Source organism: Schistocerca piceifrons, chromosome 2, assembly GCF_021461385.2.
Source record: "Schistocerca piceifrons isolate TAMUIC-IGC-003096 chromosome 2, iqSchPice1.1, whole genome shotgun sequence".
Classification (NCBI taxonomy): Eukaryota; Metazoa; Arthropoda; class Insecta; order Orthoptera; family Acrididae; genus Schistocerca; species Schistocerca piceifrons.
Window position 1 is genome coordinate 132,591,979 of NC_060139.1, and position 144,179 is coordinate 132,736,157.

Here is a 144,179-nt window from a genome sequence, read left to right on the forward strand (position 1 = left end):
GCCATACGACATTACCAGGAATGTGACGGAGTGGTTCGAGGAACACTGTGGCGAGTTCCAATTGATGTGCTGCCCCCGCCCCCCCCCCCCCCTGGCTCACCGCCCCCCCCAGAATTTCCTGGTCTGAACCCAATCGAACACGTCTGGGATGTGACTGAACGATGCGTCACAGCTCATCGCCCCCTCCCCAGAATTTACGGGAATTAGGTGACCTGTGTGTGTGCAGATGCGGTGTCAGCCCCGTCCAGCGACCTGCCAAGGCCTCGCTGCTTCCATGCCACGAAGCGTCACCTCTGTTATCCATGTCAAACGTGGACACACCGGCTATCAGGTAGGTGGACACAATGTTCTGGGTGATCAGTGCAGATGGTTCAGCGTGAGCACAAACGTTAGAAGCGTCACGCGCTGGGCGTGGCGTTGTTGTCACTGTAGGCGCCAAACTAAATGTTTTATAATTTATGTCATAAATCATGACCTCATTCCAAGAGACAGTCTCCACTCCTTCCGACCTGACTATGTAAGCGTAGACCAGATGTGATCTCAGTTCAAAGAAGTAGACATGTTTATCAATAGAGATATATGCCAAATAGAGATATATGCAAAATATTATGTCGGAGACAGGCTACAACCCTGTCTTACCCCCTTCTCAATTACTGCTTACCTTTCATGTCCCTCAACTCTTATAAATGCCAGGGTAATGCAGGAGTAGGTTTCATAATGAATAAAAAAATAGCAATGCGGGTAAGCTAGTACAAACAGCATAGTGAACGCGTTATTGTGGCCGAGATAGACACGAATCCCACACCTACTACTGTAGTACAAGTTTATATGCCAACTAGCTCTGCAGATGACGAAGAAATTGAAGAAATGTATGACGAAATAAAAGAAATTATTCAGATAGTGAAGGGAGACGAAAATTTAAAAGTCATGGGTGACTGGAATTCGGTAGTAGGAAAAGGGAGAGAAGGAAACGTAGTAGGTGAATATGGATTGAGGGTAAGAAATGAAAGAGGAAGCCGCCTGGTAGAATTTTGCACTGAGCATAACTTAATCATAGCCAACACTTGGTTCAAGAATCATAAAGTTGTATACATGGAAGAAACCTGGAGATACTGACAGGTTACAGATAGATTATATAATGGTAAGACAGAGATTTAGGAACCAGGTTGTAAATTCTAAGACATTTCCAGGGGCAGATGTGGACTCCGACCACAATCTATTGGTTATGAACTGTAGATTAAAACTGAAGAAACTGCAAAAAGGTGGGAATTTAAGGAGATGGGACCTGGATAAACTGACTAAACCAGAGGTTGTACACAGTTTCAGGGAGAGCATACTGGAACAATTGACAGGAATGGGGGAAAGAAATACAGTAGCAGAAGAATGGGTAGCTTTGAGGGATTAAGTAGTGAAGGCAGCAGATGATCAAGTAGGTACAAAGACGAGGGCTAGTAGAACTCCTTGGGTAACAGAAGAAATATTGAGTTTAATTGATCAAAGGAGAAAATATAAAAATGCAGTAAATGAAGCAGGCAAAAAGGAATACAAACGTCTCAAAAATGAGATCGACAGGAAGTGCAAAATGGCGAAGTAGGGATGGCTAGAGGATAAATGTAAGGATGTAGAGGCTTATCTCACTAGGGGTAAGATAGATACTGTCTACAGGAAAATTAAAGAGACCTTTGGAGAAAAGAGAACCACTTGTATGAATATTAAGAGCTCAGATGGAAACCCAGTTCTAAGCAAAGAAGGAAAAGCAGAAAGGTGGAAGGTATATATAGAGGGTCTATACAAGGGGATGTACTTGAGGACAATACTATGGAAATGGAAGAGGATGTAGATGAAGATGAAATGGGAGATATGATGCTGAGTGAAGAGTTCGACAGAGCACTGAAAGACCTGAGTCGAAACAAGGCCCCCGGAGTAGACAACATTCCATTGGAACTACTGACGGCCTTGGGAGAGCCAGTCCTGACCGAACTATCAGTTTAATAAGTCACGGCTGCAAAATACTAACGCGAATTCTTTACAGACGAATGGAAAAACTAGTAGAAGCCGACCTAGGGGAAGATCAGTTTGGATTCCGTAGAAATATTGGAACACGTGAGGCAATACTGACCCTACGACTTATCTTAGAAGCTAGATTGAGGAAAGGCAAACCTACGTTTCTAGCATTTGTAGAGTTAGAGAAAGCTTTTGACAATGTGGACTGGAATACTCTCTTTCAAATTCTCAAGGTGGCAGGGGTAAAATATAGGGAGCGAAAGGCTATTTACAATTTGTATAGAAACCAGATGGCAGTTATAAGAGTTGAGGGGCATGAAAGGGAAGCAGTGGTTGGGAAGGGAGTGAGACAGGGTTGTAGCCTCTCCCCGATGTTATTCAATCTGTATATTGAGCAAGCAGTGAAGGAAACAAAAGAAAAATTTGGAGTATGTATTAAAATCCATGGAGAAGAAATAAAAACTTTGAGGTTCGCCGACGACATTGTAATTCTGTCAGAGACAGCAAAGGACTTGGAAGAGCAGTTGAATGGAATGTTTAGTGTCTTGAAGGGGGATGTAAGATGAACATCAACAAAAGCAAAACGAGAATAATGGAATGTAGTCGAATTAAGTCGGGTGATGCTGAGGGAATTAGATTAGGAAATCAGACACTTAAAGCAGTAAAGGAGTTTTGCTACTTCGGCAGCAAAATAACTGATGATGGTCGAATTAGAGAGGATATATAATGTAGACTGGCAATGGCAAGGAAAGCGTTTCTGAAGAAGAGAAATTTGTTAACATCTAGTATAGATTTAAGTGTCAGGAAGTCGTTTCTGAGAGTATTTGTATGGAGTGTAGCCATGTATGGAAGTGAAAGATGGACGATAAATAGTTCGGACAACAAGAGAATAGAAGCTTTCGAAATGTGGTGCTACAGAAGAGTGCTGAAGATTAGATGGGTAGATCACATAACTAATGAGGAGGTATTGAATAGAATTCGGGAGAAGAGGAAGTTGTGGCACAACCTGACTAGAAGAAGGAATCGGTTGGTAGGACATGTTCTGAGGCATCAAGTGATCACCAATTTAGTATTGGAGGGCAGCGTGGAGGGTAAAAATCGTAGAGGAAGACCAAGAGATGAATACACTAAGCACATTCAGAAGGATGTAGGCTGCAGTAAGTACTGGGAGATGAAGCAGCTTGCACAGGATAGAGTAGCATGGAGAGCTGCATCAAACCAGTCTCAGGACTGAAGACCGCAACAACAACAATGGTTTCTGTACATATTATAAATAGCGTCTCGCTCTCTGTATTTTAACCCTGCTACCCTCAGATTTTCGTAGAAAGTATTCCAGCCAACATTGTCAAAAGATTTCTCTAAATACAGAAATGCTATAAACGCAGATTTTCCTTTCATTAACCTGTCTTCTATGAGAATCTTTAGAGTCAGTATTGTCTCGCGCTTTTCTGCATTTCCAAACTGGTCTTAGTCGAGGTCTCTACTACCAGTTTCTCCATTCTTCTTCAACACACCTAATACTGCTTTTACGTGGTCGTCTCATTTCATATCACTTCTTAGTTTCACCCCTAAATACGACGGGTTTCAGGAAGTAAATTACACACAATTATGGCAAACAACAGTAGGATTTTTCTACCAGTCGTTCAGTTTGTCGACGACAGAAATACGATCCTTGTTCACGGAGCCATTCGAGAACCGCTGCATGAACGTTCACATCGTCCGAAAGTCTACAATTGTTGCGAATGAGTGATGGCGCAGTCGCTGGAACAGTGGACTGGCATTCAGGAGGACGACAGTTCGACAGTCCGGTCATCCAGATTTAGGTTTTCCCTGATTTCCCTAAATGGCTCCAGGCAAATGCTGGGACGGTGTCTTTGAAATGGCACGACCGATTTCCTTCTCCGTCTTTGATATATTTCGAGCTTGTGCTCTGTCAGTAATGACCTCTATGTCTACGGGACGTTAAACCCTAATCTTGCTTCCATCCCTCTTCCACTTCCACAACGTGAGGCGCATGATATCTGTACCGAAGCAGAACTGTATCTGCGGGAAACCCATGAAATGCACTCTCTTCTGACAAAGCGTCAGTCATGAAGCGCAGCGGTCTTCTATTGGAGCGAGATGCATCACTTAATTTTTGAAGTCGTCTTGTACTTATAAGATGCTAAGTGCTCAAGATTCTCATAGCTAATCTTGTAATCGAGTGGTGTCGGGGTGTTTCTCGTTGACGTCAGGGTGATAGGCAAAATAATGTGAACACCTGTAATTACTTGGGAATGGTTTGTTAATAAGGGGTTTGACCCGCATTTGCCCGTAATACAGCTGCGATTTTTCTTGGAATATTGACATATAATGATTATACAGTCTCCAGTGGAAAGTTATGCCGCTCTTCGATCAGAATCTCTTCTAACTCCCTTAGTGACGAGGGAGGCGGAAATCTGCTCCGAAGTCTGCGCTCCAATACCGCCCACAAGGTTTCGATAATGTTCAAGTCTGGGGATTCTGCTGGCCAAGGAAGATGCTGCAGTTCAGTTGCATGGTCCCCATACCGCAACTGTACTGTCCTGGCTGTGAGAATGGATGCATTATCGTCCTGACATATGGCACCAATTGTTGGGGAACAACATTTGAATTATGGGGTGCACCTGATCACCTAAAATGTTCACATAATTGTTGGCCTTTGAGAGTAATGATGGGACCAGCAGAATACCGTGATATGGCTGCCCACACCATCGCACTTCCACCCCCATGATTAACCGTTGGAATCGAGCACCCAGGATTGTAAGCTTCTTTTTGGCGTTTTCCAGACGTAAACTCAGCCCGATGTTGGAAATAATGAAAACGTTGACTCGTCGGACCATATGACGTGTTTCCACTGATCAGCTGTCCAGGATTTATTCTCCTGACACCATGTTTTACGCTTTTCTTGCGTTGGTTGTCGTCACCAATGGTTTCGTTATAGCAGCTCGTCTTTGAACATTCGCTTTATGGAGTTCTCGGCAGACAGTGTCGATAGATACGAGGTCTCGAAGATCGCTGTTGAGCTCTGCAGTCACTTTAACCACCGTATTTTTGTGTTGTTTTGAAGCAATTCGTGTTAGCATACCAAGTTCACTGTCATTTAGTTTGATTTGCGCCCACTATTACCTTTACACGATGATGTCTTTCCGTGTTTTGTGTGGGCTGTCAACTGTTAAAACAGTTGCTCTTGAAAGTTATAAGTTGGCGTCTTGGTTACTGATGCTCCAGCTAATCACGCCCTCACATTCTGTCCCCTTGGGAACTCTGTTAGGTCTTTCACTGCACGTCGACCTCGGCCTCTGAATGCAAATACGAAGTGCGCACTACTCGTTAGCAACCTGCACTGATGCCTAGTCCGTAGTGAACACGCACAGTCCAGCGCGACGCATGCCTTACCTGCGTTGTTGACAGTCAAACACAACCATCCTATTACTTGCCTATCAACTGTATTATCCTACATTTATCCTCATTTGAAGAGAACTGCCTTGGATTACATCAAGCGGAAATTTTGCCCAAGTCTCTCTGCTTTTCCTTACGAGTATCCAACGACCATACTTCCCTGTAGACCAGAACATCGTGACCATCGACAGCGAACAATCTTATGGTGCTGCTGATCCTGTCTGATAAATCGCTTATATGCAATGCGTTCATCAGAGGTCCTCTTCCACCCGGCCCGAATAGGAGAGCGCCTTAACGCTACCGGCATTCGGGCAAGTGCCGTCAGTCCCGTTTCGACTCCACCCGGTGGATCACCGACTAAAGTGCGCGTCATTTATGTTGGCGGCCGAGTTTAGGTTCGTTCTGCGCATCTGACGTCACAAAACACAGTCAGCCAATGAACAGAGAACGACGTTGCCAGATCTCGACTGCAGAGCAGAGTACGGACGAGTGTCTTCAGTTTTAGAAACGTTCAGTCATAAATAACGTAATAGAACAAAAGCAATGTCTTGATAGCAGACTTCCTTTTATAGAAACTTTGGAAAAAGCATTCTTTATACCAATTGCTTCATATTCAGTTAATTAATTAAACAAAACAAGCAATAAGACTCCTAATTCAGGCGATAGCAAGGAAAGGTGTTCGTATCAATCTCACGAACCACTTTTCTGCAATAAAGAACAGTGGTAATTGTTTATTTCCTAGTGTACTTCTACCAAGTGTGAGTAATTCATAGTCATACCAACAGTGTTTGTCAGTATTTTGCATGACCTGTTAGAGTCCTCATGGAGTTACATTGCGGTACGAGCTGCGTTAGCGTAACGGTTAAGGCGTTGGACTAGTAAGTGAAAGGTTAGTTCAAACCTTGTCCAGTGCTTAATATTTTCTTTATTTAAAAATAATATCGAAGTGTCTTGCTTCACGGATTTCATTCGTTTGAATGCAATTTTTTTTTAATTTCTAGTGCTTTGTCTCTTCGTTAATCCTTTCGCTGCTGCAGACACGTGCTCCCCGCATTCCGCGCTGTGCGCGATTTTATCACAGCACTGCTCGCCTGTGCAGACACATGGTGTTTCGACTGCTTTGACGCACTTTATCATTCGATTTCACAAAAATCTGATTTTTACACATCTTCTTGACTGATACCTTCCCCCCATAAATGACTTAATTTTGTTTCGATGGTCAACGCAGTTATTGTGCAGCATTAAATGTAGTAACCATTGCACGAAATTTTGAAGAGTTTGCAGAGGTAAAAGTCCATAGCGTATTCTTTCTGTATGGTCGATTTTAGTTGCCACAATGTTGAGAATGAAATGTGGACAAGATACCTAAATTTCATATAAAATTTACTGTACAACAATATCTCATTTAATTTAAGTACCACATAGGTGTCATATGTAATATTAAGAAATATTCCGTCTTTCGCGACTGTAATAAAAGTTTTATTTACACCGGGCGCGTTTGGCTTTATTTTATAGCACTTCAGTCAATGAAAGGTATGGCACATACACAATGGTACTCATGTTCTCTTTCTTGTTTTTGTTCCACAGTCGCAGTTTTACCAATGGTATTGAAATATATTCCTCTTCTGCAACTGTAATAAAGCGACTTATTTAGACCAGATGCGAGTCTCTCTTTTGAAGAATCTTCAATGGACAATATTTTGTCTCCTCCATTGCCAAGTCACCTTTCGTAGTTTTGTGCTGCGGTGACACAATATTCAACGTTTGTGTCGGCTGATCAGTGTTTTAGCAAATCAAACTAAATGACAGTGAACTTGGTATGATAACACGAATTGCTTCAAAACAACACAAAAATTATATTTGACATAGCTCAGACCACTTCACTGATAGACGGTATATTCAAGTCCTAATGTTTTTGTAAGTCCACAGTTTTGTTTAATGTATTTTGTCTACTTCCTTTTGATTGATTGAAGTACTTTAAAATAAAGCCAAACGTGCCCGGTGTAAATAAAACTTTTTTTACAGTCGCGAAAGACGGAACATTTCTCAATATTACATATGACACCTATGTGGTAATTAAATTAAATGAGATATTGGTATACAGTAAATTTTATATGAAATTTAGGTATCTTGTCCACATTTCATTCTCAACATTGTGGCAACTAAAATCGAGCATGCGGAAAGTATACTCTATGGACTTTTACCTCTGCAAACTCTTCAAAATTTCGTGCAAAGGTTTACTATATTTAATGCTGCATAATAACTGCGTTGACCATCGAAACAAAATTAAGTCATTTATGGGGGGAAGGTATCAGTCAAGAAGATGTGTAAAAATCAAATTTTTGGGCCAAATAGTTTTTGTGAAATCGAATGATAAGAGTGTCAAAGCAGCTGGAACACCATGTGTCTACACAGGCGAGCAGTGCAGTGACAAAATCGCGCACAGCGCGGAATGCAGGGAGCACGTCTTTGTAGCAGCGATAGGGTTAATGCGGCCGTGGAGGCTTTACTTCATGAACTGCGTGCTCCCCCCTAAACCTAAGCTTGCGAACTATGCTATACTATGGCGCTGCTTCTCTTGGCGCGTGCGTCGTGTGCAACTGGCAACGCAGCAATCTCCCGCGTCTGGGCGGGCATGCGCGAGCCGCCAAGATAAAAGAATTCAACTATAGGCCCGGTGTACCGGCCATCCTGGTTGTTGGATGGTTTTCCACATCCTTCTAGGTGAATACCGGGCTGGTCTCCAAGTCGCGCCTCGTGTACACGATTAGCAAACCCTTACAAAACGTTCACATTTTTTCACGTGGATAACACTACACGCAGTTTGTTGGGGTACAAATATTCCCGAGGGGTAACAGGGTGGTGACAGGACGGACACCCAGCCACCCCTTAAATTAACAATACCACTTTCCATAAGAACCATGCTGACGCTGTGTAGACGAGGGACAAAGGCGAAATAAGAAGACGCCCTATTCCGTTTGTTTGGGGCGGAGCTGATGTCACTTTTATTTCTATAGTGTATTCGACATGCAGTATAACGTACCGTGTTCTGTTCGTAAATAATCGTCGAGTCATGAAAGTCTCTTCCGGTTTGCTGCCGGATCCTAAAATCAACTTGACTCGATATTTTGGCGATCTTCAGGAAAATGCTGCCTCTGCTGATGAGTCCCGCTGAGAACTGACGCCCGGTTGCAAATCGACGTCCTATATAGGCCACCGTTCAGTACACGGCGAATGCACCGTCCATCACGGTTGCTGCCCTCCAAGACAGAGAGGTGGCGCCGCCCTTAGTGAAACACTGCTGGCAACGATATATCGCACTCAGGGCGGCACCGAAGAACGTTCAATTTTGATGCGAGATAATACAGGATTCCACGTCTTGCTAAGAGGAAACCCATTGTCTCTGTTGATTAAATTATCAGCCAACTTAATTTCAATCGCCTCTTTACAGACGCTGTTCCAAAAACCGGAAATGTTGGCAACTACCACAGTTTCGTCAAATTTCATACTGTGTCCCTCATTTAAGCAGTGTTCTGCTACTGCCGATCTTTCCGGCTGTTGTAGCCTCGTATGACGCCGATGTTCCACACACCTGCCATGCACAGTGCGAATCGAACGGCCAACGTAAGCTTTCCCACATTGACACGGAATTTTGTACACACCGGGTTTCCTAAGCCCCAGATTGGACGAATTTTAAGAAATTTTAACATTAAGAGTGTGTTCCGTCCACCTTCTAAGATTAGGGCACTGCTCGGCTCTGTGAAAGATGATTTGGAGCTTAGGAAACCCGGTGTGTACAAAACTCCGTGTCAATGTGGGAAAGCTTACATTGGCCGTTCAATTCGCACAGTGCATGACAGGTATGTGGAACATCGCCGTCATACGAGGCTACAACAGCCGGAAAAATCGGCAGTAGCAGAACACTGCCTAAATGAGGGACACAGTGTGAAATTCAATGAAACTGTGGTAGTTGCCAACATTTCCGGTTTTTGGAACAGTGTCTGTAAAGAGGGGATTGAAATTAGGTTGGCTAATAATTTAATCAACAGAGACAATGGGTTGCCTCTTAGCAAGACGTGGAATCCTGTATTATCTCACATCAAAATTGAACGCTCTTCGGTGCGGCTCTGAGTGCGATATATCGTTGCCAGCAGTGTTCTACTAAGGGCGGCGCCACCTCCCTGTCTTGGAGGGCAGCAACCGTGATGGGTGACGCATGCGCCGTGTACTGAACGGTGGCCTATATAGGACGTCGATTTGCAACCTGGCGTCAGTTCTCAGCGGGACTCATCAGCAGAAGCAGCATTTCCTGAAGATGGCGACCAGTTGGATCGCCGAAATATAGAGTCAAGTTGATTTTAGAATCCGGCAGCAAACCCGAAGAGACTTTCAAGACTTAATACGCCAGGAAAGCCTACGTAATCACTCGTCGAGTCAGTTATATATTTCCGAGGATGACCGTATCTTGCGACAGTGTGGCGGCATATTGAAAGTATTGCAAACATATGGGAAAACGGGAGCTACCCTTTCACGTGGACCTACTGTTTGCAAGATGTATTCCGTCATCATCGGAAAACGTCCCACTTGCAGCTATGTGTGTCAACACAGCTTCAGGGAGAAGCTGTCCTCGCACTGCACCAGCTGATTAGATAAGAAGCACGTTAATAGCTAAACTGGCAGTTCGGGACTTCAAGTCGCTTGTCACACGGCACTACACCGTGAAGTCTTGCTATACGCTTGTAAGAGGCTGCTATGAGCATACAGCCAATTAAGAGTGCTCCTTTGGCGACACATTTATACGAACAGTCCATGAAAGGTCGTAACAGACTTTCACCCCTCGTAAGCACGGTGGGAGTTGACGATCTAGTTATACCAGTTGCAAACTTTCACCTCTCCAGTTCTTTCTGCCATCGCAGAAGTAATGCACTACTGGAGTTTGTCATCGAAACTAGATGACCTTCGCACTGAGGCGGATGGCGAATATCACCGCTGCCATATTTTCTGCGAATCAGGGCTTCAGACCCGTTCTTACTGTCAATCATTTCAAATAATACACTTTCTTGAATGAAATAGCGAAAGATAACATGACACTCTTCCTTGGCAATGCACCAATGATAGCAACTGCTCTCCAGTTAAGGAGGCATTTTTATTGCTAAACATCTTTCTGGCGAGTAACTATTCATTTCAGGCTTACAAAGTATGTTTTATATCAGTAGGAACGCTGAAATGCACATAGACATTTTGAAGAGGCGTTCTTACGTGCTGCTATAATAAATTAGAAAGGGATATGAGTAAACTACAGGGGAAATGGTTATTTTTCATTAGTATCTTCAAGTATACCACCTGCTCGTATAACTTAAAGCACGGCGAGTTAGCTTGTGAGACAGGGGATTCTGCCAGACCCAGATCGAAAATAAAGAAAGGGAAAAAGGTTAAGATTTATTTTCCCGTCGACGACGAGGTCATTACGGATGGAGCGCTAGATCGATCTGTTTCAAGGATGGGGAAGGAAATCGGCCGTGTCCTCTCTAAGGAAATTCCCGGCACTTACCCGGAGCAATTTAGGGAAATCATGGAAAACGTAAAGTAGGATCGTTGGACTACCGTCCTCCAGAATCGAATCCAGAGTGCTAACCACTAAGCCATCTTACTCAGTACTCAGATTGAATCCTCACCGCATTTTATAGGAACCAGTCTGAGTGAAGTTTTTAGGTGCTTTTTCCCACGCTGGTCCCCAATCTCCGCCTCTGACAATAAGATAGCTAACACGACAAACGATAGAATCTGGAAAAATGAATTAAAATTTGTACCACTGCTGGGGCTTGAACTGGGGGCTCCTGCTTATGAGGCAGATGTGTTAGCCATTACATTTCCGTAGCAGTATATGCAAATCACTTCACGGGCTGCCCTAATCAATGCCCTCCTAACACAACCTTCAATTAATGCCTTCAGCCTGTTTTCCCCTTCTTAAATCGTATTACCGACGCTGTCTAGTGTTGGAGTAGCACTATAGCTTTGTACGTAATGGGAAAATCCTGCCTGTATTTCAGGCATAGGTGATCTATAGATGTAATGTAAATAGTTCAAATGGCTCTGAGCACTATGGGACTTAACATCTGAGGTCATCAGTCCCCTATAACTTAGAACTACTTAAACCTAACTAACCTAAGGACATCACACACATCCATGCCCGAGGCAGGATTCGAAACCGCGACCGTAGCAGTCGCGCGGTTCCGGACTGAAGCGCCTAGAACCGCTCGGTCACTCCGGCCGGCCGCAGCTGCCGAGTCACCATACGTCGCTACCTCTGGGATACACCATCAGAAGAGGGCCGGTTGGATGAAGCGTCTCACGCGGGACGACCTCATTATAAACCGGATCGCAGGCAGCAGATGAGCGAACTAATTGTTATGGTGAATGAACCTGCGCTTGAAAATTATGCAAAATTTGGGTAAGCGTTTAGCAGATTCGTCTACCACCGCCACCCTCTTGCACAACCAAACCCCCTTTGTCTTCAGCCATTTATCAACTATAGTTTAACCAATCTACTTCCTACTTTGAAAACTGCAAATAGCGGGACGAAGTACGATACAGCCTGCTGCTGCATCTCTATCGATATGTCCAATATTCTTTCATCTCCAGGAATCACATCTCCTTTCCAAGTGTAACTAACTCGTCTTCTCCTCTCTAGTTGCAACCATAACCTGCCGTTCCCATGTCAAATGAAGGCTCCCACCCCCTTTTCCCCCAACCAGCCAGCATCTCCTTCACCTAATGCCTAAATCCCACTCATCAGTTCCTATTCACATAGATATCCCAAATGTTTTCCATATAACATATTTTCCAACACTTCCCAAGTCCCAGTGCCTATCAACAGCTCCCAGAAGCCTTTACTATATCGTCCCAATAATAACGAATGGTTTTAGGAACGTAAACTGTTATCCTCAGTCAAAGCTACGTAGAATTACAGGACATGCTGAACAAAATGAACAGTCTAATCGGTACAAAATATGGACTGAGAGTAGACCGAAGAAAGACGGAAGTAATGAGAAGTAGTAGAAACGGGATTAATGAGAAACTTACTTCAAAGTTGAGGAATAAGTGAAGGAAATCATTAACACATGATGGACGAAGCACGGATGACATAAAGTGCAGACTAGCACAGGTGATGAGGGCATTCCAGGCGGCAAGGAGTCTAACAGTATCAAAATTCGGCCTTAATGTGAGGAAGAAATTTCTGAGAATGTGTGTTTGGAGTACAGCGTTGTATGGTAGTGAAATATGGACTGTGGGAAAACAGGAAAAGAAGAGAATCGAAGCGTCTTGTATATGGTGCTACACAAGGATGTTGAAAATTTGGTGGACTGAAAAGGTGCGAAATCACAAAATTCTCCGCAGATCCGGCGAAGAAAGAAAAATATGGAGATCACTGACAAGAAGAAGGGACTGGGTGATGGGACACGTTGAGACATCAGGCACTACCTTCCATGGTGCTAGAGGGAGCTGTAGATACTACAAACTGGGGGAAAAATACAGATTGGAATAAATCAACAAATAATCAAGGATGTAGGGTTCAAGTGCGACTCTTAAGATGAACAGGTTGGCGCAAGGTGGAATTTCATGGCGGGCCGCATCAAACCAGTCGGAAGACTGATGACTGAATAAATAAGTAAATAAATAAAATAAAAAAGAGATAAATTATACATCACATCACCAGCCATCTTGTCATATACATCATTACTTATTTACAAGTTCTTAAACACTTTATTTTAATCGAGAAAATTTATTACATTCAATGACAGAATAATGGCTCCTTTATCGCTTCAGTCCGTCCCCTGTTGATGGGATGTAAATAATTGTTAAATAAAGTGTTTCAGAGATCGCTTTTATACGTTCTTGGAAATGGGAGAAACTGGACGCAGACTGCCCAGTCATCATACTGTCCTCCGACTTTTTTCTTCATTAGTTTGTTGATATCAGATTAAAGCTATCGAAACTAACGACTGAACTTAGCCTGATAAAACAGATTTTCTCTCTTTCAGCGAAACAGGCAGTACTTGCTATCTCACTCATCATGAAGGAATCAGGCGAGCATCAGACGCACCGATATGGCTTATCGACACGTCTGAAAATTTTCCGTTCGTGTTGATTACATTCTGCTCGTCGCGACAGCACGCTGCCTTTCGAGTAGTGAGTGGTGACGATTCCCTGAATTTAATGAAAATGTAGTAAAGTTCCAGAAATGCAGTGAGTGTATCCAAATAAAACTCTTTGTGAGTACTGGGCTATCGAAAACATGACAATATTTTTTTAAAATCTCATTTTGTTCGTTTTAGTTCGTTGCATCTGCTCGGGGCGGACGTCGCAAGACACCCGTTTCAGTTCGTCGTTGATCCATTAACTCAGTTTTTTTTATTACAGAGGGCAGCCAACCCTCTAACCTAACAGGTTGAGCTACCGTGCCGGCGTCAGTTTGGAACTTTACGCTTATCTCCTAATAATGGATAGTTACGACAATTTCAAAAGGAATTAACAGGTTTGTTCACTTATTAAAGATCAACACGAAACTACCGTTAGAATGATTAGGAGGTAATAGAGTAACTCCCCGAATCATTTCTATATTTTTCTATTTGGTGTAGGTCGTACTTTTTTTTTACATTTGTGACGTCCATCACTTTACTACACCTCCATACATACTTCCTCCGTGGAGGGGTGGTCTCTTGTACCCCTAATAGTCAATCACAGTGGTTCATGCAGTGCTACATAATCATATTATATCACCATGTCATTACACAGTCATTTTCACTATTTAAATTCAAGTTGACCATCGTATTGTGTTATAATAGTTCGGTAGGGTAACGAATCGGTAGGAGGTGGCTTAAGAAGAGGTGAATTTGCGAGGTCTTCAACGGCTCAGGATAGAAATCGGTTTACGTGATGGTGTTGTAAAGGCTTGCAAGGATTTATAGTAAGGGTAAAGCAGATTCTTTCAGATAGCAAATCAGGGACTGAACAAGTTCAAATGGTTCAAATGGCTCTGAGCACCATGGGACGTAACATCTGAGGTCATCAGTCTCCTAGAACTTAGAACTACTTAAACCTAACTAACCTAAGGACATCACACACATCAATGCCCGAGGCAGGATTAGAACCTGCGACCGTAGCAGTCGCGCGGTTCCGGACCTAAGCGCCTAGAACCGCTCGGCCATCGCGGCCGGCGCACTGAACAAGTAATTGTGAAAGTCGTAGCGCCGGCCGAAGTGGCCGTGCGGTTAAAGGCGCTGCAGTCTGGAACCGCAAGACCGCTACGGTCGCAGGTTCGAATCCTGCCTCGGGCATGGATGTTTGTGATGTCATTAGGTTAGTTAGGTTTAACTAGTTCTAAGTTCTAGGGGACTAATGACCTCAGCAGTAAAGTCCCATAGTGCTCAGAGCCATTTGAACCATTTTTTTGAAAGTCGTAGCATGGATGGAAATAAATCTGTTTTCTGCTGAAAAAACATGCACCGTGATTCCAGTCTCACACATCGATACACGGGTCCTACAGCTTCTAATCTGAACAATTTGCTGCAGGAAAGAAGCCCAATACACTGCAAGGATCTTTGAGAGCGCTTGAGGTCTGTGACGTAACAGGTAACGACGTAGCTCGGCGGAAGACGCGAGGGATTGGGTTCTGCCAGTTGATGATGTGCTTTATTTCTGGGGGTCTGCACTAGTGTTACGTAAACAGCATTTAGCTTTGTGTGAGCAGCGTGAAGCGGAGGGGGAGGGAGATGTCCCGACGGTTCGGGCTGCTCCATGCGCTGATAGCAATGAAATAAGGACATATTTGCCGAACATGATGTCGGAAGAAAGATAAGCTTTATAACAAGGAATCCGGCACACTGCTGTGTCCAATACGTCTAATGAGAAAAATTCTAAAACTGAATGTACGCTTTAAGGTAGTGACAACACTGAAAAAAGCTTTCACAACAACAAACTAGTTAGTAAAAAATAAGTTCCGTTGCGTAACAACGCCGTCAAAAGAAAAACTGATTAGAAGTCATCGCTTGAAGATCTCGCGAAAGACTGTTAACAAAGTATCAAGAACCAGTATTTAGTGAGAAACTGAGGAGCATGCTATAGGTGCAGTAAGGACCACAGAGATGAATTACAGAACACACGCGAACATTTAACCTTGTGAGTCCCAATAATATAAAAAATGTAATTTCAAAATTTTTCACAAAATTGACATTTATCATCATAGTAAGCAACGGAAACAAGAAGAAACTGACAAAAAGTAAACAATCAATTGTTTTGAAGACGCAGTTCCACTTTGGAATCACTGTTTTCAACTATCCACCATTTCATGAGATATATTTCAAAGCAGTTTCGATTTTTCCAAGACACAGCACCACATCTCGAAGCTTCCATAAAATCATAATGCCTAAAACTAACAAAAATAGGTCTGAATTTTAATAAATTTATACAGAATGTACATGCTCCCGCAGTGGTTTAATTTCGAAACCACTCATAAAAGCAACAGTACAAACTCAGATTTACAACACAGTAACTTTAGATATGCTGACTTTCATTGTCAATGATCTCAATACGACCAGTATTAAAAACACACACACACACACACACACGCACGCACGCACGCACACACGTCACACTCTCCTACAATCACATAGCACGGCACGCCCGATTGGAAAGTGTAGAGAATATTATTCATTCTGCAATGGGAAGTACCGTCTGCCATGCCCTTCACAGAGGTTTACAATGGGATGCCATGTTTGTTCTTCTGATTTCCGGACATACTTTCTAGGCATCTTGATATCTTAGTATCTTAAAGAATACCAGGTACCTTGGCCTGACCGTTTTCAATCGGATTCTTGTATTATGCCACACTTAATAGAAGAGAACCCTTCAGAATAAACACAGAAGTGAGACAGGGCAATAATTTATCTACAGTCCTTTTCAATTACGTTGTAGAGAAAGTTTAAGAATGTGGAATGAAAAACGGTCGGAATATACCGTCTCATCAATAATACTGAAGAGAAAGAACACAGACGTTCCCGTAAATTGTCGAGAATCTACGGGTGATTTTGATATTGTGGCATCTCCTGGCAAGACATTTGCAAAATCGGTGTAAAATATGCGAAAAAATAAACATTTATCTGTATTATTATTTCATTTCTGTATGAACGGTTGTCTAGTGTGTAGAGTCTGTAAAAAAGGAAATAATCGTTTTTCATTTTTGTGTTTGTGCAATATGTATATACACTCCTGGAAATGGAAAAAAGAACACATTGACACCGGTGTGTCAGACCCACCATACTTGCTCCGGACACTGCGAGAGGGCTGTACAAGCAATGATCACACGCACGGCACAGCGGACACACCAGGAACCGCGGTGTTGGCCGTCGAATGGCGCTAGCTGCGCAGCATTTGTGCACCGCCGCCGTCAGTGTCAGCCAGTTTGCCGTGGCATACGGAGCTCCATCGCAGTCTTTAACACTGGTAGCATGCCGCGACAGCGTGGACGTGAACCGTATGTGCAGTTGACGGACTTTGAGCGAGGGCGTATAGTGGGCATGCGGGAGGCCGGGTGGACGTACCGCCGAATTGCTCAACACGTGGGGCGTGAGGTCTCCACAGTACATCGATGTTGTCGCCAGTGGTCGGCGGAAGGTGCACGTGCCTGTCGACCTGGGACCGGACCGCAGCGACGCACGGATGCACGCCAAGACCGTAGGATCCTACGCAGTGCCGTAGGGGACCGCACCGCCACTTCCCAGCAAATTAGGGACACTGTTGCTCCTGGGGTATCGGCGAGGACCATTCGCAACCGTCTCCATGAAGCTGGGCTACGGTCCCGCACACCGTTAGGCCGTCTTCCGCTCACGCCCCAACATCATGCAGCCCGCCTCCAGTGGTGTCGCGACAGGGGTGAATGGAGGGACGAATGGAGACGTGTCGTCTTCAGCGATGAGAGTCGCTTCTGCCTTGGTGCCAATGATGGTCGTATGCGTGTTTGGCGCCGTGCAGGTGAGCGCCACAATCAGGACTGCATATGTCCGAGGCACACAGGGCCAACACCCGGCATCATGGTGTGGGGAGCGATCTCCTACACTGGCCGTACACCACTGGTGATCGTCGAGGGGACACTGAATAGTGCACGGTACATCCAAACCGTCATCGAACCCATCGTTCTACCATTCCTAGACCGGCAAGGGAACTTGCTGTTCCAACAGGACAATGCACGTCCGCATGTATCCCGTGCCACCCAACGTGCTCTAGAAGGTGTAAGTCAACTACCCTGGCCAGCAAGATCTCCGGATCCGTCCCCCATTGAGCATGTTTGGGACTGGATGAAGCGTCGTCTCACGCGGTCTGCACGTCCAGCACGAACGCTGGTCCAACTGAGGCGCCAGGCGGAAATGGCATGGCAAGCCGTTCCACAGGACTACATCCAGCATCTCTACGATCGTCTCCATGGGAGAATAGCAGCCTGCATTGCTGCGAAAGGTGGATATACACTGTACTAGTGCCGACATTGTGCATGCTCTGTTGCCTGTGTCTATGTGCCTGTGGTTCTGTCAGTGTGATCATGTGATGTATCTGACCCCAGGAATGTGTCAATAAAGTTTCCCCTTCCTGGGACAATGAATTCACGGTGTTCTTATTTCAATTTCCAGGAGTGTATATATATATATATATATATATATATATATATATATATATATATATATATATATATATATTTACAAATAACGCCTGTGGTCGGTGTGGAAATCGAAGCAGACAATGATAATTGAGAAAATTAACGAAGATATTTATTAACGTACTGAATTGATTCTAAATAGTGGAGGCTTAAATCTTACTCTCCCTATCTTCTTGTAGCCGTTAAAGTTGTAAGAGCCTGTGACGCTCGCTTGAATGCTTGTTTAGGTTTCTTTTCTACTTTGTTCGAGAAAGACGCCGTTGGAGGCTGATGTATAAGAAAGGTGTGTGCATTGAATTTATGTTGATTTTTGAATACAGAAATCGTTAAAAATACTTGTAATAATTTATTGCTAGCTTGTCCAGAATTTCATTCCACATTTTAACCGTTTTCAGCATATTGCCACGGCAAATTCAAATTATAATTGAATGAAAGCAGTTTCCCCGCAATTAAGCGGGCAGGTAATGGTACATTAAAATTATTTCTTTCAGCTTCCCGTAGGCCTCAGAGGAGAATTGTGGATTTTATTATGTCATTTTCAGGTGGATATGGGCAACTCCTATTACAGTCTCAGTGACGTAAATAATTACGGAAATCAGAGTGGTAAAACTTTACTTGTGTGATATCAAAGACTGCTGTGCTGAAACCTGTTCTGGCTAATAATTTTGGTTGCATGCTCTCGTGTTAGTTGTGGCAATCAATAGTGTTAATATGTTAAAAAATCCACTGCAGCTTTTATGTTTACCGAACATAGCATACTGTAACTTCTGTATGTGTAAATAAGAGTAATTTTCAGTGCATTTCAGAGATGAAAGTAGAGAAGGACATGTTTAATTTAGTAATTAGTTACAGTAATGATACTGTGTTCCATTTCTAACAGGCCAGATCAGGGTTATATGTAAATAGTTTGCAAATTAAAGATCACACGTTCACAGAAGGAAATCTTTTAGTGTTGTGCGTATCCCGGCATAATAGGTCGAGGTGCACAAAGTTGAAGTTTTTCAACTACAGAAACTAATAGTGAGAATCGCATGTTATCTTTTGTGTTCGCCTCAATAAGCAATGTACAGTTAATTAAAATGTTATGCAACATAAACTGCATATAAAATCAGTGTGCGGTGGGGAGACGCGACACTATACTCTTAGAAAGTCTAACAAACGCAGTGACGCAACAGACGTAAGAACCTCGGTGCATAAAAAAAATTATCGCGAACATCGAAAAATCTTAAAACAATATTTGTCAAACACAAGAGGTAAGAACATTCAAAAATTTTAGAGAAATAAGACAATAAAAGTCGTTTGCAAAAATCTGCTGTAGGGAAAAGAGTATACGACGAAGTCATGAATAGTAATGCCTCCAAATTTTTATTCTCTTCTCTAAATCGGTTGTCGTATTACATGTACTTGGTCGACTTCCCCGCTTCGCTGACACAAGTTGTAACCGTCTGCCGCTAGAGGGCAGAGCGAGTGACATGGCGGCGAGTAACGTAACTAATGTCGGTGCCCTGAATAACAGCGTGCTGTAATATCGCGTTTCTAGCAGCATAAAACTTTGTCCACGCATGGAGTATCCTTTCCACCAGCATGGAAATGCCAGGCCACACACGAGCGGTGCGACATCTGCAACAAACGCCTTGGGATTACTGTTATCGATCATCCACCGTACTGTTCCGACTTGGCCCCATCCCATTTTCATGTTTCCAAAACTTAAACAAGACCTTCGAGAGCTTCACTTTGATAGTGGTGAAGCAGTGCATGGAGAGGTGAGGTTGTGGCTCCGTCAACGAAGTCAAACATTTTACGATGACGGTACCAACAAACTGGTCTCTCGTTGGGAAAAACGTTTTCGTCGCCCGGATATGTTAAGAAATAAATATGTAGACATGAAGAATAAAGATGTTGAATGTTAATACGACTTTTTATTTAAAAAGCTTTACGAGATTTTAACATAAAACATTCGGAGGCATTAATTTTCATCACGCCGTCGTGCAAGGTGGAAACAGCTTAAGTTATCACCAAGATAATTTATCAAATATGATTACTAAGAATCTTGAAATAAATTGGGAAACTACGAGTGGCGCTCCTTATTGATTAACACGTCATTTTTTTCCCCACACCTCATGGTGCGTCATTTGACCCATTATTACAGTTTCAAGTATTTAGTACTTTGCTCTAACCGTAGATGGCAGCACAATCAGATGTGTGATCCTTGCACAGTACATCTCAGCTTCGCAACTGCTTTCATTGCTTCAGTGGACAACATGGAGTGTGATCATAAAGGACAGCGCTGGACGGCATAGTTTCTGTGGAAGAACAAACACAGGCGATTGGTGACAGTGTGTGGAGAGTGTGCATTGTTACGAAAAGCGCTCATGCAACACGACAACGTTCGACCCCATACGAGTCGGAAAACCGTGGCTACCATCGATGGAATGAGGTTCCAAATACTGCCACCCCTACCGTATTCTACTGGCTTGATTCTTCTGATTGCCATCTGTTCGGGACTATGAAGAAAGCTATGCACGGACATCATTTCGCACAATTCCAGGAACCGCAGGCAGCTCTCCTTCGGAGTTCCGAGTAGCGCCTACAGAAGTTAAAGGGGCGAAGTCTGAATAATACGGTGGACATGGCGGCGCTTGGAACGCCATTTCAGCGATGGTAGCCGTGCTTTTCCGACTAGTAAGGGAGCGAGCACAGTCGTTTGCAAGAGAACGTTTCGTGACGGTGCACGCTCTCCACACAGTGCCACCAATCGCCTGTGAATATCCGCAGCGTTTTCACCCTCATTCCTTAGAAACCATGTCGCCCAGCGCCGTCCTCCGTGTTGTCTGCTCAACTAATAACAGCAGTTGGGAAAGTTGCCTGTATTTTGGAGGGATTACATTTCTAGTAATTTTCCTGCCACCTACGGTTAGAAAAAAGTACCACATACTGACAACTGCAGTGATGAATCAAATTGCACATCATTAGTAATGAGAAAAAAATAAAGTGCAAATACATATGGAACGCCCTTCGTAGAAAACATATTTGCCGGCGAACGCCTAGCATTGAATTACAAGGTCTATTAACTAGTAATATCGGAGACAAGAATTACAAGGAAAACATTTGCTCCATTAAAAGAGACGGACTTCTGGATATTAAGAAGTAATGTAGAAAATATAATGGAAACAGTATTAAAGAGAGCATTATTATTCTTTGGTTATTTATACAGAAGGTGAGGAAATTTATTAGCTACTCAGGCCCTGGAATATCTTTGATAAAACAAGCGCCGGCCGGGGTGGCCGAGCCGTTCCGTTCAGGAACAGCGCGACCGCTGCGGTCGCAGGTTCGAATCCTGTCTTGGGCATGGATGTGTGTGATGTCCTTAGGGTAGTTAGGTTTAAGTAGTTCTAAGTTCTAGGGGACTGATGACCTCAGATGTTAAGTCCCATAGTGCTCAGAGCCATTTGAACCATTTTGATAAAACAAGTCAACTGGATTCAAGACGGCAAGAAATATTTACGAGGAAACAACACAAAAAAATAAACATAAGGTAGAGACAATTTTATAGCAATAGTGGTGAACAGATAGGGATTCCAAGGCATGAAGCAAAACCAAACGTGTTCAAAATGTGATGTCTCGAGATTGATTAGTTGTGTTCTTACACGTGACTAACACGGTTATTTACTCAACTTTTCTGGACGATTTTACGACGGCCAACCAATCGTCTTCTTTAGATGCTGCGGGATGTTCTGTTAGGCGTAATCGTCGCAGTCTAGTTGGAGTCCAGACATGAAGTACACATAATACACAGATCGCACGATCTGAGTCGGTTGTCGAAATAACATGCAGAAACACTGAATCAACAATTCGGCTGAACATACAGAAGCACACCGTAAACGTTCAAAATGGGCTGAAAAGAGGAAAAAGCAACACGAAGAATTGAAATCAGTCTGTAGTCCCCTGAAGACCATGACACTGCAAGGGAAAAAACATCCTTCAATCACATATGCAAAAGTTAACTTCTCTATGAGGGGTAATCATAAAATTGCAATTATCACCTAAAAAAATAAAGCTATGTAGTGCATATTTTGTTTATTTTTATCCTCTTACACAAAGAACTCCCTGTACAGAATCAAATTTTCACTCTGCAGCGGAGTTTACGCTGACATGAAACTTCCTGGCAGATTAAAACTGTGTGCCGGACCTCGACTCGAATTCGGGACCTTTGCCTTTCGCAGTCAAGCGCAACAAGGTGGTTGGGTAGCTCAATCGGGAGAGTATTTGCCCACGACAGGCACAGGTTCTGAGTGTGAGTCTCGGTCCGGCACACAGTTTTAATCTGCTAGGAAATTTCAACTCCCCGTACACTACCGTAGCACACAGCTTGAGAATCCAAAACAAAATAGTGCAGCTGATTGATGTTGTTGTTGTCCTAGACTTCAGACTAAACACTGGCTTGGTGCAGCTCTCATACTAGTCTAGTCTGTGGAAAGTTCTTCATCTTTGCATTATTATCGTAACCTACATCCATTTCAACCTGTTTGCTTTACTCAAATCTTGGTCTGTCTCTACAATCTTTAACCCCTCCCCCCTCCGCCACCACACTATACACACTTACTTCTATTATCCAACAGAAGGTTCCTTGATGCCTCAGAACTTAAACTATCAACTGATGTCTTCTTTTAGTCACGTTGTGCCATAAATTTTTTTCCTCATTTCCGTTCTGTACCTCCTCATTTGTTAGCCACTCTACATCGGCCATCATCTGTTATTTTGCTGCACAAACAGCAAAACACTGGCGTCTCATATCCTAATCTCATTCTCTCGGCATCACCTCATTTAATTCGACTACATTCCATTACCCTTATTTTACTTTTATTACTGTTCATCTTATAATCTCTTTTAAGGGCACTGTCCATTCCATTCAGCTGCTCTTCCAAGCCCTTTCCCGTCTCTGACAGAATAAAAATGTCACCGGCAAATCTTAAAGTTGTTATTTCTTATCACTGAACCTTAAATCTTTTTTCAAATTTCTCCTTGGTTCCTTTCACAGCTAGCTCCATGCAAGGTTGAATAAAATCAGAGATAATCTGTAACCCTTTCTCATTCCCTCCTTAACTACGGTTCCCCTTTCATGACCTTCAACTCTTTTAGGTGCAGACTGGTGTCTGCACCAGTTGTAAACAACCTTTTATTCCCTATATTTTACTTCTGCTACCTTCAAAATTTAACATCGTCAAAAGTTTTTTTTCCAAATCTACAGATTCTATAAACGTACCTTTGCTTTTCTGTATTCTAGGATAAGTCATGTCTTCCTTCATTTCTGCGGAACCGAAACTGATCTTCTCTGAGGTTGATTTCAACCATTTTTTTCCATTCTTATGCAAGTAACTTGTGTTAATATTTTGCAGACATGACTTTTCCAAGGATTTCAAAAAATTTTATGGCATATCGTCTACTTCAGGGATAGTAGACAGGTCTCTCAGTGTTGTGTCAAATTCTTCTGACAGTATCAAATCCTCCCTCCCATCCTCATCTTTCCTCTTCCATTTATGTGATACTGAAGCCCATTTCCCTTGACAGCTTTTCCATATATTTTACTTTGCAGCTTTCCTTTCTTTGCTTAGCTCAATGTTGCCATCTGAGCTCTTCACATTTATGCAGTTGCTTTTCTTTGCTCTAAAAGTCTCTTTAATCTTCCTACAGGTTGCACCCTCCCCTTGTTATACCTGCTTTTACCGCCTAGCATTTAAGCTCTAGCTATTCCCGCTCTAGTCATTCACGCTTCGAAACAAGAGAGACTAAAAGTAGAAACGTCGCTTCCGAAGGTAAAAAAAATAAAAATAAAAAAGGACATTGGCTGACTATCAAAAGACTTACAAACTGTTGGAAAACATATAACGAAAACCATTACTTAAATTATTCATAGTAGCCTACTTACATCTAAGACTTCATATTGTAATTATGACAAAACGGTGTAAATTACTCGCAATTTATGATGATGGCTGCAGAAATTTAATCAGAATTACCATATCACTTTGATGGTTCAATCATTAATACTAGTCAATTACGAGAACTTAGTGCGAATCTCACTTTCTTTCATTGCTGCTTTGAGTCTTCGTGGGAAAACACACCAGTCGCGATTTTTTGGCAACAGGGATGAACATTATTACAGCTGGAGTGAGCCTATCTCCAGAGAAATCGACCCGGCCCATCGGTGGAGCCAGTCCATCGATAGCAACCTTACCCTCTTTTGCTTGTAACTCTTGTTTCCTTTGCTTTTTGAGACCATTCACCGAACTTTTGAGACCCACCTCGTATTCTTCTTCTTCTGCAGAACGGTAGCCGTCCGATATATCGTACTGGGTTCTCTCAGTAAAATATTCATCCAATCACATGCTGACGAATAACACCGTCTCCAACTTGTGTAGGTTAATTGCCGTCTTTTGTAATTGTAATCAAAGTGTTGTTAAGACTAGACGAATTTCGCTTTATTCTAAAGTATCTTTAGTGCTCACTATAACAATATTGTTTTTTTTTTCTTTACAATTCTGTTGTGTAGGATCCTGAACACTTTTCGAGCTTTGCTTACTACTACCAACAGTTTTAATTCTTATCGTTACTCCGGTTTGTTTTGTTGTTTACTTCATTCATGACGCTCTCCGAAGTGTGTGTTTTGGGTATTCAGCACACAACACTTTCACTGTAATAATATTCACGCTTATATCTTGAGAAGGATTACTACCCTCTCACCAATTCGTGTGTTTTGTTTTGCTACTGCGCGACGCGTTCGTTCAAGTGGTTCAAATGGCTCTGAGCTCTATGCGACTTAGCTTCTGAGGTCATCAGTCACCTAGAACTTAGAACTACTTAAACTTAACTAACCTAAGGAGATCACACACAGCCATGCCCGAGGCAGGATTCAAACCTGCGACCGTAGCAATCACGCGGTTCCAGACTGTAGCGCCTAGAACCGCTCGGCCACTCCGGCCGGCTACTATGGCACAGTGGCTCTGAGCACTATGGGACTTAACTTCTGAGGCCATCAGTCCCCTAGAACTTAGAACTACCTAAACCTAACTAACCTAAGGACATCAACACATCCATGCCCGAGGCAGGATTCGAACCTGCGACCGTAGCGGTCGCGCGGTTCCAGACTGTAGCATGGCACAATGCTGGATGATATAGGGTGGGGATATTGCACAGTTTGTAATATTATTTTATGGTGCCTAGGGGGGTTGTTCTTTCAGTACAATATGTTTCATTAGTTTAAGTATCGTCTGGTTGGTGATGTTTGTCATGTCATTTATTATGTGCTTCTTACCTTTTATTGCTTTTTGAATTTGGAACTTCTCTTGTAAGTTTAGGAGATATTTCTGATGGGTGAATCTGAATATTTTCATGTCTTTTCTACAGTGGTAGGGTGGTGATTTTCTTGCCTGAGGAAATTTTTGGAACTTTGTTGGTAAGATCCTATGGGACCAAACTGCTGAGGTCATCGGTTCCTAAGCTTACACACTACTTAATCTAACTTAAAGCAACTTACGCTAAGGACAACACACACACACACATCCATGCCCGAGGGAGGACTCGAACCTCCGTCGGGAGCAGCTGAGCGAAACGTGACAAGGCGCCCTAGACCGCACGGCTACCCCGGGCGGCTTTGCGTGAGGTCTTGTGCAAATGTTGAATGGCTGCTGCCATATTTCCATGCTCGTTTGAGTTCCTTACAACTTACTGCCTTAGTACGCAGCATCATAGCCGTTACACTAGAGTTGGTAAATGCCAGATTTTTGGTACATGTCAGTGCGTTCTTCCTTTCTTAGACACTTCTGTATACAGTTATTGCTTGTTGCTTGAAGATGTTCACTGTACTGCGTGTCAGTTTGTTTCCATATGCGATTGTGAACGAGCTTGTCCACTTAGTATCCGTGTTGTTCTCTTGCTGCGTAGTGGTGGTGACGTCATGCCTTGATGTTCTCGTGGTGATAATTAAAGCTTTATGATTACATCTTGTAAGCCAAGCAAAGACAAGATACAGTTATTAGCCAACAGTGGGGTACACAAAATCACCTGTTCTGATTGTGACCATTTTTACATTGGTCAGTTAGCCAGACATATCAACTAGGCTGGCTGAACATGAACGCAGCTGTAGCTTGCAGAATTCAGACTCTGCATTTGCTGAGCATGTACTGAGTGAGGATCACAACTACCAGCCAGTGTCCCATGTACTTCACTTAGCAAGCAAAGGCCATAAACGCAACCTGCTCGAAGCCCTGGAAATTAACAAACATCTTGCTCACAGTCCAGATCTCATCCTAAATGACCAGACACAGCTCAACACTTCCCCTCTCCTAAACTTCATACAATCATCTTTGTTGTTCATTACTTCCCACACTCTCTCTTCCTAGATATTCCCATTTTGCTGTATCATAAAGTTGTTTTGTTTTGTTGAAGTTGTCTTTGTATTCCACATAGACTGCAGTTTCAATAGTTAAAGGCTTTCTTTTAACTGGTACTTGTATTACTGTCCACGTTTAACACCCCTTGTAGTTGTCTCAAATACTGTTCATATTTTACTTTGCTCATTTATTTAATGAAAACTGTTACACAGCCACTGCTTTGATTATAATGTTAATGCTAGAATGCAGTACCACCACACTCTTAGACTGTAGGTTCCCTCAAACACCTCCATTTTCCTGCATTTATTTATCCCTGTTTATCTTATTGATATTGCTTAATTTCCTTAGGTATTCTGTATTTACATTGATAACTGTCTCTTCTTTTACTTGGTTGTGTATCACCCTCCATGTTTCATACCTCCTGATGAAGCCTTGTCTAGTACTAATTTTATTTTATTTTATTAGTTTTGTTTATTAATAGAAACTGTTATGTAGGCATGCCATTCCTATTTTGTGCTAAAGGTTTCCCTGTCTACTCCATTGTTATTCATGTACAGTTCAGTTTATACTTTTTCATTGCAAAGATGTTACTTACTGTATGTTTCTACATCAGTCTAGATATGTTACTTCTCTTCCAAAGTTGTCTGCTAACATTTAACTTCTTTGGTGATAATACTCAGTATATGTCTGAAGATGGCCTTGTAAGGTTACAATAAAAGCAATATTGTAGAACAAAAGCAAACTGGTGCTTTTCATTTATTAAAACTTTAAAATTTCTATGCGCTACTGTTTCGGCACGTCTGATCAGAGTAACTTATTTGTGTTGCTGGTGCGGAGCCGTAATTTTCCCAGCGAAGGAGGACCACAGATGTACGGTGAGCACAGCTGCCGATCCGGCAGGTACACGGTCGAGCAGGGCGGCGTCTGCGCGGCCGCTTTCACATCACGCTTTCCCATCTTCCGTACGTGGCTGCGTTTTGTCTTCTTTGAGGCCCGCAATATACTCGTATTTCCGTATTGAAGCGCCTTCGGCTTCAAAGGCCGGCGTGCGCGTCGCAGCGCATTCTTGCTCTCAGATTAAAGGCGCCTCTACAGATGAATGCACTGTGCGGACGTTGCTTCCTTCCACTCTGATTAATCCCGCTACAAAAGTGTCCGCGCCGCAGGAGAGGCTGCGGGGAGCCCCGCCTTCCGCCATACCACAAATGACGGCGAGGCGCAGCCGCCGCGGTATTAACGGCGAGCCGGCTTAACAGGGGAACCCGCGGCTATGTGCGCGCCATTCAGGCCCAGTTACGTCGTTACGAGCTCCGGCGGAGGTGAGCACCTTGCTGCAAAAATGCTGCTCCAATTGTCGTGCGCCGTCGCAGCGCGCTCGTAAAATGCTGTGTACAATAATTCAGCTAATTAAGACGGTAGATAGATGGTTACAACACGTAAGTAGTGGCGTTCCCAGTTTTGTTCACATTTCACTTTATTCGAACAGATTAACAGTTTGGATTTTACAACCATCATCATATCTACAAGGTGCTTGTTATTAAACTTTCGCTACTTGAGAGGGCCTCCTTGACAAATCCGTGATCGTAGCACAATGAAACTTCGTGGAAGCTTTTGAAAGGATATGCGGAGAAGGGATCGGTACTAATATCATAAATGCGAATGAAACTCTGTGTGTTACTATTTCGCAACGAAACTGCTGAACCGATTTGGATGAAATGTGGTTTGAGGAATAACAGGCTACCTTAGAAAGTTTGTAGTACAAGATATTTATTGATTGGAAGAGCTGGTCGGAGTGGCCGAGCGGTTCTAGGCGCTTCAGTCCGGAACCGCGCGACTGCTACTGTCGCAGGTTCGAATCCTGCCTCGGGCATGGATGTGTGTGATGTCCTTAGGTTAGTTAGATTTAAGTAGTTCTAAATTCTAGGGGACTGATGACCTCAGAAGTTAAGTCCCATAGTGCTCAGAGCCATTTGAACCATTTGATTCGAAGAATATAACGCGAAATATGGATCATCTTTGAAAAACATATTTACTTTTAACTTTCGAACGTCTTCATATTTACGAAAATGCCTTTACTTTTTGATATGTTTTACATAACACGATTCAACTTAATGAATATAATGCTTATACAACGCTCAACGCCATTAATCCATACTTCCATTCTAATTTGAGTGTCAAGCCTGACGCATTTTAGTCACTAACGGTCACGTGTCTCTTATAGCTCCCGAGACACTTGAAGACTCATAACGAGGGCGTCATTTAAATGCTGTTCGAAAAACAGCGACATCGTGCCTCTACGTGAAGAACGTGCGAGGCTTTTAGTAAGGCTGCATTTGAGTATGCTATGCGAGTGCAGTCGCGGTACCAGGCTGAGGTTATTGTACAGGGTGTTTCAAAAATGACCGGTATATTTGAAACGGCAATAAAAACTAAACGAGCAGCGATAGAAATACACCGTTTGTTGCAATATGCTTGGGACAACAGTACATTTTCAGGCGGACAAACTTTCGAAATTACAGTAGTTACAATTTTCAACGACAGATGGCGCTGCAAGTGATGTGAAAGATATAGAAGACAACGCAGTCTGTGGGTGCACCATTCTGTACGTCGTCTTTCTGCTGTAAGCGTGTGCTGTTCACAACGTGCAAGTGTGCTGTAGACAACATGGTTTATTCCTTAGAACAGAGGATTTTTCTGGTGTTGGAATTCCACCGCCTAGAATACAGTGTTGTTGCAACACGACGAAGTTTTCAACGGAGGTTTAATGTAACCAAAGGACCGAAAAGCGATACAATAAAGGATCTGTTTGAAAAATTTCAACGGACTGGGAACGTGACGGATGAACGTGCTGCAAAGGTAGGGCGACCGCGTACGGCAACCACAGAGGGCAACGCGCAGCTAGTGCAGCAGGTGATCCAACAGCGGCCTCGGGTTTCCGTTCGCCGTGTTGCAGCTGCGGTCCAAATGACGCCAACGTCCACGTATCGTCTCATGCGCCAGAGTTTACACCTCTATCCATACAAAATTCAAACGCGGCAACCCCTCAGCGCCGCTACCATTGCTGCACGAGAGACATTCGATAACGATATAGTGCACAGGATTGATGACGGCGATATGCATGTGGGCAGCATTTGGTTTACTGACGAAGCTTATTTTTACCTGGACGGCTTCGTCAATAAACAGAACTGGCGCATATGCGGAACCGAAAAGCCCCATGTTGCAGTCCCATCGTCCCTGCATCCTCAAAAAGTACTGGTCTGGGCCGCCATTTCTTCCAAAGGAATCATTGGCCCATTTTTCAGATCCGAAACGATTACTGCATCACGCTATCTGGACATTCTTCGTGAATTTGTGGCGGTACAAACTGCCTTAGACGACACTGCGAACACCTCGTGGTTTATGCAAGATGGTGCCCGGCCACATCGCACGGCCGACGTCTTTAATTTCCTGAATGAATATTTCGATGATCGTGTGATTGCTTTGGGCTATCCGAAACATACAGGAGGCGGCGTGGATTGGCCTCCCTATTCCCCAGACATGAACCCCTGTGACTTCTTTCTGTGGGGACACTTGAAAGACCAGGTGTACCGCCAGAATCCAGAAACAATTGAACAGCTGAAGCAGTACATCTCATCTGCATGTGAAGCCATTCCGCCAGACACATTGTCAAAGGTTTCGGGTAATTTCATTCAGAGACTACGCCATATTATTGCTACGCATGGTGGATATGTGGAAAATATCGTACTATAGTGTTTCCCAGACCGCAGCGCCATCTGTTGTTGAAAATTGTAACTACTGTAATTTCGAAAGTTTGTCTGCCTGAAAATGTACTGTTGTCCCAAGCATATTGCAACAAACGGTGTATTTCTATCGCTGCTCGTTTAGTTTTTATTGCCGTTTCAAATATACCGGTCATTTTTGAAACACCCTGTATGTACAAATATTCTAAAATTTGCGCTGCACCGGACTACAATTTATTTCCTATCTTCGTCAGTTTAACGCTATTTAATAATTTTAGAAAGTTCTCATTTTATTCTGATACCGTCACCATCATTCATCATAACAAAACTACCTATAAGTGTCAACACCTTGTCATTAGCACTGCTGACCCCCTCTCCCCCCCCCCCCCCCTTTCACAATGACGGGGGTTCGATTGCAGGCCGGGTCGGATTTTCTTCACACGGGACTGTGTGTGTGTGTGTGTGTGTGTGTGTGTGTGTGTGTGTGTGTGTTGTGCTAATCATAATTATGCCATCATAAGTCGTGTCAAATAAAAGGGTTTGCACGAAGCGGCCACACATCCTGAATAGGGCCTCCCTAACACACGCACATTTCATGTCTTCTTCCAATTAACCATTTGGAGGGTACGATGAATCAACTTTGGCTACTCTTCATTGTATTAGATTTCCTTAGTTTCCAAATTCCCTTCATCCTTTTAGAGTGTTGTTCCCTTTCTTCTTGAGTCCACTTTCGTCTAGTTCTTTTCCTTCTCTCCTGAAATTATGCCTTTTGAACTGCCTTTCTGAAATGTGTTTTGTTTTCTATTGTGTCCATTGTAATTCCACCGTTTCCATGTCCTTTTCAGTCTCTACGAACCATGTCGGCTTGGATTTGTAGCTATTGAGTAATGTGAATATCCGCTTGGTTAGTCTGTTCAAAAATGGTTGAAATGGCTCTGAGCACTATGGGACTTAACTTCTGTGGTCATCAGTCCCCTAGAACTTAGAACTACTTAAACCTAACTAACCTAAGGACATCACACACATCCATGCCCGAGGCAGGATTCGAACCTGCGACCGTAATTGTCGCGCGACTCCGGATTGAAGCGCCTAGAACCGCTCGGCCACACCGGCCGGCGGTTAGTCTGCTGTTATCCATTCTGGATAGACGCCCAAAAAACTGTAGTCTTCTTTTCCTCATTACATCAGTTAGTTCTTCACTTTGCAAGTATAGTTCTCTGTCTGGTCTTAACCTGTATTCAGCATTATCGTTTCTTTTAGCTCCCAGTATTTTCCTTAAAATTCTTCTTTCAACCTTCTCTAGTTTCTCAAGATCTCCATTTCTTGTTAGATTAAGTGTTTCTGCCGCATACAGAGCTTCAGGCCTGGCCACTGTTTGGTAGTATCTTAATTTCATGTCCCAGGACAAGGATTTTTTGTTATAAACGTTTTTGGTCAGATGGAACACTCTTTGCATTTTGTGCACTCTAGTTTCTATAGCTGTCTTTTCTTTTGCATTGTATGTAATCCAGTCTCCTAGGTATTTAAAGGAATCTGTGTCGTGTATTGTATTGTTGTCAACTGCAATATCTTGAGGAGCATCACAGATGTTTGTCATGAACTTTGTTTTTTCAAAGGACACTTGTAGTCCTACTTTGGCTGCTTGCTTTTGCAGTTCTCTTATTTGTTCTTGGGGGAATCTATAATCAATGCCATGTCATCTGCGAAGGCTAAACAGCCGACAGTTATCTTGTTTGCGTGCACATTTCATTTCATTTCACTGGAATGTGAGTACTGCCGCCGGTAATACACTACTGGCCACTAAAATTGCTACACCATGTGCTACAGACGCGAAATTTAACCGACAGGAAGAAGATGCTGTGATATGCAAATGATTAGCTTTTCAGAGCATTCACACAAGATTGGCGCCGGTGGCGATGCCTACAACGTGCTGATATGAAGAAAGTTTTCAACCGATTTCTCATACACAAACAGCAGGTGACCGGCATTGCCTGGTGTAACGTTGTTGTGATACCTCGTGTAAAGAGGAGAAATTCGTAACATCACGTTTCCGACTATGATAAAGGTCGGATTGTAGCCTATCGCGATTGCGGTTTATCGTGTCGCGACATTGCTACTCGCGTTGGTCGAGATCCAATGACTGTTAGCAGAATATGGAATCGGTGGGTTCAGGAGGGTAATACGGAACACCGTGCTGGATCCCAACGGCCTCGTATCACTAGCAGTCGAGATGACAGGAATCTTATCCGCATGGCTGTAACGGATCGTGCAGCCACGTCTCGATCCCTGAGTCAACAATGGGGACGTTTGCAAGACAACAACCATCTGTACGAACAGTTTGACGACGTTTGCAGCAGGATGGAATATCAGCTCGGAGGCCGCGGCTGCGGTTACCCTTGACGCTGCATCACAGACAGGAGCGCCTGCGATGGTGTACTCAACGACGAAGCTGGATGCACGAATGCAAAACATCATTTTTTCGGATGAATCCAGATTGTTTTTACAGCATCATGATGGTCGCATTAGTGTTTGGCGACATCGCGGTTAACGCACATTGGAAGCGTGTATTCGTCATCGCCATACTGGCGTATCACCCGGCGTTATTGTATGAGGTGCCATTGGTTACACGTCTCGGTCACCTCTTGTTCGCATTGACAGCACTTTGAACAGTGGACGTTACATTTCAGATGTGTTACGACCCGTGGCTTTACCCTTCATTCGATCCCTGCGAAACCCTACATTTCAGCAGGATAATGCACGACCGCATGTTGCAGGTCCTGTACGGACCTTTCTGGATACAGAAAATGTTCGACTGCTGCCCTGGCCAGCACATTCTCCAGATCTCCCACCAATTGAAAACGTCTGGTCAATGGTGGCCGAGCAACTGGCTCGTCACAATACGCCAGTCACTACTCTTGGTGAACTGTGGTATCGTGTTGAAGCTGCATAGGCAGCTGTACCTGTACACGCCATCCAAGCTCTGTTTGACTCAATACCCAGGCGTATCAAGGCCGTTATTACGGCCAGAGGTGGTTGTTCTGGGTACTGATTTCTCAGGATCTATGCACCCAAATTGCGTGAAAATATAATCACATGTCAATTCTAGTATAATATGTTTGTCCAATTAATACTCGCTTATCATCTGCATTTCTTCTTGGCGTAGAAATTTTAATGGCCAGTAGTGTAGATAGTAATGAATAAACCACTGAAACAAGCACATTTTAACTTCCATACATCATGTTTACGTTCCAGATTACAGACGTTGCACAGGGTGACGACCTTCTACAGCCAGGCCAGCCTGGAACAGCACTAAAGATATCAGCTCACAATTGTCGCAGCACTTATCGAATGGTGGAGTATGCGATGTTCAGCTGTCGTGACACAGTTAGTGGTCTGCTCGAGGATTGTACGTTGCTTCCAGCATTCTCAGACATGACAACAGGAACTTCTTCAACAATTTTTGGCGCAATTGGCCGTCGGCTTCTCCCAGGAGCGATTCCCAAATCGCCAGTTAATTCGAACATCCGAATCGTGTTCTTCAAGCCCGGTGCTGAATGAGGAGCTATCCGCATTCCTTTAATGCGTCATTACTCACGAAGAGCATCAGCACTGTTACTGTTGTTTTGATACAACAACTTCACGAGTGAAGTCCCGCTCACCTTGCGCAGTCCTATGATGACTGTCTGCAACTGTGTTGCACACTGATGCTTGTGTTTTTGAGTACCGCTCCCTAATGGGAAGTCATGATACTAAACTACTGACAACGCCAGTCCTGCAGCATACACTATGAACATCATTCTTTTAAATTTGGGTATCCATATGGTAAATAGTATTTCGTCTACAGTGGCTGAATTAGTGAAAGATTAATTATAGCCATGTTGTACAGTAGGAAAACAAAAAATAAAAGTATTTCAGTATTCGTGATTCATGTACAAGATCCTACACTGATGCACCTAAACGGTGTGACCACTGTGTAATATTTTTTGGCTAATTCGCCATAGGCTGGGATCTGTCAAATCTGAAACATGATGTTCGGTTACCCGGAGACAGTTATTCCTGCCAAATAATACCGTATATGGAAATGTAATATTGTGCGATACGGGGTAAATTCAACTCCGCAACGTATCGCGTGATCAGACTGTAAGTCCGTTGTCGACAATGTGAAACAACTGAGGAATACGTTTTCCCGTCTCTCATTGGCTGTCCAGGGCCAAGCGTTGCCTTTTCTGGTCTCTGATTGGCTAGCATTTGAGAACAGAGACAACTTGACAAAAAAGTGTGGTTTGATGGCTGGCTCTGAGCACTATGGGACTTTCCATCTCAGGTCATCAGTCCCCTAGAACTTAGAACTACTTAAACCTAACTAACCTAAGGACATCACACACATCCATGCCCGAGGCAGGACTCGAACCTGCGACCGTAGTGGTCGCGCGGTTCCAGACTGAAGCGCCTAGAACCGCGAGACCACACCGGCCGGCGAATTATTGTTTACTAAACTTAGGAATCACTTAGATAAGGTACTAGTGATACGTAGGCCTGATACTGTGTGTTCTAGAGGAGGAATTCACAATCATTGTATAATATGCATATATTTAAATAAATTATTTATGACTGTATAATCATTTTTAACAGTAAAAGAACTTGTTGTTTTAACTGATACCATCATCAGCTTTCATAGTACATGCCATGGGCCTAAATTGTGCGTTGAGGCCGGCCGCGGTGGTCTCGCGGTTAAGGCGCTCAGTCCGGAACCGCGCGACTGCTACGGTCGCAGGTTCGTATCCTGCCTCGGGCATGGATGTGTGTGATGTCCTTAGGTTAGTTACGTTTAAGTAGTTCTAAGTTCTAGGGGACTGATGACCTCAGAAGTTAAGTCCCATAGTCCTCAGAGCCATTTGAACCATTTTCGTGCGTTGATGGTCATTTGATATAATTTTTATGAACTTTGATAATCATATGCGTTAAAAACTATTTAAATATTATGTTTACAGACAACACGTAATTTACAAACAAGGTATATATAATTTGCAATGTGCTCGTCTCACTACTGAGACTCGTAAGCATGCCTGTAACTCATTTTGTGTATTTTCAGTGAATATTACTATTTGTCTCCACATACGGCGTAGCTGAAGCCACCATTTTGGCTTGCTCAGCGAGCACGCCACTCAGTTTCCGCGCTTCTGGAATTTTCCATACCGCTCACCAGCCACTACTGCCGGCCAGCGATGACGGTGTCGAGGACTTTCCGATCGTGCACTTTGCGACCTGTGACATCAAAGTGGTGTCACGATTACAAATATGTTAACCTGTCAGAATGAGATTTTCACTCTGCAGCGGAGTGTGCGCTGATATGAAACTTCCTGGCAGGTTAAAACTGTGTGCCCGACCGAGACTCGAACTCGGGACCTTTGCCTTTCGCGGGCAAGTGCTCTACCATCTGAGCTACCGAAGCACGACTCACGCCCGGTACTCACAGCTTTACTTCTGCCAGTATCTCGTCTCCTACCTTCCAAACTTTACAGAAGCTCTCCTGCGAACCTTGCAGAACTAGCACTCCTGAAAGAAAGGATACTGCGGAGACATGAACATTATTAAGCATATCTGGGATGCCTTGCAACGTGCTGTTCAGGAGAGATCTCCAGCCCCTCGTACTCTTACAGATTTAAGGACAGCTATGCAGGATTCATGGTGTGAATTTCTTCCGGGACTATTTCAGACGTCACGTCATGTTGCGGCGCTTCTGCGCGGTCGCGGGGTCCCTACTCGATATTAAGCAGGTTTACCAGTTTCTTTGGCTCTTCAGTGTAACAGACGCATAAACTATAGATCTATATCGCTCACATGGATCTGTTGTATAGTTGTCGAACTCGTTTTATGCTCGCATGTTTCGGCATTTCTGGAGGCGGAAATCTTCCTCTGTAGGAATGAATATGGATTCCGCAAACAACGATCGCATGGAACCCGGCCCCCTCTCTTCACGAGATCCAGAGATGCCGGTCGCCAGGTTGTGACCTTCCTGAAGATGTTCGATACACTTCCCGTCTGTCGTCTAGTGGAATATCAGACCACCTTTATGTCTGGATTGAAGCGTTCCTGTGCCAAAGAATACAGCTTGTCGTTCTTAACGGAGAGAAATCTTCAGACGAAAAGTAGATTCGGAATAGCTTAAGGTATTGTAATACGACCATTACTTTTCACAGGAAGTGCAAACGACGTAATGGATACTGTCGGAAGTTCCATGAGCCCTTTCCCGGATGATGCTGTAGACACAAAGCTACAAAATTGTAATAAAATGCAGGAACATCTGCAGAGGACCGACGCTTTGTGCAGGAGGGATTGGCAATGACCCTCAAGATAAAAAAAAGTAAGGTATTACAGGGAAATTGGCAGAAAGACCTGTTATTATATGGTTATACGATTACAGAAAAATCGCTGGAAGCAGTCATTCAATCGCTGGAAGCAGTCACATTCACTAAATATTTGGGAGTATGCGTTCGGGGCATCTCATTGTGGAACGACAGCATAAAGGTAATCGCAGGTAAGTCAGATGCCAGATTGACTTTCATTGAAAGCATCCTCAAGAAGCGCAGTCCATGCACCAAGGACATAGCTTACAAAACCCTCTTTCGACAAATGCTCGAATATAGTTCATTAGTCTGGGTTCCGTATCAGACAGGTCTGATAGCGCAAATAGAGAAGAGCCAAAGAAGAGCGGCGTGGTTCGTTACAGGTTCATTCAGGATGCGCGAAAGCGTCACAAAAATCCTCACCAAAGGCGAGTGGCAGACGCTGCAAGGGAAGCGTTGTTTTCCACGTGTTCTAGCTTTAAAATTCCAAGAGAGTATGTTTCTGGAAGAGTCAACTGATGCATTGATTCCTTCTACGAATATCTCACGAAAAGACCATGATGGTAAAATAAGAGAGATCTGAGCTCGCACAGTCTTACCAATAATCATTGTTCCGGCGCACCAGAGAAGAGAGGAGGTGACAGTAATACACAAAGCGTCCTGCGCCATAACCCATAGGGTGGCTTGCAAAGTGTAGAAGTAAATGTAGGTGTACAACAAAAGTTTCTAAGGGTTTCTCATTATTCGTGATGGGTAAACGCTTACGTTAAATCAACTGCGGGGCAGAATATGGCAGAGCGTTTGAGTTATGATTGTAGTGTAGAGAAAAAGTTTTCTGATTGCTGTGCCGATAAAGTTTCGTCACAGCGCGGGCAGCTTGCGCCCAGTCATGGTGTAACTGCCACAGTATGAGTCACGCCGGTCCTGACATTGTGTTCACACCACCCACCGTGACATATAAATATCCCCTTCTCGCATTCACACATATGGTGCAGGGAGCATCACACTCTAGCACACCGCATCACTTCCGTCTGCTTGCCGATGAGAATGGACACCTCGGGGAGGCGAAAAAGTGAAACGATTATCTCATTGTATAGCCGTATTCAAAGCACGGTCCGACTCCCCGTTCCATGTTCCTTACACCCTTAAATCTTTCGTACTGCCTGCTAGAAGAAGAATTTGTCACAGTCACGGTATACAGTTGCCCTTCGAGCGTATCAAGTAGTCTGGCTGTATCGATCTTCACTTAATAAACAAAACTCGTATACGTAAAAGATCTCACCCTGTGAAAAGCATAGTTGCTACATAGCGGAGATGCTGTGTCGCAGATAGGCACAACAAAAAGACTGTCAGAAAATACGCATCCGGCCAAAAAGGCCTTCACTGATGTAGGCCTTTTTGGCGTAAAGCGTACTTAATGACAGTCTTTTTGTTGTGCCTGTCTCCTCTGTATGATGAGCAGCAACTATTCTTACTATCTTTTTTATAATATGTCATTACTCCAACCTGGATTTTCCGTCGTTAGATCTCATCTTCTCCTGCTTTTATCTAGTTTTCAGTGACCGCTAAGTTGGCTGCCCTGAAACTGTGTCAGTATCATACAGGATTCTCAAAAGTGTTGGCAAAGTAGTTGTGGTATAAACTTAAGTTTATTTTGAGCAAAATCAGATGTAAATACAAACATGCTTCTGCTTTGCGTCCGCTACATACGACTGCTAACCGACAACAGAGAGAGAATAACCTTTTTTGTTTTTCATCTTTCGTCGGTGACAAATAAAATGACTCGGCTGCAGGATTGTATTTTTGCTCAAGTGAGCGCCTAATCGGTTTTCAAAAGACGTGAACGAAAAAATAACAACTATATTTATGTAAGGAAAGTGTAGTCATGATAGATTTACATTTACAGTATTTCTTCACTCTATAACATGAAACCGTTTCATAGAGCTAAACAGGGTGATTCAAAAAGAAAGAACAGATTTCAGCTCTTTACTATCGACAAACTATTAAAGATAGAACCACATTGTGCTATGTCACTAGATAGAGGAAGGTACAGAGTTTTATGTTCGTACGGACACCATACCATAAACTCAATATGAGCACCATACCTTGCTCGAGAAACATCGTCCCACATACGAGTCAACAGGTCCCTGTTCATTGAATCGACAGCTTAAACAGCTGCCATTTGTGGGATAAAGACCCGGCCTTTTACGTACTCCCACAGAAGAAAATCGCAAGGTATGAGGTCTGGTGACCTGCGAGGCCAAAAGCAATCAAAAAGAGCTTGTTGTCCACCCCCTGCCAATCCAACGTTGTGGGGTGTTGTTAAGTTAACGCTGTGAAAGTGGGGCAGAATGCTGTAATTCATAAAAATGAAATCACTGGAATCTTCGTGAAGTTCAGAAAACAATCAATTTTGCAGCATGTTCAAGTATGATAATCCTGCCACAGTTTCCACCACAAGAAATGAAGGTCATATACTTTGTAAACAGAAACGGCACAAAACACATTCAGTTTCGGTGAGCCTCATTCATGTTCAAGGACGACGGCATGATTTTGTGACTCTAAATTCTTACACTATGGCGGTTTACTTTACCCGGTAGATGGGACATCGATTGAAAAGTCGTTCGAAAAAAGTATCCTCTGGCATATCCTGGAGAAATGAATTGCAAAATTTGTGCCTGCTGTTATGGTAGCCAGAACGCAATTGCTGCAGTAATTGCAACTTGTAAGGTTTCATATGCAGGCGTGGTTTCAGAACACGCTACACCGTTCTTTGAGTTTTCTTCCATCCACTGTTCAGTGGTCCCCGATTTTCGAACATGAACATTCTAATGTTGATAAAATACATACCGAAGATGTTCAGTAAGACTCGGGTGGAATTTTGAGCTGGACGGTCCAAAAGCCCATATGAACTTTGAACAGTGGTCCTTGACTTGAGAAGATGAGCATTCCAATGCTGAAGCACTACGTTTAAAAGATATTCTATTATGTTCTAGTGAAATTTTAAGGTGGACGGTCCAGTAACTCTATTTGATTTTCTTCGAACCATCATTCAGTTGTCCTTGACTTACGAACAAGAGTATTTTGCTTATGATACTGGACGGGTCTGTGTCATAGCTGGGAAACACAGACATGATCATCACGCGACCGACAATGAGTTACACTGACGCCACAACACTCTCGAAATACCGTTCGCCAGTCATCCTCTATAGACTCACACACGCTCACATGACCACAACACAACGTACCGCGGATAAGAACTTCACAAAACCGTATGCGAGCGAGTTGAGGCAGTAGGTAAGACGCTGGATTCGTTTTCGGAAGGAGCTGGATTCGCATCTCCGTCTGGTCATTCAGAATTACGTTTTCCGATGTTTTCCTAAAACCACTTACGGCGAATTCTGTGGTGGTTGCTCTCTTCGGCACAAGGCAAATTTACTTCCTGATTTTTGTGCAACTGATCTACTGATCCGTCTATGATAACAAAGGAACGTTAAACTTTGTTTACTTTGGCAAAACCTTCTTCCACTGTTACAGGTACAAAAGATGGTGTCGTTCACATCTCTTTCAAGAGACGTGTTTTAAAGAACTTTGGCTGAAGAGACAAAATAGCGGTAACCGATTGCAGGGAGACTTCATCTTCATCCTCTTCTCTTCAGGTATTAGGCAGGAATTGCCGGTTAGGAAACTATAAAGACTATATAGGAGACTATAAACAAAAAAAACCGTGATGCACCATGATTGTAAAATTACCATGAGATGAAAGTAATACCTATTAGTTATCGTTACGGTAAAACCATTAATGAAGAAGATCAAGAGGGGAACGATGTTCTACATCATTTTCATGTCAGTGAGATGTCAATCACAGCACTGAGATGTCTTTCACTTCTGCTCTCGTAAGTCTCACTCGTTATTTTCTCAGGAAGAAGAATAATTCAGTTTTTCATCGCAAATGAAATCGATGAATGGGATATCGACTACGTACATCTGAAACACCAACATACACAACGAAATGTTTTTCCATTGAATGTGTGCTCAACCACTGAAGAGGGACATAGTCACTATATGTCGTCAATGTGAATCAAGAAAAATAATGTTTCATTTTAAATGTGACTTGTGTCTAATGCCTAGGTTTACCAGATTAAATTGACGAAATTACTGGACATTTCTTGGCGAAAGGATTTGCTGTGCTGAGGATGAACAAAATAAAATGCTTTGTAAATATTAAAATTACATTTGTTATTGGTAGCTACAGCCTCCAACAAACTTTCGTTACCTTTAATTTTTTGGTAAAATTCTTATCATGCTGCAAACTTCAAATGACAACAATTCCATAAGTCTGCTTTTACCATGTCTACAATCAATGTGTTACTAGCGTCAGACCGTAAATGATTCATTCCATACGTCCATACTATGAGGGACGACAGGACAGTACTTCCAGCTCTGATTTATTCCAGAGGCAACTTATTTCGGCATTCCATTACGGCATCATTAGGCGCTCTTTTTTATTTTTATTTACTTATTTATTTATTTTTGTCAGCGATCTTCTGACTGGTTCGATGTAGCCCGCCGAATATTCCCCTAATGTGCCAATCTCTTCATCTCAGAGTAGTACTTCCAACATACGTCCTCAATTATTTGCTGGATATATTCCAGTCTCTGTATTCCTCTGCAGTTTGCCGTCTACAGCTCCCTCTAGCACCATGGAAGTTATTCCATGACGCCTTAACATATGTCCCACAATGCTGTATTTTCTTCTTGTCAGTGCTTTCGTATACTACTTTATCAGCCCACCTAATTTTCAAAGTTCTTCTGCAGCACTATATCTTAAATGCTTCGATTCTCTTCTGTTCCCGTTTCCCACAGTCCATGTCTCACTGCTATAGAGTGCTGTGCTCCAAACGTACACTCTCAGAAATTTCTTCCTCAAATTAAGTCTTGTATTTGATACTAGCAGATCTGTAGATCTGGGCTCAAGATTGTTTGCGAGCGTACAGCTGTATTACGTAAGCTGATGCGGACACTGGTTCGCTTTTGCATATTATTTTGTGTGGCAGTACACGCTCAGCCACTATATTACCATAGACAGTCTGGTGACGGCACAATTCAGTCGCCGAAACCAGTTGCCACTGGAATAAATCAGAGATGGAAATACAGCTGTCGGTTTATTTATAGTTGGATATAAAAGATGACTGAAGAGTTTCCACGTGCACGCTGCCTTATCCTTCTGATGAGTTTGCGAATCAAATGGTTCAAAAGGCTCTGAGCACTATGGGACTTAACATCTGAGGTCATCAGCCCCTAGAACTTAGAACTACTTAAACCTAACTAACCTAAGGACATCACACACATCCATGCCCGAGGCAGGATTCGAACCTGCGACCGTAGCAGTCGCGCGGTTCCGGACTGAAGTGCCTAGAACCGCTCGGCCACATCGGCCGGCTTTGCGAATCAATAAATAAATTACTGAGAAGAATGAATTTCCAAAAATACCGAACTACTCATTCTTCGGTACCGAACACCAAACACGGGGCTGAAACACCGAACAGTTTGTCAACAAACCGGACACCTGGAAACCCCGAGTCTACCGCAGTTTTTAATACCATCATGCGCAGGCTTCAGACAGGTAATACGAAAGCTTACGGAATAAAGATTATAATCAGGCGAATGTACTCAACTCTGTCCTGCCTCTTTTGACACAGTATAGCTGAAGTTCAGGTATGAGACGAGGGAAAGCTTATCTGACCGCAAGGAAGAATAAAGATTTATGTCCGCCGTCGTCCTCGCTAAAGGCGAACAATGCCGAAGAAAAAGATGTCACGAACAAAGTCTGGAGATAAGGTTCTCTGAACGAGCGAGAATACAGAGTTCATCCAAAAGGCTTGCCCGCACCGTTCTCTCGACAAGTGTATTAATTGTACGCGAAAATTAACGCCGGTTCAGAATATAGAAAAAAGAACGAGTTATTATTTTTTCTCTAAAAGAGACAGAAACAGGCGGTGCGGAAATTAAATTATGGACAAAAATAAACTGTCATAAGTAGTGCATTCAGGACGGCGAATAAAGCCTAATGAGGCCGTGGCTAATCGGCATTATGTCGCGCGCGACTTCCACGGGCGTCGCCGGGCGCGCGCGCGCAACACAAAGGTTATTGATTGTGCTCATTGTTGCTGGCATTATTGTTGCTAGCGCGTCGCAGCGCCGCAGTGCACGGCAGAGCTCTGGCGCTTCGTGTAGCCCGCCTGAAGAGGAACTGCCCGCACCAGTTCGAAGCGATTTTCGGATGGAAGATCAGAGAGAAAGTTATAGCCTACCAGATTCCTTCTGCATATAACATCCGTGCTTTCAGGGCAGCAGATGTCGATCGGAACTACTATGGAAGGAAAGTTTAGCATCAATATCTACGTACCTGGAGGTTATAATTAAAGTGCAGCTGTATTACTGAAGGACGTTGTGAATGCTTCAACTCGGCTCACGTGGAACCTCTGCTTCAACAAATATACAGCTGTGATACTACACATAAAGAAAACGGCTAACACATTATGTTCGAAATGAGCAAATTGAAACAAGCGCACAGTGCCGAAATCCCCTGACGAAATTACAGGAAGCTGTCGAGACGAAGTATCGAGGGAAAGTGAGTAGCCCATATCAAAAAAGCCATTAATTGCATGATAAGCGAAACAGAGACAACAGTAGAAAACTCGTCCCATCCAAACAATTAAACACTTCATTTCTATTCTGAAAATAAATAAGAAAATTAGTTACACGGTATTAATGGCTGAAATCTGCGAATATGTTTTATACGTTAAAATCTTTTGGGAAATATTGACTTAGCTGTTATTGCACCCGATTTATGCGGTTAGCGGATTGTGCAAATGTATCGATCCAATTACAAAACGAACATTCCGGTTGCAAAACCCGCTATTCGGTGATATGTTCACATTGACAGGGAGGTGTAATTTAATTATTGCGAATATAAACAGAATACGTTTTATTTCAAAGAGAATTCTCAAAATTGTACAAAACTGGCATACAAAAATACGAAGGTGACATTACTTTAGCAGGAAGACTGACTTAGTTAACGTCAAAAAGAGAACAGACACGAATGTGCAACATTACGTTTTTAAAAAAATACACCATCCCTTTTTTGACGACACAAGATATTGTAGCAAATAAAATAAGACCCAAATTGCTTCTTAGTAGAACCGACAAAATTTTATAAAATAATAAAATTGTTGGACAGTTGCATCTCAGTTAAAACAGCGACAAAAAAATTTTAGAAAATGGGATTTGCTGAAATTTGCTTTTGAGTGACATCGACTTCAATACTGCCCATCAACTCAATATCGCTTTCGTCATCTTCCGACGGTTGGCAGCGGCAGGAGCGACTCTGTGAGTGCCTTCCTGCTCGTATAACACCTTGGCGTAGAATTTGAGTTTGCCGTTGGTCGTCCTGTCTTCACCAAAGTGAAGCTCCAAAATCTTTGTGACGTCTCTGAGATTGGCTTCGTAAGGTTTTACACCAGCCGTGTTGGGCCGTTCCCTTTGCTGAAATTTTTTCCCCTCTTCAGGATGCTCTTCCCGTTTCCATCTTCAAAGTTGTAAAATGGCTCTCCACGAACTAGACAAATCTTCTTGTTTTTGCTTTTCGTGAACACTATTTTTCTTTCCTTTTTGAATCTGGAAATGCTAGTTACCAGTAAGTTTCACTAATCCTTCCACACATGTCATAAGAGTTAGTGTCGACACAGGTTTCATTGCATAACATTGCTTTAATAACACTTTTCATGTTCTAACCTATGTATTTTGGAAACATTTCTTTTCCACTGGTCAGGACGCCTCTTCCTTTTCCGGGAGGGACCCGCCGCCTTCGGTCTCGTTCCGGTCATTTGCAACTACAAAGATGGATTCGACTTCTTGCAGAATTCCTATTGTTTCAATTACTCCCACTTCGTTTGTACCATCTTCTGCATTTAAACCGTCCACAAAATCACATACTTTCCTCAAAACACTCGCGCAAATACGTCAACTAACATCCTTCTGATCAGCTGAACTGTGTTTACCCGCGTGTATTTCGACAATGCATCGCCAGCGAGAGCTTCATTGTTGCCTAAGCGTTCGCTACAGTGCAGCCAACCCAATTCTGAATAAGAAAAACATCCCTTCGAATCGTAACAAACTCAAAGACAGCTTTGAATTTCTACACTGGTAAATCTGATAGCGTTCCTTGCGTCTGGACATAGGACGGCGACCGCCATGCCTATTGAACTTGGCGGGTTTTGCAAATGCTGGACATGCACCAGAAGATAACGTGCAGGTAAGCGGTTTCTGCAGTAGAACAAGATTTTCTGCAGCCAATTTCAGCGGTTTGTAGCGGGTTTTGCACCCTGAAACCTATTCTATCGTGTCGGCGCTTAAAAAAATCTATACGGTAGTGTGGTCAGCTAAAAATCGGCAAAAAATGCGTTTAGCGGCTTTTGCATCTGGGCTACAAAAGGGTCCGAGGTGGTGTTTTCGCTCCAAGGCATCGTCTCAGCTCATGATGCAGAGAAGACAGTCAGACATGCTGCTTGTGTGAGTTATTAAATTTGCCTCACACCATTATTCTACTGATATGACACACAGATTCTTCTTCTTCTTTCATCGGATGAAGGAACAAATGTGTGGCAGGCATTTCCAGAATGCCGTTGGGGGTGTGTTTGAGTTGGAACGATGCTCGACCAGCTAAAATGCAACTTCTGCAACCAAAATGTCCGACAAGTCATCCACCGTGGAGAAGAATGTATTGCACTCAAGAGTGAATACATCTATAAATACTGACGCCACAAGTTTCACGGTCGCAGTTTGATTTTTCTGAGGTGATAATTAAATCTTTATGACCGTTCTCGTATGCATACAATCTAAACAAGAATTGGAGGTTGATTTTTGCACGGAGATCGTGTACGTCCACCAGAAGATACGGCAAGGGGAAAGGGATGTTCTGGGCCACTAAGGAGCGGGCCCTGCTAATTTTGATTCAAAGGACATGAAAAAGGAAGGGGGCGAAGCTCTGAAAAACGCCTTAACTTTTCTGTTCTTCTTCAGTCCAGTTACAGTTAATAAATCGGATTTGTGTAAAGAGAAATGCGAAGTATCGAATACCGTTTGTTCAGTTTCTGTTGCTATTGTTTGACTTTCAACTACCGACACTGTAGGTAGCTAATAAATAATATTTTAAGCGAGGAGTCCACCATGTCGCAAGAAAAAAGTAGTTACAATGGGCTGGTATATTTCGCACATAAAATTGTTAAACATCGTTACAAGTAAATTATTAAGTAAGCATTAATTCCAAGTTAGAAACAGGACCACACAGCTTACCCTCTCTTCTTCCGTATGAACAAAGGAAGTGTCACTGTGATTCTGCGATTCCTGTTAAGATAGAAGCAGGACACTGAACGTGTGGAGAACACAGCATTATACTTTTGGGTTCTTTTACGATTGATTTTACATGATAGTGCAATAGAAAGGACGAACAATGTAACTAGACAGACAATGGAAGAGAGGCCAAAGCAGCTGTCATGCTTCCAATTATATTTATGAGGCAAACAAAGAAGCTGACAGCCAAGTCAGTATAGGTACCGCCATAGTGGGGAACACTAAAATTTCGTGAAAATTATAAAAGCGGGAGAGAATAGCCTGTATATGTCCAAAATTCGAGAGTTTTCAACAGTGTACAAAGAAGACTCACCAGCCGAAATCTAAAAATGAAAGCGAGAGCTATTATGTCTTCGCGAATTCAAGGAACGAGACTACAGAAAGTTGCGAGGCTCCTTCCGTGTGTGGGTTAGCACGATACCTCAACTAAAATATCAGAATCTCATGGTTTGTCTTCCACAGCCTACAGTACTGTACACGTCAATAGTTATAGACGGGCCCAGGTGCGAAATTAAAGCAAAAGCTTACTTCTGCGCTCGAAAATAGTCGAACATTTTTGGCCGTTGGAACATCAGTCAAAGCTCTCAAACACATGCAGTCTTTCTGCAATAACATATGCTCAAGCAGGTAATGAATCACGTTAAAAGTCTTTCGAAATTCGCCATTCATGTGGCACACACATCTGTCTTTACGATTAACGGCCACACAATGCTCGAACACCTTCCGGGACCTCTTCTTCAAAAAATAGTTCAAATGGCTCTGAGCACTATGGGACTTAACTTCTGAGGTCATCAGTCCCCTAGAACTTAGAACTACTTAAACCTAACTAACCTAAGGACATCACACACATCCATGCCCGAGGCAGGATTCGAACCTGTGACCGTAGCGGTCGCGCGATTCCAGACTGTAGCGCCTAGAACCGCTCGGCCACACTGGCCGGCACCTCTTCTTCTTTCTCTTCGTAAGATCCTTCCGATCCAACCGCAAAGTACGTTTCAAACAATTACCTAACTAGACTTACAGCCCGCAATTTCACAATGAGAATGAGTTCGAATGGGACAGAAGCATCAGTCTCTGGGAAAATGGTTTGTCAAAATTTGACATTTCCATTGATACTTGGCCTGCTGTAAAGACCATGATGATGGTGTCGAAACTTTGGAAAAACGTAGATCTTAAGTAGGAACTAGCATCTAACTGAGCATAGCCCATGATGATCGCTATATTGGCGCAACAGACGCTTCTGCTTCGTCCACAAGGTTTTGCAACGTTGACGTATAGTGGCGGATGTACGCGAATCTACGTCGACTAATCGACGTCATACTCTACGGCTGTGGTTCCCAACCTGGGGTTATTACCCCTGAAGGGTGAAATGAAAATTAATGAGTGGTAAAAAAGGCGCTGTAGTCATGGACTGTATGGCTGGTTCCGGCGGAGGTTAGAGTCCTCCCTCGGGCATGGGTGGTGTGTTTGTCTTTAGCATACTTTAGGTTAAGTAGTGTGTAAGCTTAGGGACTGATGACCTTAGGAGTTAAATTCCATAATATTTCACAAACATCTGAACATTTTGAGGGGTAAAAACTAAGCGATTTGGTACTGTTTCAGTCACGAAACTAAATTATTTTCAAAAGATCATTACTATTACCACAACTTTGTAAGACTCCAATATTGTTTATATAAGTTATCGATAATTACTTTTTCTCAATTATTAACATCAGTCCGGTGGAGGTTACAGGTTCCCCACATAGTGCACCCACTACACACATATGTTGTGCTTCGTCCCGTACATTGCTGGTGATAAAAAAGTGAGACATATACGAGGATTGGAGCTTAAATAGTGGCAACTACTTGTTTACAACCGATACAAAAGAGTTACATGTTTGCACCTGTTACTGTCCTTCAAAGTAGTCACCAGTGTTGTGTAGAACCCGTTGCCAGCGATGTGGAAGGGGCAGTATACCGTTAGCAGAGCCTGTTCTGTTGATGGTGCGAATAGAGCGGTCTACGGCCTGTCGAATCTCTGGAACAGTTCTGAAGCGAATGTCACGAAGCGGTTCCTTCATCTTCGGAATCAAATCAAAGTCACGAGGACTTAAGTCCGGGGAGTATGGTGGATGGTACAGTACTTCCCAGTCCCATCGACCGAACAGAGCAGCCACAGCTTGCACTGTATGCGCCCGCACATCATCGTGCAAAATGATGGGTGGGTTGCGCAGAAAGCGTCGCCGCTTCTTTCGCAAAGCTGATAGCAGCTGATGCTCCAAAAACGAACAGTAATACGACTGAAGTCCTGTGCCACCTACCGTCTGTGACTGGTTATTGCACGTTGACGTCGAAAATAGGTGGTGGTCACATTAATGCGACTGGACCATATAATATCAATGATCTCACGCAAAAGGTGATGGAATATCTTCATTGGCTGATGTTGTTAGAAAGACACAAATCATTTTATGAAAAGCATACGTCATTTCAAGCATGTTTTCAATGAGACATGCAGAGTATGGACAGTCCACTGACACGAAAAACAGAGGTCATGTCCATTGCTGACTAACGAAATGAATTAATTAGTATGCAACGATCAACACTTGTACGTAATGCTTGTTTCTGTTAATGGGAAAATGCCGAGTTGCACTGTGTTTCGGAGTCCACACAGAACTGTAGTCTCTCTATAATTGGCTGAGCAAAGTCAGTTCAGAGGTCGAAGAAAGGCAACAGCATTGGCGTATCACCTCCGAATAGGACACGCCAAGTAAAGCATTGTGTTCAAACCAACTTCCTGGTTGATGTCAGGTCTATCTTTTGTCAAAACTTTTGGCGTTAATATATCTTCATAAGTGCATTCAGTAACATTAATTTGGAAAGGTAAACTGTGGTGGAGAAGAGCAGTTATCTAGTGCACAGAAAAAGTGGTTTCAAATACTTAGACAAAAATATAATTCCAACCCGAGACACAAAAGGCAATGTAATGCCTTATAAATTACAACAGTTCAAGACCCCAGCGTAACGCGCAGCTCGTGTTCGGTCTTTTATATTAAGTAGACCACGTGATACAAAAACGGCTTTAACATTGGGATTAATATCGACAGAAGGGACCATGTTACATTGTTTTTGTACACAAATGATTTTACACCATTGACAGAATGTATAGACGAGCTGCCGAAGAGAACGTATCAAAACTGCTACATAATATGATATGGAAATGTCCAGTAAGAAACAAAAGTGTAATTTTTTGCGGAAGAGCCTTAAAATAATAAAATAACAGCATAAATTACTCACTGTAATTATTTAGGTTAAGAATAGTTTAAAGCCGCCGATGAAGAGCTATAGAAATTTGGGAAACACGCGGGCATAATCGTAGGAATTTAAAAAACAAAAGGCAGACACAAACCATAATAAAATTTAATGAAACAATGGTTGTTGTCATATTGTTTTATGCGAGGGAATTAAATGTTATAAAAAGACGATGTGAGAGCCATAGTCTAGCGACGGAAACGAATTTTTTAAAAAGTGGTGATAGGCCGTAGATCGTCGCGTACTCCACAAAACGGAGACTGCACAAAGTAGCGAAAAACTAAGCTAGGAAATGAAACAGGATATAGTACCTGGAAAAGAGTGATTACATTACAAAAGTGAACAACTACAGATTATAAAAATTAAAAGCGACAAACAAGGCAGAGGAATGTGGACTGGGCAAATATTAGTGAGTACCGTAAGGCACTTTTACCTCAAGTCAAATAAATGAAGAGGTGAAAAGGAAATACTAGACTAATTTGTTATAAGTGCTGGTCACTTTTAAAGGATAAGTCTTCTTAAGTTAGCAGTCATCTACATGTTTATTACTGACATCGAGACTTGTCACTCACTGTTTCCACATTTTAAAGACGCGTTACATGCAGAAATGTCTGATGATTATCATCAAAAGCGCACTAAGAATCCGAGCTCTGGCTTTGCGCAATAAGCATCCCTGTACAGCACATACTCAAAATATACCTCCACTGAGAGTCATCTGGTAGCGTCACTTCCAGTTTTCATACCGAGCTGTAAGCACCCACTTACTGCTCGCTACTATAAAGAGCCATCCACGTCACGTGGACATCTCAAGTATTTAGTAAGCGTATTGCAATATAAACACAAAATTTTCAACAAATGACAACACGCAAGGGCGCACGTGGCTTGCTGTGGGGGTGTTAGCGGTCGCACCGCTTTTTACCTATAAAAATATTCCAAAAATTATTATGAAACACATTAAAACTTTGTAATGACAATAGAAAGCCCATGAAAAGAAAATATAATGATAAGACGCATATTAATTTGTGGGGTGGAAGATATTCAGCACGTTTTCACCTTCCACATGATTCCTGTAGCGTAGGAGAAGCTGCATTTAGAAGTCGATTTATAATATAAACGGTACAATCTATCATTTGCAGGTCGCGAACGAAATTTTAGAACGGAGTAGGCAATACGAATTACCGCTCTGTCAGAAACTCGAAGATTTTGAGAAAGTTTTGATATCATTATCAACAAAATCTTAACCAACCGCCACCGGAATGTTATACGAGTATATTGCTGTATTGGCGCACACAGGCATCATTGCTATACAGCTTCCTTCGGAGAGAATAGAGAGAAATTCAGATCTGGAAAGCAGACAGGTAAAAGGATTCCATGTCATCGTAACTGTTCTCGGAGTTCCCAGCGGAAGTAATCAGTATTTAAATTGAGAAAACGAAGAGGGAGTGCCCGTTTGTGGACCACTGCTGAGTCACCGTCGTTTTCCTGATGACATTTTACTGTTCAGCTTTAACAACAGATGATAAAACTTAATGAACAAGTTTGAAAGCTGGCCTGAAAATAAACTGTAATAAAACTAAAGTATGGTTACAGGTTGGTTCTTACAATGAACAAAAGCAGCAGGCACAAAACTGAGTTTTATCGCTTGTCTATTTCGCAATTACAATAATTTCTGTAACGTCGGGCGTGGTGGTCTAGCGATGAAGCGCGTGTCTGGAAACCAAGTGTCGTGGGTCGAATTCCGACCAGAACACGATAATTTTCAGCGTGCCTTTAATTTAACCTTCACCTCTCAACGATGTGAGGAGACGCCACTAACGACAGGTGGTTCGGATTCCACGTTAAACTGTACAGGATAGGCCCGTTCCCCTGGATGAATAATTGGAGTGGGTCATGGACATGCAAGTCACCGAAGTGGCATTCTATCGAAAGAATTGCACTCACTCATTAATCCGCACAAAATTATTATTGGTCTACTATAGTGTGAACTGCCAGTAAGCTATCATAATATTTGTGTATACCGGTCTTTATTCTGCTTTTGTCTTTTGCGAAGTTTAACAGAATATACTCAAAGAAGTGGGATACAGAAGTACTAAGGAATGACGAGATACTCCTGAAGTTCTCTAAGGCTGTAGATACAGCAATAAGGAACAGCTCAGTAGGGAGTACAATTGAAGAGGAATGGGCATCTCTAAAAAAGGCCATCACAGAAGTTGGAAACAAAGAAGGTAACTGCAAAGAAACCATGGGTAATAAAAGAAATACCTCATTTGATCAATGAAACGAGGAAGTACAGAAATGTTCTGGGAAACTCAGGAATGCAGAAATACAAGTCGCTGAGGAATGAAATAAATAGAAAGTGAAGGGAAGCGAAGACGACATGGCTGCATGAAAAATGTGAAGAAAGCGAAAAAGAAATGATTGTCGGAAGGACTGACTCGGCATACAGGAGAGTCAAAACAACCTTCGGTGACATTAAAAGCAAGTGTGGTAACATTAAGAGTGCATCAGGAGCTGCACTGCTAAATGCAGAGAAGTGAGCAGATAAGTGGAAAGAATACATTGAAAGCCTCTATGAGGGGGAAGATTTGTATGATGTGATAGAAGAGGAAGCAGGAGTCGATTTAAAAGAGATAGGGAATCCAGTATTAGAAATTAAAAGAGCTTTGGAGGATTTAAGATCAAATAAGGTAGAAGGGATAGGGAACAGATAACACTCCCTCAGAATTTCTAAAATCATTGGGGGAAGTGGCAACAAAACAACTATTCATGTTGGTGTGTAGAATGTATGCGTCTGGCGACATACCATCTGAATGTCGGAAAAATGTCAGCCACACAATTCCGAAGACTGCAAGAGCTGACAGGTGCGAGAATTATCGCACAATCAGCTTAACAGCTCAGGCATCCAAGTTACTGACAAGAATAATATACAGAAGAATGGAAAAGAAAATTGAGGATGTGCTAGATGACGATCAGTTTGGCTTTAGAAAACGTAAAGGCACGAGAGAGGCAATTCTGACGTTGCAGTTGATAATGGAAACAAGACTAAAGAAAAATCAAGACACGTTCATAGGATTTGTCCACTTGGAAAAAGCCTTCGACAATGTAAAATGGTGCAAAATGTTCGAAATTCTGAGAAAAATAGGGCTAATAAACAATATGTACAAGAGCCAAGAGGGGATAATAAGAGTGGACGACCAAGAACGAAGTGCTCGGATTAAAAAGGGTGAGGGACGTAGTCTTTCCCCCCAACTGTTCAATCCGTACATCGAAGAAGCAGTGATGGAAATAAAAGAAAGATTCAGGAGTGGAATTAAAATTCAAGGCGAAAGGATATCAATGATACGATGCACTGATGACATTGCTATCCTGAGTGAAAGTGAAGAAGAATTACATGAAATGCTGAACGGAATGAATAATCTAATGAGTACAGAATATGGATTGAGAGTAAATTGAAGAAAGAAGAAAGTAATGAGAAGTAGCAGAAATGAGAACAGCGTGAAACTCATCAGGATTGATGGTCACGAAGTTGATGAAGTTAGGGAATTCAGCTACCTAGGCAGTAAAACAACCAATGAAAGACGGAGCAAGGAGGACATCAAAAACATTCCTATCCAAGAGAAGTCTACTAGTATCAAACATAGGCCTTAATATGAGGAAGAAATTTTTGAGAACGTATGTCTGGAGTATAGCATTGTATGGAAGTGACACGTACTGTGGGAAAACAGGAACAGAGGAGAATCGAGGCATTTGAGATGTGGTGGTACAGACGAATGTTGAAAATTAGATGGACTGATAAGGTAAGGAATGAGGAGGTTCTGCGCAGAATCGGAGAGGAAAGGAGTATGTGGAAAACACTGATAAGGAGAAGGGAAAGGACGATAGGACACCTGTTAAGACATGAGGGAATGGCTCCCATGGCACTAGAGGGAGCTGTAGAGGGTAAATGTTATAGAGGAAGACAGAGACTGGAATACATCCAACAAGGATGTAGCTTGCAAGTGTTATTCCAAGGTGAAGAGGTTGGCATAGGGGAAGAATTCGTGGTGGGCTGCATCAAACCAGTCAGAAGACTGATGACTCAAAAAAAATCCATATTTCATAATACTTTTATGAAGAACTATGTTTGTTCATATTAGTTATAATTAATAGTTAATGCTCAATACGTGCACATTGGGTGTAATGAGAGGTTTACACTCTGTGAATTTAGGTTCATCTTGTAAATTCTCTGACAGACACATTCTTTGAGACTTTTCATTCCTCGTAATTCGCCTTCTTTGAATGTAAATATCCGTGTAGCGGAAATACGAGGCTCGTCCAGAAAGTAAATTCCTATCGGTCGCGAAATATACACCACAGTGAAAACCCGATGAAGCTTTGCACAGATGTGTTGGGTAGTATCTCTGGTATGACTGTCGATCGCATCAAGACGCTCTTTTCAGTTGTGAGCCCACTGTGAGCGAGTGAAGGTGCCTAGAACAACGATGTCTCCCGCCAAGTAGGAGGGCCCGCTCAGAGGCTTCGCCTTAATGAAAGCAGCCCACCTAACACAGCTACCACGCACTTCCTTCTTCATGGCAACACTCAGGCGCGCTCTGCAGGGGCAGTGAAGACATTTCCGCAGCCTTTTCGATGGGAAGTGTTCGATCGCCCTCAACACAGCCCTAATTGGCTCGTCCTGAGTATCATGTCTGTTCACGTGAAACGCTGGATACGAAGACAACACTTGGTCGCAGGCTACGTGCTATAGACCAGCATTGAGAATTATCAGAAAGCACAGGCGGCTGCCTTCTCTGACGATGGTGTTGGAAATTTGGTATAATGCTCCCACTAATGTCTAAGTCGGAGCGGCGACTATGTAGAGAAGTATCTGGAAAGTGTAGCTAACTCTTGGAAATAAAATGTTTCTGATTTTCACTGTGGTTTCCATTTAGCGACCGATCGGAACTTACTTTCTGGACAACTCTGTTATTTAAGTGCGTGCGCTTGTGTGTTGTGTGCTCTACACCGTCTGCATGTTCAGAAAAAAAGAGAAGGGCGCAGGATTTTCTGTATAAGCAACACAAAACTAACTCAGGTCTCATCTTAGTAAGTGGTCACTTTGTTTTAATTTATTATTAGGTTCAGTTACAGTAAAATAATACTTTTCCTTGGATCATTTTTTGCCGTATGGCGTCACTTCCGTTAGGAGCTATCGCCACAACGAAAATAAACCAACATCACACGTACAACATAAGCTATATGGTATTTTAAACGTGAATAGTGTTCTGATGATGAACCTGAAGGGTTGAATCCGATAGCGGCGATGTTTCTTCTTAATGATTACTATTGTTAAGACTCTCTGAATTCAGTTTTTATTTTCTTGTAGGGATTAACTTGAATTGTTTACATAGCCACCGTGTCACGGCGTCAATATTCGACGGATAAAGCTTTAAAATAATGTAAAATTTTACACCTCGGTCATGGAATAAATTCGTGGACATTTATATTCAGGGCAGTTAAAGGTACTTTCTGGACGGACTAGAACAGGAATAGTCCGTCAGTCGAAGCAGTTTCGAAACTACACTAATAAAAAATAGAGAAAAGTTAAGATGGTGGTTTTAACGATACAAATGTTCTACACAGTCTCCCACCCCACTTGATTACAATTCACAGAATGTTGGTACAACCATGTGAATCAGCCAGAAAGTCCTTCTTTGGAATGCTGCCAACTCGCGCTTGAATTTCGGTTATGTCGTCAAAACGTGAATTTCTGGACTTTGTGGTAGATCCATATTGGTAACACTATGTCTCGTTATCATGAAGAATTTTCCACAAAATATTTGTCCACGTCTTGCATTTCCATCAACTCGAGGTATGCGTCGACCCAGAGTTGTTTCTATTCGGGAGTCAAAGTGGGCGGGGTAACCGCTGCACACGCTTTTCTCTTCTTCAGAACATTCTGGAGAATGTCTTGAACACTTAATTTAGAGATGTTGATTCATTGATATTTGTGACAGAACAACGTCGACACACTACAGCTGCACTTCCACTAGTTGATGCCATCTCCTCACAACTGACTGGTCGAATGCTCATGTGTTGTTTACAATTGTTCGTTCAATCTGCTACCATAGTAATTGCGCTGATGTCGCTTATACACCAGGAATGAAATCAGTCCCGGGACGGTTTGAACAGACGGTGTATGTGGAGGGGAGTTTAAGGTCGCTCCTGCATGGACTGCTACAGAAATAAATAGAAGAACAAAAAAAAAAAAAATGGTTCAAATGGCTCTGAGCACTATGTGACTTAACTTCTGAGGTCATCAGTCCCCTAGAACTTAGAACTACTTAAACCTAACTAACTTACGGACATCACACACAAACCAATGCCCGAGGCAGGATTCGAACCTCTAGCGTAGCGGTCGCGCGGTTCCAGACTGTAGCGCCTCGAACCGCTCTGCCACCCCGGGCCGGCAAATAGAAGAACAGAAGTGGTCTGTACGAATTCTGGTTAACTGCGCAGATCTCTCAAGACTAAGCTTCCGATGTATCTGAAAACGGAAGTTTCAGTAGCTTTTGTTATTACGTTTCGCTTAAAGCACTGAGACAGGGACTTTTCGAAGGAAAACCATTCAAAAACAAACGTTTGCCATTAAGCAGTAGTGCGATGCGTACTAGGAATAACTAGGACAGTCTGGAAAGTGAGCAAATGAATCAGGGTACAGACTGGAGTGGAAGACCACCAATGAAAATGAGATGCATGGGACGTGTTACTAGGCGAATGGTCGGTTGGCGGATGAAGCAAGTTCTTTGGTGGATTCCAAGAGCAGAGAAAAGACCGAAGGGACGACACGATGGCAAGTGGGAAGATGGAAATAGAAGACACGCAGTAGCAACATGAATGCTTACAGTTGAAGACGATAAGGCATGGAGAGGTCTGGGAGTCCTTGCCAAATGGCTGATGACGGGGACGGTGAATGTATGTGGTAAAATGTTTCGGAAAATGAGGCATAAAATTATCAAATTGTGTAGGTTTTGGCTACCGCAGAAATGACGTTTCACTTTTACCAGAGAAACTGGCCTACATCGGAAGACTTAATCTTTAAATGTAGCTCTTTTTCTGTCCGTTTAAATGGGCAAGTTACATTCAAACAACTGAAAGAATTATTCCATGGTATTCCCGCTTTCAAAAACCCTCTTATGCAGCAAAGGAAAATATATGGTTTCCTTAAAAGTAATGCACTTTATTACTATTTTGCACACAAATAATTTTCTGGGTGCAGAGTTGCGTCTTTTTGGGAGAAGAAAATAGCTGTCACTGACATTTCGGCCACGGCTGCGGTGGCCTACTGCTGAATTACTTTAGGCAGATCCGGTGGAAGAATACTACACTCGTGCCCTAAACGGCCATTTTATCCATTGACAGTTACATTACGGTAAGACGTCCTACCATACCTAGAAAACATATATATTAAATGAGCGATTATTCACATTACAGCAAACTACTCGTCCCTGTCGCAAACATCCCATATCAAAAAACTTGTATCGATACAGTTGAAGTTGAACTATACTTGGAAGTCTTAAAATAAGACACGGAAAACTAAGTGGACATTATGTTGAGAAACGGAAAGATACTTACAATACTGATTCTCTCAATCGAGGGAAATCACGGTTGACAAAACAGAAACAAGTAGGAGAAGTAATCCTTGCATGTCCAGCGGTGCTGTTTTGTTAGAAGACGTTGGTCAGTGCACTATCGCACGGATGCAGAATTTTGCAACTTAGATACGTCAGCCGAACACAGGATTTTTGTTGCAGGAAAAGACCATCACCACCCATGTGACGTAAGCAACAAACATTACTGAGCTGCCCCCTGTCACTCGGTCCTGACTGCACAGCATTCACCGACAAAACGTGTGATCAGTGGTGAAACCTAAAGATTTTCCCCGCGAATTTTTGGATAATGACATTGAAACTCTTCAGTGATGCAGTTTCATTGCGAAATATGGCTTCTGCGTCATCAGATTTCTCGACATGAAGCAATGATCGTTCACCAACAAGAAAGTGGTGCAGGGAAAAATAAAGACAGAGCCTCTCTCACATTATTAAGTTACTTGAGTCATACATTTTTCGTAACGGTTTTCAGACACCCTACATAGTTTCGATAGCAAAGCAAGCAAAGTCCCACGTTCTCGGCCTCACCGGCCAAAAGGGGCCGACCGACCGCCGGGTAATCCTCTGCCAATGCCGTCACTGCAGGCGGTAAAGTGGTCGGCACACGGTACGTTCATCAGAACGTCGAGCGTTGAGCGTGCCGAGTTTCTGACGTCATTGCGTGGAATAGCACGTTCGGCAGTCTTTCCGAACGTGTAGAGCAATATCTGGCATGTCAGATATTCCGAGCGTGCGTCTGAGCGTTGACCAATGAGATGGCACAACGCCACCTACGTCACACGCAAGCCGTCTCCCTTCAGTACAGAGTTGTGAGGCGCCAAATTGGCATTCATTTCAAGCTTATACATATATATGACGTGTCTGAGCACCACCAAATTGAGAATCACTGGAAAACCCGTTGTTAACTGTGTGATTTGTTCCAGTAAAATAATGAGGAACATCATATTCGTGGCAAAAGAATTACAGTAACTTGCATATTATGAGAGTAAGTTATTTAAAGGCAGTGAAACACTGAAAATCCACCCAAAACCCATTGTTCTTGGTACAATTTGTTAAAATTAAATTTCAATCAGTAACATATCTACGATTAAAGTTTTCAGCAAGTGATAACATGCTATGATTTATCAGCAGCAGCGTGTTGTTGGTTTAGCGTAGTGAGTAGCGTCATGTATTCCTCCACAAATTGCAAAACCAGTGCAATAGTTCGCGTCCTAAGAGTCTCGATTTTTTTCTTTCACATTTGCGTTTTTATTAGGTTCATAAAACTTTTTATTAGTTTAATATAAGTATATACTGTAATATTAGATGTTATGTAAATATTATTTCACCTTTTTTCGAGGGGTGAGTTTGTTCGATTGGCTTAATCTGCAGGACAGCTTGTGCTACTTGTATAAAGATATTTTGCTCCTTTTTCTTTTACGCTTCGTAATTCACATGTTACAAAGCTTCTGCCACTGGGTAGGAACAGAGATCAAGTAAGACTGACCTTGGGGTTTCACTAAAATGTGGAATGATGAAATAATGTTTATCTTACGTGGAGAAGTATTGTAAATTTGTATCGCACTGTTTGTAATGGAACTTTCATAAGCCTGTATCCTTATTGATTGGATATAGTACTTTCCTTTTCGTGGACGATGGAGGAAATGTGCGTTTTAATAGAGCTAACGTGGGAATTTTGCTGGCGCCCGTTCAGTAAACAGTGTGATTTACGAACTAGAAACATCCCGCAACTGCCGCTGGAGTGCGTTGTGATCGCGTACACCACATTGGGGCCCACGTACCGTATGCACAAGTCGCATCATTTCTGAGCGTTCAGCAGCACGTTGAACTTAGTACGCTCAACGTTTACGTTCGACAAAATGGCTCTGAGCACTATGGGACTTAACTTCTGAGGTCATCAGTCCCCTAGAACTCAGAACTACTTAAACCGAACTAACCTAAGGACATCACACACATCCATGCCCGAGGCAGGATTCGAACCTGCGACCGCAGCAGCAGCGCGGTTCAGGACTGAAGTGCCTAGAACCGCTCGGCCACACCGGCCGGCTTACGTTCGACAGCACGGTCCGTGTGCCGACGGCTTAAGGAGGGGCGTGGGACCAGCACACCGCTCTCCCGGCCGTTGTCATCTTTCTAGACCTCGGAGCCGCTACTTCCCACTCAAGCAGCTCCTCAGTTGGCCCTACTAGACTGAGCGCACCCCGTTCCAGACCTCCCACCAAGAGAGGAGAACCCTTCGAAACATTTTGCAACACACCTTAGACGAAAATGGTAACTACAGATTAAGAAGCAAGAAAGAACGCTATCAAAAAATTCCCAAACTCTGAGACACAATCTAGAGTTGGCGAGCCAGTTTCTTTCAACTCACAAAAAGAATGGAGAACAGTATATTAACTAATTTAATCTTCTAGTATTTCAGTAACAAAAATAACTGGAATCGATGGAGCATAGATACCTAAAAAGATTTAGAAGAGATGAACATAACTGAGAAAGATATTCAGAACAGAGATAAATTAAGAGGCAAAATAAAAAACTTCTAAACAGTGGTCATCAAACGGCGGCCTCGGGTCTCGTGAGGCCGAAGTAAGTGTTCGTGCGGCCTGCGCTTCTCAACCGTATTTTATAACAATATATTTTTACCAGACAATAGCCGAATCCGGAAACGTCAACTACGCTAAGAGTTTCTTAAGAGTGTATTTTGCTTGCTCAGCAACAAACAGAAGTACTTACAGAGACAGTTATATTTTAAGATGTGCTTAATTTTAATTGATGCTGATGAATTCGACTGTGAGCGAAGTAATGTTTGCCACCCACGTCACGGGCAGAGAGGTACGTAGCGCGGCCACTGCGGGGTTAATAGAAGTGAGGGGGGAATTCTTTATTGTTTGTCTTCCAATGCTGACACCTCGCGAGCGCTTGCATCTAGCACCGATTAGCTGCTGTGGTATACAAGCCAAACGTAAGTAACATAAATTCGTCAATGCGCATTATACATGCGCTCATCTTCAAATGTGGTACATGTTTGTAGCAAGTAATACGAAAGCAAATTAAGCTCGTTGTAATACAAAGCAACGAGAAACATAAAAATTACGTTCAAAACATTTAGTAAACATTTGTGATCGTCTCTCATATTGTAGTTACTAATATTAATTAAGTTAACATACTAATTTATGTTGGCCACAAATTAATAGTAAGATCGGTAGAAGAAGGTGTGGTAAAGTAGGCAGGTCGCGGAAAGTCGCTGTTGCATTTTTTTTTTTTTCCCTGAACAGCACTGCTGCTTGCCGAGAAGTGGTCACACTACTTCTGATGTAGATCGCCATTTTTGTCAGTGCGATTGACAAAAAAAACTTGTTTCACTAATTTTAGTAAAAGCTTTATTGTATTTGAGTCCTCTGGTGATAGAAAAATCATTTATATTATTCCTGTTTTTTTTCAGTTGTATGGAGAATAAGAATTTTTTACTGTATCAATATTTAAACAACGTCTTGTGTCCTACAAATGTAGTTTCTTGTTATTTATTTTTATTTGATAGTTTCTTTTGTTATTTATATCTGTTTGACAATTTCTTCTGTGCAGCAGTAACGCTGTCGGGAAAAGTGACCAGGACGTCCACCCCAATAAGAGTTAGTTACTTCCAAAAGACACCCAAAATACAACAGATGAACTTGACTTCTAAAGCTTTTAATCTATAAAGCTATCATCTCTCCTTCTATCCCTTTGTGACAATTTTGAATTAATTAAGTTATTTTATTTATAACCGTCTCCGTTTTGGTTACATTAGAACCTATCCAAAAGTCCGATTGAAAACGTTCTGCTGCAGCCACTTGATGTTCTTGAGATACAGAGGCGGGAGGATGTCTAGAAAATGTGTACGGAAATCAGAGAAACAAACATGGGATTCTGTTGCGATGGCACTGGACACAGTACCCGCTCAGGTACGGAAAATAGGACATTATGTAAGCGTTCAGAAGGATGTATGCAGTTCCAATGTATTATTTTCTTTCTCACTTAGAAATATTTAGTGTGATATCTTATAATATGTAGATTCAAAATGGACAAGCTTCTATCAGTAACCCCCCCTCCCCCCCCCCCCCCCCCCCCCACACACACACACCTTTTCCTACGCGGCCCGAGGAGTCGCCCTGCAATGCCAGTATTTGATCTTAAGCAAGAAAATCTGCGACCACTGTTCTAGTTTTCAAGAAAAATATAAGAAACTTGGAAGAATCTTCACCCAGGAAAAAGACGTCAGAGGATCAGAATGAAAAATAACTGTGAACATAGGAAGAAGAACCTAATTCGACGCAGCAGCTTCTCTGAGTAACTGTTTTACTTCGTCCTTGTTGCCTGGGCTGGACTGAATAAAGAGAACATGCGCTAGACTCTTCTATTCAGTTATACATACTATAAGTTAAGGTCCTCGGTAGCGATTTCTGTCTGTATGTTCAGGCTAATCTCAGGGACTATTGTAGGATTTCCAGACCGTTTTCACTGATATATAGATGTACTTAAGAGGGAGGTTTGTGTATATAATTTATGATCGCTAAGTGATGATGAGTATGTAATACACATATTGTTTTCTTTTCCACTGATGTTTGGAGTGAAGTCTCGTGACAAGGATGGGAGGTACGAGTGTGGAGGACGCGTTGTCTGGCGGGAAAAGCTGCCGCAACTCCAGCTTCACCAGAACGTATGTCGGACCTGACGGTGTAGCAGTAACGCGCGAGCCTGGGTACCGAAGGGTTGCGACGTCGAATCCCGGTCGGACAGCGGATTTTTCAGTCAGCCTTTTAACCTAGCATTCATCTCTCAATGGTGTGAATATTCGCCAGAAACTGCACGTGGTTCAAATTCTATGTTAAACCGTCGTTTCGTTCTCCCTGGCTGGGTGACTGGGATAGACTAGACACACAAGTCGTCCAAGTGGTGACCAACTAAAAGACTTACACCAGGCCACTGAACCACGTGAAATTATTACTAGCACAATGGTAACACCGGTACTCCATCAGATGACCTAAGTTAACCGTTGTCGAGCTTGGCTAGACCTTGGATGGGTGACCGTCCGACTCCACCGAACGCTGGCGGCAAGTCGGGTACACTCAGCCAATGAGGCCAAATGAAGAGCTACTTGAGTGAGAGGAAGCGGCCCCAGTCACGAAAACTGACAATGGCTGGGAGAGCTGCGTGCTGACCACATGCCCCTCCACAGTCGCATCCAGTGTCGCCTGTCGTTGAGGATGACACGGTGGTCGGTAGGTTACGTTGAGCCTTCCGAGGCCTGTTAGGACAGATAGGAGCAGGAGGAGGAGATCTGTACGTATCTTCTCCTTCTATACATTTTATAAATTATAGCCACAGCTGTGTTTTTCTCACTGTATGTGAAGCCTAGTCTCAGAAACTACTATAAGAATTTTGATGGTTCAAAATGGTTCAAATGGCTCTGAGCACTATGGGACTTAACATCTGAGGTCATCAGTCCCCTAGAACTTAGAACTACTTAAACCTAACCAACCTAAAGACATCACACACATCCATGCCCGAGGCAGGATTCGAACCTGCGACTGTAGCGGTCGTCCGGTTCCAGACTGTAGCGACTAGAACCGCTCGGCCACACTGGCCGCACAAGAATTTTGACACGATTTTCACTAATAGAGAGACTGAATCATGACGAATGTTCGTGTCTAGTGGTCTGGCCGTAGATACCGATGTGAAGCTTAGGCGAATCGCTAGCTGAGTAATAAAACGGATCATTGGTTTCTCCTGCCAGAAGGTGCCACCTTTATGAATGTTGATGGCTGTCTCATCTCGATAGCGGCGCTTTCTGAGAGCGAGAGTGGCTCTCAGAAGTCTTCCTGTGCGTCGGATGTTCCGTCCTGCGATAATAATCATAAACATGACGAAGAATCACATCCTCTGCAAACGAATCAACAATGGTAACCCACTTGCCTATACAACTGCTTTTTCCCAGGGGCGTTAAATTTCGATAGTTTTTCAGCGTCTTTTTCTTTGTCGAATATTTCCTTCCCAATGTTCACAAGAGTATTTTTGTTTATATTCAAAGCTGAAGCAGTTCTGTCGATCACTTTAGTAACGGAGAGTAGCGGGCCAACGTTAATTTTTTTAATCTAAAAGTGGGCACGTACCGCGCAAACCAATTCTCTTGACTGCCTTCGTATGGCAATCCCCTGGTCAGGAGAACTACGTCGAACTCTTCCACTTATAATTTTCGACGAACTTCCCGCTGATATGGTTCGATACCACACAACGAATAACGGAACAGCGTATAACAGCAACAACGAATAACGTTTAACACCAAATAACGGTAGCAACGAATAACGGTACCAACGAATAGCAGTAACAATAAATAAAAGAATAACTCCTACAACTGATTTTGTCCATTATAAATGCTTTTGTGAAAGCCCGCGACTGCGTAAACAATAAGGTTGTTTGTAAATAACTTTTCGGCTACCAGCCATGATTTTCTTTTATTCTTTTTTTACATGATGCGTTTCGGGAAATGATTCCCACTTTCACGTGTGTTTTCTCTTTGTACTATACCTTTTTTACGTGATGTTTTAGATGTGTGAGGTTCCTCTCTGTTTTTTTTTTAATTTTACTGTAGTGTATAAAAACACGCAATTTTTAGTTAGCCGTCGATTATGGCGAAATTTGAATGAACTTGTACTTTTAGTTTTATTATGGTCCATTTGTGCAGACCACATACGTGAAACATCACACACAACTTTCAGTGCACAGTATACATTGAGAATAACTTACATAAACAAACAGTTACAAAGACGTTCTCAGATGTAACTGACGGAGATAATATTACATGTCTTCCACAGAGTATGATATGCTTTTGTACAGAGGGTAACATTATCTCTGTTAACTACATCTAAAATCATCTTCGTAACTGTTTGTCTATATAAGTTATTCTCATTCACATACGTGAAACATCACACGCAAATTTCAGTGCACAGTATACATCGAGAATAACTTACATAAACAAACAGTTACAAAGACGTTTTCAGATGTAATTGAAAGAGATAATATTATATGTCTTCCACAGAGTATGATATGTTTTTGTACAGAGGGTAACATTATCTCTGTTAACTACATCTACTCGTAAAATCATCTTCGCAGCTGTTTGTTCATATAAGTTATTCTCGATGTGTTCTGGGCATTGAAATTTGTGTGAGATGTTTCACATGTGTGGGACACTGCACAAATGGACCATATGATAACTGTAAATACAATTTCTTCCAAATTTCACCATTAACTACATATAAAAATCGATAACTAACGAAAAATTGCGCGTCTTTATATACTGTAGTAAAATAAAAAAATAGAACATCGAAAACACTATGTAAAAATAGCACACAACAAAGAGAAAACACACTTGAAAATGGGAATCATTTCCCGAAACGAGTCGTGTAAAAAATGAATAGAAGAAAATCGTGGCTGGTTCAAATAGTTCTGAGCACTATGGGACTCAACATCTGAGGTCATCAGTCCCCCAGAACTTAGAACTACTTAAACCTACCTAACCTAAGGACACCACACACATCCATACCCGAGGCAGAATTCGAACCGTGCGACCGTAGCGGTCGCACGGTTCCAAACTGTAGCGCCTAGAACCGCTCGTCCACTCCGGCCGGCCCATGGCTGGTAACCGGAAAGTTATATGCAAACAAACTTATTGTTTTCACAGTCGCGGGCTTTCACAAAACAACTTATAATGGGCAAAATCAGTTGTAGGAGTTATTCTTTTATTTATTGTTACTGTTATTCGTTGTAACCGTTATTCGTTGCTACCGTTATTTGGTATTAACCGTTATTCGTTGTTATTGTTATACGCTGTTCCGTAATTTGTTGTGTGGTATCGAATAGAAGACTGCTAGAAGAAAAGTTGTTTATGAACAAACCCAGCTCCTACAACCATAAAAACAAACATGCAGGGAATCACATTGCGCAACTATCGCACATGACCGCCACTGAAGCCCACTGCAAGCAGGAAGTGTTGTGGTGTGGAGTAAAGGTTCGGTAACTCCGCGGATCTGCTGCAGCTGTAGGTAGAGGTACGGGCGGAAACTGGTCCCGGCCGGCCGCATGGGTCCCACCTCCCCCCCCTCCCGACCTCTTTCACCTTCCGTCCTCGCTGTCAATCCTAAGGAAATTTTGGTTTGACTATAATGCCTCAGCAGGCTTCAGCCACAAAGCCGGCGACTCTCGTTCGGGACGCATTCAAATGTGGCGGCAGCGGGGGCGTCTTACCGGCGACGAGTCCCCGGCGCGTCGGACGAGCGACACAGCACAACACAACACAGCACAGCACAGCACAGTAGAACTGTCACGCGCGCACGCACGGAGTTGCTAGGGCACGGAGGCGGCGCGCATGCGAGAGGGCGGGCGCGCGCCGGCGGACTGGCGTCGCGACGCCGGGGGCGGCAGCAGCACGCGGTGGGGCTGCGCGCGCACCCGCCGCCGCCGCCGCCGCGACGCCGCCCCCGGCGCTGACTGACCGCTCGGAAAACATCGCGCACAATGCGAGCCGCCGACGCCCCGACTCGCGGGCGAGCCGAGGGGCGTCCACAATGAACGGCCGCGCTTTCAAAGGACGCCTTCGATTAAAACTTAATTCGTGCCTCGGCGAGGGGTGACGAGCGCGCCTCTGCGTCCGCCCCCGCCGGCGGCGGCGATGCACTCGGTAGGCCACCGTGTCACGGCTGCCAGCTGCGGCCAGCCACCGCCGCCCCGCCGCCTCCTTCCGAGGCACTAATTAATTGGACGCTGCCGCGCTGGAAGAACCAGACTCCGTGGAGCCGCGGAGGCTCTCGGTTCGGTTGTTGGGTTGTTTTGGAGAAGGAGACCACACAGCGAGGTCATCGATCTCATCGGATTAGGGAAGAGGAGGAGGAGGAGATTACTGTTTAACGTCCCGTCGACAACGAGGTCATTAGAGACGGAGCACAAGCTCGGATTAGGGAAGGATGGGGAAGGAAATCGGCCGTGCCCTTTCTAAGGAATCATCCCGGCATTTGCCTGAAGCGATTTAGGGAAATCACGGAAAACCTAAATCAGGATGGCAGGACGCGGGATTGAACCGTCGTCCTCCCGAATGCGAGCCCAGTGTGCTAACCACTGCGCCACCTCGCTCGGTGGATTAGGGAAGAACGGGGAAGGAAATTGGCCGTGCCCTTTCAAAGGCACCATCCCGGCATTTGCATGGAGTGATTTAGGGAAATCACGGAAAACCTAAATCAGGATGGCAGGACGCGGGATTGAACCGTCGTCCTCCCGAATGCGAGCCCAGTGTGCTAACCACTGCGCCACCTCGCTCGGTGGATTAGGGAAGAACGGGGAAGGAAATTGGCCGTGCCCTTTCAAAGGCACCATCCCGGCATTTGCCTGGAGTGATTTAGGGAAATCACGGAAAACCTAAATCAGGATGGCAGGACGCGGGATTGAACCGTCGTCCTCCCGAATGCGAGCCCAGTGTGCTAACCACTGCGCCACCTCGCTCGGTGGATTAGGGAAGAACGGGGAAGGAAATTGGCCGTGCCCTTTCAAAGGCACCATCCCGGCATTTGCCTGGAGTGATTTAGGGAAATCACGGAAAACCTAAATCAGGATGGCAGGACGCGGGATTGAACCGTCGTCCTCCCGAATGCGAGTCCAGTGTGCTAGCCACTGCGCCACCCCGCTCGGTCTCGGTTCGGTTCCTGGTGAACAGAATACAAACGTGCCGAGGATCGGACCGGATTTGTGACTGGATTCCGAACTTCATAGCATATAGGGCTCAATATGTTGTTCATTGCGGGACGAAATTTACATATACACTGAGGTAACAAATCACGGGATAGCGATTCAAAAATGGCTCTGAGCACTATGGGACTTAACTTCTCAGGTCATCAGTCCCCTAGAACTTAGAACTACTGAAACCTAACTAATCTAAGGACATCACACTCATCCATGCCCGAGGCAGGATTCGAACCTGCGACCGTATCGGTTGCGCGGTTCCAGACTGTAGCGCCTAGAACCGCTCGGTCACACCGGCCGGCATAGCGACATGGACATATACAGATGTCGGTTGCATCACGTACACAAGCTGCAGAAGGGCGGTGCATTGGCCGAGCAGTCATTTGGACTGAGGTGATTCATGTGAAAAGATTTCCGAAGTTTTTATGGCCTCACGATGGGAATTACCAGACTTCGAACATGGTAAGATAGATGGAAGTAGAAGCATGGGACATTCCATTTCGGAAATTCAGTATTCAGACATCCATAGTGTCAAGAGTGTTCCGAGAACATCAAATTTCTGGCATTACCTCTCATTGTGTGGTAGTTAAACATGGACTGTGGGAAAACCGGAACGGAAGAGAATCGAAGCATTTGAGATGTGGTGCTACAGACGAATGTTGAAAATTAGCTGGACTGATAAGGTAAGGAATGAGGAGATTCTGCGCAGAGTCGGAGAGGAGAGGAGTATGTGGAAAACACTTATAAGGAGAAGGGACAGGATTATGGGATATGTGTTAAGATATGAGGGAATGACTCTCATGGTACTAGAGGGAGCTGTAGAGGTCAAAAACTGTAGAGGAAGACAGAGATTGGAATACATCCAGTAAATAATTGAGGACGTACGCTGCAGGTGCTACTCTGAGATGAAGAGGCTCGCTTAGGAAAAGAATTCGTGGCGAGCCGCATCAAACAAGGCAGAACACTGATGCCCCCCCCCCCCCCCCTCAAAAAAAAACCTCATCACTGTTAATGCGAAGCCCGACAGCCTTCACTGAACGATGGAATGGTTCAAATGGCTCTGAGCACTATGGGACTTAACATCCGAGGTCCTCAGCCCTGTAAGTAGGCTGTTTAGGTTATTATGTTGGTACCACCACGTAGCGCTCTATATGAAAATCACTGATTGTGCTGTGTGCAATCTGTGGTTAGCATTGTTGGAATATTCGCTATTGTAGTGTTGGACAGTTGGGTGTGAACAGCGCGTAGCGTTGCGCAGTTGGAGGTGAGCCACCAGCAGATGTGGATGTCGGGAGAGAGATGGCAGAGTTTTGAGAGCGGACGATCTGGACGTGTGTCCGTCAGAAAAGACTGGATGTCATGAACTGATATACATATGATGACTTTTAAACATTATTAAGGTAAATACATTGTTTGTTCTCTATCAAAATCTTCCATTTGCTAACTATGCCTATCAGTAGTTAGTGCCTTCAATATCTAGAATCTTTCATTTAGCTGGCAGTATTGGCGCTCGCTGTATTGCAGTAGTTTGAGTAACGGAGATTTTTGTGAGGTAAGTGATTCATGAAAGGTATAGGTTATCGTTAGTCAGAGCCATTCTTTTGTAGGGATTATTGAAAGTCAGATTGCGTTGCGCCAAAAATATTGTGTGTCAATTTAGTGTTGATCAGAACAAGTAAAGAGAGAAATGTCTGAGTACGTTCAGTTTTGCTCAGCTGTTTGAAAATCAAATAACGTAAGAGGATTTCCAGCACTGTCATTCTTAATTTTTCTAAGGGGATGTTTCAGTCGCCTACAACTTAGAACTACTTGAACGTAACTAACCTAAGGACATCACATCCATCAATACCCGAGACAGGATTCGAACCTGCGACCGTAGCAGTCGCGCGGTTCTGGGCTGAAGCGCCTAGAACCACTCGGTCACCGCGGCCGGCTCAACGACCGAGAGCAGCGGCGTTTGTGTAGAGTTGTCAGTCTAACAGACAATCAACACTATGTCAATCAACGTGTGACGAACGACGAATATATCCATTAGAACAACGTGGTGAAATTTGACATTAATGGGGTATTGCAGTGGACGACAGACGTGAGCGCCTTTCCTAACAGCACGACATCGCCTGAAGCACTTCTCCTGGACTCGTAACTATATTGGTTGGACCCTAGACTACTGGAAAATAGTGACCTGCTCAGATGAGTCCTGATTTCAGTTACTGAGAGCTGATGGTAGGGTACGAGTGTGGCGCAAATCGCACGAAGCCATGGCCCCAAGCTGTCAACAAGGGTCTGTGAAAAATGTTGGCGGCTCCATAATAGTGTGGGCTATGTTTGCATGGAATGGACTGAGTTCTCTGGTCCAACTGAACTGACCGTTGAATGGAAGTTGTTATGTTCTCCAACTTGGAGACCATTTTCAGCCATTCATGGGCTTCTTGTTCCCAAATGACAATGCGTCATGTCACCGAGCCACAATTGTTCGCGGCTGGTTCGAAGAAAATTCCGGACAGTTCGAGCAAATGATTTCACCACCCAGGTCACCCGACATGAATCCTTTTGAACATTTATGGCATATAAACGAGAAGTCAATCCGTGCACAAAATCCTGAACCGGCAACACTTTCGCAATAATGATGATGATGTTTGGTTTGTGGGGTGCTCAACTGCGCGGTTATCAGCGCCCTTGCAAATTTCCAAGCTCTACACAGTCCAATCTCGCCACTTTCATGTATGATGACGAAATGATGAGGACAACACAAACACCCAGTCCCCGAGCGGAGAAAATCTCCAACCCGGCTGGGAATCGAACCCTGGACCCCGTGATCCACAGGGAGCAACGCGAGCCACTAGACCACAAGCTGCGGACGTTCGCAATTATGGACGACTATAGAGGCAGTATGGCTCAGTATTTCTATAGGACAACATATTGTTCTAAAAGAGGCGAAATGTCTATATAAAAGGAAATGTCCTGATTGAGTGCCTCATCATCACCCAGCCCAAACCGCCAAGCACAGAAACTTGAAATTTGGAAACGGTGTTGAGCTTATAGGCCTAATGTAGGCATCGTTTAAGAGGTTATTTTTTGTAATCCCATTGCTAAGGGGATGAAATAGGGAAGAAATGTTTTTTGAAATTATGTCGCTATTAAGGCAGTTTCGAAGCTAGAAGTACGAAAATTGATATTTGGTTTCTCGGTCAAAAATAAGAAAAAGAATGTGTTGCAGCATGTCCATAACATCAACGTTTAAGGGGTGAGATAGTGGGTCAAAGTTTTTTTAAACAAATCATTACCTATGTACAATGGTGTTTGACTTCTGGGGATTAAAAATTAAAAAAAAATGTAATTCAATGTTCCTGGAAATTCTGCCCTGAGGGGGTGAATTAGGGACTGAAAATGTTTATAGAAATATTACATTTTGAAAGCATGTTAAATCTATGACAATTTGTATTTGGCTTCTCGGTTAGAAATTTAAAAATAATCATGTTTCAATGTTTTTGGAAATTCAGTACCAAAAGGGTGAAACAGGGATTCAAAAGTTTTATCAAAATATTTCATTATGAAATCAGAATCGCTTTCTTGTCAGAAGCACATTCGGAAAAGACCATGTTTCTATTGAAAACGTCCTACAATAAATTAAATGCCTGTGAAACGCCGCAGTGTACAACGTGCTAGCGGTGAGACGCAGTGGCGATTTCTCAGATCCATTGCCCATGGCCTGTGGCCTGTACCGCTGTCGTGGGTCCGCGAATGGATCAGGGAAATCCACCGATCTGCCCCCGCACACAAACGGATTCGGTCTCTGGACAGATCAGAGAGACTATATCCGACGGCCATTTTGGATTTATTCAGAATTCCTATACACCATTTTATTCCCCACTCTACCAGCTACAAAATCCTATTTTTCAGCAGAGTCTCCGTTCAATGCGATGGCCTTACGCCGACTTACTGGGAGCGCCTGTATGGTACCACACTACTGAACAACGTCTTGCTGCAGCAATAACCTCTCCATCATCCAAGTACTGCTTCTTGCGGAGGACACTCTTCATTTGGCCAAAGAGATAGAAGCGGAAGGTGCAAGTTGCGGGCTTTAGGATGGATGAGAAAGAGCAGTCTATTGAAGTTTTGTGAGCTCTTCTCGCATGCGCAAACTTACGTGAGGTCTTGCGTTGTCCTGGATAAGTTCATCTGCATTTTTGTAGCAACGAACACGCTGAAATCGTTTCTTCACTTTGCTAAGGGCAGCACAATACAGCTTAGGAGTTGATCGTTGCACCACTAGGGAGGGCATCTAACAGAGTAACCCTTTCAGAGTCCAGAGAGACCGTCGTCATGACTTCTCCGGCTGAGGCTGCGGTTTTGAACTTTTCCTTCGGAGGATGGGTGGCGTGGCAGTACCATGGATTGCAGTTTTGTTTCCGGTTTGAAATAATGAACCCATGTTTCGTCTCCTGTGAGATTGTCACGATCAGCGACGCAACGCCTTCGCACAGACGGTCCTTCGTTGCTCTTTATCGTATTGCGTTAGGCGGCGAGAAACTCAGGGGCACACCCCAAGTTGGGATTGAGTGTGCCAGCACTACGAACAAAGACGTCCAGTTGAGCAGCTAGGTGTTTCACTGTGATCCGTCGATCACCTCGGATGAGAGTGATCGCACGTTGCAACGTTGCAGGAGTCACAGCTCGGTGCGGTCTGCTGGTACGCGGGAGGTCTGACAGTTTTGCGCGACTCACTGCAATGATGACAGACGTCTTGCCCAACGACTCACCGTGCTTTTGTTCCCTGTCAAGTCTCCATAGATATACTGCAAGCGCCAGTAACATCGGCGATGCTCTGGTTCTCCGCCGAAAGTTTGGAACGAGCGTCCTTTACAGACGCCATTTTCAAAGCCATTTGTAGCGCCCCACCTATTCGAACTTCATGAAACTATAAGGGCTGAAGCGGGAATATTGCACGATGTCTCAATATAAATTCGACGTTTTTCCAACCGAAATTTGCCAAGATAAAAAGGTGTTGCATTACTAATTGAACGCTCTTCGCAAACCCAGCGTTGAAGCATCGACTCAAAGTAAACATTAGTGGAAACATTCCTAAACAACATGGCTCCACAGATTTCGATTGTTTAGGAAAACATGAAGTATAACGCATGAACTATATACCAGGGTACCCGCTTCACTAGTGACCAGATGTTAAACATAATGCGGTAGACTACGAATAGCTGGAGAAATAGTAATGGTAATGCAAAGACCATCTGCCGTCTGGCGACTGGGAGAATCGACCAGCGCTGTACAAGGTGCTGCAGAAAGATTCATCTGTTTTCACAACACGAATATATGTAGAAACTTGGGGTAAATTTTAATCTTTTGATACGATTACAAAGAGTTTATTTTCAGAAGAAACATTCGCCACACAAGCGACTTATCATTTGGCGCACCGTACCCACCTGACTTTATCCCTTGTACACTTTCTCCCGTGTCAGTTTTCGCTACTGATTGTGATACGCACCATATAAACTGAAGCGCCAAAGAAACTGGTGCAGGCATGCGTATTCAAATACAGAAATATGTACACAGGCAGTTTACGGCGCTGCGGCCGGCAACGCCTACGTAAGACAAAAAGCGTCTGGCTAATTTGTTAGTTCGGTTACTGTTGCTACAATGGCCGATTATCAAGATTTGAGTGAGTTTGAACGTGGTGTTATATTCGGGGCAAGAGCGATGGGACACAGCATCTTCAAGTTAGCGATGAAGTGGGGATTTTCCCGTACGATCATCTCAAGAGAGTACCGTGAAGATCAGAAATCCGGTCAAATTTCAGTGCTGGGCCATTAACAAGTGTCAGCGTGCGAACCATTTAACGAAACATAATCGATATGGGCTTTCGAGGCCGAAGGCCTAATCGTGTACTCATGATGACTGCACGACACAGAGCTTTGCACCTCGCTTGGGCCCGCCAGTACCGAGACTGGACTGTTGTTGACAGGAAACATGTTGTCTGGTCGGACGAGGCTCGTTTCAAATTGTATCGACGTGTACGGATATGGAGACAACCTCATGAATCCATGGACCGTGCATGTCAGCAGGAGACAGTTCAAGCTGGTGGAGGCTCAGTAATAGTGTGGAGCGTGTGCAGTTAGAGTGGTGTGGGAACCCTGATACGTCTAGATAGGGACTTGGGCAATTCCAGCAGGACAGTACGACACCGCACACGTCCAGAATTGCTACAGACTGGGTCAAGGAACACTCTTCCGAGTTTAAACACTTCCGCTGGCCACCAAACTCCCCAGACATAAATATTATTGAGCATATCTGGGATACCTTGCCACGTGCTGCTCAGGAAGAGATCTCGACCCCTCGTACTCTTACGGATTTATGGACAGCCCTGCAGGATTCATGGTGTCAATTCCCTCCAGCACTATTTCAGACATTAGTGGAGTCCATGCCACGTCGTGTTGCGTAACTGCTGCGTGATCGGGGGGATCTACACGATATTAGCCAGGTATACCAGTTTATTTGGCTCTTCAGTGTACAAATCTTGTACTTCGGCGCCCCTGGCAAATCCGCCTGTGCCCCCCCCCCCCCCCCACACTTCCCCGTAGCTTGCCGCCCCAAGCGGCGGCTTGTGTTGCTTTTGCCTTAAACCGACCGTGAAAGTGCCCATCACGATAAACGATAATCACCCAAACGATAGTCAGACTCGTCCTATACACTCGTCGTCACGTATGGACTTCCTGCATTCACTGCTGTTGATGCGGCGTTCATCGTAACCAATTAGAACGGGAGGCACATAGATGGAGTCTTTCACAAACACGTATGAAAAATATCTCATACCGTGAGATCAGGCGACCGTGGAAACCAATAGCCCAGTCAACCAAGACCAGAAAAGGTCTAATATAAGAAAGAAATTGTATACTTGCACATTTTCGTATGGTGGCAGGAATGACTGTCATGAACAACATACTAAAAATACTCACCGGTGGATTGCGAATATGAAGGTGGAGGCGGGGGCGGGCGTTTTTCTAATGTTTATCTCGATTAACTCGAAACCGAGGCTTTCAGTGAAAAATATTTCCTGGTACGAAACCGATCTACATTAAATTTCCTACAAAAAAGGTCCTGTTCATGTTTTCTCTAAGACCAATAGTTTCTGCGTTGCTGGGGATGAGAAGACTGCAGATTGTTAAAAAAAAGCGTTTTAATGATATAAAATTACTGTTTATCGTTAAAGTAGCACTGTTTCGCTCTCCTAGACTGTACGGACTCAGAGATTCTTTGTTTTTATTTAATGGAATTTTTATGTTGTTCACAAATTGCAACACCTTCTAAGCTAATAAGGATCATATAAGCATGGTCTTTTCCGAGTGTACTTCTGCCAGTTTGAGCCCGAAGTTATTGTTAATTATGCCTTTTGCTTTCTTGTGGAGATACTTCCATAGCAGCTGATGACCTCAGCTGTTAAGTCCCATAGTGCTCAGAGCCATTTGAACCATTTTTGAACTTCCATAGCAACTTTAATCCTCTAACAATATTTCTTTAAATCTAAACGAGAAGTGAAATACCAATTTTCATAAACGTAACTTTAATTTTTTTTAATGTAACGAAATATTTTCTTTAAAATTTTCATCTCGTATTGCACTCCCTTAGGGGTTGGCTTTCCATAAACACTAAACACACTTTTTTAAATTTCTAACCGAGAAATCAAATATCAGTTGTCATAGATGTAGCCTTAAAAATCCTTTAGTAGTTCTACCGCAATTGTTCTTTTTTTTTTTAAATCACCTACTGTTTTACCTCCTTAATGGTTGACTTTCCAGAAATGCTGAAACTCTTATTTTTTATTTTCTTACCGAAAAACCAAATACCAGTTTTCGTAGATCTAGCTTCAAAATTCCGTTAGTAGCGACATGCTTCCAAAAAGATTTTATCTCCTATTTCACCCCTTTACGAGTGGAATGTCGGACAATCCCTTCTTAAATGACGCCCACAGTATAAGATCCACAGCCTCTCCAAACTTTAAGTTTCTATCCTTAGCGCTTTGGGCTGGGCGATGATGAGTCAGTGATCGGTCTGACACTATTTCATCCCCTTAGGGGTTGACTGCGGCTCTGGAGTTGCTGGCTTCGGTGCCAGCTCCACTCAGGTTGCTATCAGATTGTGGGGCGGTTGGTGGAATTTATGTTGTTTATATAATGTAGAAATTATGCATTCCTCTGCCGTTTAACCATATGTGGGGCGGCAGGTGGAATTAATTGTTATATAAATGTTCCTATTATTTATGCTGTCTTTTGCCATTCTCAACACTGACTCTCTAACTACAATATTGGCAACCAGAAAGTGATTAGCAAAACGTGAAGCCTGTAATTAGAATTCCTAGTGCCCACTTCATCTGAGAAATACACTTATAGCTATAGCTTAAAGCTCTGAGGAATTAGGAAATTGTCTGGGATTCATAATCAAAAACGATCGTGGAAAAAAACGTACGATATATTCTGAAAATCACAGATGAAAAAAAAAAAAAAGAATTCACACAATCTGACTAACAGAGCAGTTCAGAGTCTAATGCGCTGATGCACTATAACTGTCCAAATTAAATGTTTAAGTGAATGCTTGATGATAATGTACATCAAACGCCACGCTAAATAATGGTAGAATGTCTGTCCCGCGAAGGCACGTGAAAATACGACATACGCAAACTGAAGATAGATAATTAAAGTCATCACAGAATTAACACTTCACTCGAAAATGATTTCATGGTTACACGTATCCCGAGTAACTTAATACGGCATCCGAGGCTGTTTATAGCAATGATACCGACGCGACGCGACTCCCGACACAGATGGTGTGCTATTCAGCGTCTGGAGAGAACTGGGGCCTTCCTTCCTCGCGCAGCGTTCTTATATATAAAGCCGCGGTGCGGACGGCTAAGGGAACGCCTGATCAGATCGGCTCTCCCGACTAGCCGCTGGGCTAGTAATGCACCACTTTAAGTTATCGAATAAATGATAGCTACTTTTGCTGATGGCCGATGAAGCTCTCAATTTAAATGTGCATTCAGCACACAGGTAAGTAATCATAATAAAAATCTGATGTGGCTAAGTCAATTATTTTGGGCGAGAGAATTAATTTAATTACACTACACGCAGTAGACGAGCTCTGAACCTGCCCTTTGGAGATACGCTGTCGCTATAGTTTTATTGTCATTCAGTTGAAATTTCTCACATCTTTATGATTATAGCGAATCTCCCTCCTACTTAAATCTAAACATCCTAGCCTTATTTATTAGCCTACTTAATCTATCTTGCTTCCTTAATTTTTAAGACAAAAACCAGAGAATATTGAAATTCAACTAAAATCTTAATTTGTGAGATCCAGAACACTGTTTCTATTAAATTATTATGAAAAAGGAATCTAAATATAAACTTTTAAGTCTCTAGCTCTTTTCTGTTGCGCCAATGATTTTTGCAGAAAAACGTCCAAATTTCAAAAATGGTTAAAGTTATTGAACTGACATTCAACATATATTGATCTAGTATTACTCCTGACATGCTAGAAATGTTTCAGGTTATTTACTTGATTTTTAAAGTATTGCGCAACATTTATGACGTCAGAGCTAGTTACAGCGGACTAGGCTGGCACACAATGGAAAGACTGATGTGAATTTAATACGGCGAGAGTAGGCTGCTTCCCTACAAGATGACTACCGAGGATCTTTCCTGAGGGTAAGAGGCGCCAGGGTGATTGGCCCGCCATCCTCTTCATTCTGGTGTGGCGGTGAAGGAAGGCTGTACTGTACCTGCAATCGGGCCACAATTCGATTACAGGCTGTGGCCACTATTCGATCACACTCTGTGCGCCTTATACTTTATGTACCTTTAGCAGCGTGATGCCCCACGATTAGAACACTAAATTGAGGTGACATGGCTTCAAAATGTTCTTGGTAGGGTTTAGGAGGTATGAGACACCAGATGGCAACACCTGGGTCACGAAATTCGCGTCAGTACAGGCCAGTGGTTGGTCGACGCGGAACTGGTGTCCGATAGCATCCCAGATGGACACCACTGGCTTCAGGTAAGACAAATTTGGTGGCCAAGGTATCAATGTGAGTTCACTGTCACTATCACTGTGGCACTATTCTGTTCTAGTGGCACAGGCAGTTAACCTACTGGAAGATGCCACCGACATCAGGGAAGACATAAAGTATGAAGGTGTGGAGGTGGTCACCTAGTCCACAGCTGTCGTGATTACCACAGCTGTGGTGATTACCACCACAGGTCCGATGGACGCCGTAATGAATGTCCCCCATAACACACTGCCTATGCCACTCTGCGTCTGTGGAGAGGTGAATGAGCAGTCATTCGCCTACATGAGGGCGTTTCTGGACACGACCAGTGACCAAATGAAACGAGAAACGTGATTCCTCCGACCAGGCGACACATTTCCATCGATCCACGGTCCATTGTCGATGATCCCGCTCCCACTGCAACCATAACTGACGATGTTGTTGGATCAACGTGAGGTTAGTCAGTAGTCGTCTGCTGCGGAACCCCACAGTCAACAATGTGCGCTGAGTGGTGTGTTCCAAGACATTAGTGCCTGCAACAGTAGTCTTCTCCGTCGTCAGATCTGCCACAGAACGCTGCCTATCCTGTTTCACAAAGTGATCCCGCCTCCGACTTCATTGTTCTGTGATGAGGTGTGGATGTCCAGCACCCTGTTGCCTACTCATGCCATCACCGTGCTTCAATCATTTTTACATAGGTTTTAACCACAGTAACCGGCGTACAGCCTAGGCCTCTCCTTTCCCGAGATGTTTCCAACGTGCAAGACAATAACAACATATCCTTCGTCAAAGTCGCTTATGTCAGTAGCTTACCCCACCTGAGACTCGTGCCGTTGCGTTACGAGCCCGCGACGGCAGCGGGCAACATTCAGTCATTCGCTGAGCAGCGGCAGTTATGTTTTGGCTTATTAGTGTATCTTCAAAGGCTTTTTAATTCCGTCAGCCGCATTGGGGCATGGAAATGAATCAACGGTAGCAGATGAAAATTTGTGCCGGTCCTCGACTCGAACCTCGATTACCCGGTTAACGCGAGCGGTCGCCTCAACCGCCTCGCCCATTCGAGCACGCTTGCCTTTCGACCTAAATTCGTACTGGCGTAGCGTTACCTACACATGAACCCCCTACTCGCGGTCCTTGATTCCCATAGGAGATCAGTCGTGGTGTGTAGCTGCACTGAAAGAAAAGATCATCGTTCGTCGTCACCATGTACGCTGGTGAGCCAGAACATTATGAGCACCTGCTTAATAACTTGTTTTGCGTCTTTGGAATGAAACACGTCACTGATTTTGCGTATCAGGGTTCAGACAGTTTGTTGGTAGTTTGTGGGATTAGAGGCTGCTGATCTGCATACTCTGTAAAGGACGCCCGATAGCGACCAAGACGGGTTCCATAAGATTTACATCAGGCGAATTACGTCGCCCAGACATCAACGTGAATTCATTGTAATGCTCCTCACACCACTGTAGCATGATTATGGTGTTGGACATCCACACCTCATCCTAGAACACTTGAGGTCGGAGGCAGGCTCGCTTTGTGAAGTAGGATAGGCGGCGATCTGTAGCAGATCTGACGACGGAGAAGACTACTCTTGCAGGCAAAAATGTCTTGAAACACACCATTCAGCGCACGTTGTTGAATATGGGGTTCCAGAGCAGACGACTACATCTACATCTACATCTACATTTATAATCCGCAAGCCACCCAACGGTGTGTGGCGGAGGGCACTTTACGTACCACTGTCATTACCTCCCTTTCCTGTTCCAGTCACGTATAGTTCGCGGGAAGAACGACTGCCGGAAAGCCTCCGTGCGCGCTCGAATCTCTCTAATTTTACATTCGCGATCTCATCGGGAGGTACAATTAGGGGGAAGCAATATTTTCGATACCCCATCCAGAAACGCACCCTCTCGAAGCCTGGACAGCAAGCTACACCGCGATGCAAAGCGCCGCTCTTGCAGAGTCTGCCACTCGAGTTTGCTAAACATCTCCGTAACGCTATCACGGTTACCAAATAACCCTGTGACGAAACGCGCCGCTCTTCTTTGGATCTTCTCTATCTCCTCCGTCAACCCGACCTGGTACGGATCCCACACTGATGAGCAATACTCAAGTATAGGTCGAACAAGTGTTTTGTAAGCCATTTCCTTTGTTGATGGACTACATTTTCTAAGGATTCTCCCAATGAATCTCAACCTGGTACCCGACTTACCACCAATTAATTTTATATGATCATTCCACACACTACTGACTGATCTCACGTTGATTCAACAGCATCGTCAGTTATGGTTGCAGTGGGAGCGGGATCATCGACACTGGACCGTGGATCAATGGAAATGTGTCGCCTGGTGGGAGGAATCAAGTTTCTTTTTACATCTGGTCACTGGTCGTGTCCAGATATGCCCTTATCCAGGCGAATGACTGTTCATTCACCTCTCCACAGACGCAGAGTGGCATGGGCAGTAATGTGTTATGGGGGACATTCATTACGGCATCCATGGGATATCTGGTGGTAACCGTAGGTACCACGACAGCTGTGGACTAGGTGACCACCTCGATACCTTCATGCTTGATGTCTTCCCTGACGGCGGTGGCATCTTCCAGCAGATAAACTGTCTGTGCCACTAGAACAGAATAGTGCCACGGTGGTTTAAGGGCGTGATGGTGAACTCACGTTGATATCTTGGTCACCAAATTTGTCTTACCTGAAGCCAGTGGTGTACATCTGGGATGCTATCGGACACCAGCTCTGCGTCGACTAACCACTGGCCCGTATTTACGTGAATTTCGTGACCCCGGGTGTTGCCATCTGGTGTCTCATACCTCCTAAAACCTACCAAGAACTTTATAAAGCCATGTCACCGCAATTTCGTGTCTTCTAATGGTGGAGCATCACGCTGCTAAAGGTAGATAAAGTGTGTGGCGCACCTTTTCGCTCTAAAATCTCCGTATCTACTTCACTTCTTACTAAAACTGCTTCGCCATCTACATACAACCACAGTCATCGTCTTATTTCTAGAAAATTCTTTCCCTGTCGATTTTACTCTCAGAAGGCTTAGAAACGGCTACAGAGAAATGACAAATAGCATTCCACAAGGGTCTTCCTGCTTTCGCAAAAGCCAGTATGTGCCGCTGATTACGCACTCATTGCAGATATAGACTGATAGCCAAAACATTATGACCACCTGCTTGTAACCTATTGGACGACCTGTGGAACTTTGAAATGACATCCTTCTCCGTTGGGTGGGTACGAGAAGACCTTGGTAGGTTGCCGGGGTATGTGGCCCTAAGTATCTACGCACATGTCAGGCGATTCACGCAAATTACGGGGCAATGGTTTGTGGGGGCGGAGATGGGTCCCGATAGCGTCCCAGATGTGTTTCATCGGCTTCAAATTACGGGAATTTCATGGCCAAAACATCAATCTAAGTTCACTATCATGTGCCTCAAACCACTGTAACACCATTCTGGCCTTGTGACAAGCACTGTTATGCTGCAGGAAGACGCTATCGCGATTGGGTAAGACATCAAGCATGACGGACCACTCGTGGTCCACGAGATTCAAAAATGTTCAAATGTGTGTGAAATCCTATGGGACTTAACTGCTAAGGTCATCAGTCCCTAAGCTTACACACTACTTAACCTAAATTATCCTAAGGACAAACACACACACCCATGCCCCAGGGAGGACTCGAATCTCAGCCGAGACCAGCCGCACAGTCCGTGACTGCAGCGCCCTAGACCGCTCGGCTAATCCCGCGCGGCGGTCCACGAGATTGTTCATGTAGTCCTCAACTCTTATCGTGCCTTCGATTACTACCGTATGTTCCATGCAAGCCGAAGTGAATATTCCTCCTTAGATAACACTGCCTCCATTGGCCTGCGTCCACAGCCTGTGCGGGTTTGAGTAGCCGCAGATGACGGCCAACCCTGACGCGACCATCGCCCTAGTGTAACAAGAGACGTGATTCAACCGACCAGGCGACACACGGTCTAGTCATGATGATTATGTCTCCATTGAAACGGTAACTGTCAATGTCGTTGAGTCAAAATGGGAACACGTAGTACTCGCCTGCTACGGAGCAGCACGTTCAACAATTTACGCTGGCGTGCTCGGAAACATTTTTGGCTATAGCAGAATTATTTTCTGGCGTCAGGTCTGCCACAAATTACCGCCTACCTTACTTCACAGAATAGACAAGTTTCCGATTTCCATGTTCTATGATGAATGAAATGGTTCAAATGGCTTTAAGCACTATGGGACTCAACTTCTGAGGTCATCAGTCCCCTAGAATTTAGACCTACTTAAACCTAACTAACCTAAGGACATCACACACATCCGTGCTCGAGGCAAGATTCGAACCTGCGACCGTAGCGGTCGCGCGGTTCCAGACTGTAGCGCCTAGAACCGCTCGGCCACCCAGGCCGGCTTCTGATGAATCACGGACGTCCAACACCTTGCCGCGTACGCGTTGTGTGGGCGTTCTGCAACCACTTTCCACGATGCTTAGGACGGGACTCGAACAGCCGACCCGCCCGCCGTTGACGCGACGCTCATCCTCAGGTACGAGCCATGAGAATCTACTCCTCGTCAAAGTCGCTGAGTATTCCCTTACTTTTGGAGTATATCGTCGCTTGAATGATTCCACATTAGAGAGCCCTGCCATAATGCTCGTCCGCAGCTCGTGGTCGTGCGGTAGCGTTCTCGCTTCCCGCGCCCGGGTTCCCGGGTTCGATTCCCGGCGGGGTCAGGGATTTTCTCTGCCTCGTGATGATTGGGTGTTGTGTGGTGTCCTTAGGTTAGTTAGGTTTAAGTAGTTCTATGTCCTAGGGGACTGATGACCATAGCTGTTAAGTCTCATAGTGCTCAGAGCCATTTGAACCATTTGAACCATAATGCTCCAGACGTTCTCAATTGGCCAAGGCAGGATTTGACAAGCACGAGGACACGCACTAGAAACTCTCGACGTGTGTGGCTGGGCACTGCAATCGCTCAGATGAATAATGATCTGTCTTCAGTAGTGACATGGGCGAAAAACCTGGGGCTTAAACTAAACGCAAAAAAGACACAAGTAATCTAAATAGCCCATCAGAAATTAAAAAGTTCAGATTTCCGCGAACGGTTGCGTCCTATTCTGCTCGACGGTATTCCCATACCATATCAGAAAACAGTTAAGAACCTGGGTGGAACTTTGGATGAGCATCTCACCTGGGCGGAGAATACAGCCGCAGTGTGCCGGAAGACGTCCGCTTGCCTCTATGCTCTCAAAAAGTTTCGGTACATACTTCCACAGGACTTGAAACGCCAGCTCGTGCAAGCACTCGTTCTACCGAACCTCCGCTATTGTGATGTAATTCAACAAGGCATGAGTAGTGAAAACAAAAGACGGCTAGAACTAACCATGAATGCCTGTGTGCGTTACACCTGCAACACTCGCCGATATGATCGTGCTGGTGGCTCATACTCCCAGCTAGGGTGGCTGCGGCCGGACAAATTGCATGACTACCACACTCTGTGTCTACTTCACCGACTCCTCGTCGCGCAAGCTACCCAGTACCTTGCTTCAGAGATTAAATACCTTTCATGCCATCATAATAGTAACACGAGGTCACTCTTATTTGGTATCCTAACTGTGTCCACTCACAAAACAAAAACTTTTGCAAACTCCTTCTCAGTTGCCGCTGTCCGCCTCTGTAACAAACTGCCCCTTACCTTGCGCAAAATTCAATCCACTGCTGCTTTTAAGAAGAAGTTGAAGTATTTCCTGCTATCATCCTCATACTGTTTTCCACAAAACTAATGCACAAGGGCTATCCTCTCCTCTGTCAAATAGCAAAGCTGGTGTCTCCCATCTTGCTCCTTTCTCTTCTTCCTCTTCGTCTATCTCTGTTAGCCACGCAATCGTCTTTTCCTTTATATTTCCTTAATTATGTTTCGTCATGTCTCTGTTCTTCTCCTCCCTTTACCATCAGTATCACTCATACTCCCTGCTGCTAGTACTCCTACCTAAAATCTGTCTCTTTCATAATGTCTAATTATAACAGTACTTATCATCTACGAATATAAACTCTATATGTACGTATTTTTCCAAGTGTGCCTTTGTAATTGTTTATTTCACTTTTACTTGTACTAGATGTAGTTTAACATGCCTGCTAAAACATATGAATGTAAAATAAGTAGAATGCCTGGTTAGATATAAGAGAGGCCCTGATGGCCCTAATCTTGCCAGGTTAAATACATAAATAAATAAATAAATTATCTTGCTGAAAAGTAATCCCAGGATGGCTTGCCAGAAGGGCAACGGGGCGAAGACTCTCATCGTCGTACTGCTGTGCTGTTATGGTGCCGCAGATGACAACCGAAGGGGTCCTACTATTATATGAAATGGCAGCGCAGATCATCACTCCTGGTTTCGGACAGTATGATAGGCGAAAGTCAAGTCGGTATCCCACCGTTGTCCGGGGTCTGATCATCATGGCTCGGTTCTAAAAGGGACTCACCAATGAAGACAGTTCTATTACAGTCAATGACATTTCAGGCCGAATGGCTCCGACACCACTGCAAACTGGGTTTTCGGTATACAGTCGTTCGTGGCAGTCGGCTCAAGGCGCACCGTGAGCCCAGCCCCTTTCTGTGAGCCGTTTGTTCATTGCCCTGAATGTCACTGAAGCACGATTTGCGCGTCGGGTCGACGGCACTGATGAATCCGAGGCTCTGAGTGCCTCTCCGATTATTGCTCGGTCCTCCGTTCTGTCGTCTCTCTAGTTCCATCACTTCCTTCTTGACGTGGTGTTCGGGCATGGCTGATCCATAGTGCCAACATCGTGGAATAGTACCATCGCTCCTCTTCAAATGTCGAGCGATTCGCCGATTACTCCAACCGGTTTTTTTGAGCCCAATTACACGTCCTCTCAGATGCTGACTTTTGCGTACTTTGTTCTGGCGCCTGTCTGGGAGGCACAGTTATTGTCCAACTGAGTACAAGGAATGAAATTCTCAAACATTCTTGTATGGAACATACGGTAGTAATCGAAGGCACGATAAGAGTTGCGGACTACATGAATAATCTCGTGGACCACGAGTGGTCTGTCATGCTTCATGTCTTACCCAATCGCGATGGCATCTTTCTGTAGCATAACTGTTCTTGTCACAAGGCCAGAATCGTGTTACAGTGGTTTGGGGCACATGATAGTGGAATTAGGTTGATGTTTTGGCCATGAAATTCCCGTAATATGAAGCCGATCAAATACATCTGGGACGCTGTCATGCTTGATGTCTTACCCAATCGCGATGGTATTTTCCGGCAGCATAACTGTTCGTGTCACAAGGCTAGAATCGTGTTACGGTGGTTTGGGGCACATGATAGTGAACTTAGGTTGATGTTTTGGCTACGAAATTCCCGTAATTTGAAGCCGATGAAACACATCTGGGACGCTCTGCGCCCACAAACCATTGCCCCGTAATTTGCGTGAATCGCCTGACATGTCGTCTGTTTACTGTCCGTGCCAGCTGCGCAGTGAAACTGGGGTGCAGCGCCATTCGTCCATCTGCCGTCAAAGTTGCGTTTTCCAACGACACCTATATGAACATCAATTTCTGACCAATTTCCTTAACTTCTTCGTGGTCTTCTGTTTTTTTTATTATTATTTTTTTAAGTGTGCTTTCCTTACCGCAACCTGCGCCTGCAAAGCAATTAGGCAGCCCTCAGTCTCGCGTTATTAATACGTTTGAAAGATGAGCCGCAGTCAGAGACCGTGGTGTTGCCCTTAGCGAGACAGACTGTTTCCGCCTCTTGTGTACGTGCCGTGGGCGAGCCACCGACAGCTGACCACGTCGCACCGCCTGGCCCTTTCCGGCAGCTGGGCAAACAACGAACATCGCCACGTGCACAGCTGCCCGCTGGCTGCCGTCTCCTTCAGTGTTAGCACGGAACACTTCTCAAGTGTCTAAGTCTTTAATGCACCCTGTATGCACAAGCTCCAAACGAATTGCACCTACAAGTTGCAATCTGACGTGAACAAGCAGATACTTCCCTGCTCACACATACAACTGAAGTGTACCATAGATATTTAATCTAGAGAAAATATTCGTTTTTATCTATACAATACGACAGACTTCAGAATCCTAATGGATTCAGCGTAACAAAATCCGGATAAATACAATAGGAGCGGTATCGCGCAATTAAAAAGTTGTCACTACTTCATACCCAACAATATACACTACTGGTCATTAAAATTACTACACCACGAAGATGACGTGCTACAGACGACAGGAAGAAGATGCTATGATATGCAAATGATTGGCTTTTCAGAGCATTCACAAAAGGCTGGCGCCGGTGGCGACACCTACAACGTGCTGACATGAGGATAGTTCCCAACCGATTTCTCAAGCACAAACAGCAGTTGACCGGCGTTGCCTGGTGAAACGTTGTTATGATGCCTCGTGTAAGGAGGAGAAATGCGTACCATCACGTTTCCGACTTTGATAAAGGTCGGATTGCAGCCTATCGCGATTGCGGTTTATCGTATCGCGACATTGCTGCTCGCGTTGGTCGAGATCCAATGACTGTTAGCAGAATATGGAATCGGTGGGTTCATGAGGGTAATATGGAACGCCGAGCTGGATCCCAACGGACTCGTATCACCAGCAGTCGAGATGACAGGCATCTTATCCGCATGGCAGTAACGGATCGTGCAGCCACGTCTCGGTCGCTGAGTCAACAGATGGGGACGTTTGCAAGACAACAACCATCTGCACGAACAGTTCGACGACGTTTGCAGCAGCATGGGCTATCAGCTCGGAGACCATGGCTGCGGTTATCCTTGACGCTGCATCACAGACAGGAGCGCCTGCGATGGTGTATTCGACGACGAACCTCGGTGCACGAATGGCAAAACGTCATTTTCTCGGATGAATCCAGGTTCTGTTTAGAGCATCATGATGGTAGCAGCCGTGTTTGGCGACATCACGGTGAACGCACATTGGAAGCGTGTATTCGTCATCGCCATACTGGCGTATCACCCGGCGTGATGGTATGGGGTGCCATTGGTTACACGTCTCTGTCACCTCTTTTTCGCACTGACGGCACTTTGAACAATGGGCGTTACACTTCAGATGTGTTGGCTCTACCCTTCTTTCGATCCTGCGAAACCGTACATTTCAGCAGGATAATGCATGACCGCATTATGGATACAGAATACGTTGGACTGCTGCCCTGGCCAGCACATTCTCCAGATCTCTCACCAACTGAAAACGTCTGGTCAATGGTGGCGGACCAACTGGCTCGTCACAATACGCCAGTCACTACTCTTGATGAACTGTGGTATCGTGTTGAAGATGCATGGGCAGCTGTACCTGTACACGCCGTCAAAGCTCTGTTTGACTCAATGCCCAGGCGGATCAAGGCCGTTATTACGGCCAGAGATGGTTGTTCTGGGTAATGATTTCCCAGGATCTATGCGCCCAAATTGCGTGAAAATGTAATCACGTGTCAGTTCTAGTATAATATATTTGTCCAATGAATACGTGTTTATCATCTGCATTTCTTCTTGGTGTAGCAATTTTAATGGCCAGTAGTGTATCATCTTTCAAGCATTGACCGTCTTGTCTCATTGCCTCACAGAGGGATAAATGTGAACCGTTACGGCTATTACTGTCTTGTTTTCATTTGACTACCCCTTATAACTGTAACGGAGATTAATGAATGTCGTGAAAGCAACTAAAAATAAATGATACAGTACGGCGAACAGTTAGCTCTGCTGACATACATGTAAAGTCCCTCACAATATCTTCAGCTGATTTCTTAGATCACATTTCCCGTACCTTCAAATGTTCAACAGAGCGCTTCTTACTTATTTTTTGCATCTTATTACAGAACAATAGTGAAATTTCTACCCGCATTCAGCTTTTCAGTGTCAGAAAATACTATGTGCGTGTGCTGAAAAGTTCTCGATCTCGCGCATAGATCGTAGAACTAGTTGCGTTGTCTTTGCTCTCAAGGGGTTGGTTCAGCTTTCGACAGGCTCTGTGTGAAATTGCAAACCATTCCACCAAGTAATTGGCTGTAAGCACCTGTCTGTGAATTTTCAGAAAGGCAGAAAATTGACTGTCATGCAATGACAAAGGTTTTTATTAAAAACAAAGGAAATTCGTTGAAGATTAAAACATCCGTCCCTTCACTGTTGTCCTTTAATTTACATCAGGAGGAATTCTTTTTTCCTATTTTTTAAAAGGGTGAATCACTAACTATTGCCACCTAGAATAACGTCGAAAGTATGATAGTAGGTGAAACGTTTGTGGGACAAAAGTTGCATGGGACAACGGCGGCCATAATACGACGATGGTGTTTTGTTGCTAGATGGGCTCGCTTCAGAGATATGAAGAGCAACCTTTTTTTTTTTTTTAATGGGATGCTATAGTTTGGTACTTATTTTCTGATAGCAGCTATCGAGACGAATCCAATGATGTGTAACAGTAACATCTTTGAAGGTCAACGAAGGTCGCAAAGGTGGCATGAACGTCCATTTACAGAAGATGTTCGAAGGGATGATAATTGGTATAAATGTGGCTGTCCCCCACTCAGACCCCACATCATAGCCACTCTCAACACTGTGCTGTCTGTTGTTAGGTGAACCAACTGCGAGCTATTCCCCATATTCCTTAATGGTCCAACTTCTGGAGCAATATTCTGTAAATTAATTTAAACAAGGTTGTGAAAGCGTACAAAGTGATCCACGTGAAGTACGTGTGAAAAGTCCAATCGCAACAGACTTCGTTGAAAAGGCGCATGGTGTGACCTCGGGAGATCGTGGTGTGACCTCGGGAGATCGGTGTATGAAGGCGCAAGAAACAGCCGAGATTTTAGGGATTGCAGATAACGTGTCAGCTACATTTTGCGTGAACAACTCTACATGAAAAAGCTTTATGCAAGATAGCTGCCGCAGTTTCTCAAGGCGTATCAGACATGAATTCGCATGACAATCTCCGAAGAGTGTTCGGTGCGTTTTCATAATAACAAAAGCGATATCCTGTTTCGGCATATGGCAATAGATGAAACATGAATTCACCGCTACATACTTCAGTCAAAAGAACAATGGAAACACAATGTACAAGCTCGAAAGAAGTCAAAGGCAATGTCATCAGCAATAAAGGTCGTAACACTGGTGTTTTGGGTTGCGAAAAATACCTTCTCGAGTGACTGTCTTCAGAAAGCTGAAAGAACAACAGGAGATTATTACTCTAACATTCTGACGCATATAGATACAAAAACTGAAGAAAAGAGACCTGGTATGCAAAAGAAAATAACCATCGTTCATAAGACGATGCACTGGTCCACAAAAGTGTCTTGACAGTGAAGAAATTGAGGGATCTGCATTATGAAGTGTTGGAAAATCCAACCTATTCCCCAAATTTGGCTCCCTTATACTTCCATCTCTTATACTTCTGTCTCTTCACAAAACTCAAAGTCTTCCTTTTGGGACAATGTTTTTCGTTCAACCAAGAGATGAGAGTTATAGCAACAGCGATGGAATAACGTCAGTACACTGCTGCTGCATGAAGTTGAACTGTGGCAGGCGATTTCACAGACCTTTTTCAGTTAATATGAGGATGATTCAGTAATTCGTGGGTGATAACAGAGTGAAATCTAACAGCAATGTTTTTGGTCCCCGCGTAATGCCAAGCACCGGCACGCCGCTCGGGAACGTTAGAGCAGAGAGGGCTGTGAAGGAGACGTCTCTAAGACGACAACGCGATGGTAGCGCCCTTGACACGAAGAGGACATAACCGCCGCGCTGCCTGGCCACGGCCTATTTGAGACTAGCCAGTTCTGTGACTTTCACAGCAGCATCAAGAATAGGCATTTGTATAGGAGCGACCTAGGAACTGTATTCCTTCACTTGTATAGGACTTGGATATACTTAAGAGACTCGTTATTTATCTATCGCCCTTTGCTTGCGCCACATCTGTATTTCACCAAACTAACTGCAATCATTTCCTTTCATAATAAACTTCATTAATACGATTTGCTTGAATTGTTGTCTAGCGATCTGAGTAAGCAGGTTTCCTAGGCACCCCATATTTGACGAATAGGCAGTTTTGTTTAACAGTAACTGATCACAGTGACTATTCTTACTGAACTCTTTCAAGCTTCGATTCCTCTCATGTTTTCTGGATGATTTCTGTTTGCACTGAAAGGCATGGAGCGCTGGATTTGGGACAGACGGGGTAATGAATGTAGCGAAAGAAACGGCCTTTTTTCAATCAACCCAGGCTGAGGTGTTTGTTTCAAGAAGTCGGAACACAGAGGCCAGCCGAGGGGAGTAGCAGACCATTGTGCGTTTTACAACTGGGGCCTATCCAGAGGCCGAAGTGTGGATGGGAGGCGAATCTAGCACCAGGAGAGCTGCTCTTTCTCAGGTTTTGCAGAGGGCCTTTCGAAGACAGGCATGGTTTTCGAAAGAAACACGGTTTGCCAAAAATAATGGCCTTGCCTCATGAGGAATTTTCTCAGCTTTCTAATTTCTGAGGTCCTTTGATGTGAGGGTAGTTGCTGGGCATGAAAATACTCCATTGGTAAATTTATCAGTGACGTCACAGAGACAAAGCTGAAACGGCAGTCTTTTTTAGATGTAGAAGGGTGTTGTGTAATGTGATTGGCATTCTGTGCCTATACTTTGTCTTCATGGGATTTTGTGTGCTTGAAAGAACCCCACTGTTGGGCAGCTGTGTATGCATTTTCTGCTATTGGCAGGCAGGTACAGCTTGATGGGAAGAAACAGTCGCGCGTCAGATTATTAGAGAGTCGGTGGCTAGATGCGAAGGAGACAGGATCAGAGTCAGTTGCTAGACGCGCTAGACAGGGTCTCTCTAAATACAGTTCGCTCGGAGATGTGGAGCTATGTGCATATCAGTAACGTATGTCGGAGATGGTCAGCGATGCGCATCTTAACAGACGAGGGGGTTCCAGAGTTGTTGCAATGATGGTGCGACATTCGGCCTCTGCCGCAGAGCCATTCACACGACGGCGGCGTTCTGCACAGCTCTAGGTGAATGACTACGGTGAGCATAGTTAGCAGCACTGTCATGGTAGGGCATTTTCTTTCGCTGCACTTCTGTAAATCAGTACGATCAGATGTCTTCAGTTCAGCATTGCTGTGGTGACTGTATGGGGTTTCAATTACTGTCTGGTCAACAGCCACTGTCTTTTTTTTTTGGGGGGGGGGGGGAGCTAATAAGATTCGAGAGTACTGTAGTGGCACTATCGTTTGGGATAGGAAAAACAGTGAGTTACGCTCACCAGCAGCTACGAAGTAAAATAGAGGCTACAGGGGCGTAGAACCGCTGGAAAAAGTACACACAGTGGTTTGCATGGTGCAAGTCACAGGCAGAAGGGGCCCACTGGCCAACCTAAGTGTTATGAGTACGTGGCGCAGAGTGGCGCGTTTAGCAAAACAGAGGTGCACAGCCACCTAGAAATAGGTGCCGGTTCACTAACAAAGCATAATAGTGTGGCAGCTCTCCTGGATGGCGGGGCATGTCACACCACTGGCTACACGCAATAGCAGATGGGGTGCTAGGTTTCCAGACCACGGCAGGTCGCTGGTTCGACCCTCTGAGGCCAACGCATCCTGACGTCACGGCCACACAAGGTCGACACACAGCGGGACATTGCACGGGTCGCTGAGGCAGCTGTTCCACGCCAAGCCCTTTCGCAGACAGCGAAGTGGTATCCACAGCATTGCGAGACCCGGTGATGCAGACTAAGGGGAATGCGGCACTGTAGTTGGAAAAAATAGATCAGTTGGAAAGCTCGGACGAGTTTTAATACGGTGCCTTCTACCTCTTCCCGCTACATTTGGTGTTGCTGTTACATTCAGTGTCAGAAGTTGCTGCTACAGTACATTTCAGAACGCCAGTGGCGCCTTTTTTCCTTGGTTCAAGTAACGCTGCAAATCAATACATCCATTAGTTTGAGTTTGCATAAGCAACTGATAAAGAATTTCACCTCCTATTCAAGATCTCTGCAGTTAATCATGTTTTTATTGAATTAATTACTGTGTTAATTGAGAAACTGTTCCTGTTAAACACGTACACCTCATATTAAATAATTTATCAGCGCAAACCTCCACGTTAGGATCTATAGCTGGGACTTTTAACAACTTGCGTTATCGATTAAATTTGTCAACACTGATTTGTAGCTTAGATCATAAAGATGTGTCCAGCCCTTGTTTGTGGTAAGATTCTATAAGATCATACTGCTGAGGTCATCTGTCCCTAAGTTTACACACTACTTAAACTAACTTACGCTAAGGACAACACACACACTCACGCCCGAGGAAGGACTCGAACCCCCAACGGGGGGAGCTGCGCGGAATGTGCAAGGCGCCCTACACTGCGCCGCTACCCCCCGCCGCTCCAGCCCTTAAGGGAGGTAGGACGTCAAATGGGCTGTCTTGGAGCAGGAGAGACACCACAGGACATTTTAGTTCCCACTGTCTATACTTTTACGAATAAATTCATAAAACTTTGTCAGCATGACCAGGAAGGATTCAGGATTCACACTCATAGCAGTGAAAGTTCAGAAACATTAAAAAATAATTTTTTTTACATGTGAACTTACATCTTTTTTTCACTTACTATCGGCTGCGTTTGTTGCTACAGGTACACGTTTCTTCATAAGTAAGAGAGATTCTTCGATGAATTTTGCACAGCATACAAACCATACTTATAGGTGTATGAAATTCTAGAAATTATTTAATTTATGAAAAAATGAATGTGCTGTTACATTTTAAACTTCATGTTTAGAAAAAACTCAAATTTTATAGTTAATTATCTCAATTATTACCACAGTTTTCAATAGATTTGGAAAATTCTAGAGTTTCATACACCTGTAAGTATGATTTGTATGCTGTGTAAAATTCATCGAAGAATCTCCCTTACTTATGAAGAAAAGTGTACCTACAGCAACAAATGCAGCCAATGGTAAGTGAAAAAGTGTCAACCTTTAAATGCAAAAAAAAATTATTTTCTTATATTTTTGAACTTCCACTGCTATGAGTGTAAATCCTGAATCCTTTCTGGCCATTCTGACAAAGTTTTATGAATTTATTCGTAAAAGTATAGACAGTGGAAATTAAAATGTCCTCTGGTACCTCTCCTGCTCCAAGTCGTCCCGTTTGACGTCCTACCCCCCCTTAATGAGTTTTATAATTAGGGTACATTAAAGACGAAGGGAGTTTCAGAAAGTGAATTAATAGCAAAGGTGATTCTTGAAAACATACTGATTTTCAGAGGCAGGTCCGTAACTTTGCAGACCACACTTGCGCATAGGCGTTTCTAACGGTTGTCACGAGGAGAGAGCTGAGACACTGAACAGAGAAAAAAATTTGTGTCCTTACAGGGACGCTGAGCAGCGGACGCATGTCCAACTCTTAATTACAGGGTTATTACAAATGATTGAAGCGATTTCACAGCTCTACAATAACTTTATTATTTGAGATATTTTCACAATTCTTTGCACACACATACAAAAACTCAAAAAGTTTTTTTAGGCATTCACAAATGTTCGATATGTGCCCCTTTAGTGATTCGGCAGACATCAAGCTGATAATCAAGTTCCTCCCACACTCGGCGCAGCATGTCCCCATCAATGAGTTCGAAAGCATCGTTGATGCGAGCTCGCAGTTCTGGCACGTTTCTCGGTAGAGGAGGTTTAAACACTGAATCATTCACATAACCCCACAGAAAGAAATCGCATGGGGTTAAGTCGGGAGAGCGTGGAGGCCATGACATGAATTGCTGATCATGATCTCCACCACGACCGATCCATCGGTTTTCCAATCTCCTGTTTAAGAAATGCTGAACATCATGATGGAAGTGCGGTGGAGCACCATCCTGTTGAAAGATGAAGTCGGCGCTGTCGGTCTCCAGTTGTGGCATGAGGCAATTTTCCAGTATGTCCAGATACACGTGTCCTGTAACGTTTTTTTCGCAGAATAAAAAGGGGTCGTAAACATTAAACGGTGAGATTGCACAAAACACGTTAACTTTTGGTGAATTGCGAATTTGCTGCACGAATGTGTGAGGATTCTCTACCGCCCAGATTCGCACATTGTGTCTGTTCACTTCACCATTAATAAAAAATGTTGCTTCATCACTGAAAACAAGTTTCGCACTGAACGCATCCTCTTCCATGAGCTGTTGCAACCGCGCCGAAAATTCAAAGCGTTTGACTTTGTCATCGGGTGTCAGGGCTTGTAGCAATTGTAAACGGTAAGGCTTCTGCTTTAGCCTTTTCCGTAAGATTTTCCAAACCGTCGGCTGTGGTACGTTTAGCTCCCTGCTTGCTTTATTCGTCGACTTCCGCGGACTACGCGTGAAACTTGCCCGCACGCGTTCAACCGTTTCTTCGCTCACTGCAGGCCGACCAGTTGATTTCCCCTTACAGAGGCATCCAGAAGCTTTAAACTGCGCATATCATCGCCGAATGGAGTTAGCAGTTGGTGGATCTTTGTTGAACTTCGTCCTGAAGTGTAGTTGCACTGTTATGACTGACTGATGTGAGTGCATTCCAAGCACGACATACGCTTTCTCGGCTCCTGTCGCCATTTTGTCTCACTGTGTTCTCGAGCGCTCTGGCGGCAGAAACCTGAAGTGCGGCTTCAGCTGAACAAAACTTTATGAGTTTTTCTACGCATCTGTAGTGTGTCGTGACCATATGTCAATGAATGGAGCTACACTGAATTTATGAAATCGCTTCAATAACTTGTAATAGCCCTGTAGTTTTCTAGGTTAGGGTAACGTTACACACGCAGGGAATTTCACAAAGCGTTTTAATGTTAAGGAAGATTTTTGAAGACACAAATACTCATTTCCACAGTCAGCCAGGCTCACAAATTCTCAGACCACACTGTCGTATAGATGTTTCTGACGTCTGTCACGAGGAGAGAGCCGAGACTCTGAGCAGAGAGAAACGGGCGCACTTACAGGGACACTGAGCGGCGGACGCGGTCGGCCAAACAAGTCGTTAGTGGCCGGTCGCCGGGGCGCGTTCTTCGCGGGGGCGGTGGCGGTGGCGGCCGGCGCCAGCTCTCCTCCGTCCGCCCGGCGCTGCCCCTCCGCCCCCGCGCCCGCTGCCGATTGTTAAATAGCAGTCATCTGTCTCTGACATGTTGTGGTGTGTGCCATCTGCATTAGAGCATTGTCGGGCGCGGCCATTGTCAGCGCCCGGACAGAGAGGGTGCGCCAAGCCGCGCCGGGACAACAGAAGAAGAGGAAGAAGAAAGCGTGGGCGGCGGGGGCGGCGGGGCGTCGGGGGCGGCGCCAATTGTGCTGCGCGCCCCGGCAGCCTCTTCCGAGCGGACGCCGAGAGCACGACCGGCGCCCGGGGCCAAACAAAGCCGTCCCGCTACAGCTCATCCTATCGTGCCCCTATTATTTCATAGACCCGGGTGGCGCTGCACCGCACACCGAATACCAGAGTGCTGCACAGTATTCGAACTCTCCAGCATCTGATTGAAAATACACTGGTGGAAAATGGAAAACGAACGACTCTATAGACGTGGCGTAGAAGAACCACACTTCCCTGGGATGGCTATGATTCAGAGCACCTTGCTGTGGACGGAGTAGGAACCGTGTTCTATGCATCTACGAGAGCTATTCGCAAATTAAGTTCTGCTAAAAATACTCGGTCCGTACCACCATACCTGAAAATGTTGAAAGCAAAGAGCTTGCAGCAGAAGAGATTTGTTTCAAAGCTTCGGAGATTAAAAAGTGCTCATAACTTTTAAGATGTGGATTTTCTAGCCCAGGTTCACTAGATTTTATCTTTTTCTTTTTTTCCTTTTTTGCTCTGTTTTATCGTTCCTGTCATATCTCTGAATACTGACCATTCCTCCTGGGACACTATATACTGCTTAAAGCAAGAATTTTTAACTATTTTTCGACATAACTTCCTCCTACATCACGGCACATGTCATATCGAGGGACCAGTTTTTCAGTATTCAAACTATAGAATTCTGCCACCTGTGAGCTAACCCATTCTTTGGCACTCTCTTTTCACTCTTCACCTGCAAACTTCTGTGATCCTAACCATTTGTTCATCTTCGGAAACTGCTAAAAATAACTAGGTGACAAACGAGGGCCGCACCGAGGATGATAAAACAATTCAGAGTCTAAATTTTTAAACAATGTCTGTATCCCTGTATCAATATATAGCTTAGCATTATCATCTACAAAAACGATCCCAGGAATCAACATCTCATGTATTTTATTCTGTATAGTTCACAGCATATTTTGAAGTTCGTTGTGTTGCCTCTTTCCATAATATCAACGAATTCCTCCGGCGAGAGCGGCCACGCAATCCGCGACATGGCACCTCAAACCTCACGGCCACTCCGTGCGGCACTAAATAACTACATATTTACATATCCTTATGACTAGCTGAAGAAATGCAGTTAATTATCATCAAGTTTCATAACAATGACTTTTAAATGGACAGTGTTAGAACATGATACATGTTGTTAATTTGACACTGTAAGTATCGTAAATATCGACATTGTATGGTACACTACTTTTTTCACCCCTTTTTTGTTTTATGAGGTTTTCTTCTAGTAGTCGTGATTTTAATTTGATTGATGTTTTGTTTATACGACTATTTCTTTTGCGGTACTCTGGTCAGAGACTACTGACTTTAAACTCCTATATTTGTAAGTTACTGGCTGTACTGACATAACCTGTGTAAATTAATCGCTTGCCTGCTTCTCTTTAACCGAGCGAGGTGGCGCAGTGGTAGCACACTGGACTCGCATTCGGGACGACGACGGTTCAATCCCGTGTCCGGCCATCCTGATTTAGGTTTTCCGTGATTTCCCTAAATCGCTCCAGGCAAATGCTGGGATGGTTCCTTTGAAAGGGCACGGCCGACTTCCTTCCCCATCCTTCCCTAATCCGATGAGACCGATGACCTCGCTGTTTGGTCTCTTCCCCCCAAACAATCCAAAATCCTGCTTCTCTTTATCCGAGTGAACCTTACTGAAACTGTCCACCAAAACTTCTTAAAAATGGTTATCAAACAAATTAATTCTAACTTAAACTCGTATACCGTGCAAAACTCTGACCATACTGAATTATATAAGACTTGCTCAACACTGCCTGCAAATTTAAACCAACTGTTTCTATAAAAGTGAAATGTTACCCTGAATGGAACTTGACTTCTGAAATAAATGCGCAGCTGAAATTACAATTAATTTCCTGGCCGAAAACTGTATTTTCACTTATCTTGTGACTCGACAAACATTTTTGCAGATTTCTCGGAAGCAGCGCGCAGCATACAGCAGCAAAGCAACATTAAGAACAACGACTGAAAATTCCGTAGCACAAGGTGCAATGAGCGTACATACATAATAAACTGAATGAGGGTTGGGAACGTTAACGGGTAAGAAATGACTTCTGACCATATTCAAATGAAACTATATTCAAACGTAATGCCTTGAAAATAAACTGAATGTTCACAGTAATATTTACATAACATGACTTTAAGAAATAACTTTAAGTAAGGAGAATTTCATCTTCCTATCGGAGCAATCCATATATTTATTTATTTATTTAGCGTATGGCTATACGTGCAACATTAATACATCAAGTGTTAAACACTAAAACCTTATAACAATCATAAATATAATTTATGTTTATATTGGTCAGTTAAAAGGTTATATCGAGGTTTGAGATCCATTCTAGCGCCGATGGGGATGCCTCCAGGAAGTCGGACCAGTTCCCTGCATATGCTCGCAAGGAGCATTCACCATGGATGTGTTGGATCGTCTGTCTAGGGGCTCCGCAGTCGCATTCTGGTGACATCGCTCTTCCCCATTTGTGTAGTGAATCCGCACACCTACCATGTCCAGTACGTATTCGATTTAATGCGGACCATGTTTTCCGTGTTAGTTCCATTCCAGAGATGTTGCAGTTATAGCTCTCAAACCAGGTCTGTAGTTGGTCATTTGTCTTTTGGTTCCAATCTAGTCTCCATTGTTTCATGTGGTCATAGTTATTATTTTGAAGCTGCTCAGCTGTGCGTATGGGTGGCTTTCTTGATTTCAATCGAGTGTGTCGCAGTTGTGAGAATTCTTCTTTAATTGGTAGTTCTGGTTTTGTCTCAATCTTTCCGAATTCGTGCAGTAGGGCCGCTTTTCTACGCAGGTCCGGGGGCAGGATATTACATAGCACCGGTAACCAGTACGTGGGCGTTGATTTAACAGTTCCAGAAATCAACCTCATTGTGTTATTTAATTGCCTGTCAATAAGTTTGGTGTGACAGCTATTAATCCAGACTGGAGCGCAGTACTCAGCCACAGAGAACACTAAGACGATAGACGAGGTGCGTAATGTTTTTGCGTTAGCTCCCCAAGTAGTACCGCTAAGTTTTTGGATGATGTTATTCCGTGTTCCAATTTTTGCAGTGGTGTTCTCCAGATGTTTTCGGTAAGAAAGAGTGCGATCCAATGTTATACCTAAGTACTTTGGAAACTTATTATGTTTGAGGTTGGTGTTTCCGAGTTTTATGTTAATAATTTCATTTGCCATTTTGTTATTAAGATAGAAGGTAGATACTTCAGTTTCGTTAGGGTTTGGCTTGAGTCTCCATTTCTTGAAATAATTGTATAGTATTTCAACGTCATTATTAAGGACTTCCTCTGTATTGAAGAGATACTTGTCTCTGGTAGCCAGTGCTATGTCATCCGCATAGCAAAATTTTCTTGATTTTGTGTTTGGGAGATCTGCTATATAGAGGTTAAACAGAAGAGGGGCCAATTCGGAGCCTTGCGGAAGCCCGTTGTTAATAAGTTTTGTTTTGCTTGTCTTTCCGTTTAGGGTGACCTGGAAGGTTCTGTTACTCTGCATATTACGTATTAAGGATGTTAGAATCTGGCAAGGAATCACTCTTAAGAGTTTGTAAATTATTCCATCTCTCCAAGCAGTATCATATGCAGATGTTAAGTCTAGAAATACAGCACTTGTTTTCAATTTCTGTTGAAAGCCAGCCTCTATGTAGGATGTTAATGCCAGAACTTGGTCACAGCAACTACGGCCAGGTCTGGAGCCTGCCTGTTCTATAGGTAAGTTCTCCATAATAATGTCGCTGATTCGATTATGGACGCAATCCATATAATAGTCCTACTATACGAGCTTCGTTACTATAATCTCAATAACACAAATCAATGCTACACATTTGCGTGCTTACCGCAATCTCTCAACATCCCAGAAAAAACTTACAAATAATCTCATTAATTTACACCTACATAATTGCATCACAAATATTCATACTCCAATTTCATCAGTCTCATATCACATATATAAAGAAAATTTTCAAAATACATCTTCTACTCATCACTGCTCAACTTGAAATCTGAGTAACTTTGCTGGTGCTCTCTGGACTAGGCGGTATAGCAACACAAGGATATTGTAGCATTTGAAAAGATTACTCAGCTACATGGTTTTGCTCTGTGTGAGCTATGCAAATCGATATTTACATAAGAAACAGAATTTACCAAAATAATGTGCATACTTCATAACTGATAACAGGATCGTTTGCTGTCTTGATACTGTACATTTCAAGTTATGCCAGGTCTATGTCTGTGCATAGCCTTCGGCTGTCGAACTTCACTTACCCCACCACACAGTTATCGTTCACAGTGGAGCCCCCACCACCCGCATTACTCCTCCCCAACAACGCCATCTGTACAGCTACGGGCCAAGTTATGTCGTGCGCACACACTCTTAGGTATATTACGGTTGTTATTGTTTACAGTGATTCGACGCCAGTTGTGTAACCGAACAGTAGTGGCTTTCTACACCTATTTACGAGCAGTACCTTACGTTTATTTACGCTCATGATTAACTGCGTGTCCGGCACGAATCGTCGGTCTTTTGCAGATCTTCTACAGCTAACACGAGTATTGTGCAATTCATAATTAAATGCTTGGCATAGGTTTCCTCGAACTACTTTCAAGCTATTTCTCTACCTTCCCACTCACGAGTGCTTGGGAAAAAACGAACACATAAGTCTTTCTGTGCGAGCACTGATTTCTCTTATTTTGTTACGATTATCGTTCCTCCCTATGTAGGCGGACGCCAACATTTTCACACTCTGAGAAAAAAGTTGGTGATATCATGAGAATATCCTGCTGCATCGAGAAACACCTTCGTTTTCAATTACCACCCTAATTCGCGTATTACAACATGGCACTCTCTAAACCGATTTTGCGGTAGTACAAAACTAGCTTTCTTCTTTGATCTTTTTCGACGTTCTTCCAATTCTATCTGATGCGGATCTCACATCGCGCAGCAGTACTCCAGAAGAGAGTAATGTAAGCAATTTCTTTAGCAGACCTGTTGCGGTTGTTAAGTGCTCTGCCAAGAAATCCCAGTCTTTGGTTTCCTTTCCCCAAAATACACTGAAGCCTCAAAGAAACTGGTACAGGCATGTGTATTCAAATACAGAGATGTGTACACAGGCAGAATACGGCGGTACGGTTGGCAACGCTTATATAAGGCAACAAGTGTCTGGCGCAGTTGTTAGATCGGTTACTGCTGCTACAATGGCAAGTTATCAAGATATAAGTCAATCTGAACGTGGTGTTATAGTCGGCGCACGAGCGATGGGACACAGCATCTCCGAGGTAGCGATGAAGTGGGGATTTTCCCGTACGACCATTGCACGAGTGTATCTGAATATCAGGAATCCGGTAAAACATCAAATCTCCGACCTCGCTGCTGCCGAAGAAAGATCTTGCAAGAACGGGACCAACGACTACCGAAGAGAATGTTTCAACATTACTGAAGTGCAACGCTTCCGCAAATTGCTGCAGATTTCAATTCTGGGCCATCAACAACTGTCAGTGTGTGAACCATTCAACGAAACATCATCGATATGGACTTTCGAAGCCGAAGGCCCTCTCGTGTACCCTTGGCAACTGCCAAGGCACAAAGCTTTACGCCTCGCCTGAGCCTGTCAACACCGACATTGGACTGTTGATGACTGGAAACATGTTGCCTGGTCGGACGAGTCTCGTTTCAGAGTGTATAGAGCGGATAGACTGTACAGGTATGGAGACAACTTCATAAATCCATGGACCCTGCATGTCAGCAGGAGGCAGTTCAAGCTAGTGGAGGCTCTGTAATGGTGTGGGGCGTGTGCACTTGGAGTGAAATGGGACCCCTGATACGTCTAGATACGACTCTGATAGGTGACACGTACGTAAGCACGCTGTCTGATTACCTGCATCCATTCGTGTCTATTGTGCATTCCGACGGACTTCGGTAAATCCAGCAGGACAATGCCACACCCCACTCGTCCAGAATTGCTATAGAGTGGCTCCAGGAACAGACTTCTGAGTTTAAACACTTCCGCTGGCCACCAGACTCCCCAGACATGAACATCATTGAGCATATCTGGGATGCCTTGCAACATGCTGTTGAGAAGAGATCTCCACTCGCTCGTAGTCTTACGGATTTATGGACAGCCCTTCAGCACTACTTCAGACGTTAGCCGAGTTCATGCCACGTCGTGTTGCGGCACTTCTGCGTGCTCCATAAGCACTGAACTGAATTTACGGTCTTTAGATTTGTGTGATTTATCGTACAACTGAGAATTGGAATATTTCTTTCAGGATGACTTCACACTTTTCATTATTTAGAGTCAACTGACACTTTTCGCACGATATAGATATCTTGTCTGAATCGTTTTGGGATTTGTTTTGATCATCTGACGACTTTATAAGTCGGCAAATGACACCATTTTCTGGAAACAGACTGAGAGGGCTGCTCAGACTGTCTCCTAAATCTTTTATGTAGATCAGGAACAGGAGAGGGCCTATAACACTTCCTTGGTCAACACCAGGTATTAGTTCCGTTTTGGTCGATGACTTTCCGTCACTTGCTACGAACTGTGGACATTCTGACAGGAAATCACGAATCCAGTCGCATAACTGAGGCAATACTCCATAGACACGCAATTTGATTAAAAGTCGCTTGTGGGGGAACGGTGTCAAAAACATTCCGAAAATATAAAAATATATAATCAATTTGACATTCCCTGTCGATAGCGCTCATTACTTCGTGGGAATAAAGAGCTTGTTGAGTTTGACAGGAACGATATTTTCTGAATCCGTGCTGGCTGTTTTTCAACAAATCATTTACTTCGAGGTAACTAATAATGTTCCAAATTTCTACTGCAAATGATCGTTAGCGATATGGATATGTAATTCAGCGGAGTACTCCTACTTCCTTTCTTGGGTGTTGGTGTAACCTGAGAAACTTTCCTGTTTTTAGGTACAGATCTTTCGACGAGCGAGCAGTTATAGATGTTTGCTAAGTATGGGAACCTGACTGGTGGTACAGTATGGACTGGAGCCCTTGCCTTGATTTGATTTAATTTCCTTCGCTATACCAAGAATATCTACCTCTAAGTTACCGATGTTGGTAGTTGTCGATGGCTCGAATTCTGGAATATTTATTCAGTCTTCTTCGGTGAAGGTATTTCCTAAAACTGTGTTTAGTATCTCCGCTTTTCGCTTCAGTCTTCTGGCGCTGAAATCTTTCAACATACAGCAGCTTCGCTCGGGAATAGCTTCTCAGAGCCTCCAAAGTTACCTACCAGATCGTTAATAGTGGGGGCACCAGGAGGAATGGTCAGTATCCGGAAATATGATAGGAATGATCTTTCGAAGCAAAAAAAGTATAGTAAACGTGGGCTCTAAAATGAATTATTTACGAGCTATGAGCCCTGCTTCATCTTCGATACTGTGAAACAAATGTCTTCTGTTGCAGGCTCTTTGCTTTCCGTATTTTGACAGGTGATAGTATGAACCAAACCAAGAAATAAAATCCTCGACATGTGAAGTGTTAACAACAGAAATGACTCGTTCTACTTTAATAGGAATTTTCATACGGTAATGTAAAAACATATACTGGAGAAAGAGACAGAGGTGAAAGTGAACATCTATACCATTTCGTATCAAGTCACGCTCAAGAAGCAGCTGAAGCACTTCCTGGCATCAGCAGAATAATTTAGACCGTCACTCTCATTACAACCAAAGCCCGCATTCCATATCTATCATACACTCAGGTGACAAAAGTCATGGGATAGCGATAAGCATATATACAAATGACGGTAGTACGACCTACACAGGGTATAAAGGGCAATAAATTGGCGGAGCTGTCATTTGTACTCTGGTGATTCATATGGAAAGGTTTCCGATGTGATTATAGCCGCACGAAGGGAATTATCAGACTTTGAACGTGGAATGGTAGTTGGAGATAGACGCTTGGAACAGTCCATTTCGGAAATCGTTAGGGAATTCATCCGAGATCCACAATGTCAAGAGTGTGCCGGTAATGCCAAATTTCTGGCATTACCTCTCAGAACGGACAATAGAGCGACAGGCGACCTTCACTTAACGACCAAGAACAGCGGCGTTTGCGTAGAGTTGACAGTGCTAACAGGCAAGCAGCACAGCGCGAGATAATCGCAGAAATCAATGTGCGACGTATGACGAACGTATCCGTTAGGACAGTGCGTCGAAATGTGGCGTTAATGGGCAATGGCAGGAGACGACCGACACGAGTGCCTTTCCTAACACTACGACATCGCCTGCAGCGCCTTTCCTGGGTTCGTGACTATATCGGTTGGATCCTGGACGACTGGAAAACCGTGACCTGGTCACATAAGTCTCGATTTCAGTTGGTAAGAGCTAATGGTAGGTTTCGAATGTGGCGCACACCCCACGAAAGCATAGACATCGGTTGTCAATAGGCACCGTAAAAACTAGTGGAGGAGCCGTAATAGTGTGGGATGTGTTTACATGGAATAAACTGGGTCCTCTGGTCCAACTGAACCGATCATTGGTTGGAAATGGTTATGTTCGGCTAGTAGGAGACTATTTGGGGCCCTTCATGGACTTCATGTTGCAAAACAACGATGGAATTTTTTTTTGGGTGACAATGCTGCATGTCACCGAGCCTCAGTTGCTTGCGATTGGTTTGAAGAACATTGTGGACAATTCGAGCGAATGATTCGGCCACCCAGATCGCCCGACATGAATACCATCGCACATTTATGTCCCGTAATCAAGACGTCAGTTCGTGTACAATATCCTCCACGGGCAGCACTTGCTCAATTATGGACAGCGATAGAGGCGACATGGCTCAGTATTTCTGCAGGGGACTTCCAACGACGTGTTGAGTCCAAGCCCTGTCAAGTTGCTGCACTACAAGAAGGCCCAACACGGTGTTAGGAGGAATACCATTACTTTTGTAACCTTAGTATAATTATGTCATTAACAGAAAACGAACCTTTCAGTCGGCACCGGAGTGTTCGTTTTTCCAAACATCCTGGCAGATTAAAACTGTCATAGACGGAACTGGGAATCTTGCCTTCCGAGGGCAGTGCTCTTACCCACTGAGCTATCCACGTACGACTCACGATCCGCCATCACAGCATCAATTTTGCCAGTATACTTCTACCTCATCATTATTATTACATTTATTATATTGTTGTATACAGTCAAGTCTACTCCAGGTTAGTTCTACTTTCTTTAGGAATAGTGAGCCTATACTTTAGGCAACATATGCGTTGCTACACACAGTAATAACTTAAATCTTGTATTTCACAGTTTTGGGATTCTGAACAGAGAGCTCTTCAGATTATGTGGTGTTGATGTCGGGGTATCAGTCGTGGCAGGGATAACATCAGTTTCCACATTCGACTGACTTCGATGCTTATATCCTTTAGGTGAGTGGTCTCTAAAGTGGTTGCTTAGTGGTTGTTGGATAGACCTGGCATTCCTACATGTTTGCCAACGAAGATGAGCATATTATAATGTGGCACTTGAGATATTCACTCTACGCCAAGTTAGTGTTGGCGCGTATTACGCGCATTGTGGTCGCAGAGTACACTCCACAAAGACGACAATATCGTCTTTTGTGGTTTTCGCTATAACTTTACAGTAGTTCTTCGTCCACCAGCCCCCATCTTGCGCAAGAGCTTCTAGCCCATTATTATTATTGTTATAATTGTTAATTATTATTAATAATAGTAGCACAGGTAGTTCGTTTTGTTGTATGGCTGTTACTATTTCTCCTTTTTTATCTTCTGTGCTATTAAGTGCGCTACATGTAATTGTCAATCTTATCTTTTCTGATAAGCAATATTTTTCTTTGGCTGACATTGTGGGAGGTTAGTTTTATCAGTTGAAAAAATCGTATAAATTGGTAACGAGATAAGGAAAACCGCAGATACTGCAACTACACCAATCCAGATTACTTTGAAAATCACCCTCCAATTTATAAGCCCTACATTTTACTTCATTCTAGTTACTGTTGTTTCACGCTACGCCACACAAAATTATTATCATACTTGCTGTATGAGCGTAGTTTAATAAACACACTTCTTTGACTTTCAGTTTACTATCATCATGTGTCTCACTTGTGCTATGATACTAGTTTTTAAGACCATATTATCTTTTTCATTCACACCCTCGACACTACATCAGTATTTTTCCCGATTAATTTTCCTTCCCTAATCAATTACTGTAATTTGTCATGTAGTTGATTCGTTCAGTGTGCCATATATTGTATTATGTCTAACCTAAATAGCTACTACTTCACATTTTTATCGAAATTATTCTGCTCACTTGATTCTTATACTGAACTTTAATAATTGGAATCTCTAGACAGTCAGTTGAGAGACTCTTTAGATGTACTTCATTTGAAACATTTGATCTCACAAAATTCACAGGCACACGTTCACTGTAAGACAAATAAATAATAAAAAAACGATGCACCACGGAGGAATAATCGCGATTGGACGGAAATCGATAAATGTGATGTACATGTAAGACAAACAAATGATTACAATTTCAGATAAGTTGGATGATTTATTCGAGAGAAAGAGCTTCACAAATTGAGCAAGTCAATAACGCATAGGTCCATCTATGGCTCTTACGCAAGCAGTTTTGCTTGGGGTTAATTGACAGAGCTGTTGGATTTCTTCTTGAGGAATGTTATACCAAATTCTGTCCAATTGGCGCGTTAGATAGACAAACTCCCGAGCTGGTTGGAGGGCCCTGCCCTTAATGCACCAAACGTTCTCAGTTGAGAAGATATCCGGCAAGCTTGCTGTCCAAAGTAGGATTTGGCATGCACGAAGACAAGCAGTGGAGACTCTCTCCATATGCGGGAGGCCATTATTTTCTGAAATGTAAGTCCAGGATGGCTTGCTGTCAAGGGCAGTAAGGTGTGGCGTAGATGTCTTCAATAGTCATTGAGCCGAGCGTGTTGGCCGAGCGGTTCTAGGCGCTTCAGTCCGGAACCACCTGGCTGTTACGGTCGCTGGTTCGAATCCTACCTCGGGCATGGATGTGTGTGATGTCCTTAGTTTGGTTAGGTTTAAATAGCTCTAAGTTTAGGGGACTGATGACCTCAGATGTTAAGTCCCATAGTGCTTAGAGCCATTTTTGATAGTCATTGAGACTCAGTTCGAAGCGGGACTCAACACTGAAGACAATTTTACGCCAGTCAATGAGATTCGAGGCCGAAGATGCGTCTGGAGACCCGCCCCCCCCCCCCCGGATAGTGATGGGATATCAACCTGACTGTCACACACCATACTGCCCAACAACCAGGAGTGATGGTCTGGTGTCCTACATCGTTTCATAGCAGGATCCCTTTGGTTGTCATCCACGATGGTGTTACAGCACAGCGGTACGTTGACGATATTTTACGCCCCGTTTTGCTGCCCTTCATGGCAAACCATCCTGGGCTTACATTTCAGCAAGATAATACCCGCCCGCACACGGTGAGAGTTTCGTCTGCTATTCTTCGTGCTTACCAAACCTTACCTCGGACAGAAAGGCCGTCGGATGTCTTCTCAACTGTTTGGAGCATTATTGGTAGCACCCTGCAACCATCTTGGGATTTTGACGATCTATCGCGCCAACTGGACAGAATTTGGCACTATATCCCTCAGGAGAACATCTAACAACTCTGTCAACTAACGATGAAGCTAAGCCGGATAACTGCTTGCATAAAGGCCGGAGGTGGACCAACGCGTTATTGACTTGCTCAACTTGTGAACGCCTTTCTTTCGAATAAATCATCCAAGATTTACTGAAATTGTAATCATTTGTTTGTCTGTACACGTTCATCACATCTACCGATTTCCGTCCGGTTTAGATAATTTCTTCGTGGTGCTTCATTGTTTTAATGTGTCTTCTAGCCTGCGAGCGGTATCGTAAACCTGCCTCCGCAGAATCGTTTGCAAAATATCGACATCGCCCGCGCCTGTCATCCGATGTGCCAACCGGTCCCTTAACTACTACCTCCCAGCCATAGCTTCGCGAAATTTACTACAATTACCCAAACCCACGCTTGTACTTATTCGTGGCGCAGCAGCATGTAGGTGTACGTCAGACCTACCGATATCCATACCATTCCCATAACTCCTTCGTGGTGTGTCTAGGAAGTGTATTTATCTTTGTACCGTACCCCATGGTGGTCTAAAAGGCTACAACCGGTTAGTCAAATAACGTGTATTGTAGAATATTACCCAAGTGTTACGTGTTTCTCTTTCATAATGCGTAAAATATTCCGCCATGAATCAACGGAACAGTCAGTTAAGGCACATAGGTTATAAATAACGGTTAATCATTTATCGAACCTACCTCGGTCTCTTCGTGTGCTACCTTTATTTATGTGTCAGAGTAATCTGTACTTTGTACATGGAGCGGTGAAAGGAACACGAACCTTTTCACTGATGAAGTCGCCATCCCCGTTAGCCATAGAGCAACTACGAGGATCCATACGCTGCACTTGGACTTAGATATGAGTAGGGCAGGACTTGATATCGTGTCGGATCCTCGTCCGGCGCTGTCTGCGCTGTTATATTTAACGTGTGTGTGCGTGTGTGTGTGTGTGTTCGTGTGTGTGTCGCGTCAGCCGCAGGCTGCCCTAACGAGCAGCTTCTTTCCACGGCAGCTGCTCTCGACCTCAAGGCGTTTCGTTTGAAGATCTCAGCGAAAACGCGACAGGCAGGCTGACATGTTTCGAACCACTCACGTCTTGCATTCGAACTTGGAATACACAGACAGAACTTTACCAAGCTGTTTAGAATCGTAGTCATCACATTTTTTTCTACGTTGTTAGTACGTATGGCTGTCAAATAATTTCTACATTCTCATGAAAGTAGCGGAATCTTCAGCGGTCAGTTTCGTTTCCTCCCTTTGATAGAGATATAAAATTTTCTCCGATTGTCGAAGCTGTAAAAAAGATGCAAATTTTAGCGCAACAAACTCACACGTATTATTAGCTAGAACTATTCCAGAAAAGCATTAGCCAGTATGACACAGGAGAAGGATATATTCATTCCTGAGGCTACACAGCGGAAGTAGATAACCAATATCTATCTCCTGATAGAACGGAGAAGATTACAAAGTGTTTTATATTCTGGGCATCCGCAGCTGTTGAAAGGCATGGTGTAAAGAAGAATTCCGCTGACAGCTGGTAAAACGGTTGTTTTGTTAATATACAAAAGTTACGCGGCCTAAGCCGCATCGACAGGTGCAAACTACATAATAAAGAGTAATACACAGTGTCTCAACTTTATGGATATTAAAATTAATGACGGTGATATCTAAAATCTACTCACAGTGTTAAAAGGTCATAGCTGTACCCATCGCTCCTAGTCAAGATATATTATTTAGTGAACACTGTCTGCTTTATATTGACGAACGAAGGTTGGAAAAGACGCAATCCATTAATTTCGCAAAAAATTCCGGTGGATTGATTTTATAGTTATAGACTCATGTTTGAAAATTTGCCTCCATCTGACACACGAAACAATGACTTATGGTGAGAACATGCTATTTTTTTCTAAAAAAGCCGGACTGGCAAAATAAAAAATAATCACTACAACACGATTATTCGGGGCACAAGGCAAACTACTAATGCTAATTAGAATTGCAAATTACTAAATTGGTGGTCAAATTTGGAAGATGCTACACTACTGTTTTTCGCTGAGTCCTAAAGAAGGATGCAGCATTCTTATCGAACTCTAAATTTTCCAGGTCCATAACGCAATACTTCAAAACTCTAGATATCAGGTCCGTTTTCAAGGATAATATGGTTCAAAACGGCTCTGAGCACTATGGGACTTAACATCTGAGGTAATCAGTCCCCTAGAACTTAGAACTACTTAAACCTAACAAACCAAAGGACATCACACACATCCATGCCCGAGGCAGGATTCGAACCTGTGACCTTAGCAGTCGCGTGGTTCCGCACTGAAGCGCCTAGAACCGCTCGTCCAGCGCAACCGGCCGATAATATGGAAAGAAGGAGGAAATCAATGAAACAAAATAAAAGAAACTAAACTGAGAAATGTAATTCGCGTCTTGTTGTGTTAATGTATTGTTGCATATTCAACAAAGTGGAGAACTGAACAAGAGAGGGGAATGGACATAATATCGTAAGACAGCTACAAAAACGCCATGCTGTCTCCAGCGAAGTACCGCTAAAAGACAGAAGAATAACAGTGTTACAATCTTGCCTGGATCATTCTGTAACAGACCCTTGGTAATTTGGCACTAATTTCCACCCGCAACCACTCAGGTGTTAAACACATGTTAGCGGATTACCTTTGCAAAGTTGGAAAGGTCGCCAAGCAAAATAATTTTAAAATTTTGTAGCTATCTGACTTAGTAGCCGTCTCATAGTTCGCTTTGAAACATCTTCTTCCCAGCCCTAGGAACGTACGATGGACTTGCGAAAATCCAGGGAACTGGGTTCTCATTGTAGTGTTGGAAATTCGCTACAACTGTGTAGATATTCCACTTATTATATTTTAAACTTTAATGTCTGTCCTTTACGCAGTATTCTTTGCAACAGCTGTTATTTCAAGCATTTCATATTTTCAGTTCAAACAATTTTTGCTCTCATCTCTTCGCTAAACATGTAGAAGGAAGTTAACAAAGAGTTCCACCTTTGAGCTGCTTACGTTGACTCTACTTAATAATAACTACATTACAGCCCGCGCCCGGTAATATTGGCGGCAAAACAGAGAAGACAGAAACAAATGAGTGATTTAATATCATATTAGTTTCACTTACAGACTTTTAATGCAGACAGACCTCTGATTTAAAACAACTAATCTTCAGTTGACTGTTTTACAAGAGTTTAGTTTTCACCTGTAATAAATTGATTATCCTAGTAATTGAAAATGCCTATATAATACTCCGAATTTCAGTATAATAAAAGCATAAGCTTTAATGAAGTATTTGATACAATGATACACATTAAGCCCTTCCTATTTATAAAGAAATAACGAAAATGATAAGATTTGTCGTGGTAATTTCCTTACCAAACGTTGATTCATTTATGAAATAAGCGTTTGTTCAAATTTTCATATAAGATACGTCAGTTTAAATAAAATATGTTTTCAGTGCAGCTCAGGATACAAAATTTGTGTATTGGTTAAGATGCATAGCTTTTTCACCTATTGCTTTTGATCGTTTCAAACTTTTGGAAATCTGTCTTTACCTGGGTGAACAGCGACCAGGAATTCATGAAACAAAATGCATTGCGTTCTTGCAGCTTCGTTAATAACCGAGATGCAGGAATTAACTTTTTTTAATATAACTATGTTATTTTTTCCAGAATAACAGATTTAGGTTAGACAAACTCATTGATAATATAACTCTTTTATAGATCTAACAAGAAATCAAGGAGTACAAGTTCATTGATTATATAGATTTTACGTAAATTCGAGGTGGGTTGGGAAGAAAGAAAAAGAAAGAAGCTAATGATATGAGCTGCATCGGGACTTTACGCAGAACAGCGGCGAAGAGTGGAAATGTGTATCCGACCGGGATTCGACCCTGTGATTTCCTGTCGCTAGGCAACTGCGTTAACTTCTGAGCCACCTGAACACAGCGTGTATCGCAAACGTGCGGACTACCTCGGCACGCTGCCCGGCCGACTAACATTCCAGTCTAGCGCCACCTATTCACAGTCCCCATCCATATTCTCCACGCTCATTAACTATAGATTCACGCTGGAGGCAGAACGTAAATGTGCATCCGCACTGAAGGTTTTGGATTCATTACCGATCGAGGCATATCGATTATATGAATGCGTGGTCTGTGTGTTTCGAATAACGTTGTTAAGGAAGACTGCCATAAGCGAAGCTGCTGAGAAAGTAGCGTTATTCCAGCAGCTGCAATAAATCGGCGTTCCTGTTCTCTGAAATACAAAGAGACGTCGGTAACAGCAAATATGTGTTTTTCGTACGCTTCAGAGAAAATATCACCCGTTGCGTAGCCTCTGCATCAAGAGCTGCATAACAGTGGATTTAAACATAGTTTTCAATACTGTTAGTGGCTTCTCCAGCAAGATAATTATTTTGTGCAGGAAGTGTTTACTGATAAGGGCACGTTCACAAGTCGCAGGAATGTAAATTTAAAAAAAAGAAACATGCATTACTGGTCAACAGAAATCGTATTTTAGCTTCGTTAGCCGTTCGACCACTGATATTGGAGTGTGAATGTGTGGTGTGGCACAATGGGACAGCGCGTGATGATTGCTGGTGCGTTGAATGAGGAGAAGTAATTCATTTTTTAATAAATACTTTACCCTTGTTATTATGAAATTAGACCATTTGAGAACTCGTCGAATGATACGGTTTCAACTTGACGGACGGCCTGGTCATAATTCTTCAGTAGCAAGAGTTGAATTAAATCGCTTATTTCCAAACTGGTGGGCGGGAATGGGTATCCAGCTAGACCTCCTAATCTGTAGGCGTTAGACTTCTTCGTCTGGGGTCATGCGTAGCCAGTGGGCTTCAAGGAGATTACGAAGATATGTTGACAGCAGAGTGTTCACCAGTGACGCAGTGTGCACAGGAGCAAATCGTTCTCACCTTGAACACATGCCTAAAAAAAAATTACCAGCAGGAATGTGAGGACACGATATATTGTCTTCACTCTTTTGTTCAGGATCTTTGGTTCCATTTATTTCATGTATTATTTTACTGTACGATGTTTTACCTGTGTGCAAATGAGAAAGGATATGTTAAAAAATGGAGACATAATCTGATTTCAATTTAAAATAATAAATTTTATCTTGACAATTCTAATAATCACTAACGAACATTTCTTTGCGAGCTTCAAATGTTCTCATGGATAGCTGACCATCTACTGAACATTGTGGAAGGTAAACAAGGCTAATTGTCTCATATTTATGCTGAATCATTTACCACGGAGATAACATTTTCTTTGGTAGGAAACATGTTTAAAACTTTGTAAAGTTTACTTACAGGTTACTTGCACGATAGCGGTGCGTCGTAAACCGCTTCTGGGAAGGAGAGGTGTGCAGGGCCCGGATCGAATCCGAAGAGGCTCGGTTTGCTGGCCAGCCTGCATGTGATTTTTAGGCGATTCCCACATCCCACTAAGAGAATACCCGGCTGGCACCCTGGTCCTACCACAGTTACACGACTCTCAAACATCTCGAACACTTTTGCTCACTTTCACATGAATAATACTACACACAGTCCCTTGGGTATACGTATTCCGTTTCGGGGAGTAATGGGGTGGGAACAGAAAGGGCATCTGGCCAGTCCTTAAATTACCCACGTAAAGTCCGTTAAAAACCATGACGATCTCGCGCCGATGCGAGAGAACGGCACAAGGAAAAAAAGAAGAAAAAAACAAAGCATGAAATTACCGGTTAAGGGGACGTCATGAGTGAACAAAAATGGATGTTTTTTATTTAATAAAACACTGAGATTCTTCCTTATTCTAAAAATATATACTTTATTTACAGTACCTCATCGCTTTCGCGTTTGAATGCCTTTCTAAACCAGATACGGTGCGTAAATACCTAACTGTCACACTACTGTCAAACTCAAAACCTTGCCTACAATGTCTCGTTATTTAATTTTAGTTCCGCTACTTCCATAACAACTCGTTTGCGTAATATCCTTGAAGAACATGTCGACTGTAGAGATTTATTGCAGTCGATCTTCTTGCCGATACAAGTAGATTACTTGAGTTTACTTACGTTTTTCGCATGCGTTCATGTTGTAAACTTGTACTGAGTGCGTATTTCATCATTTTACATCGTATCATGCCAAAAACGAACAAATTTAATTGCATTTGTAAATTTTTGTGTAATCAACACATGCGTGTTGTTGGAAATGGTAAAAATGAAGACACTGTTACACCGCAGTGAAGTGAGATTAGGCCTAAAAGATCGTCTGGCAATGTTTCGAAACACAAGCCGAAACGCCTTACCGAAAATTGAGCGAGATGTTGGTATTGTACAATTGTGCAAATAACTGTAGCATTTTAATTAGTAAGTGCAAGCTTTCAGAATCGCTTTTGTCTGTTGATAAATGTAAATACTGCAATAGAGAAAAATTCATTATATTTAGTGAAAACATATGTAAGAGAAGAGGACTATCCAGCAAAACTGTAGTGGAACGTCAAGGGTGTAGGGAAACGAAAGAAGTGTACAGTGAAATCTCCTGTAACATCCACAAAGTGTACTGAGCAGAATATTCGTCTTGCTTATGCAATAAGGTGTATTGGGAAAGCTAGGAAAGCAACCCGGATTTTCTGTACTGTGATGGATCTCCCTCCGCCACCTGTCAAACCTGAGAGGTATTATAAACGTTTACAAGATGCCCTAACAGAAGTAAGTGAACCATCTATGCAGAGGGCACCGAAAGAAACTGTAAATATTTGTCAATCTGCTGACCACTGTTGCTGCATGAGCGGTTCCTGGCAAAAGAGAGGTCATACTCTGCTGAATGGAGTTTCACAGTCACCTCTGTAGATACAGGCAAGGTTCTGGACTATGATTGTATGACAAAAAATTGCCAAGGTTGTGCCAATCAGAAAAATGAACACAAAGCTGACAAAAACTTTGGAAGTTTGGGTGATGGCATGGAAAGCAAGGCGGCAGTTTCTATTTTTAGTAGGTAAGTTACTAGATATGCTGTGCAGTACTCCTAGTTACCTTGGTGATGGTAACTCCGAAGGTTTCAATAGTGTTATGGCTGCTAAGCCATATGGTGAAAATGAAATTTAAAAAATGGGCAGAGGAGAATGGGGTCAAGACAGGAAAAAAAAGTTCAAATGTGTGTGAATTCTTAAGGGAAAACTGCTAAGGTCATCGGTCCCTAAGACTACACACCACGTAACCTAACTTAAACTAACTTACGCTAAGGACAACACACACGCCCATACCCGAAGGAGGACTCGAACCACCGACGGGGGGAGACGCCCGGACTGTGACAAGACGCCCTAGATCGCGCGGCTACCCCGGGCGGCAAGACAGGAAACTCTGCAAGGACATGACAGGAAAAACTCTTTGATGGCAAAGCAACTGGTGGGCAAGGCAGACTCACTAAATCAGAAATAGAAATCTCACAGTACATTATGGTGTAGCCATCAGGAGAAACAGTGAAAATGTCAGTGAGATGAGAAAAGCAATTTCTGCAACTGTGTTTCACAGAATATCCACTGACGAACATCCACAGTGCGACCCCTGTCCAAAAGGAATACCTCCTGGAGCAAGTAAAATAGGTGTGACGCAAGTGGACAAAAACATACAAACGCACACCCCATGCCAGAAACTGTTATGTGAGAACTAAAGCCAATACATAGAGATCTTTCAGGTTCTAAACTCGCGGAAAAACGCTTACATTGCAAAACACAGATCCGAATCGAGGTTTCAGTAATTGCATTTGGGAACGCTTGGCAAAAACTGTTCTTGTTGGAATGCCAGCTTTTCAGATTAGTGTGATAGGCGCCATAATTTATTTTAATAATGGAGTAACAAGCAGATTAAAATCCATGAGCAGACTAGGCATTAAAACTGAGACAGGCAACGTGCCGCTGCAACTTAAAAAACTGCTGAAAGCATGAGGAAGGACGCCAGAATAACAAAGAAAAGAAAGAAACCAAAGAAGATGAAAAGGACACTCAGAATCAGTAAGTTTATAGACCTGAAATGTTTTGACATGTTATCATTGAGAAAAAAATGAAGCAAATCTTTAGTTTCAATCTCCTGTAACCAACGTTTTTGTACACTCAGGTATCATCTCATCCAGTATTAAAACTACGGAACAAAATTCTGCATGAATAATAATGTAGTCCTTGCATACGCGGTGAACGACATTATTCAACAAAATATAAAATATTTTAAGCTGAAACATGTCATATGTTCTTAAATTATTAGGCGGATAATTGACTTCTAAAAAATATTTTTTTTTTAAATACAGAAACAACAAATTGGTAAATATTCTGGTTTGCTGTTTGAACGAGTTAATAATTAAAATAATGAAATTTTTTTTGACCTTTTATTTTGAATAATGTGAAAGTTCAGTGTAAGAGGTGCATGAGTAAGGAATTTTTTGCTAGCGCACTGGAGCAGATGTAATTTCGATGGATTGCTCACGCGCTGCCTGCGATATGTAAGCTATAAGAGAATCTCAGACCAGAGAGCAGTGTTGGGTGCAGTAAGAGCAGCGGCAGTAGGAGTAAGTAGTAGCTAGCAGTCTGGTGTATCGAGTTGGCTGGGCCGGTCGTGAGGAGCGATGGCGGTGCCTGAGCGATGTAGTATAAGCAGCCTCGCGCATATGTAGTTCGTTAAACTAAATTTGTACTATTGTTATATCAAGTCCCATGTAAATGTTTCAAAAAAATCTTTTAATAATAATCTTTTTTTACATAATTAACTTCTTGACAATCATTCATCTGAATTTAAAGAATTAACTAATTTCTGCAATCCATGGTCATCCCGATTATCGTAAAGAAAAATTAGTTGTTTCTTTTTATACATGACAAACCTAGCGGCCAGCATTGTACTGGACTGTGCCAGAAAAATTTCTTATAGGAGCAGATATATACGCGTTATCCAGCGACTTCATTGAGGTAAGAATTTTCAATTTACTCAGTATGATCTTTCAGGGCCATGACGCAGCACTGCTGACGTCCAAATTTACCAGTTTAGATTCACAGTCAGTCAATTATTGAAAGGTTGTATATGAGTCACATTTTTTATTGGGAGATTAGTCACTTTATTATGGAATTTATCTGTTGGGAGGTTACGCTGAATGTGAATGATATAACTATTTTTTTACTGTTGGGGCGTTACAACAGTGTACGTAAAACAAAAATTACCCATAATTCGATATGTAAGATAAAGATGAGTGTTATCTCCTCTGTTTATTCCATAGTTCTTAAATTTTTTCAGGCAAAAAGCTTTATTCCAGTATCTGTTAGAGTTTTTGAGTTATTAAAGCTCAGAATACAAGTGAAAACTACAGGCCATGACGTCCAGGTCACCTTAACCCGCCGGCGTAAGTTTCCTGTGAGAGGGCGTAAGCTTACCCAGTGGTGGCCACTCAACTCCCTCAACAACACAAAAAGCCCTATATCGATTGTATTTTTCTCCGTGATTTCTCGTCAGATCTACAAAAGAGTTACATCATTAATTTTATCTCATCGAAATCTGGTAATGCGACAGAAAAAACAGCACAGTTCCGTAAAAAAAAAAAAAAGTTAATGCCTGTACCTTCGATATTAACGAAATTGCGAGAACGCGTCCCAGTTTGTTACATCTGACCCTGGTCACTGTTCGTCACGGTGGAGGCTGATAAGAAATGTCTTGAAAGAGCAATAAGTAAATTGAGATGAAAAAATGGGGTGTCTCACCTTCCATAAGTTACAGTTACGATGATATGAATCTCCCGTGTGTATCAGAATATCGACTCCCTTTATTGCCCTATGCGATACCAATATCCCTCGTTGAATACGTCGTTGAATACATAGCACACGGATACAACACAAACAAAGCAACTGGGGCGGTGTTCCTGGACACCGAAAAGGCTTTCGATCGTCTGTGGCACAACGGCCTTATACGCAGACTCAGCGACGCAGGGTTTCCCGACGGGCTCGTACGTCTCATACACTCGCATCTCACGGACAGGAGTTTCAACACCGACGTGCGAGGCAAACAATCGACACGACATGGTATCCAGGCAGGAGTACCCCAAGGAAGCATCCTAGGGCCCTTACTGTTTAACCTCTACATTAACGACCTCCCAGCTACACACAACACGACGGTGGCAATCTACGCGGATGACACTGCCATCCTTGCGCAAGATTGGAAGCCGTCTAACATTAACTCACGACTACCGACTGCACTCAGAGCGGCAGAGCTTTGGCTGGTGAAATGGCGTTTTAGAGTAAACGTCGACAAGTGCGAAGCCGTTCTGTTCACTAGAAGACCGAAACTACTGCGCAAACATCAGCACTGCAACCCAATAACACTACATGCACCCCCAATACGGTTCCGCGAGAAGGTCAAATACCTCGGTGTCTGGCTGGACCGGAAACTACATTTAACACGTGACCAACAAAGCAAACGCGAGGCTCAAACAACTCTACCCTATGCTTAACAGGCGTAGCACACTGAATAGGAGGGTGTCTAGGTCCATGTAAATGACACTTATTCGACCCCTGATGACGTACGCAGCCATTGTCTGGGGATACGCTGCGCCCACACGCCCGCGCCGTCTGCAGCTCATACAGAACAAAGTACTTAGAATCATAAGCAACGATCCGCGCTACACACGCACCGCGGACCTTCACCGGGAATATCGGCTAGATACTATCTTGCAGGTATTCCAAAAACTCTCCACACGACTGTACAATAACACGAGACACTCGCGCAACCTGTTTATCCTTTCTCTGGGTAACTACGACCACAACCATAGATGGAAACATAATGGACCAAAGACACTGTTGGCAAGGAACGAAACATCTATGGTCCATAGCAGCTAACACGACAGTACCGGCGAGCCCCTGCAACACACCTACTACTGGTAACCCTAGATGCTCGACCCGCCGAAAAACAGGCAGCCGCAGGGAAACAGTACTGTACACAGCACGCAAACCAGCCACCCACACCCCCTACACTGTGAGCCCATCTATGACCGATCGCCCACTAATGTATGACGACCTGGAACCGTTACAGGGACGCAGCAACTGCAGAAAGCCCCGCAACGAGCTTCCGCAACGACAAAGGTAACAATGCACGATACCTCGCACTAACATAACCACACCTCGCATGCACTGTCGCAGATAGCAAGCCGCTACTGCCCTTACTACCCGTCCTACTGTCGCAGAGGTTTTTTTCCCTTGGCGCTTGCCTTGGTACTTTTTTTCCTCTGCCCTTACAATCGCTAACCTTCGATCGCTTTCGTCCACTTTCTATCTCCTGATGGACCATGTTAATGAGTAATCTTACCCAGACGCATGGACAACATCACAGCCCGCATCCTGTGACTCCTGATTCAAAAACTAACATGTTACACGGAGGTGACAGGAGAACTTTTGGTTTGGTCACCACGTTGGTGTGGGCGCGGAGGGGCCCCAATCCAGGCGTAAAAACCAATATCCCACACCTCGACGATTTTTAGTTTACTGCCCGATATACTTATTTATAATACATCTTCTGTTAATATTGTTCTAGGGTTTACTCCCTCTGCGAACAGCCACAGAAAAAGCGAAGGTGTACCCTCCAAGAGCGGCCACGTCATGCAACCACCCATCAGCAGAGCTTGTTTCACAGTTCGCCGTTTCTTCTTTCGCCACTACAATTTAAACCTGCTCAATCATGATGGGACTGACTTCACCGTTGGGGTCCAGCACATAGACTTTATCAGTCAGAAATTCCCTGTTTATACTCCAATTATGCGCCAGAACTAAATCTATTTCCCTCATTACTACCTAATACCTTTTTAATCCAACTACATTATTAAAATATGAGGCCAGCCGGAAATTTTAATTGATATCCCAGTGAAGAGAACGACTGTAGCAGGCAAAGTGGAGGCTGCTCATACGTGATTTAACTGTCGTAGTCCTGTATAGCATGGCAGACAGACTGAAGGAAGGGCGAAGATGGTGGACTGAAACGAGTTCAAGTTCCTGGAAGCCTTTCGGGATCTTGCAGGCAAAGGGACACAAGCTGTAGAGAAAGGCGTTGTGTAACTCTCTGCCATGACTCACACCCGGTAGAAAGAGGGCACCATTTGTTCAAAAACAGAACCACTGATATTTTTATTGCTGCATGTTCCTCTTAGAATACGAAGCGTTGCTTGGACTGTAAGAGATCGATTCTACTAGGACCAGATTTAAGACTAAGTATTAAATACATGAAATGCGGAGAGATGTGTGAACTCAACATACACCCAAGGCGGCTGTATAATGGGTCAGACACACACACACACACACACACACACACACACACACACACACAGAAGAGAGAGCAAAACTGTGGGTCGGCGAAGAAAGCCGTTCGTGTCACGACGTCCCACTCCACTCTCACAAAGAACCCTCTCAGTGCCAGTTCGCAAAAGGCCGATAATGTTTACGGCATTCGACGCCGCACGTATTGTCTACCACGCAAGCACAGTGTTGGCTGATAATAGCAACAGTGGACGAGGCTGGAGGTATCCAGAGGGGAACACACCACGAGGCTACGGAGCGTGGATGAACTGTTTAGTTGACGAGTAACTCACAATCGTGTTACGGTGCTAGTGGTGTTGATACAATGCAGCGCAGTGGCAACGATAAACAAAGTAAACAGTGTATTGTATGTACAGCAACAGTTACTGAAGTAGACATTTCGTCAGAAATAAACCCAAGGAATTCGGCCGAGTGAGACAGTGGCAGATGAAATAATAGGGTTGCAATGTGTGGTGTCGTGCGGACAATGTACATGCGAAGTACAATGATGACGATACGTGCTTAACAAATGAATGTGATATAGAAACATATGCCGAGTCATGTAGTTCATCACCATTGTTGGAAAGGCAGCCACAAATTCTCTCTACAGTGTAACGTAGGGAAGAACAATCGTTGTCCAAGGAGCGGGTAATAAATATTATTACGTACATGGAAGATCATCCGCAACATAGTAAAAAAACAACCATGAACAGGTTTCGAATCAGTCCGCAGCAATATGGCCGTGTACGTAATGCATAAGAAAAACTACAGAGACTACGGATATTCAAGGCAGGACAAGGGACACTTGTTACAAATACTGGTGCTCGTGCATTTGAAGAGGCTCCACACAATTTCTAGGATGTTCATGATTGTGACCTGCTACGTTATGCTCATAAAATTGCGCACGGTATAGATTACAGTGGTATCAACAGAAACAGAAGATGGTTGCATAACTTCAAACAGTGCTACAGAAATGGAAGACTAAGATAACAGAATTTCAGATAAAGCATCAGCTTGATGATGCACAGCAAACTGCAGAATCGGGTCGAAAATTTGTAGATGACATAAACAAACTTATCCCATCGTTCAAAGAAAGGGTCAGCTTGACGATGCACAGAAAACTGCAGGATCAGATCGAAAATTTGTAGATGACATAAACAAACTTATCCCATCGTTCAAAGAAAGGGTCAGCTTGACGATGCACAGCAAACTGCAGAATCGGTTCGAAAATCTGTGGATGACATAAACAAATTTATTCCATGGAACAAACAAGGCGTCAGCTTGACAATGCACAGCAAACTGCAGAATCGGGTCGAAAATTTGTAGATGACATAAACAAACTTATCCCATCGTTCAAACAAAGCGTCAGCTTGACGATGCACAGCAAACTGCCGAATCGCGTCGAAAATTTGTAGATGACATACACAACATTATACCATCATTCAAACAAATCGTAAGCTTGACGATGCACAGCAAACTGCAGGATCAGGTCGAAAATTTGAAGATGACATAAACAAACTTAACCCATCTTTCAAACAAAGGGCCAGCTTGACAATGCACAGCAAACTGCCGAATTGCGTCGAAAATTTGTAGATGACATACACAACCTTATCCCATCTTTCAAACAAAGGGCCAGCTTGACAATGCACAGCAAACTGCAGAATCGGGTCGAAAATTTGCAGATGACATACACAACCTATCCCACCGTTCAAACAAAGGGTCAGCTTGACGATGCACGGCAAACTGCAGAATCGGGTCGAAAATTTGTGGATGACATAATCAAACTTATCCCATTGCTCAAAAAAAGCGTCAGCTTGATGATGCACAGCAAACTGCAGAATCGGGTCGAAAATTTTTAGACGACATAAACAAACTTATCCCATCGTCCAGTAACGAGTTTCTTTTAAACTCCTACCAATCAAGATTTGATGAGCAAATTCAAATGAAAGGAACTCTGCAAAATAGATGTACCAAGAGATTTGTATCAAGATCAACTAACATCATTGCCTTAATGCACTCGTTTACATTTAATCTGGATGGTAAATTGGCTGGAGTGTTATTTATTGCGCTGCGAGAAGTTGGAAGTGTTCTGCTCCCTATGGTTCTTTCTCGCGTTATCTTAAAAGGATAGTACGGAATATTTATGTCACAGCAATCAAGAGCGGGAAAATGTGCGTAAGAGACGTATTACTACGGTACGAGCAATGCTTTTGGCCAATAACTGGTCAAAATAACTTGTTACTGCTTGATTCCTGGTTTGCGTATAAAAATCATACTCCTGTAGAGCAAGCTATCCCCACTAAAAAGTGTGTGACATTGCAGTTCGTACCACCCGGAACCCCTGGACTAATTCAGCCTCTGGATATTTGTTTTTTCTGTGCCTGCGAAGCATATCATTGCACTATCTGCAGATACGCGTTGAAGTACAGCCAGTTTCACGATAAGCTCCACGACAGACTATTTCGCATTCGGTTGCATGCCGTCACATCCCATCATTTCTCACCACATTGTTGCATCGATAGGATTCTACATGCATTCTTTAAGGGTGGATACCTGGTTGAAAGTCCTGAACGGTCTTTAAACCAAGGAGTTCGCCTTCGATCTTTATGGTGAGGACCTTTGTGATCACTTCGGCGCGCCATTTTCCACTCGGTGTTCATGGTGGAAGTTAATGGTTTGGTTCGAATATTTCTTGGATGTCAACGATGTCCATTTCTTGAAGAGTAATACATCCCACAGCAGTTTGATCTCTACATCTCCCGGACATTCATTTTCTGTCGCCCGCTGGCGCACATGGTCAGTCATTAGCAGCTAATATTTTTCGTGTCGTAGTTGTCAGCACATTACTTTCAAATGAGTCTTACTAAAGACTGAACTTGCGACCTCGCACGCAAGGTGTTACTTGTCAGTCTCATCTCGAAACTGTCGCAGTTGGCGGATTCACTGGAAAATGGCGAGAAGCTGGTTTTGCTAAATTCAAATGGCTCTAAGTACTATGGGACTTAACATCTGAGGTCATCAGTCCTCTAGACTTAGAACTACTTAAACCTAACTAACTTAAGGACATCACAAACATCAATGCCTGAGGCAGGATTCAAACCTGCGACCGTAGCAGCAGCGCCGCGCGGGATTAGCCGAGCGGTCTAAGTCGCTGCAGTCATGGACTGTGCGTCTGGTCCTGGCGGAGGTTCGAGTCCTTCCTCGGTCATGGGTGTGTGTGTTTGTCCTTAGGATAATTTAGGTTAAGTAGTGTGTAAGTTTAGGGACTGATGACCTTAGCAGATAAGTCCCATAAGATTTCACACACATTTGAACATTTTTCGCAGCAGCAGCGTGGTTCCGGACTGAAGCGCCTAGAACCGATCGGCCACAGCGGCCGGCTAAACTGGTTTTGCGCTCGTTTCCTTTGCAAATCGTGCTTTCAACAGTGGTCTAGCGGATGACTGATTAGGTCGAAAGGCCTTGAACTGCTTGTTTAGGTAGTGAAGTCTGGCCAAAGCTGAAGCTTCGTAAGCATCTATGACGGAATTACATCGAAATCCAAGTAGAGAGAGCATGCAGTGACTAAAGTGTAAGAACTCTGCGTGGAGTGAGCAAAACGCAACGATAGTACTGGCAGCTGACATCCAGCATCTTAGAGTGATGGTCCTCTATTGTGTACCGTACATACGAGGCTGAATAAGGAACATTTGGTACGTAGGACATCCGCAACTGAGAGGCATGATAATTAATTTAGAGAGATCGGCTCCACTTATATTTATTTTAACCACGACCGGCTTCGAGATTTTAAAATCCCATCTTAAGGTGTATCAAATTATAGTAACTGGTAATATACAGTATAACATACGGTCGGGCCAGTCAGTGCACGATTTCCAATCATTGCATCTTGGCGGAAAGCGTCCGCCGCTGGGTTAGCCGCACGGTAGAAACGTCACCTACCACTGGTAGTGCCCGGAAAAATTATGAGCGGGATCTGCAATGTAAGCTAGTTGCAAGCTGTGTTGCAGAAATAAACAGCTTAGAAAAGAAGCGGCGTCACTTCCTGTGTAACCCGCCCATCATTTCGCAGTACAATGCGCATGTAACGCAAGTTGTGACTGATTTGTCCGATCGATGGGGCTGGAAGTGTTGTACCACCACCGCCACCACACTCACCGGATACACACTCTTGTGACTTCAACTAGATTCCTGAGATGACAAAACCACTTCATGTCATTCTCTTCAGCGCTATTACTGAGATTCGTCGGGCGATTGACCACTCCACTCAGATTACCAACACAACTTGCGCTGCTAGGGTATCCTATGGCTTCCAAATCGCTGACAACGGGTTATATACAATGGTTGCGACTACAGTGATAGACAATAAAACTTTGAAAGATATACCAGTCTCACGTAAGTTGTAAATAAATAGTTATCAATAGAGTTGCGTCCTACCAAAGCTATGGTTCGGTAGTTTTAGTACACTACATAACTGACGCAATAAATAATGGTAGGATTACCGGTAGCATTGGTAGAATTGGTGGGGAAAGCAACATAAATGAATGTGTAAGAGAGAAAATGGGAGCCAAAGACTTCTCTCTGTTCATTTGTTAGTTTCGCACATGATTAGAACCGATCATTCACTGTAAGTGCAATGTGTATTTTTTTTCGTTATAGAAAATAATTTGCATTTTATAAGTAATAAAAATAGCCGATCGCGTAACTTCTGCACTTTTGTGTAATCAAAGCAATTACTTCCGATACAAGTACAGTTTACACACACACACATACACACACACACACACACACACACGTATATATATATCACGAAATTTTAACCCTGGACAGCTGATGCCAGTAGGAATCCAAATTACGGATCTTCTGTAGATCGACAACGCACAATTTTTAAACTACTGAAACTTGGCACCAAGCCCTCCGATTGGCCGCCGCGGGATTGCCCTGTTGCCGGATGCTCTGGACAACGCATGGCCGCGAATGCTTTGCCTGCCGGAGACCGCGATGTATCAAAGGCAGCCCGCACGCTCGGTGGTAGCGCGCCAGCCTTCCACTATGGGGGCGAATCCGCCCGGGGCGCGAAACATCCATTGTAGTTTCATGATAAGACGTGCCAGGAACAAACATGTCAACAGCTGTTAGTTCGCGTACAGAAAGTCTTTCGCAAATTGTGTCGGCCCTGAAAAAGGCCTTTTTTGTAACTAGGACATTGTTTACTTACAGCAGGTGCTCGAACTGGCGATCCTCTGACGGGACACAAGCTTGGTAACGTCGAACGGTGTTTTGCCGAACTCTTTCAAAGATTCCTGGCATTGCCCTGATGTGATTGGCGGCATGTTCAATGCGATCCATTAATTCCTCATCGTTTCTAGGTGGTTCGCGTCCGGGTGGGTGAACTAGAACCTTAAAGAATCCCCACAGGCAAAAGTCGTGTGGCGCGAGGTCTGGTGGTCGCAGGGGCCATGTCCTACGACCACGTCTGCCAATTACTCGGCCGTTGAAGAGTTCATTTAAATATCCCCCCACAGCACGACTGTTATGTGCGGGCGTCCTATCATGTAGCAAACACATGCATAACGTCTACCGGCAAAAAATGTTTCAAATGGCTCTGAGCACTATGGGACTTAACATCTGAGGTCATCAGTCCCCTAGACTTAGAACTACTTAAAGCTGACTAACCTAAGGACTCACACACATCAATGCCTGAGGCAGGATTCGAACCTGCGACCGTAGCAATAGCGCGGTTCCGGACTGGGGCACGTAGAACCGCTCGGCCACAGCGGCCGGCGTCTACCAACAGGTTGGGTAGAGTTTCTTGCAAAAAGTGAAAGTAATTTGCCCCGGTAAGTCGAAGAGGTAGACGGACCGGCCCAGTCAGATCGTCACCCACTATGCCCGCCCAAATGTTGAGCAAAAATCGTTCCTGGTGTCTGTGGACGTACGTGACGTGAGGAATTCCCCTTGCCCAGTAATCAACGTTTCGAGTGTTGTAAAGGCCATCCCGATGGCGGGGAAGTCGGGATCTCATGCAACACGTCACAGAAACCACCGGCAAAACCCTAGCCTGTGTTCATAAACCGCCACAGGATTTAGGTCTTGGACAGGGTTGAAACTAAATGGATGCTGGCCGTCATCCCTCAAAATCTCAACACTAACCGATGAGTGACCTCCATGTCGTATCCACCCGCTCGAGTTCTTGTCGTAGGTGCTTCCTCGAAGCGCTCGAGAACAGTCTCTTCAAACACAACATCCCGTCGTGTTCGAGGTCTTCCAGCATCACCATGATATACCGCTACTGAGCCTGTTTCTCCAAGTCGCCAGTGAATTGCTGTAAACATTTGCGCGTGTGGGTGGCGTCTTGCTGGGTACCGTTCCTCATACAACCGTCGAGCTTCATGTCTATTACCGTCGGCTAGTCCATAAACAAAAGCCATGTCTCGTTGTTCTTCAGACGAATACTGTACCGCCATGCTTACTGTACGACTAAATCGCAGGTGACGTGTGTGTGTTCCGAAGCGAAGCTTACGTGTGAATGCGTCTGACGTGAGATGGAGACAAACAGCAAGACCCATTCGACACGTGTGCGTATCACGTTGGGGCAGCGACGTGGCGAGGGACGTTTGTATGTGTGAACTGACAACCATAACGCTGCCTGTCAACCGGTTAAAGGCAAGAGGGCAATCCCACACGCCAATCGGAGCGCGTGGCGCCAAGTTTCCGTAGTTTAAAAATAGTGCGCTGTCAATCTACACAGCACTAGTAATTACGATTCCTACTGACATCACTTGCCGGCCGAAGTGGCCGTGCGGATAAAGGCGCTGCAGCCTGGAACCGCAAGACCGCTACGGTCGCAGGTTCGAATCCTGCCTCGGGCATGGATGTTTGTGATGTCCTTAGGTTAGTTAGGTTTAACTAGTTCTAAGTTCTAGCGGACTAATGACCTCAGCAGTTGAGTCCCATAGTGCTCAGAGCCATTTGAACCATTGACATCACTTATCCAGGCTTAAAATTTTGTGACACAATTTTTCTAGAAGCTGAGTAGCGCCGTGGTGTAGTGATTATGGTGCTGAACAGTCGCATGGAGGGTAGCGAGTTCAAAAGTCACCTGGACTGTACAATTTTAATTTCTAAATTCGGTTCGACTACATTCTAGAAGTATCCACAAATATCAAGAATCATTGTAAGGGAAAGTTCTGTAGCTGTATATATACTGTATTTGTTCTGGCCGGAGGCAGTTCGGTCCGCGCTCTTGTATGTGCAAGAGCTGAATAAACCGTTAAGTGAAATTAGTGTTCGTTGGGTTGTTTTTTGGGGGAGGAGACCAGACAGCGAGGTCATCGGTCTCATCGGATTAGGAAAGGATGGGGAAGGAAGTCGGCCGTGCTCTTTTAAAGCAACCATCCCGGCATTTGCCTGGAACAATTCAGGGAAATCACGGAAAACCTAAATCAGTACGGCCGGACGCGAGATTGAACCTTAGTGTTCGTCATTCATCTAATTACACTTATATGTATACACACATGAAAATAAGTTTTGCATCACCCTGGTTTCCAGAACTCCAGAAGATGCGCGTTAACTGTGGATATTGTATCACCGACAAAGTCCTTTGACTGTTCAGAGATGTCACTAAACCCGCACAAAGATGTAAACAACCATCCATGAGCAGCGCCTATTAGACACAGGAGGTCCAATAGTCGATCTGTTCCAGTGATTCCACCAGGAAGGAGGTACAGGGCCCGTGTTGTCTGTAGTTCAACCTAGACAGTCAATACCGCGGTTCGATCACGTCCGCATTGTTACTTTGTGCCAGCAAGGGCTCTCAACAAGGGAGTGAACCAAAGCGATGTTGTTCGGACATGGAGGAGATACAGAGAGACAGGAACTGTCGACGACGTGCCTCGCTGAGGCCACCCAAGGGCTACTACTGCAGTGGATGACCGCTACCTAAGGATTATGGCTCGGAGCAACCCTGACAGCAACGCTACCATGTTGAAATATGCTTTTCGTGGAGCCACAGGCCGTCGTGTTACGACTCAGACTGTGCGGAATAGGCTGCATGATGCGCAACTTTACTACCGACGCCCATGGCGAGGCCCATCTTTGCAGCCACGACAAGATTGCAACACGGTACAGAAGGGCCCAACAACATGCCGAATGGACCGCTCAGGACTGGCATCACGTTCCCTTCACCGATGAGTGACGCGTACGCCTTCAACCAGATGTGTTTGGAGGCAACACAGCGAGTGCAGTAAGGTGGAGATTCCCTGCTGTTTTGGGGTGGCATTATGTGGGGCCGACGTACGCCGCCGGTGATCATGGAAGGCGCCGTAACGGCTGTACCGTACGTGAATGCCATCCTCCGACCGATAGTGCAACCATATCGGCAGCGTATTGGCGAGACTTTCGTCTTCATGGACGACAATTCGCGCCCCCATCGTGCACATCTTGTGAATGACTTCATTCAGGATAACTACATCGCTCGGCTACAGTGGTTAGCATGTTCTCCAGAGATAGAGCATATTGAAAATACCTGGGACAGATTGAAATGGACTGTTTATAGAAGATGTGACCCACCATTCTCTCTGAGGGATCTACACCGAATCGCCGTTGAAGAGTGAGACAATCTGGACCAACAGTGCCTTGATGAACTTGTGGATAGTATGCCACGATGAATACAGGCATCCATCAATGCAAGAGGACGTGCTACTGGGTATTAGAGGTATCGGTGTGTACAGCAATCTAGAGGACCACCTCTGAAGGTCTCGCTGTATGGTGGTACAACATGCAATGTGTGGTTTTCATGAGCAATAAGAAGGACGGAAGTAATGTTTATGTTGATCTCTATGTGTGTGTGTGTATTTTTTCTTTACTCAGTAGAACGTTCTTCATCATGACCAAAGGCAAGAGTGTCCTGTTATTATTGATAAGTGTGGAAGTTGTTTATGAATAACAGAAACATATTTCATATAAATTCCAGGAAGTGTTGTGAACCGATGTTTCACATATTTTTGTTTTGTGGTTTTTTTATTTTATCTTTTTGTTGAGAAATTTCGTTTTCTAGCGCTATATGATAAATCTATCTTGTTTTCTTTATTTTTATTACAACCCCTCTTTTCCAGGTTGCACTTGGATTAAACTATGACAGTTTAAGTTTTGCTATAAATACTGTGTATTCTAAAGCAACAGGCTGGAAGATAGATATGTCGAATTTAAATGTTCTGTACGTTACCTGGCCCTTTATATATCTTCACTCAGTTCCTAGACGCTTCATAGCTTTCCGTTTCTAGGAGAATCTAGTAACACACTAAAGGCATACCTAAACAAGCGATGGATGTGGGTAAGGCCCGATAGGTATGCAACACATCGAATGTACAGGCAACGCGGGTTCGACTTTAACTGACCAAAGCTACTAGGAAACCTACATTAGTTCAAAATGTTGTGAAATCTTACGGGACTTAACTGCTAAGGTCATCAGTCCCTAAGCTTACACACTACTTAACCTAAATTATCGTAAGGACAAACACACACACCCATGCCCGAGGGAGGACTCGAACCTCCACCGGGACCAGCCGCACGGTCCTACCGTAGTCTACGCTTACTTATGGTAGCCAACAGTAGTTTAAGCCCTAGTTGTCACTGTCAAAGTACTAAGCCTCGTAGCTATTTCGTTACGGAGAATCAATGTTATTTATCTCTTGTCTTTGAAATAAATCTCCAGCTCTCACCTGGGCACCTTTTCGGCGATTTCACTTAACCCTGCATACCAAAGTAACAGAACGAATCGCATCAAGCTTCCTTCAAGCGGAAGAGAGCGGAGCACTCGCCGGCGCGTAAAGGGTGGCCAACGGGCGCGCCAGTGCAGTTGGCGCCAGTAGCAGCGGCAGCAGCAGCAGCAGGCGACAGTCGAGCACTGGCTCCGAAGCCCCGGCCGGGCCAAAACTTGCGACAAAAGCGGCGGGAGAAAGGCGCCGCAGCGCACACAAAACGGCCCAGCTTCTTGTTCGCCACACAATGACGCTGTCTATTCAGAATCGGGCTTTTGTGCCGCACGTTCGTCCACGAAATCAGCACGGTTTTGTCAGCTATTACGGTTATTAAAGTGGGCGGTGGGAACAAAAAATAAGAGTACTGGTGCTACGTGTGTGTGTGTGTGTGTGTGTGTGTGTGTGTGTGAGGTGCGAGAGGGAAAGAGAGAGGAACGGACGGAGAAGTGGAAAAGGAGGGAATGAGGAAGAAGAAGTCACTAAGTCCCCGCCATTGTCTGCGCTGTCGCCGCGGAGCATTCTTGTCGCCGCTGTATGGGGAAGTTCTCCATCTTTCCGAGCGGAATAAAGAGCGGAGGCCGTGCTACAAGATAAGGACGAAGAATGGGAAGAAACTTGGCTGCAGGCGGCAGGTCAGGCACTGTTCTAGTTTGCTGCGACGTCGATTCATCCGACGACCGGGACAAAGCGCACCCTCCCCCCCCCCACTCCCCCCTCCCCCCTCCCTTCACATTACGTCACCCCTCTTACCGCGGCCGCTACCAGAATACCAGCGCAGCACCCTTTCGCCTCTGTGGGGTCACGACCACCATTCACAACGGAGGGGCAGTGGGAGCACAATTAGGCTGAAATACTCGCGGGAACTGAATGGTGGCCAGGCGTACGAGAGAAAATGACCGTGTACTCTTCTCCTAGCGCAGAGTGCTATAATTTCGCTGTTCGTCTGGTTGCAGCAATGCCAGAAAGACGGTCTCCTTGTGGGTTTAATATGACGCGTCCCGGTACGGCCACAACATTTACGCTGCGTCCCTAATGTAGCGCTGCCTTCCCTTCCCCAGGCCGCTGCCCCCCACGCGGTACACCACAACCACCACACCGTCCAAACCACCTCCCGTATTCCATTAAGGGCCAGTCGGGCGCGGGGCCTGCTTGAAAAGAAGTGGGTACACACAGGCGCGCGCGTGCCCGCGTATCGAATAATTTGATGTGTATTATACATCGGGGACGTTCTATTGTAAACACGCGCATTTTAATACGGCCACCATTGTTCCGCATTCTCTTTATTAGCATCATCCTTCAAATGAGAAAGAGCCTGTCGCCGGGCGCCAGACAGCACGCCGACTGCGCATGTCAGCGAGCGGCGCATGCGCACACAGCGGCGGCGAGGCGTCGGCTCCGGTTACAAGGCGTCAGTGCGCTGTGCAACTGCACGCGGTACCTCGCCTACAAGCTGTATTTGCCTTAGGAGCTACAAGTAAATATTTACATCTACATGTATACTCCGCTAGCCACCAAGCGATGGGTGGCGGGGGCACAATTCGCGCCAAAGTCATATTTCCCCCCCCCCCCCCCCCCCCTCTGTTCCACACGCGGATCGCGCGAGGGAAAAACGACTGTCTGAACGACTCAGTACGAAATCTTATTTCCCTTATCTTTGAATGATGATCATTACGCGATTTGAAAGTTGGTGGTAATAATACACTACTGGCCATTAAAATTGCTACACCACGAAAATGACGTGCTACAGACGCGAAATTTAACCGACAGGTAGAAGATGCTGTAATATGCAAATGATTAGCTTTTCAGAGCATTCACGTAAGGTTGGCGCCGGTGGCGTCACCCACAACGTGCTGGCATGAGGAAAGTTTCCAACCGATTTCTCATACACAAACAGCAGTTGACCGGCGTTGCCTGGTGAAACGTTGATGTGATGCCTCGAGTGAGGAGGAGAAAAGCGTATCATCACGTTTCCGACTTTGATAAAGGTCGGATTGTAGCTTACCGCGATTGCGGTTTATCGTATCGCGACATTGCTCCTCGCGTTGGTTGAGATCCAATGACTGTTAGCAGAATATGGAATCGGTGGGTTCAGGAGAGTAATACGGCACGCCGTGCTGGATCCCAACGGCCTCGTATCACTAGCAGTCGAGATGACAGGCATCTTATCCGCATGGCTCTAACGGATCGTGCAGCCACGTCTCGATCCCTGAGTCAACAGATGGGGACGTTTGCAAGACAACAACCATCTGCAGGAACAGTTCGACGACGTTTGCTGTAGCATGGACTATCAGCTCGGAGACCATGGCTGCGATTACCTTTGACGTTGCATCACAGACAGGTGCGCCTACGATGGTGTACTCAACAACGAACCTGGGGGCACGAATGGCAAAACGTCATTTTTTGGATGAATCTAGGTTCTGTTTACAGCATCATGATGGTCGCATCCGTGTTTGGCGACATCGCGGTGAACGCACATTAGAAGCGTGTATTCGTCATCGCCATACTGGCGTATCACCCGGCGTGATGTTATGGGGTGCCACGTCTCGGTCACGTCTTGTTCACATTGACAGCACTTTGAACAGTGGACGTTACATTTCAGATGTGTTACGACCCATAGCTCTACCCTTTATTCGATCCCTACGAAACCCTACATTTCAGCAGGATAATGCACGACTGCATGTTGCAGGTCCTGCACGGGCCTTTCTGGATACAGAAAATGTTCGACTGTTGCCCTGGTCAGCACATTCTCCAGATCTCTCACCAACTGAAAACGTCTGGTCAATGGTGGCCGAGCAACTGGCTCGTCACAATACGCCAGTCACAACTCTTGATGAACTTTGGTATCGTGTTGAAACTGCATGGGCAGCTGTACCTGTACACGCCATCCAAGCTCTGTTTGACTCAATGCACAGGCGTATTGAGGCCGTTATTACGGCCAGAGGTGGTTGTTCTGGGTACTGATTTCTCAGGATCTATGCACCCAAATTGCGTGAAAATGTAATCACATGTCAGTTCTAGTGTGATATATTTGTCCAATGAATACCCGTTTATCATCTCCATTTCTTCTTGGTGTAGTAATTTTAATGGCCAGTAGTGTATATGCTCCACATCCTCGGCGAAGATTGGATTTCGGAATTTAGTGAGCTGCCTCTTCTGTTTAGCGCGTCGTCTGTCTGCAAGTGTGTCCCACTTCAGACTTTCTAAGAGATTTGTAACGCTATCCCGATGGCTAAATGTACCAGTCACGAATCTTGCCGCTCTTATTTGGAACTTCTCAATCACTTGAATCAGACTCAACTGGTGTGGGTCCCATACGGACGAACAATAGTCTAAGACTGGACGAACTAACGTATTGTAATCTATTTCCTTCGTTGAAGGACTGTATCGCTTCAGGATTCTACCAATAAACCGCAATCTAGAGTTCGCCTTACCCGTTACTTGTGTAATCTGATCATTCCATTTGAGATCATTTCGAATAGTCACACCCAGATAGTTGACTGATGTTACCGCTTCCAAAGACTGATCATTTATTTTGTACTCATACATTAAAGGGATTTTCGCCTTGTTGTACGCAGTAGGTTACACTTACTAATATTGAGAGATAACTGCCAGTCATTACACCACGCATTTATTTTCTGCAAATCCTCATTGTTTTGTTCACAACTTTCGTGTGATACTACTTTCCTGCAGACTACAGAATCATCGGCAAACAGTCTAAGGCCGCTGTCAATACCATCAACCAGATCGTCTGTGTAAATCGTAAAAAGCAGAGGACCTATTACGCTGCCCTGGGGCACACCTGAAGTTACTCTTGTTTCTGATGAAGTTACCGCGTTCAGGACGACATACTGCTCCCTGTCTGTTAGTAAACTTTCTATCCAACCTCATATGTCATTGGATAGACCGCAAGCGCGCACTTTTTGTAGCAAGCGACAGTGCGGAACTGAGTCGAACTCCTTTCGAAAGTCGAGAAATATGGCATCAACCTGGTAGCCGGTATCTTGAGCCTGTTGCATATCACGCACAAAGAGGGCCAGCTGTGCCTCGCATGACCGCTGTTTCCTAAAACCGTGCTGGTGTCTGCAGATCAGCTTCTCAGAGGCTAGAAAGGTCATTATGTCTGAACACAAAATATGTTCCATGATTCTACAACAAATCGATGTCAATGAAATTGGCCGGTAATTATGTGAAGCCGATTTTCTACCCTTTTTATAGATTGCTATGACGTGGGCCATCTTCCAGTCCCGTGGAACTTTCCGCCGTTCCAGTCACCTCTGATAGATGACTATGCTAGTATACTTGGTCAGTTAAGATGAAACCCGCGTTATCTGTATGTTAGGAGTGTTGCGTGCCTACCAGGCGTTACCTCATATCGATCGCTTTGTTTACGTATGGGATCAGTGTCTTACTAGATTCCCCTGAGAGAGAACCTACAGAAACTGAGTGAGGATAGTGAAACAGAGAGAAAAAAGATATAGATTTATCATATAGCGCCAGAAAATGCAATTTCCTTGGAAACAAGATAAAATTAAAAACAACGAAAAACAAAAATGTATCAAAACTGCTTCAATATGTCGTCTAGCTTATATAAAACACGTTCCTGTTATTCACAGATAACGTTCGCATTAATCAATAATAATAGGAAACTCTCGCCTTTGATCATGATGAAGAACGTTCTATTGAGTACAAAACAACGACAATAATTAAATTAATTATCTTGTGTCTGTGCATATAAATTCTACCCTACGAAAGGCATTTTATGTTCTGTAACGAAAATACACAGGATACCAACACTGAATGCTGTGCGGTTATAATTAAGTGCAAAGTAAACAACCAAACAAACGAAAAGACAAAGAAAATTCGTCGGCTTCCAGTTCCCCTCTTAACCATTCATTTATGTTCCTTCCCAACCAATGCTACCAGTTTACTACCTCAATGTAAAGTATCGAAACTACCGAACAGTAGTTTTGGTATAGGGCAACTCTAGTTGTCACTGAAAGCATCTAATCCTCTCACTCATTCAACCGTAATGACACAGCAAAGTACTCAGGGCACTTTACAGGTTACAACAATGATAACCGTCATACCTTAGCAATAGATCTTGTCGAGAACCCGAGAAAATTCTGGCCCTACGTAAAATCGCTAAGTGGGTCTAAGGTTCCATCCAGACACTCGTTAACCAATCTGGTGTGGCAGTAGAAGATAGCAAAGGCTAAAGCCGAAGTTGCAAATTTCACATTTAAGAATTCGTTCAAGCAGGAGAACGTACAAACATACCGCCGTTTGACCATCGCATAAACAGTGTAAATAAATACATTTAACTGGCTAGCAACAACTTTTGAAACGCATTTATCTGAGTCGCAGTTGTCCAAATGATCCTCAGGTGCGTAAAAATCGCACATGAAAATCATTTTCCTGGCACGAACACTGCACGCCTGGCACCAAAGATTCTGGCACTCACCATTGTTTACATGCACACGTCCTGAGAAAGTTGCATTAGCGAGAATCTGAAATTAGAGAGAGAGGTGCCATTCCTCGGCTTATCGTGGAAGTATTAACTAACATGAAAAATATAAGAACGTAGGCTTCCGCGACCGGTGTCATAGTGATTAAAATTCTTCTGGGTATTATGCCGTGTCATTGCTAAAAACTAACAACAATAATAAACTAAAACCGACGTTTCGGCCGGTTTGCAACGGCCTTCCTCAGGGCACGACTGCTTTTGCATGGGGATAGGTGTTTCTATTTATTATAGACTATCGATGTTTGTCGTCACTGTTGTAAAACTTTTAATTGGCCCTCTAATATGATTGGCTAGTCACGACGTAAGGTAAGATGGAAGGAAAGAGGCTATTTGTGGATGTCCATGTCGTCAACGATTGGTAGCTGTCCGCCAATCAGCGTTCGGCTTCTGGTCGGCAAGTTTTCCTCCTGGTGTGCGCGGAAGTGGGCTGACAGTTGCTCTACAGGTGTTTGTGCAGATACGTCCGTGTCCCGTGTAGCTTCTGCCCCGCGACCGCTCGCAGCCCGTTGGACTGGGATGGCCGGCAGCCAGGACGCCGGGAGTTTGTAGCCATTTTCGAGGATTTCCACGATTTTTGCCTGTTATCGACATTGATACTGGCAAGATATCGCTCCCAGGATCCCAAGACTTTCGGGACTCTTTTAATTTCAAGATCACAGTAGGATAACAAATGGTAAAAGAAAATTCTTTCGTGTGATATACTCAAAAATTAACAATTTTCTGATTTTTTTTCTTTTACGTGTGTAGCGAAATCTCTGTTCTTGCCAAATTTCACGATGCTAGGCTAACGGGAGGTACCTTATAGGTTCTGAAGAGTGAGTTTGCTTGTATCAAAATATGTGACATAAATGGCCTTATCTTTTGGTTGCACTGGTTTAAGCTTACATTTATTACTCCACAAAGTGACTTTAGATATCAATATGTTGTGAGACAAATCTCAACTTGATACATCCACGTGTAACGAAGAAAAAGGGTTTCGGTCAGTCAGACAGACAGACAGACAGACGAAAAACAAAGTGATGCTTTAAGGATTCCGTTTTTACCAACTGAGCTGCGGAACCCTAAAGAGCACATCACTTACAATATTTCATACGGAGCAGTTTCTGTCCGGCCGGTGTGGCCGAGCGGTTCTAGGCGCTTCAGTCTGGAACCGCGCGACCGCTACGGTCGCAGATTCGAATCCTGCCTCGGGCATGGATGTGTGTGATGTCCTTAGGTTAGTTAGGTTTAAGTTGTTCTAAGTTCTAGAGGACTGATGACCTCAGATGTTAAGTATCATAGTGCTGTTTCTCATTGATTGCCCCTTACCACTGTTTAGAGCTGAGGTCTTCACTTATGGACGTTTATGGAGAGTTGAAATTCATTATACCAAGTAGGAAATTAGTCCAAGTCTTTCTGCATTTCTGTACGATCAGCTAACGACGATACTTTCCTGTATGCATAGCAGTGGGCTCTCCAACAATTGCGCCGCTCAGGTCTTCTCTCGTAAATAATTCCTCCTTATTTTCGAGACGCCGCCTCACTTTCTGCGCCGCTGTCAGCCCAGTCCACACAGAGAGCTGTTTGCGCTGGCGGTTTAAGCAAGCACGCACGCCGGCAGTTTTCGCTTTCGCGGGCGCCGCCTCATTTCGCTAATGAAGTCGCCGCAACGCCGGACCGTACGCGGATTAAAATCAATCGGCTCGCTGATTAGTGCGCTCCTAACTTTATTATTGTTATTGTTGCAAGTAGCGGAGGAGCGCCCCCGTCGCGGGACGTGCGCTAATGAAAGACACATGAAAAGGCGGCGCCACAAAGAATGGAGCGCCACAAAGCGGCCGGCATAATAACTCAAGGCTGGCTTTTGTCTCCGTCACAAGACAAAACCGGAATCCGGTGACGGCCCGGCTCGATACAAAGGCTGCGGGGGAGCGCCAAGTCGTGAGTTCGCCCGTCTATTGCGGCGCAGCGTTTGTGCTGCGCGCTCGGCACAGACCAGCTCAGCTCAGCTCGACTCATCCTGCTGAGTTCTGTTGTCGGGCGGCATGGGCACACGTGCTGCCTCCAGTGGCTTAAAAGGCGAACACACCGGGACACCGCCTTTTGCTGATACCCGAGCAGAGTAGCTGTCCTTTAGGGGAAGGTGGCCCAACACGACATACCACAAAGGCTATTCGGAAAGTAAGATCCGATCGGTCGCGAAATGGAAAGGACAGCGAAAATCTGATAAAGTTTTGAACAGATGTGTTGGGTACTTTCTCTAGTTTGTCTATCGATCGCGTCACGTCATTCTTTTCAGTTGTAAGCACACAGTGAGCACGTAAAAATGCATAGAACAGTTGTGCCTCCCACCAAAGTATTGGTGCTCACTGTGAAGTTGCTCCTGAATTCATGCAACCCCACATAACGTACCTGTCATCCGTTTACTTCTTCATGCCAATTCTCGGCAGCACACTGCTGGGACAAAGCGAACGCCCCTGCAGCCTTTTCACATCTGCATGGTTACTATGCAAACCACACTCAAGTGCCTCGTAGCGGGTTCATCGAACCACCTTCACAATAATTCTTTACATTTCCACTTTCGAACAGCGCGTGGAAAAAAAGAACGCTTGCTTTTTTCTGTGCGAGCTCTGATTTCTCTTATTTTATTCTGATGATCGTTTCTTCGGTGTCAACAAAATATTTTCGCCCTCGGAGGAGAAAGTTGAAGGTTGAAATTTCGGGAGGAGATCCCACCACAATGAGAAATGCATTTGTTTTAATTAGATATGTCCACCCCAAATACTGTATCATGTCCGTGTCACTCCCTTCCCTAGTTCTGACAATACGAAACGTGCTGCTCTTCTTTGAACTTTCTTGATGTACTCCATTAATCCTATCTCATAAGAATCCCACACCATGCAGCAGCACTCCAGAAGAGGACAGACAGGCATAGTGTAGGCAGTCTCTTTAGTAGATCAGTTTTATCTTCTAAGTGTTCTGCTAATAAAACGCAGTCTTTGATTCACCTTCCCTACATAATTTTCTTTGTGTTCCTTCCAATTTAAGTCGTTCGTAATTGTAATTTCTAGGTATTTAGTTGAATTTAGGGCTTTTAAATCTGATTGGTTTATCATGTAATCAAAGTTAAGCGAATTCGTTTTAGCGCTCATGTGGATGACCAAACACTTTTCATTTTTTAGGATCAATTACCAATTTTCGCACTGTACAGATATCTTTTCCAAATCGTTTTGGTCAAAATGGTTCAAACGGCTCTCTGCACTATTGGACTTAACATCTGAGGTCATCAGTCCCATAGAACTCAGAACTACTTAAACCTAACTAACCTAAGGACATCACACACATCCATGCCGGAGGAAGGATTCGAACTTGCGAACATAGCGGTCGCGCGGTTCCAGACTGAAGAGCCTAGAACCTCTCGGCCACACCAGCCGGCAATCTTTTTTTTGTTGTTGTTGTTTTAATCTTCTGGTCACTTTACTAGCATCATCTGCAAACAACCTAAGACGGCTGCTCAGATTGTCTCCTACATCGTTTATATGCCTAAGGAACAACAGATGGGCTATAACACTGCCTTGGGGAACGCCAGAAATCAGTTCTGGTGTGCTCGCTGACTTTCAGTCGATTTATAAGTTACAGAGTGCAGCAGTCAGTCGTCCTTTTTTAGATTTTATTACGCAAATCCAGATTTCGGCTAGTAGCTAGCCATTCTCAATGCACTATTTTCTATTCTCAATGCATGGAAGTCCCTGTTGTTCGGGCGTCAGCCACAGTTCTTTGAATACTTTGAATAGTATTCAAAGAACTGTGACTGACGCCCGAACATCAGGGACTTACACGCATGGAGAATAGAAAATAGTGCATTGAGAATGGCTAGCTACTAGCCGAAATCTGGATTTGCACAATAAATTCTAAAATAGGATGACTGATTGCTGCACTCCATAATTTATGTCACATAACAGTCGATGAGTGCACCCACTTTCCGAAGGGAAGGTAACCTTATTTCTGTCGATTACTACGAACTGTGATGGGAAATGTTTGATGACCTATCACATAGCCGGGACTTGGTTCCCTCTGGTGTTCATCTCTACTCACATGAACCGCTGGCTACGAACAAAATATTTTGGCACAGACAACGAACTGTAAACCAGTCTAGGGAAGTGGCGAAAAGCACAAGTGGCTGTCTTCTATGACGAGGGTATTGGAAAGTTCGTAAAACGCTACGACAAACGTCTACGTCGGAGCGTCGACTATGTAGAGAAATATCTGGAAGGTGTAGAAAACGGTTGCAAATAAAACATTTTTGATTTTCACTGTGGTTTCCACTTCGTGACCGATCGGACCTTACTTTCCGAATAGCAATCGTGATATATAGGGTGAGTCAGCTGCCCCTACCTGTGGGTTTTATGCAACCCGCAACGCCTTGAAATACCACGCGCAAAATGTTCATATTCTCTCACTCCATTCGCCCAAATTGTTAGTCCTACAGAAGAAAAGAACAGGATCTTTTTGTAGGAAATTTAATCTAGTTAAATTTTGTACTGGGGTACGTTTGCACTAAAGGCCGTAGTTTTCGAATTATTCAAGAAAAACGTACAGAAGTGACCTTCAAACGCGTTTTTCTTGAATAACTTGAAAACCGTGGCCTCCAGCGGTAACGTATCCCAGTACGAAATTTAACTACATTAAATTGCCTACAGCTAAGTCCTGTTCATTTTTCTTGTAGGGCTAATAGTTTGCGCATGGCGAGCGAGAGAATATGAAGGCCTCGCGCTTGGTGTTCGCAAGTGTTCTGGGTTGCATAAAACCCGTCATAGGCAGGAGCTGCTGAATCACCTAGTACACACGAAAGTGTCGCAACAACTCAGTATGTCGTCCAGGTGTGTTGCTGTTGTTGACGGTCCCTGTACCATCAGAAGATCGTTCATGACATTGTTTGTAAACATGAATACTACCATACGCGCTATCTATGTTTAGAGCGTCGTCCTTGTGTGGATTGCTGCATGTCAGGTGAAAGAAAGGCACCAGTAGAGACGCTCGTCCTTGTGTGGATAGCTGCATGTCAGGTGAAAGAAAGGCACCAGTAGAGACGCATTAGAGATCAGACCACGAAGGACAATCGCGGCCAATTATCAGGTTCGTATCATCATGTTACATGCAGAAGGCTTGTCAACCAGGTAAGTTGTTCGACGTGCACACCGGAGTCAAAGTTATGTGGTAGGGACATGGTGCACAGAATGATCGATGTCAAGGACTTTTGAACCAAAGGAAGCGTGGACTGAGTGCTCCAGGACGTCATGTGTCGCATCAGACTGTTAGAAGACGATTCCATGGTGCGAATCTCCATTGCCGATGACCATGGTGAGCATCATCATGTCGTGTGCCATAACACCATGGTCTCCGTTACATATTGGCAAGAAAACATCTAGAATGTACGCCCCAGGAATGGAGTCGGGTGCTGTTTACAAATAGAACTCGGATCTGTTTGGACTCCGATAATAATCGGATACAACGCGTTTGGAGACATCCCGGTAATATCGAACACCTCCAACATTGTGCTCCATATGTGCAACGAGGCTGTGGTATAGTGATGTACTGGGATGGCATTACACTGGACCATCCTACGCCTCTGGCCATTGTTCAGGTCAATTTCACTGTTCTATGGTAGAGAGACGAGATTCTGCAACCAATAGTGGGACTGTATCGCAAACATTTTGGTCGAAATTTAATCTTGACAGATGATAACTGAAATGCCCATCCTGCTGTTCTCGCGAAGATGTTTCTGCAACAGCCGGTTGAAGTGGCCTGCCTGTTCCGCAGACATGAACGCAGTCGAACCCGTGTGGGATCGATTGAAACCAGCTGTTTTTGGACATCGACAACGGTAACGTACTCTGCGTGACTTACGCAGGATCGTTGTTGAAGAGTGGGACAATTTGGAAAAGGGCTGGGATGACGATTCATCGATGACGTGCCACGACGTATTCAAGCTTGTTTCTGAGCAAGGGGACGTTGCAGCACGTATTGACCGTTGCTCAGGATTGCTGTGAAAAATCGGAAACAGACAATTTTGTCGTTAAAGATTTTTTATTTCCCTCTTTTTTTATTTATTTTTTATTTTGTTTTGTCTTTCATTTAGTTGTGATCTGGACACAATGCTAATGGATGTATATACATGTCTCGGAGACAATTTTTATTTTGTGGCCGTGAATTTCGAAGTAAAGAGATGATGGAAAAATGTTGTTGATGTGCGTGTTATTTACTGTGTGCATAAAACCCGTGTCAGAAATTTTAGTGATTTATTCACGGGACTAAAACATTATAAAAAGTTCACATTAACATGGTCCGTATATCCATTGCTTCAGTGGTATGACAGGAACTGTCTTTTTTGACTCCTGTCTTTGTAATTTACTTCAAATATGCGTTACTTTCTGCTGGTCATGGCATATGTTTTGTTTTGTCTGATAGTGGTTTGTTCTGTTTTACGGTAAGTGCTATCACATCATAACGGTGTACTCAGAGTCCGGAATGACAGATATACACTACATTTATGGTCTAACAGATGGGAATCAGAAAGCAGCACTTCGGCCTTACGCTGGACGTTAACCTTTGATGCAGTTACCTTGAGAAAGAACGTTTGTACGACTCCATCAACGCTTGCGAGATACAGGGTCATCTGAGAAGAGAGTTGCAGAAGATGGGAGGCCACGCGGTGTACGATTACCTGAGTTTGAGGAACGGGCTCTTCCTGCTGTGGATGAAACTTCAACGAGTTCATGGAGAATTGCGAAAAGTGAACATCTGTATGAAAATCTTCTGTATCCGTATCATCTTCAGTGGGTGCGAGGATTAAATGAGCCAGGTTTTCATCCAAGAATTACTTTCTGTCAACGCATGTTCCAGTGTGCTGTGTTCCTGCAGTTCTTAGCATGTACCTTGTTCACTGAAGAGGGCGGCATTGTACGTGATGCGATCTTCATTTATCACAACAGTCGCGCCTGGGCTTGCGGAAAACCTTCGTGAAGTGTGACAAGACAGAAATCAACAGAAGTTCAGCCTCAAAGTGTGGGGTGGAATCATCATGATCATCTCATGTCCCATACTTACACCCGTGACATCCTATTGGACAAAAGTATCTACAGGTTCTCAGACGTGAGTTACTTCATTTACTGTATCTATATTCGTCATCCAACGATTATGATATATGCTCACTTCACAAGGATAGTTCGCCAGCATCTAGATAACCAGTTTCTGTACAGGTGGGCTGGTCGAAGGGGATTTGTTACGTGTGCCACAGACGGCCCCTGTCAGCCAGACTATACTCAAGACACCCCTGTATACCATATAACATACACAAGCACTTTCAGGCGCAACCAAGCGGAAAACAATTCTTCAAAATAAACAGAACTTGCTAGAGACTAATGCGAACCTTTTTCTGCAGAGGTCGCCTCACAGACACAGCGAAAGTTGGAGTAGTTCGCCGACCTCCACCGGCTTTATAAGGCCAGCGCAGAAGCAGTACAGCCGGGGTCTGGATACCTCCAACATCCTCCATACCTATAAATCCCTCATTTGCCCTATCCTTTGCTACGCCCACCCTGCCTGGATCTCCTCTCCCCCTACCTTTTACAAATCCCTTCAGATCCTAGAACGCCATGCTCTTCGCCTCGCCTGTCACATCCGTCTCCCCTCACCCACGCTGATCCTGTATGACCTTATTCCCTTCCCCCACTTCCTCCTTTTCCTCGAATGGATACGGATCCTCTACACCTCCCATAAACTCGATCCTTCTCACCCGCTGGTCTCTCCCATCCTCTCCCGCCCCCGTCCGGTGCTGCGCCTGTACTTCCACGTCCCACCTGCTCTTCGTCTCTCCACTCTCCATACCCTCTCCCAAGGTGGCTTCCTCCAGCTCCCCTCCCTGATGATGCCCTCCTCCCCTGCATCTACCCCTCCTACCAACTTTGATCCTCCCTCCCTCTTCCTGTGTTTGTTCCTTTGGGCACCCGCTATCCCTTCTCTCCCCCTTCCCTCCCTCCTCCCTTTCTCCCCACTCCTCCCCCGGGCTTCCCCTACCCCCTTTCCTCCGGCCCTACTACCATCTCCTCTGCCACTGGCATCCTTGCTCTCCCCTCTCCCTCCCCATCACCCTTCTTCCCCTCTTGGCAGGCCCCCGGACTCGTACACGCTATGTGGATATTCGGCGCCGGAGATCATCGCCATCAGTTTCTTGTGTGTGTGCCATCGTGTTTGTGTTAGTGTCCGCCGTCACGCTCCAACGTACACCTTTGCCGTCGACATCATCAGAGTTTGTGCGCCGTGTCAACGTGTTTTTGTATTTCTGTGTCTACTGTTTTTTGCCTGTCAATATGTCTATTATGGATCTTCTTTATGTTTTTCTCATTGTCGACTCTAAGGCTGAAGAGCAGTGTAGTATGCTGCTGCCAGCCTACCTGATGTACAGGTATGAAAATAACAATAAAGGGAAAAAAAAGCAGTACAGCCAGTTCCTCACCGAGCTAGGACCAGATCCGACGGACGCCACCGACGCTCTTGGTGAATAGTAGTCTGCATGTTATTTGTTTTCTTTGTGTGTGTATAGTGATTGTTCGAGAAGTGTAGTTCAGTTTCAATAAACGACATTATACTGAGTGTTCTACAATACTGAATATTCTTCAGGATTATTGCAAAGTCTGCCCGATCGCGAGATTTGAATCCAATGGAACACTTAAAATCAATTGTTTACTGAACTCCCATTCCCATTTTCGATGTTCCGAGGGAGCTATCAAAAACTGATTTGACCAAATACGGAACACACCTGGAGTTTTCCACAATATAAGGCAAAGTATGGGATGTAGGCTCAGGGGATTCATGCAAGCAGGAGGTGGTCACCTCCAGCAACCTTTGAAAATGAAAATGTATCATTTTGTGTTATGAAGAACAAGTCCGTTGACACCTCCCGAACGAAAGATTTTCCGATCCATGTTCATATTAACTACTTGTAACGTTTTGATATCAAGAATGAACGTGTAAAATTTCTGTCATATGGTTTTATACACATTGTATTGTAGTGTTATGCAAATGGGGTGGAATTGCTCCACTCTAGGCGCCAAAACTACAGTGAATTCAGGCGTATGCAATTGGAAATGGGAAGGAGTAGACCCACGTTGGACGCCAAAACGTAATAAACAGATTTATTAAAACAGGGGACGGGTGTAATAAAATTTATATTTATTGTTATGCGTTAATCATAAACACAATACTCTCTGTTTCGATTTCACTGGGTGCAGACTCGACTTGGTAGCTGGGCATGTGGGGATGGAGATTAAGCATTTTATCTCACCACGTGACGCATGGCGTGATGCCGGCGCGACGTATGTTACACCCCAGATGAGACGGCGGCTAGTTCCCTAGCGACTCACACACCGGATATTCTTGGGAAAGGTCTCCGTTTGAGTCACCAAGAAGGCTAGAGCTAAGCAGTATGTCCCTTTATTTGTCACTAGAAGGCCTTTACTCCCCCTGCTCAAGTGTCTAAGACCAGCGGAAACTCGGCAGCGTCTCTCAGCCATCAAAAAGTGAAATGCAATGATAGTATGTCATTATTGGTTTGACGCCTAGTGCAAGAATTTCTTTATGACGCCACGTCGGCGACTTGCGCGTCGATGACGATTAAATGAAGCGACGATGGCAACATAAACATTCAGTCCTCGAGAGTAGAAAATCCCCGCCATGGCCGGGAACTGAACCAAGGATATGGAGGCAACGACATTAACTGTTAGACGATGAGCTGCAGACTTCTCAGCTCTTAGTCAGTGCTTAACTGGGACACTCCTTACACAGCAAAGCACAGCACTTGTAAACAGTACCTGTCTGTGATCTGTGGCTTTGCTGAAAGACTCACAAGAAGAGCAGACGGGTTTGGAACGGTGTTTTCCATAGCATCAGACTGTTGAATATTACAGTAGCACAGCTGATTTAAGGCAGTTAAAACTGTATGAACTCAATTTTACGTAAAATAATGGGTGTTCCCATAAATTCACAGTTTCCCAAAATGTATTCAGCAAGTCCTTTCGGGCTACCCACAGGCAGTCTATCCCTGTAGCGCATGCTACAAGTCTCACTTTATCAGGAGTCCCAAGCCTCACAGCCTGTTTCTAACATATTTTTATTAGGTCGCTTTCTCGTGTATCTTTTCGGTACAAATTTTGCAGTTTATTTTAAACCAACCTCCCGATGTGCTAGAGATGTGAAATTTTAAACATAGCTGAGAACTGGATGACAATGCAATTGTACTGGGGTAAGAATCACCTATCTGCAATACTGGAGGGTGAGAAAGAAATGTAATGCAGAAAACTGCATGACCAATTGGCGTTCCTGCACAATGGCTGTGCGTCACAGCCCGTACAGGCTCAAAGCGCTTTAATTACGTGCTGCGGAAAGAGCCTGCGACAACTGATTCAGTTTATAGGTGCACCTCTGTAATGCCCGAAGAACTTTCTCTCCAAATGGCCAGATATATCACATGCAACCAGCAAACAAATTACTATGGCAGTAAGACGACCCCCACTCCCTTAGCACCCAAACTTCTGAGGATAGGAGAGAAAAAGGGTGATATAAAAGCATAACGCAGGGATCTGGGAAGCAGTGTTGTAAGTAAAGTAGGCTGTTTAGGTTTTTATGTTGGTAACGCCACGTAGCGCTCTGTATGAAAATCACTGGCTGTGCTGTGTGCAGTCTGTGGCTGGGTGGCATTGTGGTAATATTCGCTATTGTAGTGTTGGGTTGTTGACTGTTAACA